At 39.1% G+C, this 115,300-nt stretch overlaps 10 protein-coding genes across 19 annotated transcripts; 4 read left to right on the forward strand and 6 right to left on the reverse strand.

Annotated features, from left to right (window-relative positions):
* The first annotated feature begins 2,899 nt into the window (after positions 1-2,899).
* Positions 2,900-17,371, forward strand: LOC145463337 (P2X purinoceptor 4-like). 2 transcript variants are annotated; one of them, XM_081447091.1, is made up of 13 exons: positions 2,900-3,042; positions 5,630-5,801; positions 6,238-6,385; positions 7,027-7,141; positions 7,322-7,408; positions 8,324-8,462; positions 9,470-9,555; positions 10,857-10,901; positions 11,074-11,164; positions 11,584-11,649; positions 12,004-12,123; positions 12,738-12,806; positions 13,893-13,983. In XM_081447091.1, exons 1-12 carry the CDS (start codon positions 2,900-2,902, stop codon positions 12,765-12,767), a joined length of 1,242 nt encoding a protein of 413 aa, XP_081303217.1. In that variant the 3' UTR covers positions 12,768-12,806; positions 13,893-13,983. The 2 variants fall into 2 exon arrangements, with proteins under 2 accessions (XP_081303217.1, XP_081303216.1); XM_081447090.1 differs by lacking the exon at positions 12,738-12,806 and having other exon boundaries at positions 13,893-17,371.
* A 3,540-nt stretch (positions 17,372-20,911) lies between these two features.
* Positions 20,912-34,197, forward strand: LOC145462799 (BCAS3 microtubule associated cell migration factor-like). Of its 4 annotated transcripts, none has more exons than XM_081446410.1 (20): positions 20,912-21,134; positions 21,227-21,281; positions 23,065-23,140; positions 23,858-23,955; positions 24,471-24,552; positions 25,422-25,485; positions 26,337-26,444; positions 26,771-26,847; positions 27,479-27,555; positions 27,683-27,766; positions 28,196-28,223; positions 28,346-28,410; positions 28,586-28,651; positions 28,867-28,964; positions 29,347-29,482; positions 29,680-29,773; positions 30,734-31,198; positions 31,569-31,731; positions 32,093-32,202; positions 32,410-34,197. In XM_081446410.1, exons 1-20 carry the CDS (start codon positions 21,064-21,066, stop codon positions 33,105-33,107), a joined length of 2,715 nt encoding a protein of 904 aa, XP_081302536.1. In that variant the 5' UTR covers positions 20,912-21,063; the 3' UTR covers positions 33,108-34,197. The 4 variants fall into 4 exon arrangements, with proteins under 4 accessions (XP_081302536.1, XP_081302537.1, XP_081302538.1 ...); XM_081446411.1 differs by having other exon boundaries at positions 28,589-28,651; XM_081446412.1 differs by having other exon boundaries at positions 28,346-28,401.
* Positions 34,198-35,016: 819 nt separating this feature from the next.
* LOC145462805 (N-acylglucosamine 2-epimerase-like) lies at positions 35,017-48,757 on the forward strand. 5 transcript variants are annotated; one of them, XM_081446423.1, is made up of 10 exons: positions 35,018-35,206; positions 35,643-35,819; positions 40,004-40,142; positions 41,994-42,069; positions 44,047-44,122; positions 44,780-44,949; positions 45,853-46,077; positions 47,251-47,640; positions 48,020-48,107; positions 48,657-48,757. In XM_081446423.1, the coding sequence occupies exons 1-10, from the start codon at positions 35,185-35,187 to the stop codon at positions 48,755-48,757; spliced, it is 1,464 nt and encodes a 487-aa protein (XP_081302549.1). In that variant the 5' UTR covers positions 35,018-35,184. The 5 variants fall into 5 exon arrangements, with proteins under 5 accessions (XP_081302548.1, XP_081302549.1, XP_081302550.1 ...); XM_081446422.1 differs by lacking the exon at positions 48,657-48,757 and having other exon boundaries at positions 35,017-35,206; positions 48,020-48,355; XM_081446424.1 differs by lacking the exons at positions 35,018-35,206; positions 35,643-35,819; positions 48,657-48,757 and adding an exon at positions 35,832-38,731 and having other exon boundaries at positions 48,020-48,355.
* Positions 48,758-50,276: 1,519 nt separating this feature from the next.
* On the reverse strand, positions 50,277-55,545 carry LOC145462815 (small ribosomal subunit protein mS23-like). 2 transcript variants are annotated; one of them, XM_081446436.1, is made up of 5 exons: positions 55,476-55,545; positions 55,248-55,400; positions 51,338-51,409; positions 50,529-50,634; positions 50,277-50,367 (listed from the first exon to the last, which is right to left on the reverse strand). In XM_081446436.1, exons 1-5 carry the CDS (start codon positions 55,514-55,516, stop codon positions 50,305-50,307), a joined length of 435 nt encoding a protein of 144 aa, XP_081302562.1. In that variant the 5' UTR covers positions 55,517-55,545; the 3' UTR covers positions 50,277-50,304. The 2 variants fall into 2 exon arrangements, with proteins under 2 accessions (XP_081302562.1, XP_081302563.1); XM_081446437.1 differs by lacking the exon at positions 51,338-51,409.
* Positions 55,546-57,877: 2,332 nt separating this feature from the next.
* LOC145462811 (peroxisomal sarcosine oxidase-like) lies at positions 57,878-70,548 on the reverse strand. Its single transcript, XM_081446432.1, has 9 exons — positions 70,120-70,548; positions 69,838-69,989; positions 68,686-68,899; positions 66,411-66,540; positions 64,850-64,902; positions 63,662-63,811; positions 62,399-62,578; positions 61,122-61,197; positions 57,878-60,485 (listed from the first exon to the last, which is right to left on the reverse strand). Exons 1-9 carry the CDS (start codon positions 70,228-70,230, stop codon positions 60,352-60,354), a joined length of 1,200 nt encoding a protein of 399 aa, XP_081302558.1. The 5' UTR covers positions 70,231-70,548; the 3' UTR covers positions 57,878-60,351.
* A 3,821-nt stretch (positions 70,549-74,369) lies between these two features.
* On the forward strand, positions 74,370-83,756 carry LOC145462814 (neuroglobin-1-like). The gene is made up of 4 exons (XM_081446435.1): positions 74,370-74,511; positions 81,715-81,819; positions 82,725-82,932; positions 83,613-83,756. The coding sequence occupies exons 1-4, from the start codon at positions 74,501-74,503 to the stop codon at positions 83,754-83,756; spliced, it is 468 nt and encodes a 155-aa protein (XP_081302561.1). The 5' UTR covers positions 74,370-74,500.
* A 382-nt stretch (positions 83,757-84,138) lies between these two features.
* LOC145462816 (intraflagellar transport protein 20 homolog) lies at positions 84,139-88,524 on the reverse strand. The gene is made up of 5 exons (XM_081446438.1): positions 88,364-88,524; positions 88,138-88,223; positions 87,619-87,722; positions 86,170-86,265; positions 84,139-84,419 (listed from the first exon to the last, which is right to left on the reverse strand). The coding sequence occupies exons 1-4, from the start codon at positions 88,479-88,481 to the stop codon at positions 86,184-86,186; spliced, it is 390 nt and encodes a 129-aa protein (XP_081302564.1). The 5' UTR covers positions 88,482-88,524; the 3' UTR covers positions 84,139-84,419; positions 86,170-86,183.
* Positions 88,525-90,912: 2,388 nt separating this feature from the next.
* LOC145463047 (BTB/POZ domain-containing adapter for CUL3-mediated RhoA degradation protein 3-like) lies at positions 90,913-97,754 on the reverse strand. The gene is made up of 4 exons (XM_081446750.1): positions 97,221-97,754; positions 93,887-94,143; positions 93,001-93,053; positions 90,913-91,964 (listed from the first exon to the last, which is right to left on the reverse strand). The coding sequence occupies exons 1-4, from the start codon at positions 97,390-97,392 to the stop codon at positions 91,586-91,588; spliced, it is 861 nt and encodes a 286-aa protein (XP_081302876.1). The 5' UTR covers positions 97,393-97,754; the 3' UTR covers positions 90,913-91,585.
* Positions 97,755-101,709: 3,955 nt separating this feature from the next.
* LOC145463849 (uncharacterized) lies at positions 101,710-109,590 on the reverse strand. The gene is made up of 8 exons (XM_081447642.1): positions 109,524-109,590; positions 108,591-108,941; positions 107,188-107,362; positions 106,068-106,362; positions 105,591-105,597; positions 105,232-105,410; positions 104,794-104,977; positions 101,710-104,450 (listed from the first exon to the last, which is right to left on the reverse strand). Exons 1-8 carry the CDS (start codon positions 109,588-109,590, stop codon positions 101,710-101,712), a joined length of 3,999 nt encoding a protein of 1,332 aa, XP_081303768.1.
* LOC145462817 (uncharacterized) lies at positions 109,563-111,592 on the reverse strand. The gene is made up of 2 exons (XM_081446440.1): positions 111,287-111,592; positions 109,563-109,901 (listed from the first exon to the last, which is right to left on the reverse strand). Exons 1-2 carry the CDS (start codon positions 111,590-111,592, stop codon positions 109,707-109,709), a joined length of 501 nt encoding a protein of 166 aa, XP_081302566.1. The 3' UTR covers positions 109,563-109,706.
* Between the last annotated feature and the right edge of the window lie 3,708 nt (positions 111,593-115,300).

Raw genomic sequence — 115,300 nt, forward strand, 5'->3', positions numbered from 1 at the left:
TGTTTACATATTACTATTATCTGGATTTCCCGATAGAAAACTTCTCGTATTGTAAATTTTTTTCTATTTTGGCTCAGCAAAAATCCTTTTAGATACTGTCCATGGATGATTTCCACAACATCAATGCTGTAAAAACACCAACTGAGAGAACAGTGACCAATGCTCTCCATATGGCAACTCCTCTCCTGAACATTCAGCCATCTGTTGATGGTGGGGAGAGGCAGGGGGCAGGAGCCCGGGAGAATATGGGGCGGCAGCCCGGGAGAATAGGGGACAGGAATCCAGAGAGAAATGCAAAATGCTAATTTTTGTCATTCATTAAGGCTTCAAATACTTTCAAAAACAAGAACTGAAAATGTTACTTGACTTTCATTTAGTGTCTTTAGAGACTTCTAGGCCGACGGGCAAAGAAAAATTCACCCTTGGGCTCAAAATGAGGCCCAAAATGAAACCCTTTGACAGTGGTTACGTCATAGGTCATTCACTTGAAAGACATGGGTAAGAGTAGCCAGGCTGAAAATGAAGGAAAAGGAAATGCCCAAGGGGTGTGCAGCTAAATGACTAAGATGTGTTTTGGGTCTCTTAATTTACAGGGGACAGGAGCAGGATGAACAAGGGTGGGAGTCAAGAGATAGAGGAATGGGAAGTGGGAGAACAGGGTATGGGAAGTGGGAGGTTCTGACTCCACCGTCTCTTCCCCCACTTGATGCAGTACCTTGTCCCTAAGTAAAAGGTAAAGTCTGCATAGAGCCAAGTGGCCCATCAGGCCAGGCTTATCTTGGGTTCTGTAGCATGAACCGACTAGGAGTATTTCTACTACCCCCTGCCGGATAGGATGCTAGTCGATTACAGGGTTACCCCCAGCATTATATTCACCAATACCCATATGTACACCTTTGAGGAGAGAAGCACCGTGAGAGTAAAAGTGTCTTGCCCAAAAACACAACACAATGTCCTTGACAAGGGCTCAAACACAGACCGCTTGATCCATTGCTGAGCGCACTAACCACAAGGCCACCGCACCTCCCACCTTGTCCCTTAGGCCTAACCTTAACCCTAAACCTAAAAAAAGGAGTCTGTAGACTTCAGTCAAGTTTATCTCTTTTATCACTTGTGTATTTGAGACAATTTCTAATTTCCTTGCTTTCTGCCATTCAGTTTACAGTACCAGAGCCTGATTTTAAGTGATTCGTAACTACTGACGGAACTTGTTTTTGCAACTTACAACTTCAGACTTTGCACAAAATTTCTCACTCGAGAAAAGCAATGTTGTAGAACTTAAGTGATGAACTAAATGCAAAAAATTTTAATTTGTAAGAAATGTATCTGTTCTTTAATACATGCTTTTGTGTCTAGTATCTGAGTTGGATGTAGTGAAGATACATTACCAATGGTTTGTAGACGACAGTAAGCCAATTCAGAGACACAGTGGCATAAACAAACCCACTTGTTAGCCAAATATCACAGGAAAAAAATAAATGCATATAATTATATAATTTATTGCCATCAGGTGCTATAATGTCTTGTAATAAAGTGGTTACAAGTTAAGTAAGAATCTTACAGAAGGGAAGATGATACAATATTATGACTAAGGGAATCATAATTAACTTCATATTGATTCAAAGCACGTGATATGTACATGTCTGATTCATTAAGCACATACAATGTAAAAATTATTTTGTAGTGATTGAGCAAAGCTCATCTGAATTAAATTAAATGAAAGGAAAAACAACAGTCAATTATTTATATCAGTTGATACACTGCACATGTAAGATTGGGAAATAGAAATCGAAAAGCTTCAAATGACTGAGAAAACAACATAAACTAGTGGGTTTCATTGAAGAGTTGATTACTGCCTCTCTGAAATGTTGAATGTCTTTTCAGCATCAAAAGATGTGAAACTTGACCACATCCCATAAGTGGAAGCGGTTTCGTGTAAACAAATTCAGGTGTTTGGGCATTTTAAAATATTTAGTTACCTGTGCATACATGTACAAGGAAACGGCCTTGAAAATTTCCATGTACTATCAACATGTAATCGATGTAAACAAAAAAGACCTCAAGCGAGGAAAAATGGTCTATGAACCGAACATATTGAGCGGTGTTGAATGTTTTCAGTATTTCCAGCGTTCGCTGCCGCCAACAAATCACAATATTTTCGATCTCTACTCCCTTCGCAAACGCCACCATTATATATAAATGTAGGCTTAAACAATCTTTAATGATAGAGAAATATCTTGTGAATGAAATGAACAAATGTTTTATTCTGACAACAAACGGCAGGTACAAAAAAATTATTTCACCTGTTCCAAAAGGCGCAGAAAGTCAGAAAGGTGATAGAAACGCCAAACAAGCCAGTCTTTAACGACAAATTCTTATCAAAGTTTCTTTGACGCGTTGCGAAATATAATCTAAATGAACAAGCACCACATGTCGGCGCAAAGTGAGTGTGAATAAAACGGTCCCGACTTACATGCACCTTAACCACTTCACGCAAATTACACTTGCAATCCAACTAGTCTTCAAAATCCTTGCAAAAGCTTCATACAGAACCAATCTTCTGCTTTGCTGGATACCCATCGTTGTTTTCGACAATTCTGAGGCGAGGGCGACTGAAGCAACACGATCCAGGTTCGAGTCAGCAAACTACACATTACTCCACACAAAATGACTCCCCTGTACCCCTATTCATTACCGGAACATTGTTTGAGTATTAAAAACCCATTTAAGGACGTCAAACTCACCAATAACGAGAAGTATCAAGGATATTTTCGACCTTAAAACGAACCAAAATACTGATCTCGGAGAACTGATCGATCGAAGGACAGCACAGCCTGATGGTGATAACCACTGACCAGTTACGGTGACGTCAAAAAACGTATTTCCGCGGTGTCTCAACATGGTCTCTTGCAGGCAAATTTGTGATGGCGTCCTTACGACCCTGTTTGAGTACGATACAGCCAAGATAGTGCATATAAAAAGCAAAAAGGTTGGACTTATCAATCGGCTGATACAACTGGTTATTATTGGGTACATTATAGGGTAAGTACACGGTCTGAATGCACGCTATGTAGTTTCGTGCACAAGGTCTGGTAAATATGCAGATTATTACGGAGTTGGAGACGTGTTATTATGGAAATAAGCTCGAATCGTCTTACAAATAAACTGGAGGGTAAATATGGGAGAGGTGGGTTTAAAGAAACTGCATTTCGTGTTTTTTTTCCAAGAAATTCTTTCTGATCTAAGTTATATCGTAGCGGCAAAGCTTCAATTGTAGCTAGACCTCAGGTGTTTCTGAAATTTTAGGTTTTAGAGTTTCAAGCTTAATTAGCCGTTTGATATTATATCGTGCTGGTAACGCAATGGAACTTGTATTGACTAAATAAAGGCTCCTATCTCATTTTATCTTACGTTTTTTTTAAATGTTCATTCAAGCTTAGTAAAAGCTTAGTAAACTTGGAATTTTTGTTCAGTAAGGACTCTTGAGCCATGAACACATGGCATTTTGTGTGCTTATTTTTGAAGATTGCAGAGTGAGGCTCTTCATATAATGTGCAAGATTGGGTGTCTCAAATATCAAAGATCTAATATCTACAACCCTCTTCAAATCTCAAAAACTAAGACCCAAGACCCCCTCTGAATCTCAAAATCCCTGTGACCCCCTCCTAAGATCCCCTATGAATCTCATAAACTAAAACCCAAGACCCTCTCCAAATTTCAAAAACTAAGGCCTAAGACCTCCTCTGAATCTCAAAATCCCTGGGATCCCCTCCAAAGACTCCCTGTGAATCTCATACACTAAAACCCAAGACCCTCTCCAAATCTCAAAAACTACAGCCTTAAAGACTCCCTCTGAATCTCAAAAACTAAGACCTGAGTTTGCTTTAATTTGAAACTTAAAGTGCACCTAACCCCTGAAACTTTTTTCGCTAAAACAGTAAAGCTTATTTTGTGGAGTAATTTGCCGTAAAAATATTTAGATTGGGTTAAATCTTTGATTCTCTATGGCGCATCAAAGTACGTCAAAATGCCGCCATTTTGGTTCACGACTGAGTTTAACGGGGCGTGGGTTGAGGGCCGGATGTGACATCAAATCCAGAACATGGTGATTCTGTAATTCGCATATTTACTTGTTCCTGTACTTTTTACAGCCCAAAATTGTTTGCTTTCAAATTTCTGATTCCTGTTTCAAGAACTTCTTTTCCGTGAAAAAGTCAGTAGTGCTTTCCATAAGTTTTAAAAACTGTAGAAAACGTTAAGAAGGAAGCCATTAAAGCACATAATTTTTGTTGTCAAATGATGTAGGTATCTAGTTACAAAAAGTTGTAATTGGATACCTGTAATTGGACACCTGCATGATAGGCCCTTTGCAGGATCCGGTCACATGGTACGGAATTAATTATGCCGGGACGCAAGTTACACAGTGGGACAGCCAAAACAAAGGAAAGTCGGGCTGGACTGGTACGAGTTCCTTTGTTTTGGAAGTCCCATTGTGTAACTTGTGTCCCAGCTTAATTGATTCCGTACCGTGTGACCAGATCCTGCAAAGGGCCTATTGTGTGCTGATTGCATAACAAATAGGCATGCAGAGAACCAAATAATTATCACAATTGAAACTTTTGTTATCGACACAGTTAGAACTCTTAACACTTTTGTTATTATGAAGAGCCATCATTCTATATAGGCACTGAAAAAATGCACAAAAGAATGACAAGTGTTCACAGTTTCAGTGTCCCTTCAGTGTCCCTAACAGCTTAATGTAGCCAAACAAAATGTTTTAATGTTGGTCCCATATTTTCTGTTAAGGAAGTGGTCAGGGTAACCAGTTTGCATTACAATGAGAGCAGAAACATGCATGATGAGAAATAGCAAATTGGTTACCAGAGCAGTCTCAATTTTACAATATGGGCTGCTAAGATAGACTGCTCATGTATTAGTCTCGGCAAACTGAAACACAATCATGTTTGAAATGCAAAATTCTTTTCAATAATAAGTCCAGTGCTACTACAGAAAACCCTCCTTTCCCTCCCCCCTGTCTCCTCTTTAGTCCCCCCTCCAAAGAAACACAAAAAGAAAAGAAAAGATAAAATAAGCCAGTAAAATGGCCTTTTGGAAAACATTTTATAGAAATTGTTGGTCTTTTGCAGCATTAGTCCGTGGAGTCAAAGAGAGATGAAGCTAATTTTGGAGGGAATTTCATTTCATTATAACATGAAATGCTAGGTGGTCTAGAGCGTAGTTGATAGAGGGAAATGGTTAGGAAGGCCGGTAAACATCAGTGAAGCAAACAAACAGACTAAGATTTATGTTAGAAGGCCCTTTACCCTGCACATCTTTTGTTTTATGGTATGCATGGATTACATCATTCCGATGCTTCTATGGGTCAGTTGTATGAGCACATGTAACCACCTTTTGTATTTTCCCAAGTTTTGTGCAGGGTCAACCCTCAAGATAGCCAACAAAAACGTACAAGAAAAAATTTTGCCAGGTTTCATAACCATTTTCCTCAGTTAACTATGTCTAGAGCGACTGAGATTTACTCACAGACCTTCTCAGAAATTTCAGTAAGAAATGCACTGTAGCTGTTGGATTAATACATTTTTTGTTAATTTCTTTTTTAAATTCTTAGATATGTGATTGTTTATGAAAAAGGATACCAGGAGTTTCAGAAGCCTTACAGTTCTGTGACAACAAAAGTGAAGGGACTATCACTCACAAACTTAACAAACAGCAGTAATCTACTGGCACTGTATGGAGGTGTGCATGTCTGGGACTCATCTGATTTTGTCATACCCCCAGAGGTATAAATAGTATATATTATTAATAGTAGCATTACTAGTGATGAGGGAGGCGCGGTGGCCTCATGCTTAGTGTGCTTGACTCCGGATTGAGAAGTCCAGGTCAAGTCCTGGCTGGGATATTGTGTTGTGTTCTTGGGCTGTACTCTTGCAGTGCCACTCTCCACCCAGGTGTATAAATGGGCACCGGTGAATTTAATGCTGGGGGTGACACTGCAGTGGACTAGCATCCCATCCAGGGGGAGTAGATTGAAATACTCCTAGTTGCTTCATGCTACAGAAACTGGGACAAGCTCCAGCCTGATGGGCCACTTGGCTCATACCCCTATGTGCAGACTTTTACTACTAATGATACTCATGGTACTACATACTCTTGGCCATCTTATTCCCTTCAGGATGGCCTTATCTTACCTATTTATTTTATCATTTGTCTTGGCAGGAAGATAATGCTGTGTTTGTAATGACGAACATGATAATCTCTCCAGACCAAAAACAAGGCACATGCCCTGAGGACCCAAATTTTGAAGGTGTAAAGTGCACCAACAACAGTGACTGTACACCACTCGAACCTGTTCCAAATGGCAATGGTAAGCCACACGTGAGCTGCAGTAGTTCTTAAGATTGCAGTGTACTCAGTAAAAGTACTGGTCAATAGATTTCTTGATCTGATTCAAGGTTTGCATCTACAGACGTGAGATTAAGAAACATTAACCCATGAATGTGCCAATTTTATAGTTAATCAATCTTATGTGAATATAGCCACTCTGACTCAGTATACTCTGGTGGCAAGATTTAGCCTGGGCAGAGAGTGATGGGCAGAAATGTGCAAAATAGGTACACATCACCAACAGGAAGAGGGGTGGATAAAAAAATTGGATATATTTATCACTTATAACACCAGAACTTGTTGAAAGGGACAGAAAAACTGAACTAATGTTTAGCACTTTCATAGCATGCTATGTAACAGTATGTTTATTTTAGAGCAGTTTTCAATTGAGTGTCATAGACCAAAACCAAACCAGTTACTGACCAATTAAACCACTCAGTCAATCTCAAACCATAGTTGTTACCAAAACCAAAACCAATTACTTGCCAATTAGACTACTCAGCCAATCTCAATCCGTAGTAAAACCAAAACCAAAACTAAAACCAAAGTAATTGCCTGGTTACTTTCGACACTCAATTGAAAACTGTTCTAAATAGTAATAAAATTCCTTATTACTTCAAGGAATTAAGACTGGAAATTGTGTAAAGGCTGACAGAGGACAAGGCCACGTTTGTGAAATCTATTCTTGGTGCCCTGTGGAGATAGATGAACTTCCTATGCAAGGCTTTAATTTGAGGTGCGTAAAATGAAACTCATTGGGATGGATGATCATGACCATCCTTTATACCAGGCCTTCTTCCTGTGTGCTAAAACAGTGATTTTTTGCATTAAAATACAAAAAATCAGTCCATATTGTATAGATAGTGAGGTTGCTTTTAAAGTTTCTGGTTCTAACATATACTCTTTCCTTTTCTAGGGAAAATGTTCCTCTTTTAGATGCTGCCAAGGATTTCACAGTGCTGATTAAAAACAGTGTACAGTTTCCCAAGTTTGGTGAAGCTCTGTAAGTAATTTGTGCTTTTTTGATGAAAACCAGTGCTTTCAAATGTGGTGGCATTATTGGAGTGATAAAAAGAGAAAAGTTGTAGACAACCGGGCTGATTTGCAAAAGCTTGTGTACCACACATGTGAATGTTTAAATGAAAAGCACACTGACAAATATAGCAGAAGAAGGGAGGGATGAAGAAGCAGAAGATAGATTTCAAAATGGACTCTGTTTAATGAGCATTGTTTTTGCCCATTTCGGAACTTTGTTTATTATTATCAGTACTGGTAGTAATTTGTGATCAAATGTTGATTCCTGTATAAATCGTAGGCCTAAATTTTAGTGACCAACAGCAACTTCAATGGGTCACATATGAAGATAGTGCATGACCAGTAACTCATCAGGCATCTCTCCCTAGCTCTAGGATTACAGCACCCTGCTGATATCTGATATTGACGAATGATGAAAAAGACACCCACCAAAAAAGGCAAAAAGGTTACTTGAACCAGATTAATCTCAGGACGTAATATCAAAATGTTACAATATCCTAAAATACCTCATTGACTTAAAATAATTTTTATGAAACTTATGGGCCACTTCTAAATCTGAGCCATGTCATATACAATTAATTTTGTTTCTTCTTTGAGTGTTAAAAATACTATGAAAATGTTGAATAATTGATTATATATCATATTTTCTGTATCCATTTATATCAATCTATGAAAAGATCTTCGCGAGGAACTTTGCAGTACAAAATCTCTTGACCTCTTCAAGAGAAGCAGTAATAAATGGTTCTCTGCATTAGACTCCCACATGGCAAATATGTAAACCAGTAAATGAAAAATTTTACATGTGATGTATTTCTTTTTTCTATTATAATTGTACTGATATTTTTACCATGTAACGAGTCAAGTTTTCATTCATTCATTGCAGGAGAAACATCCAAACTGATAATGCAACCTACTTAAAGACCTGTAATTACAATCCTGACACTGATTCCCTGTGTCCCATATTCAAGCTTGGGAAGATAGTTGAACTGGCAAATGTGGACTTTGACGATATAGCTTACAAGGTAAACTTTTACATTCTAGGGGGATTCCCTGAAGGATACTCTCCGTTGTGTATAGAGAAACTCATGAGAAGTTTAACTGTGTAACTACCCCTTGTGCCCTTAAAGACAGGCTTCCAATTGTTCAGTTTTTTTAATTACTATATTCAGAAAATCGAGAGATAAAATCAAGTATTCAAACAATTACCACTGCCTGCACTAAGTCATGTACCTCACATATCAAAATTCAAAACTTTTGCGCAAAGAATTGCCAAAGATCTTTCTCTTTGCAGATACAGTTTGTAGTAATTTTACAGCATATACAAGCTCGTGCTACATGCATGTAGATGTTGAACACATTTTGTGACAAGTTGAAAGATGTTAAATTTGGTTGAGTTCTGTCTATTGTCATCAGTACTTTGGAGAATTTCACCTAGATTCTCAATGATTTTCTTTAGTTTCTTCGAGACATTAACGACATAAAGGTCAGAATTCAGGTATTAACTCAGCACTAAACCAAAAATATTGCATAAAGGTGTATTCTTCAACTCTTCACGATTCCAAATATGGTACTTAAGTAATAAAACTGAATATTCAAAAGCTGCAAGTGCGTGTTATACACTTAAAAACTATTTTAAATATTAAAAACTGAATCACTGGATAATGCAATTCTAATCAATAGTTTTCATTGGCTTAGCCATATGGAAATGAGCAACATACCGTGTCTACAAACATGGTGTAAAGCATGTTATTTTTGAGGGCATTCCTATTTTAATTGTTTTCTAATTTGCTTTATTTTGGGGGTGTTTTTAATAAAGCAATTACTTCACTCGCACTTTTTGGATATGAGATAATTATGGCCAACTCAGCGCTATGCACATACCAATGCGTAGCTTCTGGAATAAATGTTAAATATACTGCTATATATGTGCTGCTAATTAAGTTTTCAAACATAAATCACAATCTTTAACAAGGGGGAACAGTCCAACAATCTTCGCTCAAACGCATGGTCTTTTTAACTTCACTTTCAGGGCGGGGTCATGGCGATAGTCATAACATGGAATTGTAATTTTGATCCTCTGGCATACTTTTGTGAACCTAGGTACTCATTCAGAAGGTAATGAAACAATGCTTCATTTACGATATGTGCCTGATTGGAATTTGATAATAGGCCCTTTGCAGCTGGGGTCACGTGACCAAATTTTTCTAAAAAATTAAAACATTATGGGTTATAACTTAAAGAATGCCAGAAATTAAAAAGAGCATATCAAAAATAACAAACTGGCCAAGTTTGAAGCCCCTGGCATTAAAGGCTAAGTTTATACGACAGTTTGAATTTTTGGAAAATTCATAGGACATCTATGGAAAATGTTGCTGGAGAGCAAGGTCTTACTCTCTAATAACGTTTTCCATACAAATCTTCTTAATTTTTTTAAAAGTTCATACGGTCATAAAATCTCATCCTTTAATGCCAGGGGCCTCAAACTTTACCATTTTTATTTATAACATGCTTTTTCCATTTCTGTCATTCTTTAGTTATAGCCCATAATTTTATAAAAAGTAGATCACATGATGGCAAGGGACCTATTTGTTAGTTTGCCTTGACTTCCGGTGAAATTTCCAAAATAGATCTTCTTGTGTCAAAATCCGTAATTTAAAGAAATGATTTTCTTGTTACCAGCAGAGTTACCGTTGGTTGTAATTCTTTCCAGAGTCCTGATGGGAACCTAAAGGATCTTTGCAAAGATCCTGTACTTAATATTAGCAACTTAATATTAAAATGTTTTAAGGAAAACGACCAAGTTTTTAAGTTTACAAGACATGTTTCAACAGAACTTGTCATCTTGAGTTGAATGATTACAAAGCAAGTTGAATAATAAGTAGACAAAAATGCTAATTAAGACAAATAGTAACAAAAGAACATGAAAAGGTGTAAATTAAAAGGATAATTTTAGATTTACATGGTGTAATTGCTGATTGAGAACTACCTTGCCTCAATCAGCAATTACACCATGTAAATCTAAAATTATCCTTTTAATTTACACCTTTTCATGTTCTTTTGTTACTATTTGTCTTAATAAGCATTTTTGTCTAGTTATTATTCAACTTGCTTTGTAATCATTCAACTGAAGATGACAGAAGTTCTGTCAAAACATGTCTTGTAAACTTAAAAAATTGGTCGTTTTCCATAAAATCTTTACGTGTCTGCTGTTATCTAGACATTAAAATATTTAGTTTTAACTACCAAAACTTACATGTACAAAGGTTGCCCATTTTTTTTTTGGGCACAATTTTAGGTCTTCTTTGTGTGAGACTTAAATAATCTTGTAAGAAATTTCTAGTCAAGACTGTAAAGAATGTCATCTGATCAGTGACCTGTCAGATCTTTCTAAAGGGTATGTTTTTTTTCCCTTTAAGACTGGATGATTCAAAATCACCCATTGCTCCAGGTTATAACTTCAGGTGTGTGTTTTATTTGATGATACATTCTTCTTCTGTTAAAATGTTGTGAGCCAAAGTCATGGTTGAGAATTGCGTGGTGTGTCATCTCACTTTAGTAGCCTCTCATTTTATCATTCAATTTTATACTTGTTATTGAAAAATTGATCTTTGTGTTCTTTCGTCTTGGTTTCAGATATGCAAATTACTTTGTTCGGAACAACACTCTTCACAGAACTCTGTTTAAAGCCTATGGTATTCGCTTTTTGATCATGGTCTATGGCGAGGTAAAGGATTACTGACTTTAAAAGAAGCTGATTATTATATTGTCTTTCAATTTCACTTAAGAATTAATATTTGTTGTTAAGCATGCTTTTGATTTTTAGATTCAAGTGAAATAACTTTGAGTTTTAAATTCTTTCTTCTCAAGTGTAGTGTTAAAATTCACTCTTAGCTGTGAAAAAAAGAAATTTTAGTCCGTTTATTTGTGGTACATGTTACTAAGGGGAAGGGGTAGGAGTTTTTTATTGTTCTTACTGCTCCATGATTACATAGTAGACAATTTGCAAAAGACAAGCTTCAAAATCTGTATCTGTGAAAAAATGAGGGAGTTGTGATATTTTTCTCTGGAAATCCCCAGTATTGTGGTATGTTCCTGTAGCACTTTGTCTTAATTAACTGATATTTGCATGTTTCTGTCCTTTAGGGAGGCAAGTTTAGTGCGATTCCTCTGTTTCTCAATTTGGGTTCAGGCCTTGCCCTGCTCAGTATTGTAAGTACTCATAATGTGCCACCCTTTGCAGTGTTACCTGGAAGTTGAAAAGTCAGGCTATGAACGTAGTAGATACAAACATCAATCCTTGTTCAGCCAGCTAAGTTGTTAGCCTGTGAATTATAAAATTTTCCCTCTGCTTTTTAAAATGATTCTATGTTTTTGACAAAAGTTTTTCTAAAACTCTGGTTACTGACCATAAAACAAGTAACCTTTAGAAGAACCAAATCAGGTGAAAATTAATTTTGATACTGCTCACAATCCTCTAAATAGAAATGCACCAAAAAGGCGAAATTTGTACTCACACAAGAGGATTGCCATGTCACATTTATAGCAGACTTGTATTTCCTTTAGGCTACAGTTCTGAGTGACATTGTGGTGCTGTATGTGCTGCAGAAGAAGTATTTCTACAGGGAGAAAAAGTATCTGTTTGTTGAAGATTCTGATTCAGAGAGTGGATCTGAAGGCAATCGGGTAATTTGAAATCTTCTTTTAACAGTTCATGGAGTATGATAGACAACTTAGTGCAATAATTGTGCAGTTGGGAGAACTAATAGATAAAATAGCAAACCATAAGGCTCTTGTCAAACTTTCTGTTGAACATTTTTCCAAGTATTAGACCAGGTAAGGTATCTACTTTCCATTTTGCATCAAAAACGTTTGAAGTTAATAAATGTAGTAAAGTATTTCTTAACAAGCCTGCTTGGGACTGTTCTGGAAGAATGTCGCCTCTGTTTCTGGTGGAAAGGCTTGCTTCACTCAGTTCATACATGATACTGTCAATACTGTCAATATCCTTCAATACCCGTCAGTGGAATGTACTTTCCTATAAGCCACACCACCTTAAAAAAAAAAAGAAAACAGACTTTGGGTTGGCATTCTTCCAGTATTGCTCTCACGCCCAATATATAGCACATAAACTATCAATAAAAGCTGTTAAAATTCAGCAGTTCTGCCTTAAGTTGAATGTTGTTTCTGAGATGTGTTTCATATCAGTAAGACGCCATTTTAGAGTGCAACAATCACAGGCCTTAATTCACCAACCAAAATCCTATTTTGATTGTATATGACTGACATGGGAATGGCAGCTTGTAGAGTACAGCCCAGATGATCAGTAACCAGGAACAAGCCTTAAATACCTGTATGTTCCTACAAAGGTATTGACCACTAATCCATGTTCATCTTTTCTATCATTAGCCATCCTCCCATCCATCTATACTCTGTCACTTATCAAATCTGCTCGAAATAACGAAGCTTTCACTGCATTACGGTTTTCTAGCGTCTAGATATGTTTTGAAACTCAAAGGCAAACTAACATTATTTGCAAATTAACGGCTTTCACTTTCATATAACGTGAATAAGACCATATATAGTGTATAGCAAACTTTGTTTCTTTTTCTGCTGTATAAGCTTATTTCAATCTTACTGTGTGACTATTCAAATGAGAGCTATTGAGCTGAACTTTGATGAGGTACTGTTTATTTGGCAATACAAATTGTCTCTGTTTTTAAAGTCTGCAGATGTAACCCGAGTGTGACGTTATTTAAAAAATGAAAGATATTGAGCAGTGTTCTTTGTTTCTCCCGCCTTGTTCTGTTTTGTTGAACAACGGCGAAATGATTTTTTTTGTTCTAATTTCAACTCTGACACTCTCGGGATGAATAATGATAACAATGACAATATAATCCCGATAATATCTGCATTAGTTTCATTTACATAAAGAGGGTCTAGTAAGATTCACTAGAGTGTTAATCCAGTGGTCCTTCGTTAAAGAAATTGGGGAGGGGGGTTCGCTTTACATCCCTAGAAGTGAGGGAACCAGAGAAGGGATTATTTCAAATCATAAATCAGCCAGTGCACCTCTTGGCAACAAAGCAAGAATAAAAGGTCTGGGGTCGTCTGTGCGTTGTGCTGATAATACAAAAAATATTCATACTTCAAAATACTCTCTTTCGCTTTCATAAAATGCCTTACTTTCTCTTCTTGGAAGGGGAGGGAAGGGGAAGTCGATAGGTGAGCAATGAAAAAAATGAAATGTTATTAGGGGCGGGAGGCACTTTAGAGAGAGGACTTAAAAAAGGTACAGCCTTCCTAGAGCGTGTTGTGGTCTCTCAATCATGTATTAAGTATTAAATACAAATAAACGATATCTGGTTTATTAAGCTTGTAATGTAATTTGATTTCTTGTTATCTATAGATCTAAGGGCTAATTTTGTTTTTTGCCTTTGTGTTTCTTTGAACAGGCGTCGAGATCACGTGGTCTTAACAGTACTGGTAGTATGGATCGTGATAGGAAACAGTATTCACCAATAAATAACGACAATGATTCTATAGAGGATACTTCAGTCCCAGCTGACCATACAGAGAGATGATAGATAACACATTACTGGAGTTCTGTATACCTCTAGCTCTGAGTCAGGTCTGGGTTGCATGAAGATCATGGTAACTTGCGATCACAATTAAATCCTCGAAACACAGCGCTGATACGACGAACAAGATAAAGAATTCTCACCCTAGGCGCAATTTTGGCAGTCTTCTCTGGACGTTTAATGGAGCTCAGTCAATAACGGTATTCTAAGTTATTTTGGCCGTGCACAAAATTACTTTTAAATCGAGGAAAAACTGAAAATAGCAGTTTTCAAGATAGAGAAACACCAAAGAGATAATAATAAACCATAAAGGAACAGGGATGATTAAGGATGGAGAAGATTAACACTGATTACAATCGACAAACTTGAAAACCTTAGGCTAAACCTTTCAAGATATGCAAACCGTGGCGTAGCTCCTTTAACCAGAGGAGACGACTGAAATTTAGGCTTAACTTTTAAAGGCTGGTTTTCACTAGCGACGGAGTCGTAGTCGGAGTCGTAATCAGAAGAGTAGAGCGATACGATCAAGTGAAAATCAAACCGACGGAGTCGGAAGCAGAGGATCGATTCCGCTTAGGACTCCGTTGCTTACGATCTAGTGAAAACTGCATTGTCGGAGTCGCAAGCAGAAGCTGAAGAATAAATCAATCACAATGCTCGATACCGGGCCTCGTGATTGGTTGGTTCTTCCGCTTCTGCTTTCGACTCCGACATCCTAGTTTTCACTGGATCGTAAGCGACGAAGTCGTAAACGGAATCGGAAGAAATGGAAACGTTCTGATTCTTCCGACTCCGATTCCATCGAGCTTATGACTCCGCTTACGACTCCGATTTTCGAGTTTCACTAGGTCGTTAGCTCTCTTACGACTCCGACTCCGACTCCGTCGCTAGTGAAAACCAGTCTTAAAATAACTAGAAAGCTACAATTTACTGTCAATAATTACCACAGTATGCATAGTTTTTATTTAATTGAGTTAGGTGGGGGCGGAGCAAAGAACGGAAAGTTGAAAAAATGCCAAGGAGTCTGTTCTAATCCCAGCCTTTAATTTTACTCGCCGTTTTTCGCAGGTCTCCAATGAACCAATCCACCCTATAGAATAAGTTTTTTCTGAATCTAGGAACCTTGTTTTGTTTTGTTTTGTTTTGATTTGTTATCTGGTGTCCAATGAATGTGCCAAGAAACTATGGCTCTCGAATGGGTCTTTACCTGTGCTAAGGATTGCAAACAGTCATAAATATACGAGACTAAAGCAAGTCACTCAAATATAGCTACGACTTTTAGTTATTATATTACCTGACGAGTCTACGTGTTAAACGAAATTTTGCGTTATGCTTGGCAACAATTGGGAACAAGATGTCAACAAAAACATGTCGTTAAGATGTCAGCAAAAACATGACTTTCATTAATTCAGGAAAGTTTCGATTCTTTCTCCAAGTTTCGAAACACGTGTTCATTCGTCCGAAACCTCTAACGAAGATAATACTTAATAGTAAGCTTAGAGGACCTCTATATATATTTCAATCTCTGCTAAAACATCAGCCTTCGTCAAACTTACTTCGCTTGGAGGGGTTTTTCCAAAGCTTTCGACGTCTTTCGGATACAGAGAAACCTTTGTTACCCGATCCTTGCATATTTAAGAAAATATTTGCAAAGTTTTGCTTTCCAGTAGAATTGCGGTTTCAGAGATTCGAAGATTGTTCAAAGTTCATTCGTTAATTACAGAGAGAATCGAAACCGCCCCTGAATTTTTTTTAAGCGAAACTATTCAGTATCCGTTATTTTATATTAAGAAGGAAACGTTTCGGGCGAAACATAACAAGTTCTCTCGAAACTAAATTTCTTTAATTGAGCTCAGGAAACTAGCACAACAGAGCGAACGAACAGTTGGGCCTATTTTTGATTTATAGTCAATCGGATGTGCTCTTTCTAAATTTTTGCCCAATTTGTCCCATGAGACTGTTCCAGAATTGAAGTCAAGCAATAGAGCACTTTTTCCGTGTTTACATAGCGTCATCTAAACACGTGGAGGGTTGAGAGAATTTGAGACAGTTGTGCAAACCTGAGACGTAGGCGAGGGTTTGCATTACTTTCGCGAATTCTCCAAACCCCCGAGTGTTTAGATGAGGCTATGTAAACACGGAAAAAGTGCCCTGTAGCTTTTATAAAATAACTCTCAAAAATACGCGCGAATCTAAAACGTCACAACCGTGCTTGCATACCCTCATCTAAACACACCTGTCGACCAATGAGAGCGCGCGTAGTAGCTCAGGTATTTTACAATACACGATAGAATCGTTGTGTTCGCCCGTTTAGCACTCTCTAGTAATTTACTAGGACTCGGTCGTATTGTATCGTGGTATCCAACTTATTAGAATTTAGTTCTAAATTATTCTCACAAGCGTACATTGAAATTTAAAACATGCAGCAGCTCACAGTACAAAGAACATCCTTCTCTAAAACCGAGCGCATCTAGATTTTAGGCGACGGTTCAGAAGAGTTTTGTCACCAGTGTTATATAGCTTGCGTGTACCTTATTCTTATTAAAATTCGCGATTTTCGCGTTTGGAAAAAATGCGTGCGAAAATTAAACATTTAGAAAACAGTGCGTTGAGTCACGGCCTCGTTGGTAATTGTTCAATTTCTGTCCATGAAAATATAGTCTTTATGGTCTTGTTTTCAACCAGTTAGCACTCTTCCTCCGATTCATTGTCTGTTATCTTCAGCTTGTAAATCCGCCAAACCCTTTTAAGTAGTCATCAAATTTTCCATTTGTAGGCCCCCTATAGTGAAACGGGGTCCTCGGATCAGGATTTGAGATATAAAAGCAGTGGCAAAGAAACCGCGAAATCTACTTGTGTACAGTTTTTTCCTGGACTGATCGCGAAAATTAATACTCACGAAATACAGCTCTCGAATTTTCGCGATATTAAATACGTGCGAAACTCATTAATAATAAGGTAGATGCACGGTCTATTTGCTTTTTTCACTCAGAAATACAAAGGATATAGTTGAAGTACGACCATTACCAGTATGGTGTATGTTTAAGAAAGATTTCTCAAAGAATAGCACAAAATGTGGTGGCAGTCTGACAACGTCAATAAACCGGCACATGCGCATTACTGCGATATACGCCCTTAAAAAGTAAATAAATTCAGTCGTTTAACTTTATATACCGTATATTTTAGAAAAGGAGACATTTATATTAAATAGAAATAGGGTTTATAACGTTAAAGGATTAAAGAGCAGGGTTTTCCCGTACGTAGTTTTAGATAGTTTAATAGGTGAGAGTGTATAAATAATTTTCGTTAAGAATATAACTAGGAAAAGATTGAATAAAATTACACGTAATTAAGTTGGTATAGAACTTTTAGTAGGGAAATCTACTGTTCGATTGGAATGTGCTCTTCGGCAACTGATAACAGAAATCAGCTTAGTCGGTTCTCGCCGTACGGACATCGAATTGGAAGAACCGTCCGCGAGAGATGGAGAACAGATCATGTCAACTCCACAAGACGTTGTACTGTGGAGACGTGAGGTCTATTCTTTTGCTCAGATCTCACGTTTCTCGAGTTCTCTAGTCAGCGATAACGACCGTGACTCCGCGCGCTTCACGCTCTCCAGATTCCGTAACGAGATGTTTGACAGTATGAGTAAAACTTCATTTTTCCACTAGAAACACTTCTCAGTATACCAGTATAAGGAGTTTTCCAATGTTTATTATACATCGTCATTACTCAAAATTCCTGTGGAACTGCGTCTTTTTGATGGAGTTGTAATAATCGGTATCAATAGATAATAACAAACAGATGTACAGGTATTAACATGAATACAAAATATGAACTCTCATGAGTGAAAATCAAGTAGAAGCGATACATAAAGGCCCCCGACAACGAGAAAACATTGTTTCCGAGCAAATTCTGTTTCCGAGAGACAAAAAATGTCTCAGAAATGTTTTGCTTCCGTAGCGAATGTTTCCTCGTTTCCAGGAACCTCGACTATCAAGGATTCATCTAATGGGAGACTTAATAGTAATGTCTTTCTGTACAATAAATGTGTAATTGAACTCTTTAAGAGTGCTCTCTATTTGTTATGGTCATTGTCACTTGACGCGTAAACTCGCGTACAGGAAAGAAAGTTAAGGAAAATTCGAATTCGTAATTTCACTGTAAAATAACTCATCCCTTCTGGGGTGTTCGCATCTGGCAGTGTAATCAACAAGCTTTGCGTCCCCTTGTGTATAACGATCCCACCACCGATGTACTTTCTGTGTAAGGGTGGGGGCTAGGCGGGGGTGGGGGTTGGTGGAAGATGGTCAGTCCTGGCATTACTTGATGAAAAAATCATAATTCCTTTTGCAGGAGTATAGCTTTGCTGCAGTGTTTTGCCACAGATGTTAGGGCTGGTTTACACTAAATAAAAATATAATCGGACACAGTAAGGAGATTTTAAGTAGCCCCTTGGTTGGGAAATTTTTTTTTACCAACAATCCGCAACTGAACAGCTCGTTACGGCATCTGCGTATGTTGCTTATTGTGATGCGCTAGTGAAAGCACACTTTAAGATAAGTAAGAATTGATGCCAAGCCAAAGTTATCAAACTGCAATGCTTTAATATTTACACCGAAATAACTCTGCGTAACGACGTCCTGGCGTGCAAAGTGCAAGATTTTTTGAGAGCGAGGCAGGTTGCTCGGGAATCGTTCAAAGTGTGACTAGTGACCCGAATTTGCTTCAAATTTTTGCTTCTGCTTACGGTAAAATATTTTAACCGGCACTGTTTTGCTCAAATCGTACCAAAATTGAGTGTTTTTTCAGTTAAATGGATTAATAAGTGATAATATTTGAACCGAGGGGAGAACAATTCACGGGGTAATCACGCAAACTTCTTTCGAACGAAATATTAATTAGTGATTTCATAAGTGAGATTAGTTTATAAAACTGTAAGGAATATTAAGAAGGAAACCACTAAAGCGCGCGTGATATGTCCTAGGAATCCAATATTTCAGATATCCAAGTTGTAACTGCATATCTGTAACTGGACACCCACGTGATCGCGCGCTAAGTAAGACAAATAGGTACGCGAAGAACCAATCATAATCGAGAATTGTTGTAACAATAAAAAATAGGTTCAAAGGTTTCAAGTCAGTGTCAATGTACCCTAAAAACGAGGACATAAAGAGCAATGCATTCAAAATGGATCACTCAATACACGAAAAAGAACCAAAAACATTCATATTCAAAACCGGTGAACCTTCCTTTTCAAGTTCTGGGTTCTTCGTGGTTAAGTTTCTTTTTTTAACAGAAAAACAGCACATTGAGACTATAATATACTTTATGGGAAGGGAACAATGAGACGGGATGGAAACAATAGACTCGGCCAGGTTATACCCACAGACCAGCTGGAGTGCCGAGCCAGTCAAGCCAATGCGATCACATGCGGGAGATGGTCGCCTAGCGGAGATCAGACTACAGTGGTCAAAATTTGAGTCAGCCTGTTGTCTTCTAAAAGACTGAATCCATTATTAATCCATGCACAAATGCATCCTTAACCCGGAAAACTTTTTATTCAAGATCACATTCAGTATTTGAAAAAGTAGACAAACAGACGACGAGACTGTTTGTACCCAAACTTGAACTCAAACGGCACGGTATAATCAGATTAGTAACGGTTTATCGTGTTATAGAGTGCAATCCGTGAGGACTATGTTTATGCACAGACTTCAATACTTCACCATTTGTTGTTATATCGAAAACAACGGGCAACTGATAATTATGAAGTACAGTAATTGTTATATCTTCCCGTGAAGAGCGCGTGGCAGTCACTTGAAGTACCCCCCTCCCCACTCCAAAAATAAACCAATACATATCGAGCAGCGGCTTCAGATTACGAAAAAAAAAAAAATCCAGCAAAACGGTCGACGTAGAAAAAAATATGCTGGCATGCAAAAAAATTCTGCCGGGCTGGAAAAGGAAAAACAAATATCGATCAGCTAAATCTATGCAATCCCCTCCGCACGTCATAATGGGCGTATTTCACGAGGCCGTCACGGGTTGTCCACCCCCTAACATAGTTGGCCCCTTCACCTTGAATTAAGCTGACCGTTTGCTGATTTGTTTACTGATGCTTTGATCGGTCAAAAAGCTTAAGAAGCCAACAAAATAATAATTGAATTTAAAATAAGTAAATTTGATAGTGGCATTTGTCAAATTCAGGTCAAATTGGTTCGAAACAGAATCGAATATTTGCAATCATTTTGTCTCCTTTGTTTCGACTCTTTGTATCGACAGATTAGCTTGACGTTAGTTAATATCATCGCCAACCAGTTAATAGGTATAGGGAAACTGAATGATGCATCGCTAAATGGTAAGAATGAAACCCGCCACTTTCACTCGGGATGATAAAAAGATAAATGTTAGATGACTGACGTCGCAAAAGCAAAAGACCCCTCCTCGCAGATCGGCTACACGAACTACAGAACTTAGAAAAATAATCAAAGTCTTCTATTGATTCAGCGACAAAAGTACGCCATTGTAGTCGATAGCTTAATTGTTCAAGAAGTGGTCAGCTTTATCTCAGACAAGTTCGATTTAATTTGATATTCCGTGACCATGACCCTGGGTACAATGTACATAGCACGAATGAAAGTTAATTCGAAAATAGTCCGGAAATGGTTTTATTTTGATCGTATGCTCTGGTTTGCTTTGTCTCTTTCCCTGGAAGAGAGTTTTCTGAAGAAAAGGACTTTAAAATATATTGAAGGTATAAAAAAAAACTAAAACAAAGGAAAATCTGCCATTGCCTCTTCCAGAGTACTAGTGCCTAGGCCTCTCGCCAAACCGTTGATAACGAGGCAGATAAACAATGATTATGTTTTTTTCTGACGTAACGCAGCGCCAAAACAGCGTTTTGGTCATCAAAAATGATGTTCAAAGGAACATATGAAGAAACGACGATGGAAACGTGAAAAAAATTGAGTCCAAAAGCTACCCAGCTTACTCATCTTCAGTTTTGAAGATCCAGAAGAGCTTTTCATAGCTCTAAACGATGTCTGTGGACTCTGTTGGAAGACGAGTTTCTCGCGGTGGCGGGCTTGTTGTTCGACCTCAAGCTATCAGGTTTTTTAACCATTCGACAAAATGTTTTGGCTTGGTTTGTCGATTTATGAGTCCTTCAGTGTTTTATTAATGTTGATCTGGCCATTTTGTAGCGACAAGTCCTACGTGGAAAGTGTGGTGAGCTTTCTACATGATGTTGTACCGCAGGCAAGTTTACCTCTTTTGTTCGAACTAAAAAATTTGTATTTCCATAACGTCATCCTGTGTATGTCAGCGATTTCCACTATTTTTATCTTTTGTGCCTTTTCATTTTCAGTTTGCGTGATATTTTAGGTTGTTTGAAGCCTTTGAACTCGAAAAATTTTATAAACAACGTGAAAGACCCCTTCAATTGGGAAATCGATTCGAAATTCAGCTCAAAAACGTACGTGACTATTGTTAGGTGTGGTGAATAATTTTCTGTGCTGTACATTTTTCCTTTTAATGGCCTTGAAATTAACAACTCCTGCAGTTGTCATTTGCTACGGCAAACGTGAGCAAAGTTCATGTTTTGATTTGGCGCTGGAAACGTTTGTCATGGGCTAATAAGCATAAAGATGCCAGAGGTTTTACTGGAATATATTAGACCCTAGATTAATGTGTTTTGCGAAAACATTAATACATGTACAGCTGGAACATTAATTTTGTAAATTCTTTCCTGAATTCCACGGGAAAACATTCCTTTTTTAAGATCGTGTTTAACTGATACCATTCACAGTAATCTCAACACTGAAACAAGTAAAATTTCGACAGTATTTCTTCCTGGTAACACAAGCTGAGGTTATTAGGCTTAAACGTCATTGTGTTACGTGACAAAATATGGATAAAATTTCCTGCTGTATAATTACATAACTTGCCTATTTCTTTGTGTTTTTTCCAAGAAAGGCGTACTATACTTGCGTGATTTTACAAATTTTCTACAATACATGAATTAGGATGTCTTTAAATATTAAGTCAGTTTTAATCTATCTTATCTCTAAGTCAACAAATCAATTGGACTGTCGAAGTCTTAAAGAATAGTTTCAGCTGTAAGGAATAATTGTTTGCATGATTTTTAACATGACATGTTGTGCATATAATTAATATTTAACTACAAAAAACTAAAGGACCTCAATGTTCTGAACTGTTTTAATTTTTCTGTCAATCTGAATGACTTCTCTCCTTGTAGAACTCCGTGAAGTTCACTATTAACAAAAATGCAGCAAGCCAGGGGTTTCATTAATGTTTTCAGCAGGACGGCAACTGGTTTTCGCAAGCAGGCAAAACTATTTAAACTGAACTTCTTTATAAAAAACTGTCTACTAGATGGTGATATCAGCCGCACAAAATTGTCCTCACAGCTGGTCAGAGACCATATTTAAAACATATTAAATATATATTTTTATATTTCTTTGCATGAAACCCGAAATGAGACTTTCACAGCTATATATGGGCTACATTTGATGGTGTTTTGCCCAGAACACCCCAAGTGAGACAAAAATCCAAAATTTACATTCCTAAACGAGACGATAAGCATCCCCACCCCTTTCATGTGCAAATCCCCCCCCCCCCCACCCCCAGGTGAATTTGCCCAGTACCTGGCCCTTAATGAAACCCCAGGCCTGGCAAGCTCAAGTCTTTTATCCAAGAAGAGGTCCCTTCAATTTTCAAGGTTGAATCAACATATAGATTCTTCTTACAGCACTAACAGATTATCAAGGAGATGAGTGATGAGAGTACAGAAACTCATCAACAGTCTGTCAAAGGCTGGGATTATTGCCCTGATGTGTCATCTGGAAAGTACAAGACAGTCTGGATTTTTATATTTTGAGAGATCTGTCTCAGTAGTGTTTTTGATAGTTTTTTCTTTGAAAGGTTTGATGTGGTACTGATTAGAATTAAGTCGTTAATATGTTGCCTAAATTAAAATTTTAATAACTTAAAAACAAAAGATCTGTTTGTTTACACTCAGGCTGTGACAGGGGGCCAGAAGCAGGAAGATAAAGAGAGAGTGTTGTGGGTGAAGTTTGAGGAAGCAGACATCAATGGTAAGAGAAGTGTTCAAAATACATAATAATGACTTAATGTTGACAAGAAAGAAGATGGTAAAAGGATATTTTGAACCACACTTTTTTTCAACAAATCAGTGTTATATTTTAGAACAGCTACATGTACTGCAATGGCCCACTGTATGAGTTGATGTGCTTGTCAGATGAGTATGTTGTATGAGAAACATGTCTTAATTAATTTATTCTTTTTCACACCTTTACGTTTAGTGTAAATTGCCTTTTCCATTGCATTCTTCACTTGATAGTGGTGCCAAGATAACACCGAAATATTCTTTTTTTTTTTGCTTATTTTCATAGTCAACTGTATTTTCCTAATTTATCTAAAATGTGATACGAGAACAAAATTTGTTGATCATAATTCAGTGTTCACAGTTACTGTATAACTTGTATTTAAATTTTTTATTTGTAATTCTACATCAAAAGAAATATTTTCCATTTCTTATTACATGGCATATTAAAAACTACCCTGGTTCATTTTGAATAAACATTTCACTTTTAATATTTAATAAATGATATGGAAATGACAAATTCTGATTTATATATATATCATTAGGCCCTCAACCATGTATTGAGGTAAAATAAAATAACATTAGGTCCCTCTCAACATGCCCTGATGGGTGGTGATATTAAACTTTAATATTGGAGTTTTAATTGAGTTAACTCCATGGTTTCTAATATATTTTTTTACCAATACAGATAGCACACTTCACCAGGAGGAGATTTCATCTGGAGTGGCATTGCCATTAGTGTTGATTCTTGGTTACATCAATGGATTTCATGTGTGGACCATCCCAGTAAGTGTAAATAATACTTAAGAGCTTAGGAACCATTGCTGAAGTTAACTACATCACTAAGTAAATAAATATGGTTGGCTGAAGAGAAAGCATACTGAACTATTACATCAGGATGAGTAGTGTTTGGCAGCAAGATTTAATGGGTTCATACTCCTGCAGAGTTAACACTCAGGACCCAAATCATGCACAAAAATGTTCAGATGCAAGACTGGTGTTTGTGGCTTGAAAAGGAGAGAGATTTCTCCACATATTCACTGTCTTCTATATACAGCTCATGTATGCCCTCTTGCCGTTTGCTGCCAAGGAAATCTGGGACAAGTGTACAAATAACATTTCTAAAATCAGCTACACTATCTTCAAGAAGCTATATTTAATTTGTTCTATAAGGTACAAGTATTAATAGCTCACAATATAGATCTGTAAGTAGTTTAAAACTCAGTATTTTTTCAGTAGGATTGATTGTATCAAAATATCAGTTTAATTAGTTAACATGTAATGCTCTGATTTTGTTGCAGTCAACTGGCGAAGCACAGGAGGTGTTATCTCTTCGTCAGGGTCCCGTGAGGCTGGTGCGCTTGCTCAAGACCCCACTGGAAGGTACATGTACAGGCTAAAAATCATTCTGTTAGTCTCCTGAGTGACAGGAATATATTGTTAGTGTTTAAATTGTCATTAAGAAACTTTAAACTCATGCACCCTAGACTAATCCCCAGCACATTGTCTTCTTGCCATAGCTAACAATGTACTGGTAGTCATTCATACATTTGGGTGCAACATGCTCTAGAGATAAAGATATTTAGCTCGAGGCCCTGGGCAAGGTTGTACTGAGACTTGATGACCCAGAATCCAAGACCCTCACATGTCTGCATCTCTCATACTCATTACTGATAAATACCAGTATTTATTATATGTCTATCTCTGTAATTGGCCAAGATGAACCAAATCCTGTTCTTTGGCCAGCCCACTCAGGGCTGTCTGCTGATACACACACACAAACTGGTGTTCTTTATGCCATATAATAAATGGTTTATTCACTGAGCTTACTGAGAAAAATTTGCTGGATATTGGCCTCAGTCTTTTGTTATATCATTATAGACCTTGGGTCCGATATCCAGCCATTTGGCCTCACGCTTGGTTAATAACCCATAAATATCACTGACACTTTTTTGTTATACACCCATACTGGCTGGTCGTTACTTATAATTTATGATAATTATTGGTCTCTGAAGACATGATTAATCATCACAGTTATTTACACAACTTAGACAGCTGTGAAATTAAAGCCTGAAAAAATTCAGGCTATAACAGGATTTGAACCCTTGATGTAATGTCACAGCTGCTTACCAGTAAGTTGTGTATATAACTGCTATGATCAATCATATCTTCATATCTTTCTCTATAGTTCAAATATATGATCTTTCATATATTCACTTCTATTATTGGTCTCTTTCTGTTTTAATATTTAGCTGCAAAGTCAAAGGATGAGCATGCAGATGCAAGACCTCTCTTTGCTGTATGTGATGCTGCAAGGTCAGAAGTAAAAGAATTTGCCTGTTCAGTGAGCTGTGTCAGTAGCTGCAGTAACTGTAGAAAGCTAATTTGAGTCTTGGGTCACAACCCTTTAAACTGGAAAATTTCGAACTTCTTTCTTTTACTCAATTTGTATGATGTCAAATGCCAAGCCTACCTGAAACTGTTATGAACTGAACTTCTCAAACTCATTAGTAATTCATCAAGTTTAAACAAAGGAAATCATGACCGTGACGGTGGTTGGATATCTGATCTCATTTAGCATAGATTTTTTACAATCTCACTTCTCCGTTCTCTCCTTAGTGTTAGGTTCAATAGAGAAGATATATCAAACACTCAAGACAGTGTTTGACCACTTTTCCAAACACCTCAAAGTTCGTCAAAACTACTTTGACACTGCATGTTGTATTTTCATTCTCTTCTCAGTGTTTGGAAATGTGGTCAAACACAGTCTTAAGTGTTTAATATATTGCAACTAAAACCATATTTCCACTGTATGGACGGGAGAGGTGGGTTGCACTATTAAAGCACTCTTTGACCTTGTTCTTTGAATGTTATAGTTAAGATCCTTATCAATTTCCTTCAGAATCTCTGCAAAGTCAAGGATCTTTGAAGGATCCGTATCCACATCCTCCAGGATCCTTGGCAGATCTTGGAAGATCTTCAAAGATCCTGACAGATCCTGTGAGGTTTTTCACCATGGAAGAGTCAGACTTTTTTTTATGCATAGAACAAGATCAAGAATATGGAGATCAATGACAAAAAAATGTTTACTGAAGACTATTTAAGTGTTGATCAGTGATTGGTTTGCATGGCTTGTCTGGTTATATTATGTCCTTGTGTTTCCTCAGTCCCTCATTGCCATTCTCCACGGTCAATCTGTGGTCACTCAGCACTGGTGAACAGGTTCATTCCATTGCTTTTAAGTCTGAGGTTTATGATGTGCTGTGTAACAGAAGGTAATTATTATGATTTACGCTTTGATTTTTAGACATACTGTAGCATACACAAGCACACAGTTTATATACTGTAATCATTTTTCTGGCATAAGGTAGCAGATAAACCCGACATCTCACCAGTGTTTATGTCTTACTTTGATTTCTGTAAAATCCTGTTTACTGATACTCTATGATAGGCAATACCACTTCCCTTTTCCCTCAACACAATGTCAGGGCAGGTTTAGCTCTAACCCAGACCACCTTATCATGGAGTAATGCACTTAAAGTACTTCTATGTACAAATCAATCCATTAAGAGTGATAATTAGTTTTGCTATTTTCTACTAGGTTGATGGTTATAGCCCTACAAGAGAAGATAGCAGCTTTTGATGCATGCACCTTTAAGAGTTGTTTCTGCATCACTAGTGAGTATTTTAGTTAATAACAAAGAGTAGCTGGTACTTCTGTTCAGTGGTATTCATATGGTATTGCAGGCTCAGTGTACTTCGCAATTGTACTAGCATGTTCCAGCGTGGTGTTCCCTGGAACGTTTTGGTTGTAGGATTGACCAGTTTCCTGCACATCTTTGGTCTATTCATCGACATCTTTCTGCCCCCCTTCCCCTTCCCCTTGCCCTCCCCCTCGCCACTGTTAACTCAGTGTGATGGGTGCCTGGAAGACTGCGTGGGGGCTCGTGGCTGGGTTGCGGGGATTGCCAGCCATGGGAGCATTATTCTGACTAGGGCTGGTCACGGTGGAGGCCCCTGGATATCCCAGGCACCTATCTTCCACAGAGCATGATGCAGTTGTTAACTGTAAGAATATATATTTGAAGTCAAATATATTTTTTGTCAGAATATATATTTGAAGTCAGATATATTTTGCTCTTTGATCCTCATCATAACTACACTAACTAAGTTGACTGTAAATATTGCTTTTAGCTGAGCTAAAGAACAAAATCATTTACTACTTTTTACCTATTAAACTTGACTACAACAGTCCATTAGCTAATAGGTACAGCATGATAAGTAATTTTGGTATACCTTTTCATACTAGGTTGTTACCCAGGCCCAAGCCCTAACCTCAATCCATTGGCACTGGGAACCAGATGGCTGGCATATGCAGATTGCAAGGTACACCCTATCTGCAAATGTTCACCTTTGTTGTGTGATATCTAAATCTTTTCCCACTGCTGTTACAAGCTAGTAATATGAACATATAACTAAGATTGCGTATTTAATGATTGGCTTGTTTTGCCAGCTTGTACCTAACCATCAATCCTGCGGAGGAGTGTGTGGGGACAATTCTCAATCATACACGGCCACAGTCATCAATGCAGCTAAGGTATGTCCAGATGTCTGTTACATTAGAATTATGTTTGCAGTGTGTCAGTAACAGGTCTGTATCCACAGACATCATGCATGTTTGCATTCAGATCATATTATGCAATCCCCTAAGTCCAATGTCATTTACTTGAACCAATATAGCAGTTTTCAATTGAGTGTCAAAAAATCAAAACCAAAGTATTACTCTGGCCAGTCACAAAGAGCACATTGACAATCTAGTGAACCAATCAAAACTCAAACCAAGTACATGTAGCTGGCATAAGGCACAAAAAAAGTGTTTGCTGAGTGAGTTGCAATTGGTTGTGGTTTTAATTACTTCAGATTGGATAAGAAAGTGGCACAAGATTATTCAACCAATTGCAGTGTAGTAATGCAAAACCAGAGAAAATGCAAATGCCAAACTGATTGTTTTATATTTCACTTTCAGACACTAACCAGAGGCCTGACTATGTTTGGTGAGAACTTTTGTTATAAATCTGAGTGTTTTACATAACTGAGTAACTAGTATGCCAGAATTTTAAAAGTCATTTTTGAGAAATTTTCATCATAGTAGATGTCTTTTAAATTATATTTTCAGGAGAGACAGTGGGTCGGTGGACAGGAACAGAAGTCACACATGATTATTCAACCCAGGTGGGCTCTGTGAGTATGATATAAAAAGGTCTTATTCCAGGGAGTGCACTGTGTTGTAAAACTACATTTGAAACTTTCACCTCAAGTGTTACAACTGTTTTTTCATCGACTTACTTTGTGTTCTATCAGATTATGAGTTTCTGGGTGTAATAATAATAATACAACTTGTGTTTTTTTTCCTCAGAAGAAGTCTGTGATTAGACCAGGAGTCGTCACGATTATAGACACACTGAAAATTGGCAATGGAGAGGTACAGTAGACAAAGTCTTCTTTTTTCTCACTCACTGGAGTGGAGTGAGCTATTTTAATTTATACTCTCTTGAATGTTTATCATTCATTTTCAACTAATCAGAACATAAAATTGTTTGGAAGTCAGTCGCCTCAAAACAGCCTCCCTAAATTAAATCTATTTTGTTGTTGTAATTGTATGCATTCATGCAGTGTAAGTTTGTTTTTTGATTGCAGTTCTGTGTACAGGAGGACGACCATGAGGGTTCTGGTATAGTGGCCCATTTTCCTGCCCATGCTGGACAGCCCCTGTCTTGTATGTCCTTTGACCCTAGGTATGCAACTTTTCGTCGAGGCAAACCTTTTGAAAGTTATTGTAGGTTTGAAAAGTTGTACCTTTTTTGTTTATACCAGGTTAGGAGAACTCCCACCTATAAATTCGTACGGAAAATGTTTAGTCGATGCATAAAATCCCTGTAAATAAGCGACTTAATATTTGCCTCAAAACTGAGGAATTTCAACCAGATAAGAGATAAAGTTCTAACCTAGACAAACTTTGTGGGGCTTTGACATTGATTAAAAAGACTAAAAATGCTTGGTTTTCCTTCCAAAGTTACAATAAAGTTTCAAACGTTGCTAGCTGTGAATGGGTCTTGAGTGTCGTTATTTTGTAGGTATTCCTCAGCAGTAATACTCACTCATGTTTATATTTTTCAGTGGTTCTTTACTGTTGACTGCCGACGTTCTTGGAAACGACTTCCACGTGTATCATGTTCTTCCACACCCCATATGCCCTTCATTAAGCGCTGTCCACCATCTGTACACCCTCCACAGAGGGGACACGACTGCCACTGTAAGTTTAATCTTCGTTTAGCATATAAATAACTGAGAACAAGTAACCATAGAGTGACCATGTTTTCTCGTGGTGTTTCTCTCTGAAGTCCTCGTCTGAAGTATAAATTGTTGCGTCTTGCCGCTGACTCTGTCGGTCACGTGCACACTCTGATCCGGCAATTTAATTTTCAAACAACATTTAACATTCATTTGCAGGTTCATGGAATGTCGTTTTCGTTTGATAGTCGATGGGTGGCCGTCTCTACTGTACGTGGCACGGTACATGTATTTCCCATCACTCCGTATGGGGGTACGTAAAAACACCATAGTTAACGAAAGTAAGACCCTCTAAGCCCATAAAGGCAACTTGCATTCAATGGCCAAAGCGAAATTAAATGGTTTCTAATTTGGTAGATTTGTCTTTTTTTGTGGTAAAGTTTTTTTGCTTTGTTTTTTTTTTTATTGATTGTCACACACACTGGTTACAATAATTATACAGCTACTCACACTACTTACAAAGCTAATACAGTTGCTTACACTACTTACAATACTTCGTATTCAATATGATTACTACTTCCGCCACTTACAATACTATGACCTACGATCACTTACGCTACTTACAGTACAATACGCTAACTCATGTTGCTTACAATACTAACACTTAAACAATTTACACTGCAATACGATTACTTACGCCACTTGCAATATGAATACTTTCACTACTTAAATAACTTGTATTATTATACATTGAACTCTGTGTCTCTTCTGATCTGGCCGAAAGCGTACATCTCTGCAGATTATACAATAATCATGTCAAGGACACTCAAGGTCACGGGTAATCATGTCAAGTTCGCGCGCTTTGTGTTGCTTGCCGTCAGTGAAGAAGCAAAAACATGACTTAATTTTTTTCGTTCAATGTATAGTAAAACAATTATTAGATTCGGTTTTTGTGATATCCAGAATAATCAAGGTCTCGGTAAGGGTTATTTGCCTCAGCCTTCGGCTTCGGCCGATAACCCCTACCTCGACCTTGATTATTCTGGATATCACAAAAACCTCATCCAATAATTGTTTAGTATAATTTGATTCCTTTCAATTAAAGTTCGAAGCAACTGATTTCTGAGGTCTTTTTCCAGCATCCGTATGGCATCGGCATCAGCCTCGGCGCAAAAAGTTACCGATCTTTATTGACCAATCAGACATCAGTACGAGTGCGCGGAAAATTGTCGCGTCAGCTTTACGAAGGCTAAAAGTTTCTTTTTCCTTGTAGGTTCCATAACAGTTCGTACCCACTCCTCCCGCCGCGTGGTCAACCGAAGCAGTCGGTTCCACACCAGCGCTGGATTAGACGACCTGGATCAAGCGACTACATCATCAGGTCGACACAGTCCCTGCAACGGCACAGGACCCAACCCCTCGTGCTCACCAAACGGAAGCCCACACAACTCCACAGCGGCACCAGTGGCAAGGGAATCTTTGACTTTCGCTTCAACCAGCAATAATGGTTTAGCAAATCCCCGCCTCCCTCCCCTGCCGCATTCCTACCTGGTACATCCCTTTGCGCAGATAAGGACCCCGGATGGCCCACGATGCGGCGGACCTTGCTGCACTGGCTCGGCCCAGCACTCCAACAAGTGTAATGGTCGAGTAGGACTGGAGTATTCAATGGGTGCGGCAATGACGTTTGCCCCGTCTAGGGGATGGTTAGGAGGAAGTCCCAACACCGCCAGAGCAGGTTAGACATCATCACGCTTGCTTGATTTGGCATAGCATCTAAAGTGTCGATTTGGTAATTGTTATGGCAAACATAGAATCTAAGGGCACAATTGAAACTCCTAAAATAACAATTATGAGACGTTAGTTTAAGGTACGTTAACAGGGGCAAAACTACGAAATTTAAGAGCTTTCTCATTGTAAAATCTGTGGATGAAACCCTAGTGTGTGGTCATTGGAAGAAGCTGTTGAGCAATATTTTTCTCTTAGCCTTTTGCAAAATGAAGTTTATCAAAATTGAGAAAATCTGGTCGTTCAACCTGCCAACATGATTGGTTAATATCAGTAACCAATTATCGTATCTGTATTTTTCTTTTGTTTGTTTTCCGTAGAACCTCTGAGGTCTTCAGCTGTTGACTCGCTCTTTGTACTGGACCTTCACGGCAGCTTGACTGAGTACGTGCTGGAACCACAGGGGGTTAAAACCGTGCCACAGAGTGATGACACCCCCCTGGAGCTTATCACTACAGCAAGAGCTCAGTGGACTCTGACGAGGTATAACAGGATCAAATCTATCCAGTAGCTTTATGCAAATCCCCCTTACTATATTTGATATTGCAACACAAAACAAAAGAATTACGGCTGACCAATCAGATCAGACGTGCTTGTTTTGTCAACCAATTAGCGGGAAAGCCAAAACCAATTGTAACTTGGTTTACGCGTTTTTGGCGCCAGCTGCACACTTTCTTTCAAGTTTTGATTGGTTCAGCTCCTTATCTGCGTTGGTTCTGAATGGCCAGAGGTTACAACTTTCAATTGGTTTTGGGTTTAAGATGGCCTATTTTTTTCCATGGAGACAATTTGCTCGCTTTACTCCTGGTGTCTGTGCTTACCATTGTGTTTGTGGTTCTTTTAGGTGCACAGCATGGCCTGAAAGCAAGAGTCCCGTCATCAAAGATCTTTCTTTGTTGCTGGGGCGTCCAAAAGCGACCCCGAGTGAACTTGCAAAGCGCACCGAGAAACAAGGTGAAAAGAACAACTCTTCTTTCCTGACGTTCGTTTGTCCAGTCGTTAAACGAGAGTCCACACATCTTATAATGATGCTCAATTCAAGATGAACCTCCACTTTCGTCAGGACTTTTAAGTGGGCTTTTAATCGAGCTGGCGTCTTATACCCAAAAAGATGTTTCAAAATGGCTAACGTAGACGCTATTCTCTGTTTGTTTTCTCCAGGAAAGAAAATTGGTATGGACAGCGAATCTCTCATTACCTACACCCCAAAAGAGGAACCGCACGTCGACGGCAGCAATTCCGACGATCAGTGGCTGGCGAACATAGATATGGAGACCCACGCGGCGCCTCACCGCCGGCTCTGGATGGGTCCTCAGTTCTCTTTCAAGACCTACCAACCGCCAGGCTCCTCATCAGCTTCGTCCACCAACAGCTTGGGGGACTTCAAGTCTGGGGGCTCAGGTAGCGGGGCCACTATTGCAGCTCACAGCAGGGACGGTCAGCCAATGGACTTCTACTCCGAAGAACTTGACTTGCAGAGCTTGAGGCTGCAGCCCGTCCGCTCCGATCCAGTTCCCACCCCGTCCGGTCGGTTCGCGTTCACTGGGTGCGCATCGCCAAATTTAGGGGGGAGCATGCCACTCATCGTTGACAACGGCCCGGGAAGCTTAACAGATCCTTGGCCAGGAATGAACAACGAGATGTTCGAAGATAAGGAGGAACAACTGGTGGAAACATTGGCCGATGCCATGAACGACAATGCAACGCTACCAGTGAAAAATGGCAAGAAACGAACCACTTCTATTAACGGAGAAAACCAGTTCCAATTTAAGTCGGATTGTTTGGTGGGAGGGGTGAACGCGTTCGCCTCGTATTCCCCCGCTGAAACAAGCCCCCTGTTCCCTCCCGATTGGTCCTAAGCACTAGAGGACGAATCGTCACTCTCTTACATGACGTTTCAAATGGAAGCTTCAACTCATGCAAGGAACGGTAATTTATGAATTTATGGGTTAACAGCTGTTAGCTGGTCTTAAACTAAACAGAAAAAAACTAATAAAGTGAAAATCAAATAACTTACCTTATTCCATGAGAAAGTCTGGCAACGTTCTTCTCAAGGAGGTAATCTCCTTTTCTTTCAAAAGCTAAAACAGCTAAATTGGAAGAATATTTAGAAAAACTTTTGACAAGCTGCTTAAGTATTGGTCGTTGAAAAGTGAGTCGATTTAACAAATCTTTTCCCACGCGGTAGTTATTTATATTAGCACTGAATATTTGCTTTTTAAATTGCATTTTGCCTGGTGCATTGCTTCGACAAGAAATTACCGATTTTTTTTATGGTACTGCGCGAGAACACATACCATGGACACGTGGACTAGTTTCTATATTTCTACTAAAACCTTTCAGGCGATGCTTTTTCTCGACATATTATTGTATGGGATGTAAAGGTGAATAAATAAAAAAATAAAAATATCAAAATATTGAAAATGTAAAAAAATGTATAAAATGCAAAAAGACTCAGGATTCTGTCCACTCTGTATATGAACAGTACAGATCTATTTATCAGCTGTAAATTGATGTATAGTTTTCAGCCACAAGTCGATTTTATGGTTAGTTGCTGTTCCTCTGATATGACTAAGGTATCTGAACAGTCATTGTGTGAATAGTGTTTATAAAAATCAAAGAACAAATGATCAATCTGTATTCTTAGGCCCTATAATGTTTATATCAATCCAAGAGCAATTGATCAGTCTGTACTTAGAATTGTATAATAATGTTAAAAAGCTGCGGTCTCTCTTTCTAGTTGTAAATAACAAGGGTTTTGTAATCTTTTCACGCTGAATTTTTGTGAAATGACTGACAGTAATTTCCTTGAAATGGTTACAAAGGGTTAATTTATAAACCAGTTATACAGTTACTGTAGATAAAAGCAGAATCCAAAAGAAAAAAAAAGATTGTCTTTATATTTTTAAATATATGCATGGGTGAAGAAACAATAAAACGTCATGTGAAACTTGATTGTGTTTTTTACGAATAGTAATGTTTTGTTTTACGGAAGATACTACCCCTTGCGTCCACATTACGCCGGAGAAATTTGTAAACCCATGTAATGTTTTCCGTCCACACTTCGCCGGAGAAATTTGAAAACGCAACTTTATTTCTACGGTTAGGCCTACGAAAACGCTCTTCAAAACGGAGGAATTTGAAAAAGGCCTGCCTTGCGTTCTATTGTGGACGGAAAACATTTTTAAAACAGTTTTTCGAAAACGATGGCGCAACGATGATCATGTGATTTCCTTCCAAAATCGTGAAAAATGGTGATTGTTGCGGTTTCAAATTCCTCCGGCGTGGTGTGGACGAAGCCTTAGCCTGCAGTCTGGATGGGTCATTGAATTTCCTCCTTTTGTGAGGGGCCGGGGGGGGGGGGGATGAATTAAGCCTGTGTAGCAAGCGCAGAAACGGAAGGGAGAAAGGGATTGGCCCTCTCCTTGCGCACAGTTCCTCTCTTCCTTCCTCTTCCTACGCCTGCAATGCATGCCAATGCAACCAAAACTAAGGTCAACCACGCTTTCATGTCTCCTTTTAACGCAGTGCCAAGCAGAGAAATGACGGCAATGAATAGCTGCGTGATGAAACGGTTCAAGCGGTGCACTGGGGACAAACGATTAGAAGCGGGCGAAAAACAACATAAACCGTAGTCGGAACGAATAATTCGTGCATGGGGTATAGCCGTCTTCTTGCGACGAAGAAAAATCCCCTTTCTTTGGAAATATTTAAATGGGAGTTTTCATTTTCTCTTGGAGTTTTCGAATACCCTTCTCCCCATCAGCCCCCCACCCACCCAGCCCCCGCATCGCTTGTACTTTGCCAGGATGAAAATTATCACGATTGAAAGCGAGACATCACGCAATCCAACGTAAAAATCACGCAAGTCTTAAGCTGCATCAGAACAAATTTCTCTAAGCTTTGTCGTGGATCCACTCACTGCGCCAGCTCAAGATGGCACCCACTTTTGTCCCAGGTATTGTGTACAAATTCTCTTAATTTTTTTCTCGTAGTATGTTGTATCCTTTGTGTTACTGTAGTACACTGTGTAGTATTATAGGCTGGGTACATAATTTCGAAACTTTCCTAATGCTTTAGTTTTATTATTACAACAATCTGATGTGTATATGTATTTCTACCAGTCGGCAGTTGTCTGCATAATATTAATGGTCATGACACAGTTTTAACTGCCAAAGCTAAAAAGAGGAGAAAAATAAAATCCGATTTAACAGCCAACTTTTTCAGCTGTAGCTGTACACGGGCCTCTCTGCCTTTGTCTCGGTATGGACGTTTCATATCGGACTTAAGTTTATCTTTTCCCACTTTTGCAGCCTTAAACAATCAGTTGCACCACATAACGTGATCGCCAGAATATATATATATTTTTATTTCGTTTGAATGCTGGTTAATAGGACGAGAGCAAGGAAAAAAGTGGAAATCATATAAGATCAAGAAAGGAAATGCTGCAAGAAGCAAACGTGTAACTCGAAGCCAGTTAAAAGATAATCTTACAAGTCACACAACGCTACGTTACATGGCAGGGTCGAGCAAGATATTTTACAACTTGAGGCCAAGAAAGAAAACACAAGGTTAGTTATTGCGTAGGAGTGAGAACAAAATATTTTAAGAGAAAATGACACGCCGGATATGAAGGAATACGGAAGACCAGGTCACACTAATAAATACAGACAAACAGAGGGTTCCATATGCATGAAAAGACTAAGAGAAACAAGATGTTTGTAATACAGTATGTGCAATTTGATTATATTGCAACTATTGTTCTGTTAAAAGTGTGAACGTCGTGTCTAGGGTTGGCTGTTGAGATCTGTCGAGTTTCACGAATCGGTTAGCATAACGTGTGCGCAATAAAACTTAGAACGCGGGAAAAGGGAAGGGATGGGTAGATCCTAGAGGCTTCGGTCATACTGGTCAGCGACATGGCCAGTCGTTGCAAAGGCTCTGGAAACGAGATTGAGGGTCCAGTATAGGTTTGGCGGGATGCAGGATGAGAATAAAAATTAATGCGGGATGCGGGATAACAAAAATTTTAATGGCGGGATACGGGGTAAATATACTTCGGTGGGATGCGGGATGCGGAATAAAAGATAGAAAGTCATACGTCACGGACGTTACGCAATGAACTGACACGTTTAACCAGGCGGGTTCGGGAGAAACATTCTGACTGTGGCGGGATGGCGGGATTGAGCTAAAATAGAGGCGGAATGCGGAATTGTAAAGGTCTATGTTGGACCCTCTTGGACTTCTTTCTTTCCAGTATCAGTTCCTCATGATAATATATATGATACAGTGAAACCTTCATATAACGAATGGCTAATGAACTGGCAAAATATGTTTGTTATGGCAAGATTCCGTAATATCGGACTTCTCTTCCATACAGAGCATTTTCACATGACGTCACGGCAGCCATTTTGGTGTTCCAAAGCAATGAAACGGCGGCCATGTTGGTGTGCCAAACTTGACCTCTTTTATTATGTAAACACCTTCTTTTCTTTACTTTACCATTATTGGGGCGCAGAATACCGTTCGTTATACAGAGGTTCGTTACATAGAGGTTCCGCTGCATGCTTTCTTTTCAATGAAATACATGTATATCAGTGGTGTTTACTGTACTTTTAAGATATTCTGGGAAAGACTGATTTCAATAAATGAGCACTACAATGTAAACACTTCAAGTGTCGGTTTGTTAAAGATAAGATGATGAAACAGAATCACGCAAAAGGAAAAAAGATCAATACGAAGCATCATCGGGGAAAGAGAAATGAAGCAACCCTGAAGGCAAACAACTTTATTGATTTCTGGTAAACCCTTGTCGAGTGAAAAATCCACAATCATTTCTCCAAAGTAACCCGAACTCCTTCCTGTTTACTACTGACTGAGGACAAAACACTCAGTATTGCTATCAGTTATACAGATAGCAATATATAAGAAACTAAAATCAGCATAAGATGGTACGAAAAGTAAACAAGCAAAACTGGAAAGACGAAGCCTACTAACACAAGTCAACAATCACATCATCACGTATTGTCGTTTTTGGAAGAATTCGCTACACAGAAAAATCTTTGTAACGAAGTATATATTTTGACCCTTGAAATGCTGGTTTAGCCTTTATAACTAAACTTGTTAAGTTGATTTTGAAGCTCAGCCTCTCAGTAGTCTAACCGCGGGTTGGGGTGGGGGGTGGGAAGGGGTACTCCTGATATAGAGCACATATATGGGGATGCTCGTCGTCTCGCTCAGGGGTATATATCAAGGATTCTGGTTTCACTTAGGGTGTTCAGGACGAAACGCCAATATGGTTAGCCGCCAAATTATCTTTTAGGGTGCACTCGGAGAAAAAATAATAACAAAAATGTTCCCATTTCTGTTTTCAGGCTCTATTTCCGACGATCTCTCGAGTCCGGTCTACTAGCGCAGGCTCCCTTCCTGAACAGCGGCTGGTAATCTAGTCTATTATTAGGGGTCAAATAAAGCTCCTGCCACGCCCAGATTGCCCTTCCTTAGGGGTTTAATTCATATTTTCCGACGAGCATGCCCGACCTTTTCATATGGGAGTCCCCACCCCCCACCCCCCACCCCCAACTCCCCGGAGCATAACAGCTCAGCTTCTTGGCTAACAGCTGGTCCTTATGGGCGTGGTCCCTTCCTGTTATAAGAAACATATAAATATGTTTAAAATATCCATTCTAAGCAAACACACACTCTTCTCTTCTCATTTTCTTCAGGTTCTGTGTGCTCAAAATACTGCATAATTCTTTACATTCTATGAAGCGTTTTCTTTTTTTCGGATTTCCAGATCAGAACTTGTTTCAATTTTTAAGCCGAACCGGTTCTTATTAAATGAGATTTAAGAGCGAAAATTAAACGCTACAGCCGTACAAAGTGAGGATAATGGACTGCAATGCAAACAAACTTGAAAATACGCGGCCACCTGTGCAAGATCAGCTCCAGTTGCTTTGAAAAGGAACTTTTTAAAAGCCTTGGTAAACAACATTGATTTCGTAAAAAAAAATGCTCTCAACATTTTGCTCAAGTTCATAAGGTTTTCCTATTTCAAAAGAAAAAAAACAAAAACAAAACAAACAAAAAAACAGCATGGAGAGCATGCCGTTTTGAGCCCAAAATAGACAGCGTGGCCCGTTTGTAAATGAAACGAAAGTTCACCAATTCTCCGCAACCGTTACACTTGACTTGTTGTCGGAAGAGCAGACCATTTCTGTCAATTGTTTTGCCCACACACTCAACACGGCTCAAGGGCATGAGTCGACGGCCACGCTATAATTACCATACATGTTATGAAATTAGAAACCTATATTGACCGCACCGTGCAATAACAGCTCAATATCAAACTTAATCCTCTTTGCGCTGGCGTTGTTAGTGTTACTAGCACTAACTGGGGTCTTGAGGTCCAAATACTTTCACTGCTCCAGATTAGACTTCGCTGCTGTTCTTATTCAAACGTTTCCAAAACATTAATTAAGAGGTAAGTGAAAACTTAAACAATATTATTGTTCGGTGATTTCTGTGAGAGCTCTGTAAACGATGCAGTTTTATGCGAAAGTTTCGAGTTGCAAGAAACATTTTACCTCGAATGTTACCGTTTCTAACGCGGTTGCTTCTTGTATTTGACGTTCTACCAACTAAGTCAATTCTACTTTTAAGCCCAGCCTATTTTAAATACGGTGTAATTATTTGTAAAATCTCAATCTCGACGTTGTTGACCTGCAGTTAACATTTTAATGAAAAACTTCACAAAGTAATTGTAAAATAAAACTATTCAATTATTTCAACCATTCTGTTCTTGGCATGACACGTAGAGGATCTCGTTTAAATTGTAATCCATGTGGCGTAATCATTGTACAATTTTAGAAATAGCTTTCCATAATTTGGTACATCTTAATTGCAAGATTGGTAATATTCGCTCTTTACGAAATAAAGTGAAATTGCACTCTTTTAGTAAGAGCAATATTACATTTTATTCCTTGATTATGTTTAAGGTGCAGTTATCGTTTGTTGCATCGTTGCCAAACTCCGCCGGTACATGATCTCAGGAGTTGCTCAGCGTGCGCGACTCACAGTTTACATTCCGCAAACATCGCGTGAGGAAATAGTTGCAAAAAACTTCTGCGCGCCCTCACTCAAGATAGGATTTCTAATTTAAACCTTCAATGTAAACAACCGCATTCTTTTAAGACTGTTCTACGTCATTCCAGAAGGGTTGGGTTCATAGCTACTTAACGAAATATCAGTTCCTTCGTTCTCGCCATAATACTAAGCTGCGGAATATATAGGATCGATTCGTGTTATTACACGATCAGTGTAAGCTGTTAACCCTCTCTGCTTAATTAGAGGTCAGCAAGAATACCAGATACAAGTTGTATACAGGTCTACGCGAGCGAATGTTGAAAGGAAACAATTTCTTTTCTTGAGAAGGTCTTCCTTTTGCAATTTTTCTCTGTATGCGACTGTAGTTCAGCAAAAACTTGAAAATAATTCAAAGCTATACCGGATGAAAGAGTTTATTTTGCGGTATTTACTGCGGAAGGAGGCAATTTGAGTCAATTTGCGGATTATAAGCGAGATGTGTGTGACGATGGATTAAAGTTCTGAAGGCAAATTGAAAGCTGGGTCTTTCGCTAAACACAAGACATAGGATTTCGAAATGTTCCCACGGTTGCAGAGGTTGTTTAAGTGACCCGTTAATTGCTATGTAAAAGAATTTAACCTATTTCAATAATCTGAATTCTACATGCAGAGCTTGGCCAGTTCAGAGGTTTGCCAGCAGACATGGGCGTCTTTCGCGACAAACTGGAGAACTACTTGGCCAGAATGGAAGAGGAACTAGACCGAACTATGAATTTCTGGCTGGAAAATTCCGGTGATAAAAGAAACGGGTAAGTAAGAATATCAAACACTGAGATTGTTTGAGCTAATTTAATAAGATATGGATGATTTCTCAACCAAATCCGAAGGACTTCAATGACCGCCTTCCTTCATTAACCGTTTGTTTTCAATTAAGACAATTTGTTCCATAATTTGCGGTTGCCGACATTGGAAACAACAAAGTTTTTGGTAGTTTATAGTTCGATCTTCGATTCATGTTGAGTTCTCACACTGAGTCGTTTACCCTTGATGTGAAAGGTATTGAATTTGGCAGTAATTAATCAAAACTTGACGTAACATATCTTAATTGAAAATTTCATGCCAAATTTCGAATATTTAACATTTGGCATTTCAAATGTTGAAAATTCAATAATCGTAATCTAGTGATTTAGTTCTAGTCAAAAATCTATCAAATTTTACATGATAGGCCAAATCTTCAACTGACCACTTGAATTCATCAATTTTATCGCAAATTATCGCCAAATCCGTCAATTATCCCAATTTAAATGTATCGCGATCTTTTATTACGCTGAGTAAATTAGTGTAAATCGTTTACTATAGATATTGCGTTGCTAAATATTTCGTTCAGTAATCTACATCACATGACGATATGCACCATATTGGTCCAAGTACAAACCCTATTAATAGTGTTCAGAGATCTACAAGACTTAAAATTCACAAAACTGCATGACAATAAAAAGCTGGATATTTTTGGTAACTCGCTTCCAATGTGGGTGATGAGCGCTATGTATGCTTAGGCCTTGTCCACACTACGCCAGAGTAATTTGAAAACTGAGGTTAATTTCACTCTGAAAAACGCATCAAATGTTTTCCACTCCATCTACACTACGCCAGAGAAATTCGAAACCGCAACAATCACCGTTCATTTTGGATTTGTGTTTGAGAATAAAACTCGGGCTGGGGAATCACATGTTATTTCGTGACTTCGTCGTTTTCGAAAAGCCCCGTTTTCAAAATGTTTTCCGTCCACACTAAAACACGAAGTCGGCGTTTTCAAATTCCTTCGGTTTGAAGAGCGTTTTCGAAAAGCTCCGTTTTCGTGAAGGATTAGTGTGGACGGTAGGCCTAAGCGTAGAAATAGAGCTGCGTTTTCGAATTTCTTCAGATTTCTTCGGTGTAGTGTGGACGGGTCCTGATGCTACAGGTCACGTTTTAGCGCATTTTTGACAGTTTCTTCAATAAGGAGCTTAGTCTAAACTTCACAGTAAAGAGGATTCGCTTACACATCTTAATGCACCGTAATTTACTTAATGATAGAGCAATTAATTAAGACTTCCTGTTTCGTGAAAGTTCATAATTTAATGTTACTTTAATTCGCAATCCGTTTCCGCCATGCCGAGACAGTTTTGACAATCCTCACTCCATTTTTCCTTGAAATCAAAGGAAACAAATGAGTACTAAACAAAGCCTAGCTAAGGAAGAAAAAACACAGCCAAAATGGTACAGGCAACCCAAACATCTCCTGAACAAGGCTGATTAAATTCAAGAAAGATTAGACAAAATTATGAACGACAGCTTGAACTGCGTTCGTGGCATTCGTGCCGACGCTCTCAAAGAAGTACGTCACAGTTTGCGTATCTTGAAAAGTTTTCAAGCTTGTCATTTGTAATCCGTGTCAATCTTCTCCATCCTTAACCAACCCTGTTCCCTTATGGCTTATTATTATCTCTTTGGTGTTTTTCTATCTTAGTAAACTATTATTTTCATGTTTCCTTTAATTCAAATGTAATTTTATATGTGGCCAAAACAACTTAAAGTTTCGTGACTGAGCTCCTGTAAAGCCGCGTAATCCTTTGCCGTAAGTGATAACCGTTTTTTTTTTTTTTTTTTTTGGATTGCAGAGGTTATTATGTCTGTCTGGGTAGAGATGGCAAAGTTTACGACGGCTCCAAGTACGGCTGGCTCGAGGGAAGACAGGTGTGTCTTGATGAAGCAGAACTTTCTTATGCAATTTAACTTTAATCGCTTTTCAAATGACAGTCGTAAAACCAAAACCAACAGAATCACATCTAGCCAATCACACACACAAAAAAAAGCACGTCACGAAACGAACCAATTAGAACTCAATAACAAAAGCATGCAGTCCGTACAAAGTGCGGGAAAACAAACAAAAGCCAAGTCGCGTTTGGTTTAGGTCTTGCACCTGATTGGCTGAAAAAAAGGTATGCTCGCTCTGATTGGATGAGCAACAGAAGAACTTACAAGACAATAGATTAATCCTAAGAAATGCACATGCTGCATAAAGGAACATGGAACAACTAACATAGACCCGTCATAAAAGGCTGCCAATTATATCCTGACTAACCTCATTTCTGAGTCGATTAGTCGAGTTTTAGTGAAAGTTTCCTTCACTAAGGAGCTTAGTCTAAACTTTACAGTAAAGAGGTGTGGTGAGGCTGATCTAAATGCATACAAAAGAAGTTTAAATTGGTAGCCATTTATGAAAAGAGTCTATGGCCTTCACGAAGTAACTAAAAACACGAAGACAACGAAAGAAATATCAACACCATCAAAGTTTAATAACGTAAAAGCGATGTTAAGGGACTGTTCATTTTTTATGAGGGAGGGGGGGCTGGTAGGATTTGGGAAGCACCATTTAAAAATCGCATGACCCCCCTCAGCTTACCAATTTTTTCACGTGCCCCCCCCTTATAGCGGTCATTTTTTGGGATGACCCCCCCCCCCAATATTTAGATTTCAACTTTTTTAATATTTCTCTATTATCCCCCTACTTCACGTTTTGTGCTCACTGTGAAGACAATATTTACAATCCCTATACTACAGAGAGCTGTTGTTTGAATAACAAATCAAAAGAAAGAGAAGTCAATTTCGGATCTCCTAGTTATGGCTCGCCCTGAGCGTGTGGCATTTGGCCTCTCATTGGCATCTCCCTCATCTGAATTGATGAATGGCCACAGTTTTAATGTAAAACAGATCAAATGTATAGAAGCTAAGTTGACGAAGGTCACGCAGGACATGGAAGCACTAGAAAATAAGAGCAATTATAACAGCATATTCAAGGGCATACTCAAACAGCACATCAACAAAAGGAGAAGGAAAAAAGAAAACCGCAGAAAGTCAAATGAAAGAAAGAGGAAGCGGACTGAAAACAACGTCCAACGAGTTTATGGAATCTGTGTTGGAAACCTGCTAGGAAATGATCTTCCACAATGCCTTGTGTACCCTCCTAGAACGGCCGTCCCGGATGAGTGTATTAAAGTTGAGGATGTTGCCACGTCGTTATTTAGAAGAGATGGGCCATACATCGCACAGCTCTTGGAAGGGAATTATTTCACCAATGCTGCAAGAAGCAGAATCACCACCAACCTTGAGCAGGAAGTCAGAGATTATGTTTACACCTTCATGTACCCTGAAGAGTACACTCTGACGGAAAGCATTGCTACTTCTTGCAGCATCGGTGAAAGAGACTCCCATAGCAGCACAAGCGGCGACGAAGAACTAGACGACAGCGAAGATGAAGATGAGTGCCAGTGAAAGTTCTTTTCAGTAGCTACAAATGCTTTTTGTCGCCAAACGTTTTTTTAAAGCAGAAGGAAAGTTTGTAATAAATTTGTATCCTGCCTTCTATGTTTATTCTATAGCAATTTTTTTGATATTCAAACATTATGCCATTTTAAAGTTTTACTAAAATATTTCACGTGACCCCCCCTTTTTCCCTTATTTTTTTGGGATGCCCCCCCCTCGAAAGCCATTTTTTTTTGGGTGGCCCCTCCCCCCAAATCCCACCAGCCCCCCCTACCTGATAAAAAATGGTCCCTGACAATATCTTATCTATACTTGTGTGCAGTACATTGGGAGCCATAAATTGTTAACTTTAGCCTTGAGCCTGTTTTAGCAAGAGTATCACTAAAGAATGGCATTTTTCTATCGTAGGTATGGATGTACTCCAAACTTTACAACGAAAATTCGAAATATGGCAAAACAAAGGTCCTTAAAGCTGCATTATCAGGTACTTGGAAGAATTTATTTTAACTGACGACACTCCCGTATATAGTTGTGAAAATATTCGTGACAAAGAACAACTAAAATACTACAAAGTTAAGCAAAAAAACTCACAGCTAAAACAGCTGTCCTTATACTTATCTGGGTCTTTTTGTTCGGGGGGGGGGGGGTGGGGTGGGAACTAGAAAGCGAAACTGCCCTGACAGAAGATGGAAAATTCATCAAATCTACCTCAACGTTTTCTTCAACCGCTCTCCTAAGTGTACCTCTTAAATCTTGCCTTGAGGCCCCTTGGGCGACAGCAACCTTCAGTTAACAACTACATAGCAAGGCAAATTGTCTATTCCCCTGAATTTGGTCGCGAGAAATAATTAACCCATAAACTTTTCCGAGTTCGAAGACGTTTAACAACCACAAGTGAATATATGAAAGATCATATATTTGAACTGCGGAAAAAGATATGAAGACATCATTGATCATCACAGTTATATGCACAATTTAAGCAGTTGTGAAATTAAAGCCTGAAAAAAATTCAGGCCTGAACGGGATTTGAACCCGACCTCTGCGATACCGGTACAATGAAGAGAAAGACGGTTTACCTGAATTTAAGGCACATGTATGTTTAGATGAACAGTAGCTAAGGGATTTTTTTGTGTCATTTTAGGTGGCGAATTTCTCTTAAACCACATTAAGAGACCTGATGACGGACGCTGTTATTTCCAAGTCACAGCTGAGGGAGAACCAATTAAAATTCAAAGAACAATCTTCACTGAGTGTTTCTATGTGATCGCAATGGCTGAACTGGCGCGAGCAAGCAATCTCTCAAAGTACAAGGTACGAAACCTACCACTAAAAACATTGGCAACAAAAAAATGCACGCTCCAATTTCTTTACCGCCATGTTCCTGCAGGGCGCTGTCAGTTCAAACTCGTTCTCAGGCGACAAGGGAGGTAGAGGAGAGAGCCTGGGAACGAGGTTGCTGTCAGTTATCCAATCACTGGCGTGTGTCATCGCATTGGACCAATCACTACGCAACCAATTTTTTTGCAATGAACCAATCAGAGCAGGTTTTGGATTTTATTGGCTTGAAGAAAATCTCTTTGTTTTCATTGGTTAGATCAGAAAACTTGTACGAGTGGATTTTGAACTAACAAAAAAGCGAAGCATGTGAGAAATAAAAAGCAAACTAAGGGAATATCAACGGTCCATTGGAAATTCCTCCACTTCAACAAAAACGCTAAAAGGAATCCGTTCATGACGGTTGAAAAACACACTGCAATGAAAAACGCATAAAAAACCCACAACATTTGACGGTAACCAAATCAAGTAAAGTAAATAACAAAACGTATAGGTTAGCTTTTGCTCTCAGAGAAGAAACGTAGAAAACAGGAACTGATCGTCTTGTTTGGATTAGAGACTGGACAGTCTTGAGGCGGGAAAAAATGGCCGATGGTTGCAAAAATAGAACCATGACCGTTTCCAGTCATCTAATCTATTTACACCCGAAAAGAAATGTACCACCCGAGTAGCCAGCTCAGGTTTGGGAAGCACACGCGCGTCGCGAGAAAAGACTCGTCCCACTCGCTCCTCGCTCGGGCGTGTGACACGAAAATGATTCTGCCCGCAGGCTACGCGCGTGTGACTCAAAGGTGAACCTACTCGCAGGCTACGCGCGTGACTCAAAGGTGAGCCTGTTCGTAGGTTACCACCCGAGAGAGCAAACCATCTTCATTTCAGGAGGAAGCCCTCAGGATGTTATCACTGGTAACACACTGGGCACGTGTTGACGACGCCGAGCTAGGCCGTCCCAAGCTGTCAGGGCAAGAGGCCGCAAATCCCCTGGCTGTACCAATGATGCTGTTGTATGTGATCGATGAGGTATGCCGGGATGATGGGGAGCTTCGTCAGACGTACTGCGAAGATGAAGAGTGGGCAGTGCAGCAGATTTTGAAACACTTACAGGTAAATAGAAACACTTCATTTAGCCTCTCACGCAGGTGTCCTTATGGCTTGTCACGCAATCTTTCCCCTCAGCGAAGGAGGATTGCGTGACGAGCCGATTGGACTTCTGCGTAAGAGGCTACACGTCACAATGCTATCCTCATTTTTATAGGCTGATTTTCTAGACGATGGTTTTATTCCAAATCAAAACTTGCTCTAGGTCGGCAGGCTTTCCTCATCGAGCACACATATTATTGGGGGAGGGAGTCAGCGTGGCCGAGTGGCTAGGGCGCCGGAGTTGAAATCTGGAGGTCGCGGGTTCAAGTCCCGCTCTGTTACCAAGCGGGAGTTGTTTCTGGGTAGACCCTAGTTCAGCTCTTCGGTCATGCTTGTAAACAGCCAACTGGTCTGCTTCCCGCCAGTTGGGATTTTTAAGCCTGTTATGTTTATTTGAGATATTTGTTTCTTTCAGTTTAAGTGGTATGCCTGAGAACTATTTAGCTGTAACTAAGCACATCGACCTCTATAAACATTCAACTTTTAACATTTTTTAACATTAATGGCGAAATAAATAGTACATTGAAAGAAATTTTCTCGTTAATATAACTAGTCAATGGCATTCGCTGGCCTATAAGCTAGAAAACTATTATCCAACTAATCCAGGTACTGAATCGTAGTACACTTAACAAACAAATCGCTTGGACCCAAGCATGTTAATTTAAAACAGACATGCTAGGGTTCAAACAGTCTGAATGAAGTTATCTCGCGTTTCCCTGGGTGTTTATCAGCTGATAGCTTTGTATATGCATTCATTAAAAAAGTAATTCCCATTATCCAGTAAAGATAGTGACTCTGTAGTAAACATAATAAGAAACAAGATACCGGGGATGTTTTGGCCCGTGACTTGGTTCACCCACGCTCATGTGACAAATAGATTCCCGCCACATTCACTTGAGAAAGACACTGTGACAGCGTCGAAAGCCTGCGATCGCTAAAACATTGACTCTGCTTCGGTATCTTGTTTCTCATTAATCAGTTCATATTAGTTTTAACCAAAAAAACTTCGATATACGAAACACGTAACAAAAGACAAACTGCATTGCATTTGATCACCGACCAAAATCCCCCAACTTGTACTATGAGAAATGTGCGAGACCTGTAAAAAGAATGTGTATGTTCACTTAATATCCTTAGAGGAAAGGAAGAGTGGTGCTTGAAAAAGTCACAAAAGAAGGCAAAGAGATCTCTGGTGCAGAGGGTCGACTCCTCAACCCCGGCCACGCCATTGAAGCAGGATGGTTTCTACTTCAGTATGCTAAAAGGACGCAAAACTACGAGCTGGCAAGAATCGCCATCGACAAGTTCATTGAACAGTCCTTCGATACTGGATGGGACGACATGTATGGCGGTATCCTTTACTATTTGGACGCAAGTGGCTTCTCACCGACCCAGCTCGAGTGGAACATGAAACTGTGGTGGCCTCATGCTGAAGCGCTTATTGCACTTCTTATGGCTTACAAGGAGACCAGAGACCAACGCTTCATAGAGAAGTTTGATCTTGTTTTCCAGTACACGTTCTCACATGTTAGTGATTGGAATTTCTTTTCACAATTATAGCACGCATCATGTTTTCATCCATAGACCAAGGCAGTTAAAATTTCTAATGTTATAAACACCAGTTGACAAAACCCGCAATTGAAACAGGTACTGTATCTAACCAACTTTTTGCCCTTCTACTTGGAAGTCACCCCACCTGGGCATTACATCACTGAGCAAGAACTAATTAAAACTAAAGATTTGTTTAAGAATTCTAGAAAGTGGAATATGGAATAATGGGAAGTTGCCTCAAGCCCTTTCCCCTCCTCTTTCACTTAAGATTTACAGGATTTAAGTGCTACGGCCATATACATGTACATGTCAAGCAAACTGAATCAAACTGATAGCTGTTCTATTTTCGTTTCAGTTCTCGGATCCTCAGTATGGTGAGTGGTTTGGTTATCTTAACCAAAAAGGAGAAGTCACGCACACTTTCAAAGGGGGGCCATTTAAAGGCAAGTTTGACTGTATAAACTCTCTTTCAAACAAAGCACACGAACAAAACGCACACGACCAAGTCGCGGTTGGTTTTAGTTTGGCATCTGATTGGTTGATTACATTAGGCTTATTGTTTGAACCAATTATAGGTAAAATCTGGATAAGAGCCAAGTGGCCCATCAGGATGGCGCATACCTCTAGTTTCTGTAGCATGAAGCGACTAGGAGTATTTCTACTCCTTCCTAGGTGGGATGCTAGTCCATGATTCGCATGGTTCCCCCCCAGCATTAAATTCACCAGTACCCATTCATTCACCTGGGTGGAGAGAGGCACTGTGAGAGTAAAGTGTCTTGCCCACGAACACAGCACAATGTCACCGGCCAGGGCTTGAACTTGAACCGCTCAGTCGCAAGTCAAGCGCACAAGAAATGAGGCCACCGCGCCTCTACTAAAGTTTATATACTGAAGGACATATCATGAAACTTTTCAAGTTTGTTGTGACCATTGAAATGAAAGGAATGTTTCAGTTTACAATAACTAGATTACATTGTACAAATGTTCCACAGGCTGTTTCCATGTTCCTCGGTGCCTTCACATGTGTATCAAGATGTTAAAGGGACTGTTGGAAGAAGAACCATTGACAAACGGCATGATCAATGGCAATTGAACCTACATTCGATAGGTTCAATGAAAAGAAAAACAACATCAAAAGCAGGAATATCCAAGCTTAGCTGTGATTTTTGCTCATTATATTCAAGAACTGTGAGTGAGGCTGAGAGAAGTTATCTAACCTTATGTTTGCTTAACAAAATAAAACAAGTATGAGCTAGAAGTGTATTGAAAGGCTTTAAAATCAATGCTTAGTTCCACGTAGTATACATTACTGCACATATCTCACAACAAATGAGCACAAATATGTAAATCAAGAAAAGGTCTAAATGGAAATATAAAGAACTGATAAGTTATGAATTGTGTTAACTGGTATTCAAAAAACCAATGTTGCGATTTATTATTTGCATCACTGCAAATTATCTCAAAGGCTCATTTAATTCTAAATGGCATTAAGAAAAACTTTAGGTCAGAATACTATTATTTGCATCACTGCAAATTATCTCAAAGGCTCATTTAATTCTAAATGGCATTAAGAAAAACTTTAGGTCAGAATACTATTATTTGCATCACTGCAAATTATCTCAAAGGCTCATTTAATTCGAAATAACATTAAGAAAAACCTTAGGTCCGAATTATACCCTCTATCATTATTGATTCATGGTAACAAATCAGAAAAATCAAAGCACATTGGGAGTAAATATGTTAAAATATTTGTAAGGTAAAGTTTACTGGAAAAGAAACAAGCAATAAAATAGACAATGATGAGTGTTTAACTACTCATCAGAAGCCTTGGTGCTAAAAGGAAGATGTAACTGCCTTTACAATACACAAAACACTCCGGAACAAAAAACGGAAAAACTAAAAAACAAAGCTTTTTGTCTACTAACAAGTGTCAAAATGAGGAGAACATAATGTATTTTACCATAGTTATTAAATTAGAGTTTGGACAGTTAGATAAATCACAGTAATCATCTACTGATTTGTATAAAACTATAGTAGACATGGAATTGTACATTGAGATACTTTACAATATATAGACAAGATTGTAACATGTAACTACTCCAAGAATTTAAATTTATTTTTATTTTAAATTGAATAAAACTGCTAGACTGTGTGATTCATTCATTTCAAGTCGTCCTTCTTTATCATTGCCTTAGAGAGCACTTGATGTAGAGGCATTGTTTATCTGTGCATAGTGCTACATGGCAATTTCTGAGGCAGTTGCAGATTATGCATGTACAGTATGTCATAGCCAGTATCATGAATCAACAAAACAATGTTTCCATATGTCAAGACCATAACTAAGTAGATCAATCCACATTGAAAATGGCCTCTTACACAAACATCTTCGCCATAGATTGGCTTTATCATGCAATCTTTACTATTCCACAGGAAAAGATTTCATGACAAAAGATTGTGTGAAAAGCCCAAATAGCATAACCGTAGGAGGTTGTAGGTTTGTCATGAAGTAACAAACACCACACACAAAATGAAGATCATCCATACACTTTTCTACAGACCTTGCTTCCTCCGACTTCAAAAAGATCCTTCTAGCTGACCTATTCATTGTCCTTGCTCTTTGTTCTTGAAAATATTTGATCCTTATTTTTTCTTCACACTGTCCAAAATTGTTGAGTAAGGATCTTTCTCATCTTTAGAATTATCCTACATAATACAGAAATAAAATTTTGAAATTTAAAAAGCTTTGTCAAAGATGGTGGATTGTAAAGCAAAATCTGGTTTATGCAAGATTCAAGGAGAAAGTTAAGTTTTCAAAGAAAATTTTATGCTAAAAGGTCCTAAGAGATAAGCAGTATTTCACTTACTGGCATAGTTATGGTGTTGCTAGTAAAAAGTGTCTTGACAGTATTTTCAATCGCTTCCTCTTTGTTCATTCCCTGGTTCACAAGGTCCATGCAGGTGTCTACAAACCTGAAAAAGAAGATCAAATAATCCTTGAGGCTGAAAGTAATTGGATGAAAGCCATGCAATATTATTATGCAGCTTACATACCCAAGTTTACAATTAGCCAATCAGAAGGCGTGTCTACTGTCTCGTTATCCTTCAATATCAAGTCACTGACCAGATATGGCTATAATCTCATGGTAAATAACTATTCATGCATGTACCATTTTTGGTACGCTTGGACAGCATATCAGGCCCATTTGGTCTTGACATCCATGGTATTTTGCCTCAACTACATCTAATCAAGATATAAATCATGGCTCAACCAAACTCACCTGATATGCTGCCATATAGTTGTGATACAACATTAGTTATAAATAATATCAGTGAATGCCCTAGGAACTGTTGTAATAATATTATTGTTTTTCCTCTGTGGAAGCAGGGTGGGGCAGAATAATGAAGGTAGCCATTTTCCCACCAGTCAAGCATTTTTGAATGTGACACTAAGGAACATGTACTCAAACTTAGAGACATAGCACATAACTAAATACCGTGCTGACACTTGAGTGGTCACAACCTTGCAGCGTTTTCCCACAAAAAGCATTTTTGTTACAGAGTAAGTTGGGGAATTTGCCAGAAGTCAAATATAAATAAGAAATCAATCAATAAATAAAGAAATCAATCACTTCTATTATTTAAGTGCGAAAGTATAAGTTTTAAGTTGGGTTACCTGTCACAGTGAGAAGTTTCATCTCCCCAAAGGTACAATGGTTGATTCGTTTGGAATCTCTGATAAAAGTACCTAGTATTAAAGGCATATAATATAGATCACCATTTGGTCTACGAAGACAGATAGAAAGGATAGGAGTGAAATTTTGAGATTAAAGGGCTACAAAAACTACACTTTTTTAGAATGGCAATTGTCAGAGAATGACTGTCAATGACACATTCATAAAGTAGCTATCTGTTGATTATTTCCAGATTGAACTGGAATTTTGAAGTGTTGGTTTTTGCTGACAGAGGGAAAAAAAAAGAGCCCAGAGAAAATGCACATGTGGCATTGGGTCTGGGATTAAAATCAGGTCGTACTGGTGGATGGTGAATGCTCTAAACACTGCACCATCCCTGCTCCCTTTTGTGGTGGAAAAGGAAAGCTTTAGTCCAAAGTTATTTTGCTACAGTGTACCATCAGAGAAGTTGACATAATATACGGGAAAAGTTGGGTAAGAACTACATCAGCAAGGTTTGGATAGGTGCACCAACCAGCCAGTTACATGTGACTCACACATCTGGCACAATGCCAAGGGGAAAACTCCAGCCTGTAATATGACGCATGGAGGCCAACCCTCCCAGATTATCCAGGAGACAGAATCTCCTATTTTCGAGTGTATGGGTCACCAAATCTCTCAGTTACAAAGGGAAGTGTTAAAAGTACATTTTTCACACTTATTTCCACCAATTTTTTCAACATTTTCCGTCAGGAAATGTTTTGATATTTGAAGTGTTTTTGAGGCTGACTCGGTGGAGCTCTTCTTCTAAGGTGGCTTACTACAGTTTTTCCGAGACTCAGGAGCGCACGCTTTGATTGCCTGCCAGATGTCAGTATTAATTGCACATGCATAAATGACACAAGTAACCCTAAGAAGAAACGAAAAGCACTTCAGCACTTGAAAGGCATTAAATCACTTCGGTATACATAGCAATAGTTTCAAACTCTGTTCAAACATGTGTTTAAGCCTAGGGCCAAAAAATATGACAAAAAAGCTCGATCAACAACCGGCAAAAAAGTTATAATTTTCCCCTGCTTTCTCGCACGCGATACATGGCGTCACATGAGTGTGCACTTAAAATTCTTGTCCAAGGTTGTAAAAGGCAGTCTTTGATCGAGGACTGCTTGAAAACCTACCATACAGCCCATGATGAAATTTTCACAGTTGATTTGTAGCGGTGAATCATGTTTAGATTCAACATTTTTGAAAAATCTGTAAAACAGATTTTGAGCTATTTTTGATTTCACATTTTCTTAGTTTGGAAAAAGTCTGTCTTGCAGATTTTCATTTTACTTTGCATGAATGTTAAATCAGAGCCAATTTCTTATTCCTGAAATTTTGAAGTGGGGTCATAAGGGTAGATTTTGAAAAAAAGGTGATTTAACCTACTAGTCCCCAGTATCTCCTTAGGTACTCGGTCGTTCATTTTGGCCACTTGTTGTTGACGCTTAATTGTTGAAGTTTCACATAAAATAGTAAGACTTAAAGTGCACCTAACCCCCAAAATTTTTTTTCGCTTGAACGAATCTACTTATTATTTGAAATAGTTCAGCGAAAAAATTTTTGGATTCTGTTAAATCCTCAATTTTCTGTGCCACGACGAAATCTCGAAAATAGCTCCAAAACACCGTCATTTTGTTTCACGACCAAGTTTGAGGAGAATGGGTCCAGCGGCTCTTGTGACGTCTACCCAGGAAGGTTGGATATCTCATTTCCTCTCATCTCCTTCAGGATGGTGCAATACACATTCGAAAAGTGCGCAGAAACGCCTTCCAGAGGTGCTATCGGCTGTTGCAGCAATATTCCAGATTTAAAGAAAGGTATACTGTACAATTTACTGGCGATGATCGGCTAATGGTGCAATAAAGATGTAAACGATGGTTGATTTTGTCGAACCGAAACAAGCGAACTGAATCTGTGAGAACCATTGAAGAACTCTCACTGGAATTTGTTCCGCAGACTTTCGAACGCTGTTTTCATAAATTTTCTGCTTAAAGCTAACCAGCAATTTGTAGAAATACCACCGACAACCTATATCTTCCAATCCCGTAGTATTTATAACATAACCGGCAAAGTTGTATGATCCGGTCATGATCAAGAAGCGTTATACTGATACGTAAATAGATCGCAACTGTACGCCGCTAACCAACACTTATTTCTCTTTCAATTTAGATGAAAGTCGAAGATTAATCCTCTAGAATTACATGATAACAAAATTGTTAGACTCACAGAGTTTTTCAAAGGTTTGGAAATCAGCAGTGTGACAAAGATTCTGTGCAATAGCGTCGAAAATATGACCGCGTAACATTATCTGCGGACCGCTTAGGGAACACATCCTTTTCGCTTATCCGACGAATTTCACTGCAAACTTTGAGAACAATTTACATTGGTTATTTGGAGTTACGACTTAAAATGTGTGACAATGTGAAATTGGTAATTGTATGAAATGTTTCCTTCTGCCTTGCTTCCTGCAGCTTCAAAAATACAGGTCCAAACAATACGATTTTCAATCGATCGAAGCCAATGTTTTGGAGGTCATCAAGTCTCGAAAACTGCAACACGTACGTCGCTCTTACAAACATGAAGCATTCAACTGAAAGTAAAACACAAACTGGATTTAACAGAACCTTGACAAAATACATTCTCGGTAAGGACAAATGTAAACGGGCTATAAACACACGTGGGAATCTTATGTTTAGTTGACAAAATTACCATCCAAAGCAGTCCTTGAGTTTTCTTTCCTGCTGTTCGTTTGCCTGCTCCTCCACTTCGTATCTAGCTTTCCATTCCTAATATACAAGCAGCTCGTCCGCAAAGACGTCTTCCCATCGTCGCTTGAAATATTGCAAATTGCTCTCAAAGCTCTAAGCAGTGAGTTCACAGTTGTCGAACGTGCTCGATCAAAGTTTATTTCGGAGCCTTCCGAATCGAAACTTAACTCTGACTCCAGTGACGAAAAAGAACTGATTCTGAGACAAAACTTGGACGTTTTAGTCCCAAAATACATCGGAACGATTAGTTTTACATTCTATTTTCTCGAGCAAATACAGTGAGTTGACTGAGGCGCTATTGTGTTTGGTTCCTGGGTAGACGTCATCAGGTACCGCCGCCCCAGACTCCCTAAAACGCGGTCGTGAAACACTTAATCGCGACTTTGAAAGGGCATAGAAAATCGAGGATTCAACCAAATTCAAAAATTTCTTCGCCCAAATGCTTCAAATAAAGTCTAGATTTGTTTTAGCGAAAAAAAAATTTGGGGGTTAGGTGCACTTTAAGCAAACAGTAAATAGAGATGGGAAAAACATCTTGGAACATTTTTCAAAAGAGTTAGAAATTGGGCTATTATAATCCATCCAAACTGTAGTAAGCCACCTTCATAACTTTTTTGCGGGGAGGGGGGCATTGAGGAGATAAATTATTGGTAATCTCCTGGACTTCAATTACTTTATGTTGGTATCTCTGGAGAGTTGAACCAGTCTGATCCAGTTCAAAGAATCAAAAGAAAAAGATAGCTCATTAATGACAGTACTTAACTCTGGTTTGTGTGGCACGAGCAGCGTTTTTGTTTGTAAATTCCTATGGTTTGGATAAGATGTAGTTCAACACAGGTTTCCTCAAAATATTTTGTCAATTTGCCCCACCATTGCGCTCCAAATGGGTACCATTTACACTCCTAGGTGGAGTAGGTGGAGGGGGACATTGTGAGTACTTAAAACAAAAAGATAAACTGACAATAAAAGCAACGAAACGCCACATAAACTTTTCTTCCCTTCGATTCCGGCCCCTCCTTTTAATACGTACAGTAGAAGGTGATAAACTAAAAGCAGTTTTTCCGGGTGTTGAGCATTAAAAAGAGAAACCAAACCTTACTTTCTAAATTCATCCTCGGGGTAGGTTATCTTGTGCATTAATTCTTCATCGCCTTTTCTGTTTATTTTCGTCTCCGTCAATGGAGGAAATGCCTGAACCACTGGAAACCACAAAGGTTCTGATATGGCCCCAGCACGAAGGAGGTTACTGACACTGAAAAAGAAGAAAGAAATAATAAATAATCATAGAAAGCACCTCATAATGCTAGCTCCAAAATCACAGTATTACCGTGAGAGGACAGTGCCTCGCAAATGTCTCGATCCCGCCATATTTCAGCCAGTCATGTGTGCCGCCATCTTGGATCCACGCACTTTTGAAGCAATCCGCTGAACAGACATACTGCGATATCACGGGAGGGGCGATTTGGGAACGCCCAGCAGGTGGTAAGTACTTGGTGTAAGACTACGTATAATGTCCCGAGATACACCCACACATTTGCTGGTAGTGTCGCCTATATATTGGCTATAGCATTGCTATGGCTATAGCACTGATATAGTAGCAATAGTCGCTATAGTAGCTGTAGTAGCTACTACACATACTACATATACTACAGCTACTACAGATACTACAGTTACTACAGATACTACAGATACTACAGCTACTACAGCTACTACGTCTACTACAGATACTACAGATACTACAGATACTACAGTTACTACAACTACTACAGCTACTACGTCTACTACAGTTACTACACATACTACACATACTACAGCTACTACAGATACTACAGATACTACAGCTACTACAGCTACTACAGATACTACAGATACTACAGATACTACAGCTACTACAGCTACTACGTCTACTACAGATACTACAGATACTACAGCTACTACAGTTACTACAGCTACTACAGATACTACAGCTACTACAGGTACTACAGGCACTACAGCTACTACAGATACTACAGCTACTACAGCTACTACAGATACTACAGATACTACAGCTACTACAGATACTACAGCTACTACAGCTACTACAGTTACTACAGCTACTACAGATACTACAGCTACTACAGCTACTACAGGCACTACAGCTACTACAGATACTACAGCTACTACAGCTACTACAGATACTACAGATACTACAGCTACTACAGATACTACAGCTACTACAGCTACTACAGCTACTACAGCTACTACAGCTACTACAGCTACTACAGATACTACAGCTACTGCAGATACTACAGCTACTACAAATACTACAGCTACTACAGATACTACAGCTACTACAGCTACTACAGATATTACAGATACTACAGATACTACAGATACTACAGCTACTACAGCTACTACAGATACTACAGCTACAACAGATACTACAGCTACTACAGATACTACAGCTACTACAGCTACTACAGATACTACAGTTGCTACAGCTGCTACAGCTACTACAGCTACTACAGCTACTAGAGATACTACAGATACTACAGCTACTACAGCTACTACGTCTACTACAGTTACTACACATACTACACATACTACAGATACTACAGATACTACAGATACTACAGCTACTACAGCTACTACGTCTACTACAGATACTACACATACTACACATACTACAGCTACTACAGATACTACAGATACTACAGTTACTACACATACTACAGCTACTACGTCTACTACAGATACTACAGCTACTACAGATACTACATCTACTACAGTTACTACAGCTACTACAGCTACTACAGATACTACAGCTACTACAGCTACTACAGCTACTACAGATACTACAGCTACTACAGCTACTACAGATACTACAGATACTACAGCTACTACAGCTACTACAGATACTACAGATACTACAGATACTACAGCTACTGCAGATACTACAGCTACTACAAATACTACAGCTACTACAGATACTACAGCTACTACAGCTACTACAGATATTACAGATACTACAGCTACTACAGCTACTACAGCTACTACAGCTACTACAGATACTACAGCTACTACAGATACTACAGTTACTACAGCTACTACAGCTACTACAGCTACTACAGATACTACAGATACTACAGCTACTACAGCTACTACAAATACTACAGCTACTACAGCTACTACAGATACTACAGATACTACAGATACTACAGCTACTACAGATACTACAGCTACTACAGCTACTAAAGATACTACAGCTACTACAGCTACTACAGCTACTACAGCTACTACAGATACTACAGCTACTACAGATACTACAGCTACTACAGATACTACAGCTACTACAGCTACTACAAATACTACAGCTACTACAGATACTACAGATACTACAGCTACTACAGCTACTACAGCTACTACAGATACTACAGCTACTACAGCTACTACAGCTACTACAGATACTACAGCTACTACAGCTACTACAGCCTCTACAGCTACTACAGATACTACCGATACTACAGCTACTACAGCTACTACAGATACTACAGATACTACAGATACTACAGATACTACAGATACTACAGCTACTACAGCTACTACAGTGACTAGCTACTATATCAGTGCTATAGCCAATATATAGGCGACACTACTAGCAAATGTGTGGGTGTATCTCGGGACATTATACGTAGTCTTACACCAAGTACTAACCCAGCAGGTCGAATAAAAATAATGGAAAAATAAATTTTGGAAAAAGGAAACAAAATTTATGCTGGAACGACAGCTGCTGATGTTCATAAATTTATTTCGTACAACAGTATGAGACCATTTGTATTCAGTATTTACTTGAGTTTTACCATTTTCAAGTTTTTTATTTTTCTGTTGACTTTTTTCAGTTTGCCATTTTGTTAGGTCAACAAGACGTCACCACCTTGCAAAATTGTTCATCTATCAAATTGGGGTTTATTTAGGTTGGCATAGGACATATGTATTGCAAGGCCATAGCCAGACTCAAATTCTTACTGAAGCAATATAAAAAAAAAAACGCTTCCTTTATATAATTTTTTATTGATCGATTTATCTTCATTTTATGCATAGCCTCTCTTACAGGAACTTGAAATGAATAAATTTATTAGAACATTTTAGTGCCTCAGTTCACCTGGCACTAGCTACTAACAGCCCTGAGCATCGGCATTGACCAAGGCTGGTCTTAGATGTCTCAATGCATGTTGCAGAGGGGAAAGAATCTGTCTACTGAGACATGCACATTCCAGATTATTGATTGATTGATATCAATTAAACATTTACTATTAGTCACAAAAGGGCCAAATCCAGACTCACACGAAATATGCAGAAAAAGTACCGGAAGAGAAAATTTTATCCCTTTAATTTGAAAGTTAGTTCTTTTACCCCAAAAGGATTAGAGCTCTTCTTTGGATCTAGACTGCTGGCACTCTGTTTCCCCTCAGAATCAGGCAGGAATTATGAGGCGAGATGTTTCAGACTAGAGGGTATTGAGATGAAACCTGGTTGTGGCATGCCCAACCCCTTCTTGTCCATACTGCCCTTTTGCATTCATGTGTAATGTGTAATATAAAGTCTGCAATTTCAAATGGTGCACAACCACACAACCTTGACCTATTGCACAAACCATTGTTACAAAAACTTTGATCCTAAATTAGGTACATTTCATATGACATTAAGTTCAAATTATGTAGATGGTCTGTTTATAGTTCTGTAGCTTTGGGACAACATTTCCCCACACGTTGCACACCTATGATGATTTGATGTGCATGATCATATTCTATTTCATTAGAATAACGTTGTGGCTGGCTATGTAGGCTCTTAAAGCATGTGCACAATTACATCAAGGCCAAAAAGTATTACCAAGCAAATAAAACCATTGACAAAAACCGTTTTATAACGAACTATGATTATTATGTGGTATGCAAAAACAGTAATTCTCATTAGTTCCTTAATTGGCTTTGAATTAAAATATCGACAAGGAGCTTGAAGCTCTCATGAAATCACAAGAGTTAAATAGTTACTCACATGAGAATCCACCAGACTGACGACTGCAGTAAGTTCAACAGAACAAATCTCTACTAAAATGGAAAACTATTTTCCAAAGTTCCCATGAAGTGAAACCAAATATAAAAGCTAACCCTGACCCTATGTAAAATTTCAAGCTTTTAGCTTATTAAAATGCAATAATTATTGTTGCTTTACAGGAAATTTTAGATGTTGTAATAGTGAAATTTCCACTGCCCAAGGATTTCATAGTGCATTTTATATCAACCCAAGTAAAATTAATATTTTTGCTGGTTGTTCAAAAGTAAAATAAAAATAAATATATAGATCTGTGGTATGGATGAAGAACATGGCTGTTATAGGAACTGACTGACTGATTGACTGATTGACTGATTGACTGATTGACTGATTGATTGATTGATTGATTGATTGATTGATTGATTGATTGATTGATTGATTGATTGATTGATTGATTGATTGATTGATTCAGTGGTTGGTTGGTTGGTTGGTTGATTCATAGTTAATAGAGGGGACTGGTTATGAAGCCCAGCAAACATCAAAGAAGCAAACAAAGATGCCAAGATTTATGTTGGAGGTCCACGACTGTGCACAATCTTTTGTTTTGTGCTCATACACTATGCATGAATTATGTAACCAACACATTTCTATTGGTTAGTTCCTCAGTATGGAGTAAACAACTATTGTGTTTTGTGCACGGTCAAGACCAAAAAAGAGAACAAAAACATACAACAAAGAACTTTGTTGCATTTCATAACCATTCCCCTCTATTAACTATGGTTGATTGATTGATTGATTGATTGATTGATTTAACCTGAACCAAGTAATATTACTCCACTGCAAAGTTGTAAATACATTGAACATGTAATAACCAGTAATTTAAATAAAGGCAAAAATTATAAACAAATATAATATTTTAGACCTATAAAATTTTTTTGAAAAATTATCACAATGTTAGCAGTATGATTATGTTGAGTTCTAATCAGTTTGCATAAAATTTAACTATACTATTTTACTATACTATTATACTAAAAGTACTACTTTTTTAAACTTTGTAGTCCTCTATTCAGATTGCACAAAACCAAAACTACTGGTAATCATCATCACCGTGATCTTCATAGGCACCACAAGCATGGTACCATCACCATTACTCATCAAGCCCAATCCTAATGTCAAAGTGATGATGTGGGTTGACCTAGCTTGAATCTCGCAATCCTGAATGGCGACATGTCATAGGACGGCGTTTCATTCATGGCTAGTTGCGCGAGAATCTTGCCACTGACTGGGCCAAGCTTAAACCCATGAGCTGGGAAAAACAAATGAACAAGAACAAGAGTGAGGAACAGCCAAAGAGCTAAAGTTATTGTGCAATGTAACTAAGGCTGAAACTCATTCAGAGTTTAAGGTGGATCTTGCTTTTCCTCTTCATAAGGGATGGCAAATGGTCCAAGAAAAGTAATCCCACAGAAAGTTAGTCAAATTTCAGCTATTTAGAGACTCACCATCTGAAATTCTTTATTTCTTTTGCAAGGCCAAAATAATGAGTCTCAGATCCATAGAAAACATGTAGGTCTTTCCACCTTGTTAGTCTCAGATTTACCATTCACTACACATGCCTCATTATATACATTGACATGCTACTGTGTAATTACGCCACAAAGCAAAAAGCAAAGATTTATATATCTAAGGATTACATTCCACTGACCATGTTCTACTACCAATTTCTTGCCTAAATGCCACCTTTATATGTAGTTACACTGTATCTACCCAGCATTAATCCTCCTCATCGGACATTTTCCATGACTATGTAACTTGCGTCAGTGACTTCTTTCCCAGGATTTTTACCAACAACTTCACTAGCAGCAAAGCTTAAGCCTGGGTTTGAAACAATCCTTGTTGACTCAAAATGGAAGGCTTAAATAATACCTAAACTTATTCTTACCAGAAAAGCCAGCGCCAATGATAACATTTGGAAACTTGGGATGTTTATCCAACACATAGTTCTCATCAGGCGTGAGCTAAAGTAAAGACCAAATTCAGGTTCAATTCAATTTAAAATGCAGTTATACAGTTTAAAACCCATCACAGCTCATTAAAAAGAGAAAGATTGAGTTTAAATGATCTGGTCCGGTTGTCCTCTAAGCTTTCACTGGAGAATGAGGTATAATGCACTGCTTTGTTTTGGGGATTGTGTAACCCAGTGCATAACCCCCAATTTGGAGAATTAGAATGTGGCTTTATCTATCCTCTCTCTCGCAGACTAATCCAGGCAGCAGGTTATAAAGGCATACTGTGAGGATCTCATTAGGCAAAATTACTGAGGGGTGGTAAAGTTGACATATCCCATAGCCCTAGGGGATCCCTGGTGAAAATATTGCAAGAATCTTCAAAGATATTTACATGGACTCTTGCTGGATACTGCACACTTCTTGCAAAGATCCTGCAAAGGTTGTAAACATTCTTTCAAGGATCCTCAAAGATCCTGGCAAAATTATGATCAAATCCTTGATGATCCTGATGAATTCTTGTAAAGATCTTGGCACAATTTTTGCTAGATAAGATCTTAACCAAGATCACAGTTTTAGATCTATTTACTAAGATTCTTAACTTGACAAATCTTTGAAGATCTGTAAAGAATAAGGACTGATCCTCTTAGATCCTGCAAGGTTTCTTACAAGTGAGAGTAATCTTTTCACACCCATTTGGCTTAGATACAAAGTTGACTGGCTCAATCAAACAGATTCCATTGAAATGTTTTTGAAGAGAACAAAGGCAGAAGTATCTAACACAGAGTATCATGAAAACTAAGACCCTCATAAACTATTGTTTATATAAGAAGGCCAAGAGCCACTCATCTGATTCACAGTAATTTCTCAGCAAAACTACTTTGCCAAATGTCTGTCAGCTGGAAATCACTATCTCAAGATTTGCGAAGACATCCTTAGTATTAATTCTGTTCCAACAGTCACACAACCCTAGTCCCCAATCGAGCAAACCATTACACAGCATTAAAATTTCGTGAAATCCATAATTCCAGAGTTTACATTGGTCTATGTCTAAGATGGGGTAATCAGTTTTTGTTGCCCAAAAACTAATATGGGGTCCTAGTTAAACTAAGATGAGGTCTTAGTTTTCATAGTATGAAAACTAAGATGGGGACTTAAGGTCTTAGGTGTTAGTTTTTGAGGGTCTTAGTTTTCACGACACCATTTAACATACTGTATAAGTGCAAGCTTCCACTATAGCAGGCTCTCGATAATCCAGGTGAGGAAAGTGTTCCCGAAGGTATGTGCTTGTTCTTCGTATCTGCACCTCTACAAGGTCTCTGTGAATGTCCCTTGCATCTGGGTCAATCTCCCTGCGAATTTCTGGCAGTTTGCAAGCACCTGTAGGCCCAAACTACAAAGAAGAACAATCAACCATTATACCAAGACCAGTTTCAACCTTGTTAACTTGTCACTTTTACACTTACAGAGCCCCAAAAAATAACCAACTAAAGTTTTCTTGAATTAAGCTAAGTGAAACAACAGACATCTTCAAACTGGTATCATCAGTAAACTCTAGACTTCTGTGTTTAGTCCAAGGGTTAATTTTGACTTGCAATATTCAAAACATATACAGGTCTAAATAAGAAGCTACTACAGGTATTCCTATAGCTTCCCCAATCAGTCCTTGTTTTTCTACAATCATGTAACTTGATGATCAATTCAAATGACAGTTTATCTGAGACATGTTTATCCTAGGAATGTCTGGCGTTCCAATGATTTGCTGTAATTGATTTTTGAATATTTCATAATTAGAATAATAAATTATGTCCAGAACTGTTCCATGACATCCTGGCATCCAGCACTCCAACAGATCACATTTACAGTGATCTGTCATATTTCATGAATCAAAGTAGTTCATATTTTAAAGTTCCTTAGTGCAGATTTTGTATGCCAGATGTGAAAAAAGTTTAACTGATTTGCATACATGTACGGTACTCACAGATTGAAAATTGAGAACTGTTGATACACAACAGTTACACATAATGCTTAGGGAAGGCAGGTAAATGTACATACTAATGATGTAACTTATCATTTGCCTCACTAATGCAAGTTATGAATAAGAAAACATCTTTGTTAAAGGAGTCCAGTCACAGTCTTTTAAATTATTTTGGCCACATACAAAATAACCTTTAAATTGAAGGAAACCTGAAAATACTAGTTTACTAAGATATAAAAACACCAAAGAGATAATAATAAACTATTAAGGAACAAAGATCACTAAGGATGGAGAAGATTGACAACAATTACAAATGACGAACTTGAAAAAATGTAGGCTAAACTATTCAAGATGTGCAAACCATTACGTAGCTCCTTTAACAGGCTTGATTTTTACAAACCAAGAAGGAGCCCATGATCAAATTCTCCTAACACAAAAGTACTAAAATAACATCAAGATCAGTTGGGGGAATTTGTACATTGACAGATCAGGACTTACCTTTACCATATCAGGGTACTCAAATGAAGGAATTGCATATAAGAGTCGGCCATCAGAAACTGTGCAGTCATGGAAAGTAGGAAACCCACTCTGCAGACTGTATGTACCAGGTTGTTTTGTCTTCCAATACAAAACTGGAGCTTTTGTTGGCTAAAAATTTAAACAAAGACAATTGGCAAGTAAATTTGTGGTCCCATGAAACACCATACACTACAGTCCCCAAGGAAGGTCATTGGAAGTTCCAAGGGGAAAGAAGTTTTCTAAGACCACTAAATTTGAATATCCAAGGGAAGGGGTGCAAGACTTCAGACCAAAAACATATTCAATGGAAGGGGTGTGAATATTTTATGAAGCCATGCAAATGGCACAAAAATTTACATTATAAATATATTTCAGTCATGTTATTTTACTGCATACAGTCAACTTTCTCATATGCGGACACTCTTGGGAAATTGGAAAAAGTGTCTGTTAGTAGAGCTGTCTGCTTATGACAAGAATTATTCCCATAAACGGACACCAAGGAAAAACAGGATGGATCCGTTCATGGTAGAGTTAATTAGCAGGTGTGAACTACATGTTTTATAGTGTAGACAAAAATAGAAACTCGAACTTTTCGTTGCATTAAAGACAGATTTCACTGTCTGGAGTCAATTATTATACATGGGGTGTCCACTTACAAGATCTAGCATAAACAAAAGAAAAATTTAACTTTTTTCATTCTCAAAACTCTCTGCATCTGCTTGCGAGAGAGTGTCTACCTACAGAAATGTGTAAATACAGAGATTGACTGGGAGGTAAAATAAGGAAGTGTCTATATGTAGAGCTGTCTGCTTATGAGAGCGTCTGTTAGTGGAGAGTTGACTGTATTTTCTTTGGAGTGGTGTGTTATCAGTTTACAAAACCATTTATCAAGGAACAAAAAATAAAATCTTCACTTATATTCATTCTAGACTAGTTCTGGTACTCTCTCTGTCAAGCAATGCTTGCATGACAGGGAGAAGGCGGAACTGGACTTTATTAATTCATGCCATATTCTTGCCATGTTGCTCTAGAGATAGTCCACAGAGAAACCTGAACCACTGGCTACGGCTTCAGCCATATCTGAGGGCAGGAAGTTATAATGGGGTAGAAAGTTAAATACAAAAAAGCAACTTTATTTGTGCATATTCAAAATTTTGTTTTTCTTACTTTGAGAGGCAAGGTAATTCCTAAAGGTTTTAGCAGTTTATTGGTCCATGGCCCTATAAACGTAAAAGATTAATATTAATACTATTTATTAATTACCATTAATAACTTACCGCATATAATTTAACTTCCAAGTGTACTTATTAACTTAATGTTATTCACTTTAGTTAATACTACTAGATTGTTGATTATTATATGGCTGTGTCTCACAAGGACTGGGAACTACCGAATTGAAGAATTTGATTGGCTGAAATCGATATTGAAAACAGTCTAGATTTTCCCATCTAGACCGGCATCTAGACTAGTAATGTTTTGCGGTGAAAAAGTTGCAAACTTCAATGCAAAAATGTTTACTATTTTCTTCTAACAATATATATTTATGGCAATGCCAAAAAGTATGATAAGAAAAGAAAAGAAAAGTAAAGAGGACGAGCAGACTTCGGCAGAATTAAGTTCAGCTCATCACCGTTTGCAAGCAAAATGTCGGCTAGTACAAACCAGTTACACTAAACAAATTAAATTTCTTGTGCTTGACATATAATAAACATCTTATTAACCGAGCTTAGTCAGTCTGTATGGGAGAATCTTGACCTCAGTCATGAGTACAGACCTCGATCACAGCGTTCGGTCTGTACTCTCAACCTTGGTCAAGATTCTCCCATACAGACCTCCTGCTCAGATAATAAGAGCTAAGTAATGCAAGGAAAGCCAACTTGGAGTATAATTTGTGTGATCATCCAGGTGAGGGTAGTTCTGAAAAGAACTGTTGCTGGTGACTGACATTTCGACAAACTGAGCAGAAGTCATCTTCAGAGTCAAGTGAATAGTGTTTGTCAGTCGATGATGTTACAAGTCTGGTCCGTTGAAGGTGATTGGTCAGTTTAGCCATGATGGCATTAGCTGAAAGACTCGTGTAAAGTTTGACATCAGTCATTGGTCAGTTTCAATCTGTCTATTGTGAGTCAAATTGGTCTGTTTTTGGTCTATCTATTGTTAGTCAAATTAAGTCGGTCTGTTAGAAGTCCGTTTGTCGGATTCGTTTCCGTCATGGAAGTCCATGGAAGTCACCAACAACAGTTCTTTTCAGAACTACCCTCACCCGGATGATCACACTATACGAACTACTGATACTCCTGGGTTCAAACCATTTACTATGTTCATCTTGATAAATAGAGAGTAGCCTGTTCAAGGCTCTTAGTCAGTGGGAACGATCGAAAAAGTGGGTGCAGGACAAGCGGGGTCTTTGCTTGTCCCGCGCCCACTTTTTTTATCGTCCCCAGAGAGGAGTATATGAATCCCCCTTTCCCCCTCCCCCCAAAACAAAATCACCAACACACAGGTGTAGAAATTAGCACTTTTGTTGAGTGTCTCACTGAACAGTGAAACACAGGCTACTGGTACTGGTTAGCCTATGGCTTGAAACTGGGACCAGACCACAAGTAGGAAGTCCTTAACATCTTGATTTACATTGGGTACATTTAATGGAAGGAGCAAATTGAATGAACCGTTCGGTGTTTGGTCAACGAAAAATATTGATGGAATATTTAACAGTGTAGGTAATTACCTGCTGTGATTATCACCTTGGAAGCTGTGAACAAATTCTTGGCAGTCTTAATTGTAACTAGAGATCCTGGATGGACTTCAACAGCACCCTCACCATCCTTCAGTGTACCACCAAACTCAACAAATTGTTGCTGTAGATTAACCAGTTAACAAGAACTAAAATTAATACTCTATTTCTTAATTAATAGATGTAACACAGTAAAGGGTGTCTGGAAAACCCAAATAGCAAATAGCAAATAGTTGCGAATAGTGAATAGTGGATAGCGAATAGTCCCGAATAGTGCAAATAGTCTCGAATAGTGCGAATAGTGGCGAACAGTCGCGAAAATGGCGAACAGCGATGAATAGTCCTCAATAGTCACTGCTTTAGACCTAATATCCTGTGTTAATGGATTATCCAAATAAGCAACAGAATTTCAGTGAATTTATTACCTTTTCTTCTCTGGACTCAGGCTAGGGCTGTCTATCGCCAACATTAAGAAAACAGAAAACACAAGGATAACCTAGTAAAGACATATATATGCTTTTGCAGCGGTTAAAACAGAAGAAATTACGTTTAGCAAAACTTTTTGTCTTGATAAGCGTCTGTACTTTTTTTGCGGGAAAATCCCATCCCACATTGCTGCGAGGTTGACCGCGAGATACTGGGTACCCTATTTGTTACAATTTGCCACTATTCGCCACTATTTGACACTATGCAAGACTATTCACACTACTCATACTATTCGTACTATTTGCTATTCACTATTCGGGACTATTCGCTGTTCACTATTTGCGACTATTCGCTATTTGCTATTCAGGTTTTCCAGACACCCCAAAGTAAATAGATTCTCTTAATTCTCAAAAGTGATTTATCTAGTATCTTATTACATGTACTCCTTACAGCATCCATAAAACAGTTCATCACAAGATACATGTAAAATTTATAAACACACCTGAGAGGGCCAATAACTAAGATCAGCCAATCAAGAATGCTTTTTACCAGTCAGGTGTAATAGATTAAATGTCTTATTAACCCTGAAGCTTGTTCTCATACATTCATCCTTGAGTATCTCCCAGGGGTAACTAGCCAGCTGGTCAACCCATGCATCAATTAAGAACTTAACCATAACTTTTTTGTTTCTGCTGTTTGAGTCAGCTACCTGTGTAGTTGATCCATTGAAAACTTATGCAGTAGGGGAATCCATAATAGATTTTTCCAAATTAGCAGAGTGCAAAGAAAACCAATTTTGGGGCTTGCATTTAACAGGCTGAGTTGTCAAAGTGCAATCTCTCGTTTATTTTCTGTAAAAGCAAAGAGTGAATTGTTGGAAGGCTAAAACGTAGCTGCTGAAATTAAATTAAGAATACTACTTTCCTTCAAAAGGTACTCAAACAGCAGACAAGCCAAACAGATTCTGTTATATCAAATACTAATCAAGGATTATTATTCTCCAGCAGTGTGAACAAGTGAACTAATTCTTTCTTTTATTCCTTCACCAGGTTCTTGTTTTAAAAGCAAAGTTAAAAACTTACTTTTTTAAATTAGCGTATAGCATGCCATAGTTTTACAATATTTTTTTTAAATTGCATTATTTTTAGACACATTTTTCTTACATTTTTACTGAAATCTTAATCTTACATTGTAAAGCACTTTAGAATATTTTATAATCTTAGCACTACGTAAATGTATTATTATTGCCATTGTTATTATTATAATCAAAACTATAACAAAATTCTTGAACATGATTGGCTATCAGCAGCCTGATTTGAGCATTAATTGGACAATGTACGCATCATGCTTGTAATTGGACAGTACGCGTCATGTTGCACGTGCTGTTGCGGTGCACTTTGTTGAGTAAACTGGTGTGTTTTTCAGCATTCATAACAACATTTAATTGTTCAGTGCTCAATCAATGGTTTGTTCGTTTCTCGAATTTTGTCATAGTTTTGATTAATTGGTAACAGGACATCGTGTCGTCCAATTCAGTCTGTAATCATACTTGTGATTAACAAATCGGACTCCTGCTTTGGGATCATCCGATTTTGTTAATCACTTGTATGATTACAGACCGAATTGGACTCCACTCAGTCCTATTACCATTATTTATATTATAATTATGTTATGATTTTTTTGTGAGAAAAATTTTGAAAAAGGAAAGGATTTTGGAGTTAGGTTACCTTGGATGACGTGGTGGCTACTAAAGGAACACCACCGCACTTTATAGCATTACTGTGTGCTAATTCCTACCTGAATTTTTCAACTATTCTTATACAACATGAAAGTCGCATTTCACCTGTAACACTTTCAAGCATTTATCAGCTTTCAAAATCCCTGCTGAATGCTCTAGTAATCCAGTGTAATAAGATGGAAAGCTTAATTCTGGAAATCTTTTCTTCAGTTTCTGGCTTGACAAAACTTCATAACTCTCTCCAGCAGCATCAAGTGAACTTATTATTTCTTTTATTCCTTCACCAGGTTCTTGTTCCACAGTTAACATTCCAATGTTTCTGAAATTATTCATAATTTCATAATTGAAATGTTGTCTTCAGATTCTACAGACAGAAATAGGCCCTATATCAACATTGGTTTCAGGCTTTCAGGCAGTTTTATAAAATAATAATTCTACCATTGGCACAACAGTGACAAACCCATGCGTAAGTACTGAAGAGGATCATTGGTGGTGAATTGTGGAAGAGTTGCTAGGACAAATTAATTAATCATGACTACTTTAGGGAGTCAGTGGGTTCAGCTGACAAAGCGAAAGACTAAAGTATAGTTTGGGTAATGTATACCGGTACTTACCATACAGATGGCTAGATATTGGCCTTGTGCTTTTTTGCGTGCTTATGGACCTCAACTCCTCAACTCCGGGGGCAGGGGTGGGGTGGGTGGGTGGTACTCCCTTATATGGGCTGATATAGGTATGTGCGGCCCCAAAGGGTATGGTTTTTCAGCCGTTTTGGTCATAAACAGGGTATCAATTTTAGCTGATTTTGGCCATTTTGGTCATAAATAGGGTACGGTTTTTGCGTTCTGGCCTTGATATGGGTATGTTTTTAAGAAGAAGCCACTTTTTGATCATTGTCGCAAGAAAAATCAACAAAAGCATTTCACACATCATGTTTACCGTGATTTAACATTAGTCTGAACTAGGGAACTAATTATAACGCAGGTCTGAAACAGGGTTTTGATTTAAGGGTCAGGTCATAAATAGTGCTGGGAATATTGCAGATTTTGGTCATAAATAGGGTAAAGGTTTTGGGAAGTGGGCTGCCCACCCCTACCCAATTTTTCTGGGAGTACCCCCCCCCCCCGGATTCAACTCTGCCTCTGTCCATAAACACGCGAAAAAAGAACTTGGCCAATATTCAGCCATCTTGATCTCATGCTTGGTTATAATCCAAATAATTATTATATAGTACATTAACTAAATATTAATACCTACGTTATCATTATTTCCTGCTGTGCTTTTGTTTCAATCTCTTCCCACATTTTACGGGCTTCACCAACCATTTTAGTATAATAGGCCTCAGCATAGGAGAAGCGAATGATTCTTGTCTGCCCATGAGAACTGCCTCGCCAGTGTGGAAGAGGAAACTTAACGAGAAAAAAAGTTGCCCATTTAATGAGTCCACTTTGAATACTTAACGTGAACTTAAGCTTGCTATCACGATATCCAAAAAGCAACTGATTGCTGATGGATGTTAGAATAGCCGTTAAAACTTACCTGCTCCAATAAAAGAGTTTTTTGCCCTCTGGAAGCGAGGTAACGAGCTGCAGAACTTCCTACTACACCAGCTCCGATCACACAAACGTCGTACGACGGGTGTAGAGACATTTTAAAATTTACTAAAAGGCAGAAGAATTCCTTGTGCTATGTTACATGTACTTTGCACTAGAGTCTTTCATCCAGAAAATGCTGAAAACAAAGCCAGATATTTCGCAACTGTGCAACACTGAGTCTATCTATCTACAGTCTGCCGCCATTTTACGGCTTTTCTTCTTTCACGCAACCAGAACTTGAAGTCACGTGATGGGGGTACGCTTGAACAGGCGTTGTAAAAGGACGAGGCGTACGAACCGCACAGACAGGAACCCTCTTGGTCCCTGTTTTCGTTTTTCTCTAATTCCTACGATGAAAGTGCGATAAAGCAAAGAAGGGAGAGGAGTGGCGCAGGGGGGGAGGGGTGGGTGGCGGCTGGGGGGACTAAAGGACATTCGTGGGTTCCTCTCAGATATTAAGGTCTATTAAGAAGTGCTCGTTTTCCCTTTTATCTTTAACTTATTATGATGGCAGAGTTTCATTCTAGGCATTTTAGGAAGGAACGCCGATGTTTCATCCTCTCCTACCAAGGTATCTTTTATCGCTTGTACGCGAAAAAGAAATTATTTCCAAGGTTTCGACCAGTCATGGTAAAATCTTCAAGACTTCCCAAATCATAGCATTCGACAAAGTCATTATTGTCCTAACAATGACAACGTCTTTATTGCCATTTAAGTCGCTATAGCTCTACCCTGGGTGCCAGAGATTTTTCTTCCGCGGTTTCCCGTGTTGGTCATGTCTCTATTGTGACCCGCGAACCTCTGGAGCAGAGCGCGATTTCTTTGACAGCGCCGAGCCAATGACAAGCCTGTTTAAATCTGTCTAGTCCAGAATCAAGATCTGGACAATAACAAAAGTTGCTCCAAACGTTCGACGGTGTTGACAACTTTGAAGCGCCGAGCAAAGGGATGGAATTGCGAATTTTATTCGCAGCAACGATGTTTTAGCGGTTTTGTCAACGGGATTCGGGAAATCGTTGTCAGTTCAGTTAATTCCTGGACTCTGTGTTGAACTACACAATGCTCCAGACGCCCGGTGTACCAGACGAGCTGGAACAGCATTTTCAATGCGTATTTTCACCGTTTGTAGCTTCTCCTGTCCAACAGACAATATTCTTTTTGTAATATTCTCAGTTTAAATTTGCGACTTCTTTGACAGTCGCCTCGAATTTTTCGATCCGTCGGTAGCACGATGATAGTCGATGATAGTTGAATGATTCTCCCCGAATTTTCACCGACTATCATCAGCTGTCATCGACTATCATGCGCCGTTTGACCAAGGCTTTACAAAGAATACGCGGCCCGACGGACAGATTGTCGTCCTCGAGAGTGAAAAGTGTCGAGATTCTTTCGAAAACTTTCAGTTGTTGAGCATTTTCAGATACAAGGCTGTAATATCCACCATTACGCACAACATTAGCGTCAAATAAACGGCGCGACAGCGAAGACTTAGGCGGAATCTTTTTCACGGGTGTATGACGTAGTTTTTAGTCCCGCAGGAGCCATGAATTCAAACCAGACCAGGGGCCCGTTTCTCGAAGGTCCCGAAAAGTTTTCGCACCCGGAAAGCCGTAGCAAAATCTCAATCCTTATGACTACAGAGCTATTTTATTCACATATTCTTAGTATAAACAGAGGTTCCATTCGGTACAAGAAGTTTCAGGCGTGTACACCTCTCTGTCTTTAGATACCGATTAACAAAAAATGGTTTTTCGGGCCCGAAAAGTTTCCTGGGCTTTCGAGAAACAAGCCCCAGATCTGTCATGTCACGTGAATATATCATGTCTTCACGTGTCAGTCCATGTGGGAGATGCTCACTGTGATTGGTTTTAATGTAATCCAATAAAATTGATCAAAGTTCAACGACAACAGTGCCAGAGGTTTTTCTCGCGACCTCGTATTTCCGTCCACCGCGCGCGAGAAAAAACCTCTGGTGCCCATGGTACTATAGCTCTTATTTGTCGGCCTGTTTCTCAATGGCATCTTTTTGGGATTAGATAAAACTTAAACTATGCCCAGATTGTATAATTCAAGCATCTCTGCCCACAGGTCTGCCCCTTTAGGCGGCGGTACACCTAAAAGTTCTGTAAAAGATCGAATTTTTGTTTTTTTTTTCCGGAATTTGAATCTTAAGGTATTAAAATTCTATTTTGACAAACATTTCTGTTACTGTAAGTTCAAAGCTCGTTTTCTCAAAACGAGTTATTTCTGCCTTTGAGTCCTTTGAGAAAAGATATTTTGAGAAGGATTTGTCCAGTTGAGCTGAAATTGTCGGGACTTGTTGTTCTAAGTAAGTTTTGTGTTTTAAGCATAGACCTTTTTCATCCAGTGTATTTTGTCGAAGTTATGCATTGAAACGTATGCTGGTCTATGCTGGAGTTTCTGTATCAGATTTGACTGATCACCATTTCATGTGTTTTTAACTTTTCAAATATCTCTTTGCTTAAAACAGTGAGCTAATTGTCTTCCTTTAAAAAAATGTAAGAAATTATTAATTTTGACCAGTTCTTGTAGGAGTTATCTTTTCTCGAGTAAGCCTTGGCATTCCCCATCAGGTGGCAGATTTAATCAGCCAGTGTCAGGTTACAATACAGTTCTAAAGTACAACAACAGTCTGCAGGGCTCAAAGTTTATTCTTGGCTTTGGGAGCACTTGTGCGACCAGGTGTACATTTTTAGGCGCACTGCCGAAATTTTAGGCGCAGAGTTAAAAATTTTAGGCGCACAGCTTCAAATACTTGGAGCACCTACTCGAAAAGAATACTTAACGCTCCAAAAAGAGCGATTCAGGAATCGTGTTGCAATATGGGCCTATTCTAGCAGTATTGGACACAACGAAAACAAATAAAAGATTCAGGATATTTCACAAAAGGGTTATACTTAGATATCAACTACCGACGTCGCTCCGTTGCGTATCCTCACTATCCAATTGCTTGTTGTTTGCCTCCCTTTGAAATTCTGTTCAGGAAGATTCTTGATTTATTCAACATCTGGGTATTCGTGAGAACTAGCACAAACTTTGCTCTTTTGGCTACTGCTTTCAAGCCATAGAACTCGTGGACCAGCCCGTTCCGAAAACGCTGGACATTTTAGTGTGTTAGACAAGCGAAAACAAAGCTTTCTTTACAAAACGCAGCATTCTGTAACAGTTGTTCGCGAAGAACGAGCACACGAGTTAATTCTCATCCCCAGTTTCCACGCTTTCCGCTAGATCATCAATTGCGCAAGAATTAAGCATGTGCTTCATTCCCTCATTTGCACGTGTCAGCGGAGTTGTTTACAACACAGAACGTGGGGAAGAAATGAACGTTCGAGTTCAGAGAATCCACTGGGAAATTGGGCTTATAGATGACGAATAGAACACACACCGATGAAAGGAAAATGGTCACGTGCAACTTTATTATTTAGTGCGTGGTTGTGTTATGTCTATGTTTATATGATATTTATCAATCTGAGTACGTTAGTATGGTTAGGAGAGTAAGCACTGGAGAAGTCGCACTGTACTTTGGCTTTGAAGGCGCCGTGGTGCGACCACACATGATTTTTTAGGCGCACAGCCAAAAATCTAGTCGCATATGCGACCAGTTGGTCGTTAACTTTGAGCCCTGCAACAACAAAAAAGTCATAATATTTGGTCTTTAAGCGTTCTAAAATGTATACTTTGCCATGGTTTGGGATTAAATCTAAACCACGAAAAAAGTTTGAAAAAATGGTGTGGTTTTTAGTTGACCCCCGCCTTGACATGGGGCTACCCCCTCTTGGTCTCCCTACCCAGTTCAGTACTGGAGTTTTCTTGCGGGAGGTCCTTACCCGGCGCTTTAGAAATACGGTAGAATCCCGTTAATGCGGCCACCAATGGGCCATGAAAATTTGGGGAGGCCATTTTAGGGTCAAATTTCATGACCATGATCGTGATACATCACGGGCCTAACATGAGTGCTGTGACAACTTATCAGATATATCACAGTTGCACCTCTAAACAACTGTTCTTTAATAAGCACCCGGAAAGCAGATATAATTTTCAAGAATTGACCTTGAATCGAAACATGGCTAGCGGTGGGATGCTTGACCATCACGGGTTATACCAACGCCCTAGAAATAGACACCAAACGAAACATTGATAACTCATCTACTTCTTCAGAGCTGTTGATTGAAATAACAGCTGCGTTTCATCAGGATCTTTTCTTACCACTGCACGTACACAGAGCTTTATTAATAGCGTTTAGTTTGTCATTAGTTTACATAGCCACCGACCTAAGCTAACTTACAGCTGTCAGTCTTTCAGCTATGGAACGAAGGTAGGTTATAACGAATCGTACCTTGGAAAACTATTCACTAGTTTTCCTAGAGCTAGTAACGTTAGCTAGTTACCATATACCCCGCATTCTCGATCATAACAGATGTATTTTCGTACAGTTATCTTTCGATCTAAACATTGCTATAATCTGTCGTTGTCTGATTGATTATTTCCCAGTGTAGAATTCAAAAGAGATATATTGCTCTCGCGCTGGGCATGTTCACTACAAGAGGGGGGCGTGGGGGGCCTATTAGAAACCGAAAAATCGCGTAGAAAATCGCCGAAAACCGCCAAGCCGCGAGAAATTTCGTCCAAAACCGAGAACCGAAACAAAAGCCCTCACTAACAAGCTTTGGTAGTCTTCAGAATCTCTCTTGGTTATTTAATTTTACACGTCTAAACTTGTTTTACTTTCCGAAGTAGCCTGCGGGCAGGCTCACCTTTGCGTCACACGCGGGAGCGGCGAAGAACAAAGCGATCCGACGGGAAGTCTGGTGAAGAGGTCCCAAGAAAGTGAGCCTGCCCTGATCTCTGTAATTTTTTTATTTCTGCTTCGTCTGAGCGAAGTGAAATACCATTGGTCAAAAAGCGGGAAAGGCGAGAAAACTGTCAATCTGTTATGTTTGATGAGGAGCGATTAAATCCCCATGGAGTCGTGAGTTACCGCACAATAAAAAACAATTCGTCCACATTGGAGTCAGAGGAAGAGTTGAGTGCGCGTATTACTGATGTTTTAACAAAGTTCCAGTTTTATTTCTGGTTAAATTTCAAACTAAAGAGGGAGCAGGAAATAGCAGTTGAAAGTATGTTAATGAATCAAGACGTACTTGTCGTGTTGTCGACTGCATATGGAAAGAGTAAATATTACAAACATACGTGATCGCAAGCGGGCAACGAAACAACACGAAGGCGTTTGCCCGTTTACCAGCATCGTCAAAGACCAGATTACCAAAGCAAGATTACTCGGAATCAAGTATGTGTCCTTAGTAGACATAACCTTTGGCAGCTTTTCTTCGGCAAAACTTTATCAACAACGGATATCGCGCCAACATGTTGTTATGAAAAAGATTTACAATTTTCCCGAGAAATCTGAGCTGCCAAAGTTCATACTTTCGTTTAAAATTACCGTATTTATTCGATTAAGCGCCCAGGGCGCTTATTTAATTTTGGACTTTCAGGGTGGGCGCCTATTCGAGGTGGGCGCTTATTCGAGGCTGGGCGCTTATTAAATGTTCACCATTTTCAGTAAGTAAAAAGTTTATTTTGTAAAAAAACAATAAATAAGAAAAAAAAAAAAAAAACATGACAAAATATTAAAGCATATAAATTGTAACTGTTCATTGTTCGGTTTGTGCCCAGAACTAACAACTCATTGTTCGGTCTTCGCGGAAGTCTCTTTAGCTATCATAATTGTCAATCAACATCATAAAATTTTCAGACAATGAAACTAGAGATTAAGCCATTAAAGAAATACCGTGATAATCAATACCCGTATTCCTCTTGTCCACTTTAATATTATTATTTTGGGGGGGGGGGGAGGGTGGGCGCTTATTCGAGGTTGGGCGCTTAAAAAGTACTTTTTGGGGGTTGGGTGGTGGGGGTAGGCGCTTATTCGAGGCTGTGCGCTTATTAACTTTTTCTACCCTCAAGGTGGGCGCTTATTCAAGGTGGGCGCTTATTCGAGGTTGGAAATAAAAAGAAATAAAATGCAAACAGCGGCAACAAACATAACACATGAACTACGCATGGTTTGGAACAATAATCTAAAATTTTCCAACGTGAGCCTGCTCGCAGGCTATTTCCGAAGTTCTTTCTGCGTATTTCCTCGTTAATTAGTGCAGAACACATCGTAGTCTAAAAAGCTCTTTTTGTGTAAATCGGCTCCACAGACCTATAGCAACGTGAAACTAGAAACAAATTGATAAGTTAATAAAGATGGTGAATTTTAAGCTCGGTAATGAAATGTGAAGGTGAATTAATCAACATGACACGAGCGTGGGACAAAGAAAAATTCTGAGTCCCCGACAGGAATCGAACCCATGACCTCCCGAACACCGGGCGGGTGCTCTATCCACTGAGCTACGAGAACTCATGGAGAGCAAGGTCATTTAACTGAGTTCATATATGATAGGTGTCCTGCATACTGCTAGGATCAACAGCGTTGAGTATGCAGGACACCTATCATATATGAACTCAGTTAAATGACCTTGCTCTCCATGAGTTCTCGTAGCTCAGTGGATAGAGCACCCGCCCGGTGTTCGGGAGGTCATAGGTTCGATTCCTGTCGGGGACTCAGAATTTTTCTTTGTCCCACGCTCGTGTCATGTTGATTAATTCACCTTCACATAGAAACAAATTGCACAATAAAATGACTTTAGGCCATTTTTGTTTAAAAGAAACACCACATTCTGAAGTTACTTTTTGATTGCTACTGTCAGAATTTTAATTTGTGTAGGCACAATGATGGCAGCCCCATTTTACAACCAAACTACTTAATTTTACAACCAAACAGTCTCTCCTTTGTGAACGGAGCAAGTGAGCGCAATGTTATTCCCGCAACGAATAGGGGAGACAACTCGCAATTGAGCAACGGTTCACAGTCTAAGGTCAAAGTCCACAAGATATTTTCCGAGCCGCGTGATATTTGAGAAATAGTCTTTTGCTTGATGTCATCTCTAGCTTTTCATAGTCTGCTTGACAGCCGTTACAAGCGAAATAACGGCTGCTGAAGAGACTAGTAGGCTTGTCGAGCGTTCCTCTAAAGCTTGGAATTACAGTTTTAGCGTGACTACGGGGGAGGGGGGGGGGGGTAACTTCCTTGGCAAAACCAGAAAAACCGTAAAATGCATTGGGCAGAAAAATCCGAAAACCCGCCATCACTGTTGACAAAAACCGAAAACCAAAGACTATTAAATTTGGAGAAAACCCGCAAACCGTACAATACACCAAAACCGAAAAACCGCAGTTTTTAAGTGCGAAAACCGAAAAACGGAACAAAAAGTTGGCCAAATCCGCAAAACCGCAAATCCCAACGCCCCCCTCCTACAAGTTCTTCGGTTTTCCTGACAAACTAATGACCCGATCAGATCCAAATTCCTTCTCTAGTTCGTATTTACATCATGGTTACTTGCGAAAGAATTCTTTTTCCCCGCCGTGTCTTTTGCCATTAGTTTTATTACGTCACCCGAATAGACTGCGCCTCAAGACTTGCCACGACCCCTCTCCCCACCCCCGTCTGCTAGAGGAGATGGGGCCTCATTATATGGCTCTGCCGGAGAAGCACTTCCGTGCCGTTTAATTAGAGGTTGAAATCATGAGTAGCCTTTCATTTTATTGATCACAAGTCAGTAGAAGAATCCGGGGAAGGAGGAGGGTACTTGACCCATTGACTGATTGATTGATTGATTGATAGCTTTGTTGATATGCGGTAAAACTTCGTTCAGTATAGTATTATAAGAATATAAAAACCTATCTTACCACTAAAGCTGCTTTTCAAAGATGCCGTGTCTCATTCAAAGCTGCAATGACGCACTTTACATTTAAATTCGCTTAACGAAACTGTAGATCGGAGTTCACGAACCGAAAGGCTGTAGGAAAAAACTCCTCTTTAAATAATTGGTGCGGGGCTGCGGCAAAGCCACGTTATTCTCAGAATTCCTCAGTCGATCGAAATTGTAGATAGCCAGGGGCCAATCCATGTAAAATTTTGAACATCATAACGGACGCGGTTACTAGCCAGCCGAGTACCTGGAACAGCTTTTCAATATCAGATCGTCTTCATTGCTTGCATTCAATAAAATACGGACTGCGCGATTTTGGAGCTTCTGTAGTTTTTCAGAAAGGCCGACACCGCACTGAGTTTCCCCAAACAACACTACAATAATCAAAATATGGTTAAACTATAAGCTATTATACACGTCAATTAGAACATTAAAAGGAACAAGATGGGGTAATCTAATAATTGCACCCAAAGCAGAGGCAATCGTTTTACAAATACTCTGTATATGACAACAATCCCAGGTTAAGTTTCGCTTTAAATCTGCATCTGCATACATTCTTGGTTGTGGAAAATGTAAGCAATTTGGCAGGCCATTTACATCCAATAAAAACAGTAAAGGTCCTAGGATAGTGCCCTGGGGGACATCACATTTCACTAATTTTGGAGTGGGAATTGAGAAACTACAGTTCAGCCCCTATTAAACGGTCACCATCGGGGAAATGGATAGTGGCCGCTTAAAGGGGACTCGCTGCTTAATAGAGGTAGAAAAATAGAAAAGCCCCCATCGGGACTTTGATAACTTTAATAGGGGTTTGACTGTAATTTGGCAAATTTGGGTACGATTGTTTAAATACGGATGCATGGTTGTTTTTACATTGGCAACCTTGGGGTAAAAATTATTAAACCTGAGCCACGCTGCCAAAAATGGATTTCCGTGCTTTTTCGAAGGAGGTCTTGACCAACATCTCCGTCACTTCTCCTTAGGCGTGTCTTCTTAGATAGCGGGGAGACGCATGTACACGAGCGAGCGAGTGAAGAAGCAAAAAAGACTTTTTCTAGTGCTCTCTCTTCTTCCTATTTCTTTCGCCGGCTTGAATTTTCGTGCAACTGATTGAGAACCTAGGCGCGAGCGAAAAGCACGCCCCACCTCAGGCAACACGAAATCGAAAAAAAAAAAAAAAAAATTGGAGGGTGCAAAGGGACTTTTTGTGTGGAGTATATATACCACTTCGGGGTAATTTAGGGTACAACTGATTTTAAGAGATCAATGTTTGATATAGGATACGTGAAATCATATGTGTAGTTCAGTTTGACGAGAGGATTTTGACAACTAGGTCGTATACAACGAAAAGCTCTTGAAGTACCCCGTCCTTGATCACCCCTCCCAACCAGGGACAGGAAGAAGAGAGGTGCGGCCCCGGGAACCTGTTTGCACCCCTCTGCCCCAATGGACTAATGGTTGTAGCGGCGGTTATATTGTCGATGGAACAAAAACCTACAAAAAGACAAAACAAACTTTTGATAAACAAGAAACTTTTGATAATGCATCGACAATATGACATCACTGGCAAACCAAGAACAAACAGACATTCGGAGACGCGATCTGAGGTCTCGGTAACTGCAGTAGTCACATGTGGTCAGATTAATAACAGCACTTCGACGATGGCTTTTTATGGAAAAAGGTCCTTATCTAACGCCATTTCTTTCAGTTTTGTGTAGAAACCCCCCGTAAACTTGTGTCTTCTCATGTAGAACCGTATTTACTTATCTGTCGCAACGTCAGTCCCCATCTACTCTTCGAATCGTGGCCTAGAACAAAATTAACCTTCCGGTTTTTCGATTTTTAAATGAGTGGAACAAAACCAAAATGGTCATTAATTTTCGCTAAATCGGAAAACCCTATTACAAAGCTCGTTTTACAATTCGTTAATTATTGCATATTTTTGTTTTCAATTATGTAAAAGAAAAATCAGTGGATTGTGAAATTTCAAAACGTAATCGTCTACGGTGCTACGAAAGCTTTGCTTGAGATCACCCGTGATTGAGGGGAAAATTTAGTTGAGTGCTATTAAAATGGGAATCATTTACTCAAGAGAATCTTATGATCTTTTTCCCATTCCAACAGAGCCACAACCAAGGTAAGAAGTCATCTTAAAAACACAAGAGTTTAACAAAACAATGCTGGCCGAAAACGTCTGGAAAATTTATAATTTCGTACTCTATCAAACTCTGATGATCACGAGAACCTCGAGTCAAAACTACTGAAATGTGAAAACCAGGTAGCGAACTCGTGCCGAAGAGAGAATTGAAATAATTTGCAAATATTTCTTAATATTAGCTTATTTCCGTGTATTTCACAGTCGTCAACTACTGGAAATGCATAACAATATATCCGTCGAAGCATATGGTCGAAGGATTGTAGTTTCTCATAGTTTTTAATAAAACATGTTGGAACCCGATTTTAATCTTACCTCTCATTTCAGCGAACTTTCACTTGTGATTTTTTTAAAAAAATGGTACGACTTCTCCACTTAAGACCTTGTGAGTTTTATAAAATGGTACGACTTCTTGAAAACAGAATACTCAAACATACACCTAGCTAGTGACCTTCACGGTCGAGTCTTGATCAGTTTGGAGCTTTAGTTCGTGGTCACCACAAAGACACGTATATTTGGAATCTTCTTTCATCGTCATATCATTCCTGCATATGTTTGTTACTTGCCCGTTTTTACTTGGAGTTTTCTTATAGTTTCTACTATTTCTGTCCAGAGAAGATGTCCCTATGCAATACTCGCCCGTATCCATAACGCTTCGAATTACCGGTAACATAATACCGTCTGAGAAATCAATTTGGAAGTAGTGGTTTATGTAATTAATAAGCAAAAAGACCAGTGGCTAGTCAGGTGTATCAAAGATTTATGTATAATGGTCAAGTCCCATCGAAAAGCTTATCTATATTTTATGCCAACTTGATTGCCGAGTTTTGACTGTTCGGAGACGTACGATATAAATAACCTCATCAGGATCATATGTTTTTACTAAAACCTGGGCACATAATGCCTGAATCGCAATGTGTGTCCAACTTAATTAGTAGTGTTCAACATCATTGTGCTACGAATTCAACGCATATTCACATCTGTAAAGCCAAAGTATACATCGCGCGCAATTTGGTGGCACAAAAAATCAAACCTGACATCTGGTTATCAAACTCTAAGCCAAACACGACGATCTTTTCTCTTTGTCGCCTACCTCCTTTTCTCCTCTGAAAGTGAAAGCACGAACTACGATTCCGATCAGGAGGCATTAATAGACTCCTGACAGGAATCCGTTTATGGGCTCCTGCTAATTGAAAAAATAGGCTCGCAATGCGTAGATATGTAAACTGCTGCTTTGGACACGGCATGACTCTAAATCCTTTGTAGAACTTGGGTAATATGTGCAACTTATTTGACAACCTCAAAAGGGAGTAGTGCACTACAGAAAGGTGCTTTACGTAACGTTTCAAATCGTTTAAGGTTTTACGGAATAGGGCAAGATCAATAACCAGCAAATAACCGGCAATGAGTAAAAAATATTCTGCCTTTCGTATTGTTCCCTTAAATCTCGACCCAGGTGACGAACCCTCTTCTGTCTCAGAAGACATATATATAATTGATTCTAGACAATAAGCATAGTAACACTTTGTTGCCTTAACGAATTTTTCAGCAAAGAGTCCGACGGGCTGACTGATCTTCAGATTGAAATGATCCGCAGTTCATGGGAAAAAGTCACACCCAACAAGAAGCACCATGGACAGCTGTTATTTCACAAGTACGACCAACGCGATTTAAACTCTGAGTAGCCAGACACGCCCTAACAGTTTTTAGTATAAATCTACTAGGGTCCTATCACGAATGCCGTTCCATGATTGGCTACGCTACTCACTTTCTATTCTGTGATAGATAGTAAGGAGCGTAGCAGTGTGCCTTTGTTAACAAAATGACGGCCGCTTCTTGGCATTTTCGAAGTGTCTGTGAAGAGGATTCAGATAAAGTTGTGAACGACTAGTAGATTTATATCAAAACAATTAGATTATTTGCTCTCGATTTCTATGCGTGATAGTTGACGAGCTCGTCAAGTATCACGCGATAGACATCTCCAGCTCATAATTTAATTGTTTGATAGTGAGGTTACTCCAACCGTGAACATTTGATCACCTGTGATAGATTGGCATCTCAAACAGGGTAGTAGTGGGTGCAATACACCCTGTTGATCCATGCTATGTTAAAGAAAACCATATAGGCTTGTAGATAGACTTAACGCATCTTGAAAAATCTTTCATTCGTAATCCGTCTGTATCTTCCCGTTTTATCCATCCTTTCTTCATTGTGGCTTATAATTACCTTGCTGGTGTTTTTCTAAAATTATTTTTAAGTCTCTATCGATTTGGCCCTAATAACTTTGTGCATCGTTAAGAGTTGGCATGCATTGTGATTAATTCGTACTAGGCCATTTCCGAGTTACCTTATGCCTCTGTTTCAAAACGAGACCTTTCTTATGAAAATAAGTTTGAATTACACGAAAAAATGAACCTGTAGGCGGAAGCCTTTTCTTATGAATGGTTTCGCATTAAGACTCGTTTTGACCCAGAGGCAAAAGGCAACCCGGAAACGGCCCATTGCTCAGTACGTTATAGAAAATCACTCAATCAATTTTGCATTTCATTACATTGACAGGTTATTTGAGATAGCGCCCGAAATGACAGACTTATTTCCCTTCGGTGACGACTTCACAAAGCCCCAGTTCACCACGCATGCCTTAAATATTATGAACGCTCTAGATCACGCAATACAAAATTTGGATAACCCTGATGTACTTATACCCAAGTTGAGAGAACTGGGCCAGATGCATGCAGGGTTTGAGTTGACTACCAAAGAATTTCAGGTAAGACTATTTCTCCAACGCCGGCCGAGTTCTTCAATGTTGCAGTGCGTAGCCTCAATACTACATTACTTGTACAAAATTTCGGACGTTTTGTTTCGAACGTTTTATTTTCGGACACTCTTTATCTCATTTCGGACAAATTTCGGGCACTGTGATGACACATAGCTAAAGTAAATTTACGCCTGCAAAACACGAATTAGACTGAAAGACATCTGTGAAAATGATCGTTTTACTGTACCCTCAAGGTTTTTGAGTTACACCGTGGAGATATTAATACAAATCATATCAAGCCGTTACGGTCTCGCCCCGATCGCTTCGCTCTCCGGTCGCCGAATGTTTTTTTTTCCTCCTCGCCGGGAGCCTGTTCGCAGGCTATACCTGTATCAACTAGAGTTCGTCTCATAAAGGAAACTAAGAGCTTTGAAGCTACTAAAATTTTTATACTGTACTGTTAATATTTCGGACGGTTTTATTTTCGGACGCTTTTTTGGTCCGAAATTATATCGTCCGAAATACTTTGAAAGTAATGTATACAACTGCCTCGCGCGGCGTTTCGTGTATTGTTGCACAATGTGTCTCGGGGTCGCACACTATTCAGCGATCATTCACCAAGAAATACCCAGTATAATAGTTTACTAAAAGAGGCTTTCTAATCTTTTGAAAACTTTTTGTTCTTTAAGCACGTCGGCGAGGCCCTAATATGGGTTCTAGCGACGGGCCTGGGAGACGACTTCACACCACAATTGAGGACAGCCTGGGGCGATGTTTATGCTATAATCACTGACGTCATGTTAGGTGCTATAAAGGACGTCAATGGATACTAATAAACATCCCGTGAATGAAAACAAACAAGTACAATAATCCTCAAGGTCATGTACAAGGATTTGTTTTATGATCTCCAATGGCAATTAAGATGCATAGTGATTTCATGTAAAATGGTATTGCAGATTATTTCATGGCAAAAGGTGTATTCAATGATGGTCCAAGACCTTTCACAAAAGCTAAATTAATCCACTGAGGATGTGTTAGGAGATTTACATGTAATAGCGGTCATGATTTGAACAGCTGCTTACAGAAATTTATTGATATAGTAAATTGTATTGAGGGATCGTAACATCTGCTGTAGAGTTTTACTTCAAAGCCTTAGCCCTAGAAAGCTGTATCTTGTAGCATTTTTGTTTTGATTAAATTTGTTTATTATACAACATCATCGTAACAAATTATAACAAAAATTTTGATACTCAGAGTAAAAGATAGATTTATAATGACAATGATGATAGTCAACATTACTGAACAACAAACAAACAAACAAACAAACAAACAAACAAACATTTAAGATAGCTTTATACAAAAGTTTGAAACTATTAATTTAATTAGAATGACTATTGTATTTGTGTAACAAAAAGAATGCAATAAAATTCCTATTTACATTATCAGACTTATTTACTGATATACCAAAGTTAAGTTAAAGTTTTATAAAGTGACACCTGAAAATAAATAAAAAAGTAAATGAGGTCTTTAGAAACACGGTTAGCTAACACAAAGAGGTTCACAAAAGCTACATTTTGCCATGTCCACCTGATCGGCATGCACAACAGGACAAGTCCCTGGGACTGGTCCCTGCAACAAATCTCTCGAAGAATTTACATGAGGGGAATAGCTGCAGGGACTAGTCCGTTGCAGTGTTCACATGCGGGAACTAATTGCACAGCAATATAGTAAAAAGTGGGGAAAACAGTATCATTCTTTCACTCTACGACTTTCCCAAATGTGAAAACTAAATTATTAAGCTTAAATCAACAATGTAGCATTAAAATAAATCAGTGCAATAAAAAAAAACCCAGATTATTATCCAGTGCTTTTTTTTTAAAGATTTTGCAATAACAGAGTTCTCAATTTTTTTTTGGCAAAATTCTATCAGTATTCCTGTGATAGTAATACTACAAGTTGCTTCTTTGACATCAATACCATCTGGGAGCTTATCATGCAGATCTGTGGCTGGTTAGTTTAATTTGCTTGGAGGGACTTGTCCCATGAACAGTTCACATGAAGTCACAAGGAGCACATTTTGGTCCATGTGACTAGATTTTTTTTTTTTACAAAAATGGCTAGTTCACACTATGGGACTTTTCCCCAGAACTTGTTGCAGGGACTAGTGCCCTGGTGTGTGTGCCAACCTCTGCTAATCTCACTGCTCTAAACAATGACTTCCCATTTAACCACAAAGTTGTCAAAACAATTTCATAAACTTACAAGAACTGAATAGAGCAGCTGACATTCTTGACTACGAGCCATATTTTCACAACTTTACTGTTCTCTCTGAACATATTTTTTAATGTAAGTTCAGGACAGTAAACTCAGAAAGTGTTTCCAATAATATTATAGTTAGTACCAATAACAAGCCTGCAAATAACAGTCGGTCATCGGACAATTGTCTGGTAAATTTATCTGAATGCAATCACTTTCAAAAACTTTAAAACCTCTAAAATGTAACCAAATATTTTTCATGCCGTATTATCAAAAATCAGTTTAATTTTTAACTCTTTATAGTTTTTTTTACGTCTGTCAGTGTGGTTGAAATATAGTTTCCGTTCCACAGACATGTTTTTGTGAAAAGCGTGAATGTACAAATTAGTCATGCTTTATAGTCAGTCACGAACACCTCCAATTCCACATTTTAAATAATTACGCAAATTTTTTATTCAATTGACCCCGAAAAACTTTCAGAGGAAACTTGCTTTCACAAAAAGTCGAAGAATTCATTTCAGCCAATTTTTAAGTCTCTGAATGTTATTGTGAGGTTTTATACTGACAAGCTGTCCACGCGGGAGATTGTTTCATTGCTTTTCCCGTTTTCCTTAGATGTTGTGGGAAACTTGTTATGTTGGAAATGTTTGTGTGACTAGGGGTATAAACGTTTGTAAATTTGTCAATTTTTAACAGGTAAAATAATACCAGACGTGATGTAAAGGTCCCCTTGCTGGTGCTAGTAGTGATTTTACACTCAGTTGACTTTTAAGCTATTCGAATTTGCAACCAATATTTTGGCGAAGAGTCTACACTGAAGTATCAAAATGTCTCAAATGTCTCTTTTTAATTTCTAACGACAAACAATTTTTTTTGTCCAGCCAGACTGGCTTTTTGTCAGGTCAAAACTTGTCCTTGTCCTGACAAATGACCTGCCTATGGACAAAAATTATTTGCAGGCTTGAATAAAGATACATGTAATTCTCTTACCTTAGGATTAAAATTCACTTTTGTAGAATAAACTGCTCTATAAACTCATTCTGTTCACTCTCAACCTTCTGTAAAGCTTCATGCTGTACACGGAAACTATAAGAAAACATTCAAAAGAATCTTGGTAATTCTTATAACAGTTCAAACCTTGGGCAAGTTCCACTTTTGGCAAATATTTCTTAAAGCACTCAAATATTTCTGACTCTTTTATCAATCCAATCAGAAAACATTCATGCCATATGATGTAACATAAATCATAATATAAATTAATAAAATCAGTAACTTTATTAAATGTGAAAACTTCTAGCTTGTCTACAGGGCTTACTTATCAGAAAAAACACCAGATTGGATTGGAATTTGGCATGTTGGGTTTTAAAGATGATTTACAGTCTGTACTGTGCACTCTTGCGAGTTTGCTGTGAGGTTAATTCAAAGTTTCATGTCAACCACCATTATGGATGCAAAGCTTTATGTTTCAGTTTTCCAATATCACTTGATGAAACAGCTTTGCAGCTGTAAAAATCAAAGAAACTGCAAAAAAAGGAATTTAAAATGCCTCAAAGATAAGGTAAGAGGTTGGTAATAACATCGATTTGCATTCCATCAAGTGAGACTTACAAAAATTTCGGTGCTGAGACTACACAGTGTGCACTGGAAATCATTTTTAAGGAGGGATGAAAACTGGAAAACCCAAGGGAAACCTCTCAGAGCATGGCAAGCACTACCAAAACACTCAACCCAAGTATGTCACTAAGCCAGAATCAAACCTGAGCCAAATGCATGGGAGGATGTAATTCCTACTCCCATGTCATGTTGCTTAGCAACATTATAACAGAGCCATGGGCTCAGTAAATTCTCATCAATTCACTGGAAATGTAGGGGTAGTGTATGATAAATCAGAGAGTCACTTTGTGAAACAGTGTGAGTTGTATCTCTTGTGTGGGCCTAAGACTTTCTTAACCTTGCAAAAGAAAGTGAGACCGTCAGGCAAAATTTGAGAAACAGGTTTGACAAGGTGATATCTAAGAAATCTGACTAACATTTTGCAAGACATGTATTGTTTGAAGAACTATTTCCCACACTAAGTGCACCTCTTGTTTTGGATACATACAGTTTTTTTTTGTCATATATCAAAGCAGGCGATGACACACTCCTGGATTAATCACCAGGGTCCGGTTGTTCAAAGGATGAATAGCTACCTACTAACCAACAGATAAATCACTATCCAATGGATAAGTGTTGATGAAGACAAACTACACTATCCTCAGAACAGTGATATTTATCTGGCCCCAGTTGTTCGAAGGCTGTATAACACTATCCCCTGGATAAATTGCCATCCGCTGGATAGTGATTTATCCAGTGGATAGCGTTATCCACCTTACGAACAACCAGGGCCTGGTAAGTAGCCTTATCCTTACTTCAGACAACTAATGCTGAATAGGTTCTCACCGTTCAAGCTGTGTTTTCTTTTCTGCAATCAGTGCCCGAAGTTGCTGTTGTTGTGCCTCTCTTTGCTTTGCAATCGATTTTAAAAGATTCCTTGAGCCAATGGCCTAACAAAAATGTACAACACTTTAAGTGCCCCATCCAGAATTAACTAACATTATTCTCTTCAATCCATGGGTTGAATGAACTTAAAATTGTTCAGGTAGAGTTAAAAAATAGTACTGAAGGGCAGCCCAATTACCAGGCCAGTCTATTTATCATAATCGAAGTAAGTGAAAGTCGTAATTAGGCTTGGGTGCAAGCCGAATACCGTAAACTAACTCCACTGTACGTGTTCAAGTTCCATATGGAAGGGTATCGGGTATTCTAAAATCAAAATGTAGTTTGGAAACAATCGAAACATAAATTTCAAGGACAAAGGGAATGAAAAATGTTATAATGAACTCAATAATATGACTATCACCAAGGAGACTTGGAGCGTGTTTACAAATATAAACAACGGAGGTGCGACGATAGTCTTACCTTCATTTTTTCCTTTTCGACCTCTTTGGCTAATGCGTCAACCATATCAATAAATCCTCCCACTATTTTTTGAAATTCTCCAATTTCTGTGTAGGAAATAAGTTCATAATCTATTAAAATCCGCGTGGATACCAACTTCAAACCGAGGTATCCAAATTTTGCAAAATGTAGAGCAAAATGTTAGCTTTGCTCTAAGTAATGTAGTTTATGAAACAGCCCTACTTACTGTCGACAAATTCTTTACACTCCTCCTTAAGTTCCTGTGTCTGCTGACCAATTTCTGGCTCTAAAACCCGAACTTTGTTCAGTTCATCAAAGTGAAAACCTGCAGGACCGTCCGCCATGTTTGTCCGAAGTAATTACCCCACAATGCTTTGCGAACAGAGAACACCGCTTTTCTCCATAGCAAAACAGGGAGCCGTCGAAATTCACAGCATTTTGGCCGTTATTTGTCGTCTTTTGGAAACCGGTTTAACATCACGGAATGCTTTTAATTTTGCATTACAAAAGACGTTTCGGATGTAAACAAGACGTAGAGATTTTTGAAAACGTACCAGCATCTTGGTGTTGGGTTTAAAAACTCTTTATCAACATTGCGTCACGAAACAGAGGACAAGGGGTGGAATTTGAAGCTTTATGGTGTTCAGAAAAGATCGAAATGGGAACCGGTTTAACCTCAATGAAAGGGTAAATGGTTCGTTCCCAAGGTAAAGGGTGAATCAAACCACAGGTTGAGATTTTTGGAACTTTACCAGCTGCTGTTACTGTGTCGTACAAGAGAAGATTAGCGTGTCATCAGCCTCGATGAACAAAAAACCCAGAGGTCACCCAAGCGTAACATAAGAGTTTGTATGGCGCTGATACGGCCGCAAATAGGAGTGTATCGAGATGAGAAGATGGAATTGAAATCATTCAATGTATTGCGTAATTCACCGAACAAAGACGCTTGAACATCCAGTGGTGTTATTTTTTCTCATCCTGGTGTGTTTTAAACGAGATTTGAGCGAATTTTGATGATTTATCCTCCACCGTCCGTCCTAATTATAGTGTTCCGTCCCTTTTATAGAAAGTCAGCGAAGACAGCTTAGGATGGCGAGGATGTAACTGAAAAACACAATAGACTTGAAGACGTGAAAAGGCCTGCGTTTTCCAATTCCGACTCCGATTTCTTCGAAATTCCTTTATGCATTAACTTGGCTATCAAGTTCTTATTCCTTAAAATTAGGGGGCATTTTCTGATTTTATCCCAGATTTCGAGTAAATATTTCATTGGTAACGGTGCTCCTTTATTACTCAGATATGGCGAGAGACATACGCGAAAAACTCTCTATGCTTTCCCTGGCCTGTTGGTTTCGCTGTTGTTGCGAGTCCTTGGGCGACTTAGGTCGCTCACGCTCGCGACTTCGTCGCTCGAAGATTGCCCGAAGATTGGGAGATAAAAGCAAAGGTCGACTTGTGCCAAGATCTATTGAGTGCCCTGAAATCAAAACCAAACGAATTACTTACTAATTAGACTACTTAGCCAATCTCAAACCGTGGTAAAACCAAAGTATAGACACAGTACACAGTGCTGTCCAAAAGGAGTCTTAAAGGAGACTTAAGAGATTAAGGATCTCATGTTCTAGCTGTTCGAAACAGCTGTGCTTCTCGCAGTTCCAAGCTATGGTTGCACTAGACTCTAGACACTCGGGGGTTCTTGCACTAAGAGCGCTTTTTTGCGACGACCCCTCTCGTTAAACCAAAGTAATCTGGCCAATCAGAACAAATGTAATAAAAGACCTAATTGAACCAATCGGAAGTCAAAGTAAAAACATGTGACAAGAGCCAAGCGCGGGAAAGCGTGGGCACTGCGCCAAGATCCCATTGGTTTTGGCTTTTCTCACTGATTGGTTAGGTGCGCCATGAAAAACAATTTGCGATTAACATCAGGTTTCATCCCAATTTGATCCTAAACTCGTCTTTATCCTGGTCATTAGTTCAACATTGCAAGTCTTCGTAGCAATAATTTTTATTATTATTATAATACATCACTTTATCATTGACAGTTGAAACCTTCTCGTCCTTAGGTCTTATAATCTCATCACCTGATTTCTTTTATTTGGAAAGACACTGTTAGGAGAAGTTCTCTTTTTATCACTTCCTGTAGACAACAAGCAGTCCCTCTTGAATCGGAGAAAGCGTTACCATTTTTTCTTGCCTTTCCCTCCTTCATTCAGTTCACGCTTTCTCCGTGGGAGCTATTCACCCATGGGTTTGGGAATGATTGTCGCTGGACATGGTAAGTTATCAGGACGTTCTGTCTCGAACTTCCCATTTTGGTCTAGACCATTATACTTGTAAAGGTACATGTACATATCCATGTACCACGTAAATATTTTTCCAGCTAAATACCCTAAACAGTACCTCGATGACTATAACGGTGGCTATTTTAGATGTCAAAAGATTTTTAAAAACACCCTGGCCGGGTTGCTCGAAGGCCGGTTAACGACGTAAGGCTAACCCAGAATTGAAAGTTAACCGAAGTGGAAATTTTTTTGTGTAAAAATGTTTTTCACTGCCTATGTTTTATGTAGTTTGAGATTATTCAAACTCAAAACAGAAGGCCAAACGATATAAACAGAAAACCTTACTGGAAAATTACAAAACTGAAATCAAAATTCTCGTATACCCGGGTTAGCTTAATCGGGCTTTGAACTCGGCCCAGAAACGGAAGAAACCATGAATGTTTTAATAACCCCTTAAAAGCATGGAGATCACCCCTGTCATTTTCAACATGCGGAACCATGCGACAGCGGGAAATATTTCTGCGTTCGCAGGCTAGTATTGGGTATAGTACCTCGCATTTAGCCTCGAAAAGGGCTACACACCCCACCCAGATTTCCGGGGCATACCACTACAGGTTCTGCGGGATGTTGCCCGAGCCTAAGTCGAGATGTACTGTTGTAAGTCTACACTACCACTTACAACGTTTACAAAACTTCTCCCATCAATTTAAAACCACATAACACCACTGAAGCAACTTTCAAGTTCTACGGCAAGTTCAATACACCATTTACGTTCTTTTGCAGTCACCACCCTTTGCGTGTTCGTAGAATGAAAGAGTCCAGTATATCAATCTTTTTAATTCACTGAAAATTCATACTGGCGAAATACTACAAACAGCCTCCGTGCAGGAATCAGTGCCCTTCAAAATCGAGCTAGACTACGAGTAGCCCCTCTTTCGCCGCCTGGCGCGAAAGAAAACCGCGAGAAAGAAAACGGCCGATTTCGCGCGGCCATTTTTTCCCTTGCCGTTTATATATGGTCTCGCTCGAGGGACTATAAAGCAAAAGACGGACTACTCGAAGTCTAACACCGAGCTTAACAGATTATGATACATAGGTAGAACTACACAACCGCAAATCCCACAAATCCAAATGACGATTCAATTCAAGCTCTCTCTCTTTCTTCATCGGTTTTTGTCTTGCCTTCTGGACGGTTCTTCGTCGCTTTCCGGAATCACTCGTGGCCCGACGGCTCTACGAGTCGCGCTGAGAAGTTCGGCGTCGGGTAGGTTCCCGGTCCCTCTGTGCTCGTACAAAAGAACGTTCAGTGACTCCTCGTAAATTCTCGAGTCCGGGAATTCCACTTTTGTTTGCGGTTTTTCCGTGGCGTAGACAATCGACGTGCAACAGACTTCTGCAAGTTTCTTGCCGTTGCCGTAAAAAGTCCAACAGCAGATTTCATTGTTACCGATCAAGTCTTTGATAAAGAGTATGCGTCCATTGAAGCGGAGCGATAGCTTGTCGAAGAGTTCGATATTTTTTAACAGATTGTCGTCTGACTGACTGTAGGAGTGAAGAAAAGAAACAAAACACCTTCAGCAAATTTAAGTCCCCACCACAACCTCGTTTCCAGGGTCTCTCATCTTGGCGGGAAGGTGAGAGGCCCTGGAAACGAGGTTGTCTCCACCCCTGCCGTTATTTGAATTGTCGCGCAACAATCACGGGGAGAAGAGTTGCGTGACCATTTTAATGATGGCTATAAAGGAGACAATAAATTTAGGGGGGATTTAAAGTGATAAACCATCCCATAATGATGGAAACGCTTTGAAATCTTCACATTCGATCCTTTCTGTGCTCTAGAAACGCCCAGGTACCACAGGTGACTTTGGGTGACTGTAAAAACTTACTTTTTTCATATAAGCTTAAGTGCTGGGCACCCAGGATTTCATAGTTAGGAACCTCAGACCAGACCATAGCCTCGTTGGTGAACTTTTATCGTCTATTTACCTTTTTTTTGACAAGTTCAAACAAGCAGGTTGGCAACTTCTTAGCAACTTCTGGGATTTTCACCAACTTTTTAGGAAAGGAACTACTTTTCCTAAAGTTAGCACATTTTCACCAGCTTTCATGCATTTGAGTCAAGATACAGAACGTTTGTAGCTGTATTGTTATGTAAGTAGCTGGGTAAGTAATTGGTAAGTAGCAGCATTTTTGGATGAGATGTTGTGCATCAATATAGACACAAATGTTTTGCTAGAAAATACACCACTTAAAAATTCATACGAAACTACATCTGCGACCTGAGAGGCGTATTTTCCATATCTTCACAAGTGAAGACATTGATGACATCATTTCCTGCTTTTTCATGGTTGTCTCTACAAACAGTCAGTTTGTCTATATAATAAAACGAAAATATCTCCACGGTGGCTTGAAGATATGAATTCTATTCAATATTTTTTTATCACTTGAAAATAAAATTCATATCTTTGTGCTGCGGTGTAATATCCTCTATTCACCTAAAAAGTTTTATGCCTCAAGAATTTGTGTTGACATCAATAAAAGTTAATGCTCTGGATCCTAAAGCTACATGTGGACTTACCCAGTGTAGGAGTATTTGTTATTTGATCTGTTATATGAAAGTTTGACCACTGGCTGTTCAGAAAAAGAAAATCAAGTTCATATATCAATCTTCTGTTCTGTGATAATGGAAAAAGCAGGGTTGTCAAAAGTAGCTGGCTGCGGGGGAAAATCACCATCTACTTCATGATATTGACTGGTAAGGCCCGGTTCACACAAACAACGTAAACGAAATAATGACCTAATAACATAAATATGACATAATCACTCATGCCAGTAATGTGAACATTGACATAAAGACGCTTGGAAAAGAATACACTATTTCCTTATGTTGTTATGTCCATGATGTTATGTTGCTTTTCTGTCTTTGTGTCAGGATGTTCACGCTACAAATGTCCTTATGACTAGTGTGAACTAGGCTTGACTCTGCTAGCCAAGGGTGCTTGTTTGATCCTTTCACAAGAGATGGCAATATCACACACTTACTCCAACAATAAAGCTACCCACTTCAAAACTTTACAACAACCCAACTAAAAAAAAACTTTTTAGGTAATTTCCTTTTCAGCAAAAAAGTTGTGCACCAGTCATGCCTCTAGTAGCCTGAGATGTTAGGCAGGCCTAAAATCTTAAATGCCTGTCATAAACATTTGATTCATTCCTACACACTGATACGTTGTAAAGAATGTGGATGACATGAGATATCATGGACAACTTAGTAATTTAAAGGAGACGTAAGCCAGTCAGCAAACTTGGGAAAGAGAAGGAGTAATGAACCATTAGGGACAAGTTACACACTCTGTGCATTAAATCCAGAAGACTGGGATCAGACAAAGAGTGCCTTCCACAACTGAACAGGACAAGAATCAGCATTCCAGTGTTTAAAAAGGAAAGCAAAATCTTTTACATACCTTTTTACCAGTGACAAGCTGTCTTTCTTCCTTGGAAGACGTTATAAGAGGAACACGACAGATAGGGTCATGCTCTTCCTTTTTCTTCTCGAGTGCTTTCTCGCAAAGTTCTGCTAGTGACTCAATCAGATAATACTTGGCCTCTATCAAGATTTCTTGCAGCTCTACCTCATTCTGTGGTAATGGTACAGTACCATCACGCAAGAAGTTCAAAATAAGGGAAAAGTGCTTTCCACAGCGATCAATAAGAATCCAGCCTAAACAATAACAGGACAAGATTTTGTTGTTAACCAAGTTTCAGAATGAGATCTCTTAATGCATAAAATAAACAACACAAGAATTTGGGCACAACATAATTATATAGTTAAGTCAAGTCAAGGGCCATGATCAAACAGTAAAGAGGGTTATACAGGGGTATTCTCACGACTAATGACTAGCTTATTTTCTTTTCCGTGTAACATGATTCTTTGTGAGCCGTGACTTGCAGGTTCTGCATTACCTGTGAAGAGTGAAGAGCGCTGATATCACAAATATCAAATAATAATTATTATTAATGACTATTATTAACCAATATTCATGAATTCACCTCTCTATTCTACATGATTTTAAGACTTTGAGACTGAAAAGATGAACTGTGACCTCTGTATAATTATCATAACATCGCGTAAGGCATCGACAGCTACCAAGAAACAGAGCTTTCATTGTAAATAATGTAAAGTAAGCCATTGTGCAATCGTGCAGGTTAGTGTACCCTACTTGCTTATTTTCATGATTCTGGAAAATGACATTTTGAAATCCATGATCCATGATTCGCTATTTTTTCTGTTTGTGAACTGTGCCAGAAGACCCCCCCCCCCCCAACTCCTGTATAAGCCTCCGTAACATAAATCAGAACTCAACTAGGAAGAGAGAGAAATAAAGAGGGGGCAGGAGGGTGTTCATGCTGGCAGTTGGCTAAAGGGGATGTGGCCTTGGATGGGAGCAGATTTTCATGACTGGATCAACCATCATTGGGTTTTATTTTCAGCAGTGCGATGTTCCAGAAACAGTAGGAGAATCTAGCAATTCACCTATTTATGATAGGTTGCAAATATGCCAGTGTCATGAAGAGTTAAGTCCTCTTAATTCAATAATTCTTTTTAGGATGACTTAGTTAAAAGGGTTCACAAGTTACAGTGAAAAATGCAGAGTGACGAGGCTGTGATTTGAGTAATTACAAACAAGTGCTAGGATGGGGTCTATATACAGAACAGGCCATAATGTGCTAAGGGATTTGAGATAGCAATGAGTGATTCCAGAAAATATCGATACCCTACCACAGGCGGCATGAACATTTTAACCCCCCTTTGGCTTCAGAAATTCCAAAATACTCTACCCCCCCCCCCCCCTCCAATGCCCTCTGAATTCCAAAATCGTTAACCCCCTTTTTCCATTTTCCATCTGGAATCCTAGATTGACTCCCTACGACTTCCAACAAAAGAGATTTCACATCTTCCCAGAAGTTTACCAACTGTCTGACAGGGCTTGAAATTGCGACCGATACAATCACATGAATTCGTGACTAAAATGTTTAGCGACTAGAACTTCCTCCTCTTCAGGCACAGTTTTGCAACTAGTTTTCGACTAAACTATTGAAGGAATAAAATGTCCAGAACATGTTGTCAGTGGTCAGCAAGAATGCTAGTCAGATACTACAAATTGTTCTAACTTCATGACACACTGGTCGATATGTTAGCCAGTCCTGTAATATCATGGGCTGGCTGGGTTTTAAGTTTTAATCTGTTAGAGAGTACATTCCTGTTACTTGATGAAAATTCTTTGGTTTCTTTTTTAAACAGAGCACAACATGAACTGAAGAAGCATAAATTGACATTTCACAACACTTTGTTGAAGAGGGCCTTAATTATAAAATAAATATAGGCTTGCTTCTTTTAGGGGGCTCACTACTCAGGCCTCTAATTTCGGCATTAATTATTAGTAGCTACAATTTTTTGATGTTACTTTCACAGGGTCACCACTTTTAGGAAGTTATTACTTTCAGAATTTCACAGCTGGTCTGATAACCCTACTGGTTTTTCTTTCTTCTCTACCTAAACTGCTAGGCCAAATTGTTGTTGTCTTAATCACACAATAAATTTATTTCTTACCATTTCCAAGGCAACAAACTGGAACACTTCCGAAAACAATCCCTTGGAGCATGCTACCTCTGGTTACCCCTCCTCTCTCCTCCCCTACCCTAATTAATGATGGTCCTGATTTTTGTTAGAACCTATTTTTTGGTGCCAGCATCTTTGAAAAAAGATTGCCACCAGTTTTATTATAAAGAACCTCAACCAAGGAGAGGGAGGAAGTCCCCTTTATGTCCCTCATCCACCATACTGCTCATTATAATAATAATAATTTGCCACAATAATAATTTGCCACAGTTCTCCGGTCCTAATCACTGAATTCTTCTATGCAGCCTATGAAACAGTGTAACAACTGCATTGTAGAGTGAAGACCCTGGGAAGAAGCCCATATGAAAATGTCGGGGATGCTCGTCACAAAATTTTAATTTAACCCCTAAATCTTGGCATGGCTTGAGCTTTATTTGACCCTTAAAGGATACCACTTAAAATAAAATAGGCTTGATTACTAGCCAGTGTTCAGGAAAGGAGCCAGCACTACTGCTGGCGTAGACCAGTGGAAATCGAGCATAAAATAGGAAATGATAGCGTTTTTTATTGTTATCTCTTCAAGTGCACCCTAAAAGACACTTTGACAGCTAAAAATAGTGGTATTTCATCCTGATCACTCACCCTAAGTGAGACCAAAATCTTTGATTTACATCCCTAAGCAAGATGACAAGCATCCCTTACCTTTTCATATGGGAGTTCCTGTTCCCTACCCCGCTCCCACCACCCTAGGGTGAAGACCAAAATCTGAAGAACTGATTTTAACAGAGGACACCAATCCACGTTATCAGTTAAAGGAAGCTTATTCGTTCTTGCTAGAATCTTACTGTATTTTCAGTAGAAAATCCCAAGCTGTGACAAATTTAAATAATTTAATCAGTGCTACAAAAATAAGGAGTGCTCTTTGTATATGAGATTGGCACTGGAAATTGAAAAAATGTAAAAACATGAACGTATGAATGCATATGTAAGCTAATTAAGTCTTCTGTGGGTCATTATTATAACATCACGTTCAGCGTATATGTAAGCTTATGGTTTTGAAGACGTCGTCGACGTTTTAAAGCTAATAGTTTATCTGCGGTTTTGACGCCGAAAATGAGCACAAATAGGCGTTACGTTGTGCTCATTAGAGAACTACTGAGCCTACGAATTCAACCTACCCTCGGTGTCTGTCAGAACCTCCATTCTTCCGCTAAACATTGCCCTCAACATGCTGTCCTGTTTCGACAGAGTTCCGATCGTTGTATAGTGTAGAGACCCTCCAACATTCAGTTTCACGTATTTTGTTGGCGACCCTCGCACGGTCATCGGATGAGTTGTCTCTCCAGACATTTTTCTCCCCTTTCTGTCTTCTTTACAGGTTTCTCTTTGAGGTGTGACGGCGTTTGAACGAAACTATTTGCTTGTCTTCGTTTAAATACTCGTTTGTGGCAGCTTCCCGAAATAACTCTCTCCAGGCCCTTTTAGCCCAGTTGTCTCAGCGGAGCGAGCAGCCATCTGTACAGACTCTTAGGGAGGGGGAGGGGAGACTAAGGTAGCCCCAATGGGAGAACACGGGGAACCGGGGAACCGAAGAACCGAAGAACCGAAGAATGCCGTCTTTTTCTTGGCGGGAAACCGCGCGTAAGTCGCTTTTGGGCAGCCCGCGTTTTTCTGGCGGGAAATAGCATGAAAATTGCATTTAAAAAACATTTCGGTTATTTTATCGAAACGATTGTATCCGAAAGCAAAACTTTTCCATTTAAGAAAGGATAACCTGTTTCTACTGTTGTGTCCACAAACGATAGAAAACTGACCAAGAAGATCGTGAAAGGAGGCAAACAGTACTGAACAATGCCGTGAAGTAGATCGGGTTGGAGCTAGAGAAAGGAGACTGGTCTTCACAACTTTTGCTGGAAGTTTCTGCGTGAAAGATTCACAGTGAAGTGAACTGCCAAATTGCGGTAAGTGAATCTAACCGGTGGAAACTTTGGCCACGTTTTTTTTAAAAACACTATTACGGAGATTGAGAAACCACGACGGTGACGCCGAGGAGAACGTCGATGCTTTTAGGCTTGGCTAAAGCTTTTTATTAGTGTTCATGTGTTCATGTGGTATATGTACTATCGCGTCAAAACTGCAGAAAATGAGGCTTGAATAGTATGAGCAGCTGACGTAATACCCCTTTTCACGGTTATCTTTGCTCATTTACATTACAATAAAATCTAGCATGTATTTGAGGCAATTTCGGGCTATTCTGTAGTTTTAGCCCGAAATTGCCTCGCATACACGTTGGATTACATTGTAATGCAAATGAGAAAAATTAACCGTGAAAAGAGCTATTACCCATAAGAACCCGGGCTCCCCCGCAAACGTAGACTGGACTCTAGCTGATCTGCGAAAATCGAGCCTACCATCATTCAAAAAAATATGGATCGGCAGATGTATCACACATTTAATAGCATTTCTTGTTTCGGGACACGTGAGTTGAGTGAGGAAAAACAATGTTGGGCATTTACACATGCTTTCTTTTGTACTGTCATAGGAGCCATGCATATACACTCATCCAAGATTCAAGGCAAAATATTTCTAACTGACGATCTGCACAACAGATATGCAGCGCGCTTTCTGGGTGACCTCGCTCAGACCGAATCTCTATACATAAACATGACAATGTCAAGGCAGAATGTGTTAACCATTTGCATTTGCGCGCATTGGCATTTGCCTAACCCTAACCCTAACCCTAAACAAGATAAAAAATATCATGTCCTTTTAAAAGTACCTTCTACTGCAGTGTAGCACGTTGCTTTGTTTGCATGTTCTTCTCTGAAATTATATCCTTACAGTATCGTATAAACTCTTGTTCTTAGGCCATCGTAGCTTGATTAAGAATATAATACAGACAGCGGTGATAAACATTGTATTCCGACGCATTTTTAATACGGGACTTGACGTTTCGTATGGCTAGTCTACATACGTTTTCATAGGTGACCGCACAGGTAGCCTAAGCCCAGTATGTGTGCGTCAAAATATTGACATACAGTATAAGGTATAAGAGTTCAACCTTAATCAAATATACAGCGCGTAGTTAATAATTAGTCATGACCTTCGTTGTAAAAGATTGTTTGAGAAATACTGCTGTCGTCGTTAAATTGCACGAAATTGGCAATTATATTTTCCTTTGAACTCACCTAAGCTGTCTTCTTGTCGTTTCTTATGATTTTACAGCGTTGTAAGCCTCTTAGTGTTTGGTTAAGACCTTTTGGCAGCTTGTGGGTTTTGGGTTAGGGTTAGATAAGAAATCCTAATCCTTACCTTAGGGTTAGGGTTGGGTAAGGGTTCCCTAGCGTTACCCTTACAATAATTTTCAACTCTCAAAACTAGTCCCACCCCTAAAATGTAATTCTAACTCTACTCCTTTATGTTTCTAAGACACATTTTTCATCAAAATGTAAAAACTGCGTTGCGTTGTATGCTTTTATTTACCCCAAAAGGTCGTAGAGGGTCTCCCGCATCGATAACCCCTGAAAATGAGCTAAATTTCCCTTCATTTTATGAAATATTGTGAAATTTTATATTTATTACACAATAACTCAGTGGGGGGCAGTATGGCGATCACGTGATAGATCACAAGAGAGTTTTGTCTTACTTTAAAGAATCTATCGTAAATCTGGCATGGCCTCAGCCATTTGTTCTGTTGGATAGACCAGTGACCCAGAGGCCCTATAAACGCTGGAAATGTCCACTTAACCCCGCCTTAATTAAGTACTCTATATTTAAGGACGACCGCGCCCATTGTTACTGCGCATCGTTTCTGAGCACGAAATTTCATGTCGCAACGTCACGCCAAGTCATACATCAGGTGTGCGCGCTACGAAAGAAATGTAAGCAGTCATACGACTTGGCACCGGCTGCGCTAACCTCGCCTCCAATTTACTCTCTTGGTTGCTCGGTGACCTACATTTCAGTCTTTCCACAGATCAATATCCTTTCACAATTTTATCCATTTTAACAAAAAAAAAACAATGGAAAAATCTATTTCGCTTTTTCTGATATTGTGTGAGCGAAGTTTCTTCGAATGTGGACGGAAAAGGCTAATATTTTTTTTCTTTTCCTAGGCCTTTTCTACCTGAAGGAACGACATCAGCTCCAAAAGTTTACTTAATATACTTAGTTGTGTTGAATGGAGTACGTTTACCTGATCTAAATTTCACAAATAGCTAATTTTTCAATCATCTAAAACCTGTTCGGTGAGAAGTGCGAACACAGAATGAATGGAGCGCTGCCTCAAATTCGATGAATCTAAGGCTGTCACTTGTGACATCCACAGATGAATTATGTGACTGGATTATATACAGCAAAGCATACTAAAAGAGAACATAGAGGGGCAGTACCACAACACAAAGATATAATTTTGGTAAGTTGTTGCAAAACTCAAGAGGCGGAAACGTTGAATTTCCTTGTTTGGGTGGAATTTTGAGCACCTGCCGAGTAAAAGGGATTCCCTGCTAAACACTCTTTTCCGACAGGAGGTAACGGCAAAAATAACAAATGCACTTTTGTGCATAAACGTTTTTACTCAAATAAACGCTCTCTAAAATTGTGAGAACTTAACACACGCCTGGGGCCTCGGCTATACGAAAAGAAAAAGGATAAGCGGATTTGTAATACTGGTAAGAGCTGAACATTCTCTGTTTCGGGTCAGTTCAGTGAGGTAAATAGGGTTGTAATCTTCACATTCAAACATCTTTTCTTTTCTCTGCTGTGGTAAGAGAACAGTCTTACACTTGACCTTGTTTCGAAGCGGATAGCTTCCAGTTTTAACATCACGACCCGTAATGAGATACGAAGCGCAGTTCCTGCGTCACCTTGTTTGGACTGAAAAAATTAGAACAGACTACGCATATATCTATACATACAAAGAATCTATTTCCTTGCGGTGAATGGATTTCAAAGAGTGCTCAACTCTTAGAGGAGCATTGTATATTAATTGAAACCAGTTCAGGATGAATCTCTCCTGAAGTCCTGAACTGGTTTCTATACATACATACATATATACATATACATACATTACTTTATTTACCCTCGGATTTCAGAATAGGTTGTGCAGCTAATATCTCAGAGCATTTAACCATCAGATGAGAGATAGACCACCACACCAGGAACTACGTCCCCTACTCTTTTCCATCAGTGCGTGGGTTCTTCTACGTCCCACAGAATAAATTATGAAGAGTTGTGAGACGGGGCCTACGGTTTATCGTCCTTATCCGAGAAGACTAGAAAGTCTAACCAGTTGCAGATGTCATTACAAGGGCAGCATGAAGGCATCTAAGTGTCGGCTTGTTTGCGTATGCATGTTTGTGAATTTGTTTTCTATTGCGCGTTGTAAGTGAACATATGCGAGCTCAAACATTGGTTTGTGTGTGCATATAGCATTTTCATGCTTGCAGTAGGGTTTGTTATGTCAAACACTGAAGATACAAAAATATCTCGGCTGCCTATTCAAAAGTGCTTTTTATTGCAGTGCAGCACGTTGCTTTGCTTGCACGTTCTTCGCTGAAACTAAAACTAATTCTATTCGCTTTCTTTTACATTAATTGGGGATTAACCTCACATTTCTTTTGAACTTTTTCAGCTGCTACTATTGTACAGTGAGCCTTTTCAGTGGATTCAAGCTTTTCGATGTTTTCTTCTACTTTTGCGTCTTGGCTTGTCTTTCTTTGCAACTCTCTGATCCTGGCCTGAATTCCGATCGCCTTGACCCTCATTTTGTTGATCTGGCTGCACAGGTACTCGAGTTCCTTTGAGTTTTAATTTAACCTGGCTTACACTTGTCAAAATCAGACTTGGATTGAGCGTAGCGGGAAAGTTGACACTCCAAGTGGTTAGGGCGGCAACTCCATCGTAGTATTGTTCGTATTTGCTGCTTACTTTACCAAATTGTATCACCTCGTAGCTGCCATCTTGTTTGATCTTGTAAGTGAATTCTGTTATACGAGAAGGAGCAACAAAGTCATATCGTTCCCCTCTAAATATATCTGTCATCATTCCTGTAAAGGAAATCCATGCAGTAATGGCTTTCTTTGTTGCACCGGAGGAAAACTGGGCACCTTCCAAGTAAATTTCAAACTCGTCCACGTGAACCCGCTCATGTCCTTGGAAAATGTCTTGGTCGTTCTCATCAAGCCTGAATAAAAAGCTATTAGTGCGCTCGAGCTCTGAAATTGGACATTTGAGTGTATTCAGTGCCAACTGGTCCGCTCCACCAGCAGACTGCTGTAAACGGGTTTGAAGACCACTGCATCCGCTTTCGTCCTCGATAACTTTGGTTGCTTCAAATTCCTGTGGAATGAAAGGTGCAAAGTTTTCAACAGCATTGATAACAGCGCTGAGTCCTTGATTGACTTTCTCGTGTAAAGCATACAAGTCATCTGATATAGTAGGCATCACGGGACATGGCGACAACCAGTTGTAGAAATAAGAATCGCAGAAGGACATTAGTTTTTCGACCATTATGTTACGAAGTCGCTGCTTCTGTAATGCCATTTGCATGAGCAGCTCTCCGTTCACTTTTCTCGCAGTTAGTGCAGTGTCACGAGATGTTTTTATCTTCCTCTGTGCTTCATGCTGTTCATTCTTGAGTGTCTTCAGCTTTGTCAAAGTTGCTAGAAGCTCTTGAACAGTGATAGACTTCTCATGGTATCCCCTCCCCCAAACTGCCACTGTCTTAAGTGCTGCTAAGTAATCTGATGCCCCAGAGATTCCGCTAGCAGTTCCAACTCCAAGAAATGCGTCTGCTTCCTTCTCAAACACATCCCACTCTTTCACCATCACGGCCAAACTCTGGTCCTTTTGCTCGGGCATCGATTTTGAATAGTAATCTGAAACGCCAGTGCCAGCGTAGGGTAGGACATCGTAGTGAAGCGTCGTGAACGTAGTTGCAGCCTCAGTAATCTGGGAAACAGAGTCCATTATAATGTTAATCTTGAAAAGGGTCTTTTGAATTTTGCTTATATCTGCCGCAAGAGAACCCAGCTCAATCGTAAAACCCATGAATGCACCAGCCCCACCAGCAAATATAGTTGTAATACCTCCGAGCACAGAGAACACCGCATTAGCGATCTGCTGTCTTGAATATGCACGCACCCCTTCCTCAAACTTCTTTTTGGCAGCATCTAATGCAGTTGTTGCTTGGTCAAGTTTGGCTTTCATTGCTTGTACGTCCGATCTTGCTGCTTGAAGTTCCGTTTTGAGAGCTTCAACGTCCAGATCGTTTTTCCTCACAATAGTTGTCATAAGTTCCGTCATAGAGTCTGTGGCCTCAATACCTGCCGCAAAATCTTGGGATATTCTCTCGAACCTTTCGTATTTCTGTATGGCCATTTTAGCGTCATCCTTTATGAGGATAAGAATCTCCTCGTGTGCTTTCAGCGACAGGTAAGGTACCTTGTAATATCCCTTTGCGCGAAGGGAAAGATCCTCCATCAAATTCTTTGCACTCAGTCTGAGAGCATCTACAGCACCTGTGTCTTGCTCTCCCTCTTTAGCCGCCCGAATTTCATCTAAAACATACTGAGTCAATGAAACTGGAAGACTTCCTCTGAGCAGCTTACCGTCCTTGGCAAAAGTATTTCCCTGTGCATCGACCTTAGCACAATTTAACATCATTGAATAGAGCTCAACATCAAGAGATTTCTTTGGATTTTGTTTGGATTTGATCGTAGCTTGTATGGAAATATCCCTTGTGTTGTAGTTTCCAGAGCACGAAAAAGGTGCTGATGACTTAGACGTATAGATATTCAGTACTGTTCCTTGGATGTATCCCGGCCATGGACTGTTATCTGAATAGCGGTTTTTACACAAGAGCTTGCCATTTTCAACTTTGACAACTGCCCGGCGCCCTGATGATGATGTCACGTGCTGGGCATTGTTCCACAACACAATTTCTGCTCCGTCTTCCTTCAGGATCTCATTGGCAAAGAGAGCAACTTTTTCAAGGCCATTTGGAAGCGTCAGAGTCCCAGACATAGTTATTTGGTGCGCATAAACAACGAGTTCAGTAGTGCTATCTCCTATATAGGGTCCCAGATCAGAGGTCTTGATAGTCAGAAATCGAACCTCAACATGGGTCTGAAGACTGGTCACACTCTTAAGTTCATTGTCATCTACAAACTGGCAGTGGGTGTAACAGTTGTTGTTGGTACACAGCTCGCAATTTGTTCCATCTGAATTCAGCTTGTATCCAGGAGGACAAACACACATGCTCGTAGCAGGTGCTATGTAGACACACTTGGCGTTACCTAAACAGCCACCATTACTCGTGTCGCAATTGTTGATAGGAAAACAGTTCTCGCCATGCTTCTCATAGCCCTCTACGCATGTGCAAGGCTCATCTCCACAGAATATGGCATCTGCAATTTAGAGAAAACGAAACTCATGGTAGGGTCAGTGTTACTCAAAATCTGACCTCGCGGATTCTACCTCCCTTAATATATCAAATGTTAACACTTGCTTGTAAAACAGCTATACTTATTGGTTAGTTAGTTTTTTAGATTTTATGTTTTATTATCTCTTGTTAATTGAGAATCTCAGTCGTACCCACAGTTAGCGCTATTAAGCTTGTACGTTGAGACATATAGGGCATAGCTTCAGAATAGAAGCTGTTCTACAACTTGCAAGGACTCCTTGGTGCCTCTAAGAACAAGGGAGTGGTCGACTCACTAACAGTATGGATGAAACATTACCAAAACCTACCAGCGAAATGGAAAGTTGAAGCTGCGCCAGAACATCCTGTTTGAATCACCAACTCCTCGTCATCGGCAGGGGTGCTTCCACCTCCTTGAGGCTTCACGCACTTGTTTCCACTATAACCAAGAGTCGTCCCGTCGTAGGTTAATGTTGCCGTTCCACTTGATGCACAGGCTGTTAGAGTCAGTGCCTGGTGCCATGAGACAAGAGCAGAAGAGGACTTGATTATATACAGAATTTGCCTCCAAGCTATATTTCTCAATGCAAATGAGACGGTAATGTTAACCACAGCTTTTTTTGGTCGAAAATGGCATGTATTGTACGTTTCATTGGTCAAAAGTAACCTAGACAATGCAATGACTACGCAATGCAAACGATCGACTCTTTTTCAGCTCAAACGAAATTCAACTCTAACAGCAATCTTTGCATTACATCGTATCATACCGTGCCATCTGAGCTGGGATCGGCAACACATTTTCCACTGGCTACATGAACCAGTTTTGAGGAGAATTTTTCTTTGTAGAAGACTTGCTCGGCAGAGGTACACGAACCCTTGAACACCAGCTTGCCCTCTTTTACACCAACACATTTATTGCTTGAATGTTTCAGGTATCCCTGGATTCCTGAAAAAAAAAAAAAAAAAAAAAACGTTTCTCGCAAAAATAGAATTGCATCCTTTCTTCATGCACGAAGATGCTGAAGCTATCAGACTTTGCGGAGGACTGTCACGGGCAGTGGCCTTTGAGTTACAGAGGCGCCGAGGAAAGATCAAACGCCATGAAGCTAACACGTTTGCAGGTCACCTCCTTTCTAAAGTTTCAAAAGCAACGAACACTGTTACTGTAACACAAATGACGGCCATCTTGTCGATTAAGGTGACAATAGCGACATACTGCAGCTGACATTTTGTTAGCAAGAAAAAATTTGTGACTGTCTGTATTTCTGTATAAAGCTTTTCTGTTTGTCTGTCTATCTGCTTGTCTTTACTACTGTTTCGGCAATTCAACAGCCAATCACTTAATATTACTTTGTTCCGCTTCGCCTTGCTTTCCTCTTTTTTCCTTTAAAATACATTGCCTCGCCTTCGCTCTAAACCTCTGCGCAAGAGTAAACTTCTTAAACCAAACCTCCATCCCTCCCTCCGTTGCAAACTGACATTCTTCTTTTTATCTTAACTTCCAAATAAGCAACTAAGACCTCTGTCGATCTGTCTATTTGTTTTTTGGCTGTCTATGCGCTAGTATCTCTGTGTTGAATTCGTGTGACTGTTTGCATATTCACGTCTCTGGTCTGTCTTTATGTCTGCCACTATGTCGTTTCTCTACCTGTCGCCTCTCTGTCTCTTTGTCTGTCCGTCTGTCGTTCTGTCTGTCTGCCTGTCTGTCTATTCTGTTTTTGTCTGTTCGTACTTGCTTCGTTGACTTACTTTTTAGTGCAAAGCTGGAATATGCTTCTCCACACGCTGCCCTTTCAACTAACTGAGTGTCATCAGCGGGGTTCAGCTCTCCCGCCTCAGGGACCAGGCACTTACTTGTGAATACGTCTTGCAGAGAGTTAACGTTCGAGAACTGGAATCTTTAAAAGTTTATATCAAACTTGAAGTTCAGATTTTAAATATAAATCTAATCTGATTTAGGTTTAATTCAATTTTAAACTTTAACTTTAAACTCTTAGAATTTGAGGCATAGGCAAATTAAGTATAGGAGTTTATACAGACCAAACTCCTGACGAGTTGTTTCCTCTTCAAATTCAATTAAGCCCGTTTTCTAAGCATAATTGTTGACGTCAAAAGCCTTTAAAATGTAGGTCTCATATCTGAATTGTGTCAAACAGAGAGTATTGCGACCGGCCGATGACTGGAACGACGTTGAACTGATGTCCTCGCAGTACTTTGAAGTGAATGGAATTGTACTGAACTTAAGTAAACTAAACTAAATTTAACTGAACGTATTTGTATTCGCCACTTTAGAAACGAGAACACATCTAGAGGGGGGGGGGGGGGGGTCTCATCTCGTAGCGGCTTGTGAGGTCGTAAATAGGGAAAATATAGCTTTGCGTCTCTTGTTTTGCCTTCAGAAACAATCCCACAAGCCACTGTGAGATAAGAAGTGCCCCAGGTTTCTTTTCGTTTCTAAGGTGGCGAACTGAATAACCACTTTACAGTTCTGTAAATGTAACCTAGCCTCTGTTTGAAAGTGAGGTAAGTCGGTTGATCTTGTCATGATGTTAGAGATTAGAAACTAGTTGGCATGATAACAAAATAATTTACATTTGAAAAGTAGCAAGGTTGGTATCATAACAAAACTCGACTCTATCTTCGCTTCTGTTCAGAGATCCCACTGCTAAGCATGGAACTGTAAAATTGGTTATTGCTAATATCAAGACTATCACACCACTTACGGAGGACACTGTCCGAGCGACTGAGCTACTACACAGCTTGTGCCTTGCTTGATGCTCCCATCAAGTGCGGACCAGCTCAGGAGAGCAGTTTGGCTTTTGCAGTCACTTTTAAGAACCAGCCCTTCGTTGACATAATGGGCGCATTTCCCACTTTTGTGCATAAAGTAACCGTAGCCTGTTACAGAAAAATTAAAGACATTTTAGATCTGCGCCTTCATACCCCCTAATGGAGATTTCAGTATTCTCTTTAAAACTTCTAACAAAAACAGATGCTGCGTAAAAATGTACACCACGAGAATTTGCTATCTCACCACTGAAATATGCCTTCAACTCACTTTTGCAGGCATAAGCATTAGAAGAGTAGAATAAGGAATAAGGACTTAATGTTTGCCTCACTCTCATGTAGTTACTAATTACAGCAATATGAAATAATTAGAGAACAGTACTGCATGCCTAGGAATATTCCTAAAAATAAGCGGTTGGGTTTATAGACTTTATAATATGAACTCAAGGGGGTTTTTGTTGCATCTAATATAGCCTACATTGGGTTCATCAAGCAATCTTCGTGCATGTGGAGGAAGATTATGCGACGAACCCAAAGAGCGTCTGCGTAGGAGGTTACATCTAATGAGGAGTTTGAAAATGTTTTGTAAGGATTTCTATATCCTATACTTCTATATTTCTATATCTATTTCTATTTCATCTTCTAAATTAGAATCAGCTTATAGATTGCGCACGCGTTTTTGCGTGTGTTTGAAGGGGTTGTCACAGGGCTTGGAGAAGGGATCTAATGACGACATACTGACATGGCTTATTTTTCAATGTCTATGGAATTTCAAAGTGGCTTTGTCTTCCCTTATGCCGCTGGCTATGCCTACTCAGTCAGTTAACTTCGTAACCTAAAATTGCCAATCCCGTTTCCGGGCATTGGCTTGGCAAAATAGTAGCCATTAACACTGGCCTTAATGTCAGATGTTGATCTAAAAAACGAGCCAGGTCATTAATTAATTATAATCAATGAGCTCAACAGCCTACGTTACAGCCACACTCCGAAAAAATATATCTGATTTTTATTTCTTTCAGGGAAGGCGGCTGTAACACAAGCTATGGGCGCAATAAAGAATTATTACTATTATTATTATTATTATTATTATTATTATTATTATTATATTATTATTATTATCATCACTATCACTATCACTATCATTATCACTATCACTATCATTATCACTATCACTATCACTATCACTATCACTATCACTATCACTATCACTATCACTATCACTATCACTATCACTATCACTATCATAATTCATTATCATTAACATTATTTGTATTATTATTTTACTATTGACCAAGCAGTTGATTACAGATGAGGATCATAATGGAGAGCCACCACTCACCGTCACTGACATAGTTTTTGGGCTTTGGCAAGGCATCTTCAGGGCAACACAAAAACCCATCAACGGTATAGCCAGAAAGTTGCGAAAGTGGCTCGCATGTCGCAGCGTCCAAGAAGGCGTTTCCTACTACGAAAAGGGCTTTGCTCGAGCTTTCACCGATAACGCCCACAACACTCTGTCCCCCAGGGCTTGTGGGACAAACTTCGGCTGCTGTGCAGAGCCTTCTGTTTGTATAATCACAGTGATCTGCGCTCGTGTCAACAGTGGAAGCTTGAGTAGAAGAGTCACTGGCAAACCAGGATGCGCCTGGGCCTACGAAACGGAAACGTAGTTGGTATATAAGGGGCGTGGCTTAGAGGTGTAAATGAACCTACTAGTCTCGGTCAATGTTGTTAATTGACAGCGTACTGATTTGTTATATTCCATGTCTAAATTGAAGCACTAGAACCTTTAGCATTTATGAGTAAATCGAGCGTCAAATCTGTTTTCTTTACTTCTCACCAAAATAATTATAAACAAATGTTTTTTTAAAACAATTTAAAGTGAAAACTAACGGTAAAAGCGCGCGACGTTTCGACCGAACTTCGGTCATTATCAAGCTGGAAGATAGAAGTTTACCAAAATAATGTTTAGAAATTACCAATTTCCAGTTAAGCACCTCTCGTGCAAAGTATGTTTTCGTTTCGTTATCGTTTGCTACTCGTTGTTTTAGGTTTTAGATTTTGTATCAGGTATTGCATGACTGAAGTATTGAAGCCACAGATTCTATGACACAACACTGACCATCTTGAGGGAAAATAACCTGAAACCTGAAGCTCTGGAAACTTAACTTGAAGAAGCAAAAGCAGGAAACAGTGATCTGAAAGAATTAAATGGCTATCCAATGTAAAAAATATATCACCCTCTCAAGTTAAATCAAGTGGTCAAGTTTACAATTCCCAAAATACTCTTTGAGGTCGACCACCACCAAAAACTCGTACAAGACCATGGCAAGATTCATTGTTTATTACAACGGAGAACAGCAACAGCGACAACAGTTATAAAGCTGACAGTAACGGCAAGTACAAACAACAACAACACAAACAACCACCACAAACATTAGTCTCTTGTATCATACTAACCAACTACACGAAAACGGCTTCTGCTTTCCCGGCATGCCGCGTTTGAATTGCTCAGAGCTCTTAACTTGTTGCCTGTTTGTATAGTTAGACAGTATCCAACGTTGTTAATGAGAATCTCCCCGTTAGGCTGTACGGAAAATGTGATAACGTTTTCAAAGTGTGGATCGCGTGGCCATGTACCACAGGGAGACTGTCGAAATAATTTAAGTAAAAGACGATGTGAGCACATAATAACGGAAGCACTAGTCAGTGCCCTTCGATCCTCAAACAAGCGCCCGTCCAAGCCAAATATGGGCCTACCCCCAAATGATTGCCCCTAACTAAAAGATTGAAATTTGGAACGAGACAAGCCCCTGGAATATGGCTCCTAACCATAATCTCCACCCCGACCCCACCTTTGCCCCACTTAGTTTTAACGTCGGTTTCCATCTTACTGGAATGCAAATTGATTTCAGTGACGGTTCACTAATAAGCCGAAGAGACTCGCAAGTGCCCGTATTATGACAACGATGACGGACAAAACTGCGTCTGTTTGCCGAGGAACCGAACGACGCTTGGTGTCTGTAACTTGACTTCAAAGTGAAGAAACCTTACTGTCGTTCAAATCTGACAAAGGTCTCTAGCCAGTTTCAAACCACGGCGGTATATGGGGGGGGGGGGGGGTAAGGGGGGGAATAAAACTCCATGTGAAAAGGTCAGGGGTGCTCTTTGGAAATTTTGAAAAGCTAAAAGGATGGCAACTTGAAAAGCCATGGTTATCGATAGTGGATTACAAACTCATTAGTCCATTTAGCTGCTTGGAGACACAAAAACTCTGTCCATTCATTCATTTCACGTATCAGCCCGGGTTGGGGGTGGGGGGGAGGGGGCTACTCCCATTTATGGACTATATAGGTGTTGTGTTTTTGAGTTCGGAGTAAAACTATAGAGTACACAATGAATCGGGATAAGTGATCTACACAACTGCTCTGTTAAAACTGACCAAAACTAATCGATGTACAATGATATAATGCTATAATCACGTGACTGCAGTTTACGGTGTGCTAACCAATGATTATAGGATTATGGATTATCTAACAAATAAGGTATTCATAAAATAGGAACAACCACTACCATAGGTATGTGCCGCGAGAAAGGGTGGGGTTTGTGAGGTTCTCGATCTTAAAATAGGGTATCATTTTTGCCCCGGTTGGCATAACCAACAGGGGCAAAGTTCAGCTAAAATTGCAGTGCGTAAATTGCCAGCTAAACAAAAACCAAATTATATATTACAACTGCACTATACGTTAACTTCCAATGTTACAGAAACGAAGTGAAGTTGACTTGTTCACGCTATTCTTAGTTTTTGTTTTTCCCTTGAATAGGGTATCAATTTTCATTTGTGTCATTCTTAAATAAGGTCAGGGTTTAAGACTCTTCGCGGCACACACCTATCCGAAATTTACGCAAGTACTCACCCTCCGGTCTCTATGACTCCGTCGTAACGTGAATTGGTGGTCAAGTGGGTTCTCGTAGGAGAAGTGCATGTGTTATGACCTGCTCATTGAGGGGAATATCCTAATTTATAATATATACCTTAAAGACATCGCGTTCTTGATACATATGAACACACCAGCCAGACTCTTTTATCCTTCCGTTTGTTTCCAAGGACACCGTAGCACAGTTAGAAGTGTCCAGTTTCATTAAATGATCAATGCACCATATAAAAGCCCCTCTGTGGGTACTGCAAGTTCCATATGGAGGATTACTCATCTCACCAAAGTTCACGCATTTCTTGGTGTCTTTGTGTTGCAGTGCTCCCGTGACAATACCTAACATTTTTTGAATTAACAAACGCACAATAATTGTGAGCAAAAGTTTGAAGATTTTTGTGAATTTCATGAGACACTGGCCGTGAATTTTACACTTGCAAGAAACAGTGTAAAATTTACGTTTGCAAAATAGAGTTTTGAACGTTGAAAATAAAAAGGAGAAACATAGGAAATCAAAGACGAAGAGCAATTGTGAAACTAGTTGCTTTTCACCTCGGTATTTCAAAGTTAACAAAGTGACGTCAGTTTTTTATGCCATTGCGTCTGTCCTGTTATTGATCATGAATTTCGTCATAACATTGTCAAAGTAGCTGTGGATCCACAAGGTGATAGTCGAGTGGATCCGCATGGGCGGATCTTGAGACGCCGGACGTGAAATCCGGAGGTCGGGGGTTCAAGTTACGCGTGCCTTGTTCATAGTAAGCTGGAGTTGTTTCTCGGTAGACCCCACTTCCATTCCTCGGTCATGTTTGTAAATAGCCGACTGGTCCGCCTCCCGCTAGTTAGGATTTTTAAGCCTCTTATGTTTATTTGCAATATTTGTTTCTTTCAGTTTAAGTGGCATGCCTGAGAACTAGCTAAGTGCATCGACCACTATAAACATTCAACAACAACAACAACAACAACAACAACAACAACAACACAATGTCCCCGGCCAGGGCTCGAGCCCGCTCCGCTCGATCCGGAGTTTCGAGCGTACTAACCATGAGGCCAAAATCATTGAGGCACTACTGTATATTTGTTTGATTTTAATATGTCCAAACAACAACAACAGCAACTTTATTTGTACTCATACCTAACATTTAAGTGTACAAAAATAAGTTTAAAATTAAAACGAGTACATGACTGCCCGAAAATCTTCAGAGTCTGGATGGGGCTTTAAAGCTTTAACTGATAGCTGCGAACTGGTAAAAATTTCAACTGTCACTTGAGAAATGAGGCGCTTCTAACCGGTAGCTGAGATCTGCAATCTGAAAATTTATTGATAGCTGAGTGAGGAATGGTGTGAAATTTTAACTGAAAGCTAAGAAATCGTGGAAAATGTAACTGAGATTCCAGAACCCATCCAGACCTGCTAACAAGAAAAAACGCCCAGTGGCACTGTTTTTGTCAAAGGTAAGATTCTTACTATTTGTCAATACTTAGAGACAACATACCGTCCTCAAACGCAGTAAATTCGCTGACACTCCTTTCTGCAACCAACAAGAATAACAGACACACTACCAAGGTGTTCATTCTGTTAAGCCAGGCTCACCAACGTTCCCAGACAGAGGAACAACTGCCTCAGGTAAAAAGAGTGAAAGATACAGACGCTATGTAACTGATATACATCAAGTTCTCAAATAACATGATTTATTATAATCCATCAAATATCGCTTGCGCGCGATTGGTCTCAACGCGTCACGTGAGTGAATATTCCCCAGCTAAAACTGGAGAATATCGGAGTGATATTCCCCAATTGTCAAAACTCGCGTGTTGCGAAAAATATTTGAAGCAACACAATAGCCTCCACTTGGCGCGAAAATATGCTCGGATATTTGGGCTTGGAAATTGTCCCTTCCTCAAAGCTCACAGTTTTCCTCGAACTACGCTCTCGGAAAACTGTTCGTTCAGTCGCAACAGATAATGTCCGCGAACAAATATTCAAGCAGATTTCTGCGCCAAATGGAGGCTATTGTTGATATAGATCCAAAGAAAAAAAAATGATAGGAATTGTGCAGGGTGATCTAGAACTCTGTTTATCGAACCTCAGCCTCTTCTAACCTCGAATAAACTTTCCCCACCCCACTCCACCCGCATCCCCTTTACACTATGCGCTCCTTCGAACGCCACTATCATAAACTTGTAATCATTGAAATAATTTCATATTAAACCCTTTGTTTCGGTCAATAAATGTAAAATTCTATTGAATGCAATCACGTCGGAGTAAATCGAGTAAAAGGCGAAAGGCGCGATTTTAAGAGCAAGAGACAGAGATGACATAATAAAGACGAAAAAAATGCTAGGATAAAAATAGTGTTATTAGCCAATTAGAAACTGGAGACAACTATATTACTCTTACTTTTCTTTGAAAATACACCCACATGTACAAAATTATTAGACTGCGATTGCAGAGAAAACTGTGAGGACGCACTTACCAAATGAGAATGTCTGCAAACGCTGAAAAATATGGAACCAAACACAACACCAGACACGCATGGCTTACCACAATGCAGAATTCCATAAGGTAATGAACTCTCCGATTACCGGTACCTCGATCGTAAACGTATTTGAAAAAGGGACAACTTTTAGTGACCCAAAGCACATGGGCGAATATGGAGATGACGTCATCGCCCCTGAATAATTTTTTGGGGGAACCAAATTGAACGCAAAAGCAGGAAATAAAGAAAACGACATCGTGCACCTTTTGCAAAGCTGAGTAGAGAACTTAAATCATCTTTTTTGTTAGCACGTAGTAGTTGTTTTTTGTTTTGCTTTTTTGTATCGCCATTTCAAACTTCTGGAAACATTTTAAGCAATGATTGATAAACTACAAAAAAATTGTAACTGTTGTAATACAGGATAGAGACCTTATTAAAGCTATCATAACTGGTTTGAAATCGGACAACGGAACAAATCTATTTCTAAATCGCAAGATACTTCATCTCAAGCCACCAGTTCAGAAAGATTTTCGTCTTTCTTCCTTTAACGATTTCTGATTGAATTGTCTCTGTTTGTGTCTCGCCCTCTTTCGAGAGCATCCTACTGTCAGTCGTTTTTGTATTAAACCATAAAAATAATTAACTTATAAAATAAAGTAGCTGTTTTCCTCTTTTACTCATGTATTTGCCTAACTTGGAGGTTATTGTGGAGCTTATTGTGTTACTTAAATACTTTGTTGTAATTGGTAACTAACTGATCTCTTAAGCTGTTGTAAAATTATTTGCACGATACTGTTTTGTCAGCAGCTGTACATTGTAAAGAGGAATATCAGAGCAAAGAATTTGATGCAAAAAGTATGATACAACGTTAATGATGAAATATAAGCTTTGTCGTGTAAGCCATTAGGTTTCGAGAAATGGAAAAAAAACTTTTTAATCAGCCACAACAGTACAAAATGTTAAACCAAAATTCTGGAAAGACACGACAAAGTATCTAAACTGGACCATTTTTTGCCAATTTGAAGAGAACAAAGCGTATAACATTTTAATAATTAATGTTGTGAAAAAGCCACTTTTCTGTGTTAAAAGTGTTGTAAAAAAATTTTTAACAGAAAACAAAAGCAAAAAAGATATGCATAAAAATTTTACACTGATCAATTTTCTCGAATTTTCTTTGTATATCATTGTGAAAAGAAAAATAATCGTACAGACAGTGTATGAACAGTCTGATGTTCCGCGGTGGTCAAATTTCAAACAAAATGTTCGTCTTTTGTTTAATTGATTTATGTTTGCGCTCAGTAGAACAATGTAGTTAAATTGTGTAAAAATATTAAAAGCATTTTAAACAAATACTTGAAATCCTTTCTGCCAACAATACTTACCAATCCATGAAATATTTGATAAAGCAAACAGGGTGAATTTCACTCTTTGAGCTCCCTCCCTGTTTTTTTTTTCCTGAGTTACTGTTTAAAGATGTAAAACCTGATTTGTTCTAAGTTAAAATATAGGCAACATCTTACCCTTTGTTTATTTTTCCTATGTACTTAAGGTCTCAGAGGTGTGAATGCCTGGGAGTTCAAAACACAAGTGATGAATAAACAAGCGCGAAATGTATTTACTAATGTCTCCAGCTGATA

Source organism: Orbicella franksi, chromosome 12 (genome assembly GCF_964199315.1).
Source record: "Orbicella franksi chromosome 12, jaOrbFran1.1, whole genome shotgun sequence".
Lineage (NCBI taxonomy): Eukaryota > Metazoa > Cnidaria > Anthozoa > Scleractinia > Merulinidae > Orbicella > Orbicella franksi.

What these genes read in the sequence shown, in the direction of transcription:
- LOC145463337 (XM_081447090.1), top strand. Translation starts at nt 2,900, where the DNA reads ATGGTCTCTTGCAGGCAAATTTGTGATGGCGTCCTTACGACCCTGTTT. An exon ending in ATTATTGGGTACATTATAGG is followed by an intron (nt 3,043 to 5,629) that starts GTAAGTACACGG and finishes TTAAATTCTTAG; the next exon opens with ATATGTGATTGTTTATGAAA. An exon ending in ATTTTGTCATACCCCCAGAG is followed by an intron (nt 5,802 to 6,237) that starts GTATAAATAGTA and finishes TTGTCTTGGCAG; the next exon opens with GAAGATAATGCTGTGTTTGT.
- LOC145462799 (XM_081446410.1), top strand. Translation starts at nt 21,064, where the DNA reads ATGTCTGTGGACTCTGTTGGAAGACGAGTTTCTCGCGGTGGCGGGCTT. An exon ending in GTTCGACCTCAAGCTATCAG is followed by an intron (nt 21,135 to 21,226) that starts GTTTTTTAACCA and finishes GCCATTTTGTAG; the next exon opens with CGACAAGTCCTACGTGGAAA. An exon ending in CAGAGGCCTGACTATGTTTG is followed by an intron (nt 28,224 to 28,345) that starts GTGAGAACTTTT and finishes TTATATTTTCAG; the next exon opens with GAGAGACAGTGGGTCGGTGG.
- LOC145462805 (XM_081446422.1), top strand. Translation starts at nt 35,185, where the DNA reads ATGGCACCCACTTTTGTCCCAG. An exon ending in CCTTAAAGCTGCATTATCAG is followed by an intron (nt 44,123 to 44,779) that starts GTACTTGGAAGA and finishes GTGTCATTTTAG; the next exon opens with GTGGCGAATTTCTCTTAAAC. An exon ending in GCAATCTCTCAAAGTACAAG is followed by an intron (nt 44,950 to 45,852) that starts GTACGAAACCTA and finishes TCTTCATTTCAG; the next exon opens with GAGGAAGCCCTCAGGATGTT.
- LOC145462815 (XM_081446436.1), bottom strand. Translation starts at nt 55,516, where the DNA reads ATGGCGGGATCGAGACATTTGCGAGGCACTGTCCTCTCACG. An exon ending in CCCGAGGATGAATTTAGAAA is followed by an intron (nt 51,410 to 55,247) that starts GTAAGGTTTGGT and finishes CTTTAATACTAG; the next exon opens with GTACTTTTATCAGAGATTCC. An exon ending in GAAACTTCTCACTGTGACAG is followed by an intron (nt 50,635 to 51,337) that starts GTAACCCAACTT and finishes CTTCTTTTTCAG; the next exon opens with GTTTGTAGACACCTGCATGG.
- LOC145462811 (XM_081446432.1), bottom strand. Translation starts at nt 70,230, where the DNA reads ATGTCTCTACACCCGTCGTACGACGTTTGTGTGATCGGAGCTGGTGTA. An exon ending in CAAGGTGATAATCACAGCAG is followed by an intron (nt 64,903 to 66,410) that starts GTAATTACCTAC and finishes TTACGTTTATAG; the next exon opens with GGCCATGGACCAATAAACTG. An exon ending in AGTACCCTGATATGGTAAAG is followed by an intron (nt 62,579 to 63,661) that starts GTAAGTCCTGAT and finishes TCTTCTTTGTAG; the next exon opens with TTTGGGCCTACAGGTGCTTG.
- LOC145462814 (XM_081446435.1), top strand. An exon ending in GGACAGCTGTTATTTCACAA is followed by an intron (nt 81,820 to 82,724) that starts GTACGACCAACG and finishes TTACATTGACAG; the next exon opens with GTTATTTGAGATAGCGCCCG. An exon ending in TGACTACCAAAGAATTTCAG is followed by an intron (nt 82,933 to 83,612) that starts GTAAGACTATTT and finishes TTGTTCTTTAAG; the next exon opens with CACGTCGGCGAGGCCCTAAT.
- LOC145462816 (XM_081446438.1), bottom strand. Translation starts at nt 88,481, where the DNA reads ATGGCGGACGGTCCTGCAGGTTTTCACTTTGATGAACTGAACAAAGTT. An exon ending in GTGTAAAGAATTTGTCGACA is followed by an intron (nt 88,224 to 88,363) that starts GTAAGTAGGGCT and finishes TTTCCTACACAG; the next exon opens with AAATTGGAGAATTTCAAAAA. An exon ending in TCGAAAAGGAAAAAATGAAG is followed by an intron (nt 87,723 to 88,137) that starts GTAAGACTATCG and finishes CATTTTTGTTAG; the next exon opens with GCCATTGGCTCAAGGAATCT.
- LOC145463047 (XM_081446750.1), bottom strand. Translation starts at nt 97,392, where the DNA reads ATGTCTGGAGAGACAACTCATCCGATGACCGTGCGAGGGTCGCCAACA. An exon ending in GGTTCTGACAGACACCGAGG is followed by an intron (nt 94,144 to 97,220) that starts GTAGGTTGAATT and finishes GTTATTGTTTAG; the next exon opens with GCTGGATTCTTATTGATCGC. An exon ending in AGCTTGTCACTGGTAAAAAG is followed by an intron (nt 93,054 to 93,886) that starts GTATGTAAAAGA and finishes TTTTCTGAACAG; the next exon opens with CCAGTGGTCAAACTTTCATA.
- LOC145463849 (XM_081447642.1), bottom strand. Translation starts at nt 109,590, where the DNA reads ATGAATCTTGCCATGGTCTTGTACGAGTTTTTGGTGGTGGTCGACCTC. An exon ending in CAAAGAGTATTTTGGGAATT is followed by an intron (nt 108,942 to 109,523) that starts GTAAACTTGACC and finishes TACACCTCTAAG; the next exon opens with CCACGCCCCTTATATACCAA. An exon ending in TCGCTCGGACAGTGTCCTCC is followed by an intron (nt 106,363 to 107,187) that starts GTAAGTGGTGTG and finishes AAACTTTTAAAG; the next exon opens with ATTCCAGTTCTCGAACGTTA.
- LOC145462817 (XM_081446440.1), bottom strand. Translation starts at nt 111,592, where the DNA reads ATGAAATTCACAAAAATCTTCAAACTTTTGCTCACAATTATTGTGCGT. An exon ending in AAGAACGCGATGTCTTTAAG is followed by an intron (nt 109,902 to 111,286) that starts GTATATATTATA and finishes TTATTTCGACAG; the next exon opens with TCTCCCTGTGGTACATGGCC.